The 144,179-nt window shown below is 37.6% G+C and overlaps 1 protein-coding gene across 2 annotated transcripts; it reads right to left on the bottom strand.

Moving 5' to 3' along the window:
- Positions 1 to 42,233: 42,233 nt before the first annotated feature.
- On the bottom strand, positions 42,234 to 140,812 carry NCKAP1 (NCK associated protein 1). 2 transcript variants are annotated; one of them, XM_082629844.1, is made up of 31 exons: positions 140,581 to 140,812; positions 124,264 to 124,374; positions 105,575 to 105,667; positions 105,323 to 105,379; positions 104,450 to 104,592; positions 104,272 to 104,362; positions 101,506 to 101,643; positions 100,643 to 100,691; positions 96,678 to 96,834; positions 93,626 to 93,682; positions 91,311 to 91,407; positions 90,824 to 90,930; positions 89,960 to 90,092; positions 87,460 to 87,541; positions 85,456 to 85,514; positions 79,003 to 79,148; positions 76,774 to 76,906; positions 72,255 to 72,374; positions 71,473 to 71,612; positions 70,480 to 70,611; positions 67,951 to 68,169; positions 67,632 to 67,762; positions 67,298 to 67,395; positions 59,589 to 59,682; positions 53,743 to 53,825; positions 53,210 to 53,290; positions 50,899 to 50,992; positions 47,993 to 48,109; positions 47,294 to 47,403; positions 46,099 to 46,188; positions 42,234 to 42,377 (listed from the first exon to the last, which is right to left on the bottom strand). In XM_082629844.1, exons 1-31 carry the CDS (start codon positions 140,686 to 140,688, stop codon positions 42,249 to 42,251), a joined length of 3,399 nt encoding a protein of 1,132 aa, XP_082485970.1. In that variant the 5' UTR covers positions 140,689 to 140,812; the 3' UTR covers positions 42,234 to 42,248. The 2 variants fall into 2 exon arrangements, with proteins under 2 accessions (XP_082485970.1, XP_082485971.1); XM_082629845.1 differs by lacking the exon at positions 42,234 to 42,377 and adding an exon at positions 43,935 to 44,853.
- Between the last annotated feature and the right edge of the window lie 3,367 nt (positions 140,813 to 144,179).

The raw sequence follows: 144,179 nt of genomic DNA, 5'->3' as shown, positions 1-144,179 counted from the left end.
TGGGAGGGTCCACGGCAGCAAGAGGCCCACGTACCGCAAAAACACAAAAAGACACAGGCTGGCAATCCTGCACTCCAGCAATATCTACCATATCCAACACTTGGAAGCTACGAAAATGTCCATCCACAGAGGAATGCACAAAGAAGAAGTGGTCCGTGTACACAATGGAATATGACTCCAAGAAAAGAAATATAAATTCAATTCATAAAACAAACATAAGTAAGGAGACATCAGCTTTTGGGGGCACATTCCACTCTAATATATAACCGAGGAACACCACTGCCAGGATGGTCTGTTTCCCTAGTTACCAGATTGGGAAAAGCAGAAATGCTGCCGCCCTCTGGCCGTTACCTGCAACAGCAGCCTTCAAACCTGTGCTAAGGGTCACTTCATATGCACCAGTACTGGAGGGCTGTAAATGAAACCTGCCCTCAAAATGTCTTGAGGGAGGTAATGGCCAAAATATTTCTAAATGTCACACATACTTCACGAAAACAATTTGAAGAGGTAAGCTGTACTCACAGTTTGAAGAAGAAAAGGACATGCCAGAAAGCTCAATTTCAAGGGATTATGAGACGCGTGCAAATCCAACCACAAAGTGGTATCAGCTCACACTAGTCAGAATAAACATCAGCCAAAATACTACAAACAATAAACGCTGAAGGTGTTGTGGAGAAGAGCATAACCTCAACTTTAAGTGGGACGTAACCTGGTAAGAGCCACTAATGAGAACAGAATGGAGGTGCCTCTACAAGGTAAACATTTTGCTACCATATGATCCAGCAGGCCCACTCCTGGGCCTATAACCTAAGAAGACAGAATTGGAAAGACACAGGCAGGCAAATGTGCATTGCCGCAGCATTACAATAGCCATGACATGGAAGCAACCAAAAAGTCCATCAACAGATGAGTGGACAAAGAAGAACTGGTACATGTACAGACAGAATATTAGCCAAGGAAAAAAAGGACACAATGCCATTTGCAGCACCGTAGATGAGTCTAGAGGTAATCACGTGACTTGCAGTATGTCAGAAAGAGAAAGACACATATCGTATGATATCACTTGGAGGTGTTACCGATAAATTGATACCAGTGAAGATATTTCCACAGAGAAGGGCAATCACAGATTCATTAAACAAACTTATGGTTCACCAATGGAAAGGTGTGAGGATTGGATACATTAGGATATTGGGGTTAACAGACATATACAAACACAGGTGAAATATATAATCACCAAACACCTACGGAATACCAAGAGAAGACTACTCAACATTCTGTCATAACGTACATGGGAAAAGGATCCCAGGAGGAACAGACATATGTATATGTGTAAAAGAACCACATCTGGCACACCTGCAACAAGCCAAACATTGTAATCAAACTTGCTGTGATAAAAAATAAAAATTAAATTAAAAACACGAACAAGACGTAGCGAGACAAACTTAAGGGGCTCTTTCCTGGCACATTCCATTCTAAATTACAACCTAGAACACGACTTGCATTGAGGCTCTGTGTCCTAGTAACCACATTTGGTAAAGGAGAACTGCTGCCACCTTGTGGCCGTTTCACACAACAGCAGCTTTAATCCCAGCGCTAATGGTCAGTTGATATTCAAAATAAGTGCAGGCCTGTAAATGACACCTGGCCTGAAAACAAATCCTGGGGTCGTATATCGACCAAAAAATTCAAAAGACGTCCATATTTCAAAACGACAGTTTCAAGAGGCATATTTTACGCACATTTGTTTTCTGCTTCTTTTTCTTTCTTTCTTTTTTTTTTGTTAAAAAACGGGAATGGAAAAAGGCAACCCTCAGAATGGGAGAAAATATTTGCAAACGAATCAATGGACAAAGGTTTAATCTCCAATATATATAAACAGCTCATGCAGCTTAATGTTCAAAAAACAAACAACCCAATACAAAAATGGGTAGAAGATCTAAATAGACATTTCTTCAAAGAAGACACAGAGATGGCCAAGACGCACATGGAAAGCTGCGCAACATCAATAATTATTAGAGAAATGCAAATCAAAACTACAATGAGGTATCACCACACACCTGTTAGAATGGGCATCATCAGAAAATCTACAAACAACAAATGCTGGGGAGGGTGTGGAGAAAAGGAACCCTGTTCCACTATTGGTGGGAATGTAAATTGATACAGTCACTATGGAGAACAGTATGGAAGTTCCTTAAAAAACTAAATATAGAATTCCCATATGATCCAGCAATCCCACTTCTGGGCATATACCCAGAGAAAACCATAAATCAAAAAGACATAGTCACCAAATTGTTCATTGCAGCACTATTTACAATAGCCAGGTAATGGAAGCAACCTAAATGTCCACAGACAGACGAATGGATAAAGATGTGGTACATATATAAAATGGAATATTACTCAGCCATACAAAGGAATGAAACTGGGTCATTTGTAGAGATGTCGATGGATCTAGAGACTGTCATACAGAGTGAAGTAGGTCAGAAAGAGCAAAACAAATATTGTATATTAATGCATATATGTGGAGCCTAGAAAAATGGTACAGATGAACCGGTTTGCAGGGCAGAAATAGAGACACAGAGGTAGAGAACAAACGTATGGACACCAAGGGGGGGAAGCCATGGGGTGGTGGTGGTGGGATGAGTTGGGAGATTGGGATTGACCTGTATACATGTATATGTATAAAATACATAACTAATAATAACCTGCTGTATAAAAAATAAATAAAATTAAATTTCAAGATTTTAAAAAATAAATAAAATTTAAAAATAAAACAGAAAAATGTTCTTGCCTTCACACAGATGTATTTATATGAATGAATTATTTCCATGCTTATATCTATAAATACATAAAAGAGGAATCAAATCTACCTTGAACCAAAACAAAAAACAACCCACCAGTTATTCAGAGGAAAACCCTATCAGGGCACTTGCTCCAGTGGTAAACAATTCTAAAGATGGTCAGAGGTGGGGAATCATCTACCATGCAGCCAGCAGCACCCCCGCAAGGAGCTTCCTCATTGCAAAGCTGGGGGACCGTGCCGAGGCGTCTGTGAGTAAACGTGAGCTGAGCCCCAGGCCAGCTGCTGCTGAACTGTTCCCACCCTTCCCAAGTAAAACACCTGAATATGTACAAGGACTTGAAAGCCTCGAGGAAGGGCTGTGAAGCCACACCAGCGACAGCATGCAGGCTGACTTGGTGCCTGCAGGCCAGCCAAGATGGTCCTGGCCCCGGGCACTCTTCTGGAAGTTTTCCATTTCCCTGCCTGAGATACCCCTCCTGTCCCAGACCCAACAGCTTTTTCCCTTCCTCACCTCTGCCCGGGGAGAAATTCCAGCGGAAGGTATGGGTGACACATCGTCTTCTTTAGCAGGTGGCAGCCTGGCAACTCCTGCAGAAAGTCCAGCAGAGCCTCACTCACACCGGGCCACCCACAAAGCCGTGGCCCCTCACTCCATCCCACCAGCACAGCCCCGAGACTGCTGACGGGGCAGAGAATATGGCATCAGGCACAGCTGCAGGGGCTCTTGCTGCCTGGAGTGGTGTTTATATTGACCTCAACCCAGGCACACCTGGGGAGGGCTGGCTGGCAGTGTCAGGCGGCCCAGGTCAGCCAATCCTCACCCCTCATGGGCTCACATTGCAGAAAATGGACCTCGCTGAACAGGCCAGGTCCAAGGAACAGGTGTGGGCTCCTGGGAGTCAGGATAGACAAGGGGCTGCAGCTCCGCATTGTTTTCTAATCATTTTATCTGGCCCATGAGTGGGAGACAACTTCAAGAAGACCCTCTCCTAATGAGAGGAACCCAGGAGTCAGGGAGAGGAGGGGTGATGGGTGGAGACAGAGGCCTGGTGCCCCAGCTGCAGTGGAAGTCTCTGGAAGACCAGGCAGAGGGAGGCCGCACAGAGTGATGCCCAGTGTCACAGACCTGTCGGAGCTGCTGTTTGTTAGTTCAAGTCCTGCTCTGAGGTGCTCTGTGTCAGCTCTGAGTGACAGGCCATCTGGGGTACTCTGCAATGAGGGCTATGTGCACGGTTCCTGTGTGCCCAGCCCTGCCGTGGTATCTGCTCAGGGGAGCTCCATATCCTGGGAGGGGCCTGATCACGAGAGCCCCATGGGCTGCCGGGTAGTTGCACAGGTGAGCTCCATAACCTGGGAGTGGCCTGACCATGAGAGCCCCGTGGGCTGCTGGGGACCTGCCCAGGTGAGCCCCATATCCTGGGAGGGGCCTGACCACGGGAGCCCCATGGGCTGCTGGGTAGTTGCGCAGGTGAGCTCCATAACCTGGGATTGCCCTGACGACGGGAGCCCCGTGGGCTGCTGGGGACCTGGTAAAGGATGTCAAGACAGTCAGTGAAGCCACCGAGGATATACATCCAGTAGTTCCTAATTCCTACACCCTGCTGCTCATTCTACCATCCACCAGGACATGGTATTCTGTATTAGACTTCAATGATGCCTTCTTCTGTATTCCATTGGTCCCAGAAAGGCTCTGCTGCCCTAGTAACCAGATTTGGGAATGGAGAAATGCTGCCGCCTTGTGGCCATTTCCACAACAGCAGCTTTAAACCCAGTGCTAATGGTCACTAAATATTCACACTCATTGCAGGCTTGTGAAGGACACCTGCCCTCAAAAACAATCCTGGGGTCGAAAATTGACCCCAAAATTCAAAAGAGGGCAACCATCCAAGAAGACAATTTCAAGAGGTTCATTGGACTCTCCGTGTTTTTCTGTACCAGAAATTTAAAAAGGCATGGAAAAAGGCTGAACATTAGGAATAATTAAAGATATGCAAATCCAAATTACACAATCCTAGCAGCTCACACCAGTCAGAATGGCCATCAGCAAAAATTCTGCAAACCATAAATGCTGATGGGGTTTTGGAGAAATGCCTACCCTTGGTTCAACGTGGGACATGGTAAGAGCCAGTAATGAAAACAAAAATGGGGTGTCTTGTAAAGGTAAATACTGAGGTACCATTCAATCAAGCGTACCCACTGCTGGGCCTATCACCTGAGGGGATGAGAATCAAAAAGACACAGGCTGGGTTTCACTGGTGGCGCAGTGGTTGAGAGCCCGCCTGCCAATGCAGGGGACACGGGTTCATGCGCCGGTTCGGGAAGATCCCACATGCCGCGGAGCGGCTGGTCCCGTGAGCCATGCCTGCTGGGCCTGCGCGTCCGCAGCCTGTGCTCTGCAATGGGAGGGTCCACGGCAGCAAGAGGCCCACGTACCGCAAAAACACAGACACAGGCTGGCAATCCTGCACTCCAGCAATATCTACCATATCCAACACTTGGAAGCTACGAAAATGTCCATCCACAGAGGAATGCACAAAGAAGAAGTGGTCCATGTACACAATGGAATATGACTCCAAGAAAAAAAATATAAATTCAATTCATAAAACAAACATAAGTAAGGAGACATCAGCTTTTGGGGGCACATTCCACTCTAATATATAACCGAGGAACACCACTGCCAGGATGGTCTGTTTCCCTAGTTACCAGATTGGGAAAAGCAGAAATGCTGCCGCCCTCTGGCCGTTACCTGCAACAGCAGCCTTCAAACCTGTGCTAAGGGTCACTTCATATGCACCAGTACTGGAGGGCTGTAAATGAAACCTGCCCTCAAAATGTCTTGAGGGAGGTAATGGCCAAAATATTTCTAAATGTCACACATACTTCACGAAAACAATTTGAAGAGGTAAGCTGTACTCACAGTTTGAAGAAGAAAAGGACATGCCAGAAAGCTCAATTTCAAGGGATTATGAGATGCGTGCAAATCCAACCACAAAGTGGTATCAGCTCACACTAGTCAGAATAAACATCAGCCAAAATACTACAAATAATAAACGCTGAAGGTGTTGTGGAGAAGAGCATAACCTCAACTTTAAGTGGGACGTAACCTGGTAAGAGCCACTAATGAGAACAGAATGGAGGTGCCTCTACAAGGTAAACATTTTGCTACCATATGATCCAGCAGGCCCACTCCTGGGCCTATAACCTAAGAAGACAGCATTGGAAAGACACAGGCAGGCAAAAGTGCATTGCCGCAGCATTACAATAGCCATGACATGGAAGCAACCAAAAAGTCCATCAACAGATGAGTGGACAAAGAAGAACTGGTACATGTACAGACAGAATATTAGCCAAGGAAAAAAAGGACACAATGCCATTTGCAGCACCGTAGATGAGTCTAGAGGTAATCACGTGACTTGCAGTATGTCAGAAAGAGAAAGACACATATCGTATGATATCACTTGGAGGTGTTACCGAAAAATTGATACCAGTGAAGATATTTCCACAGAGAAGGGCAATCACAGATTCATTAAACAAACTTATGGTTCACCAATGGAAAGGTGTGAGGATTGGATACATTAGGATATTGGGGTTAACAGACATATACAAACACTGGTGAAATATATAATCACCAAACACCTACGGAATACCAAGAGAAGACTACTCAACATTCTGTCATAACGTACATGGGAAAAGGATCCCAGGAGGAACAGACATATGTATATGTGTAAAAGAACCACATCTTGCACACCTGCAACAAGCCAAACATTGTAATCAAACTTGCTGTGATAAAAAATAAAAATTAAATTAAAAACATGAACAAGACGTAGCGAGACAAACTTAAGGGGCTCTTTCCTGGCACATTCCATTCTAAATTACAACCTAGAACACGACTTGCATTGAGGCTCTGTGTCCTAGTAACCACATTTGGTAAAGGAGAACTGCTGCCACCTTGTGGCCGTTTCACACAACAGCAGCTTTAATCCCAGCGCTAATGGTCAGTTGATATTCAAAATAAGTGCAGGCCTGTAAATGACACCTGGCCTGAAAACAAATCCTGGGGTCGTATATCGACCAAAAAATTCAAAAGACGTCCATATTTCAAAACGACAGTTTCAAGAGGCATATTTTACGCACATTTGTTTTCTGCTTCTTTTTCTTTCTTTCTTTTTTTTTTGTTAAAAAACGGGAATGGAAAAAGGCAACCCTCAGAATGGGAGAAAATATTTGCAAACGAATCAATGGACAAAGGTTTAATCTCCAATATATATAAACAGCTCATGCAGCTTAATGTTCAAAAAACAAACAACCCAATACAAAAATGGGTAGAAGATCTAAATAGACATTTCTTCAAAGAAGACACAGAGATGGCCAAGACGCACATGGAAAGCTGCGCAACATCAATAATTATTAGAGAAATGCAAATCAAAACTACAATGAGGTATCACCACACACCTGTTAGAATGGGCATCATCAGAAAATCTACAAACAACAAATGCTGGGGAGGGTGTGGAGAAAAGGAACCCTGTTCCACTATTGGTGGGAATGTAAATTGATACAGTCACTATGGAGAACAGTATGGAAGTTCCTTAAAAAACTAAATATAGAATTCCCATATGATCCAGCAATCCCACTTCTGGGCATATACCCAGAGAAAACCATAAATCAAAAAGACATAGTCACCAAATTGTTCATTGCAGCACTATTTACAATAGCCAGGTAATGGAAGCAACCTAAATGTCCACAGACAGACGAATGGATAAAGATGTGGTACATATATAAAATGGAATATTACTCAGCCATACAAAGGAATGAAACTGGGTCATTTGTAGAGATGTCGATGGATCTAGAGACTGTCATACAGAGTGAAGTAGGTCAGAAAGAGCAAAACAAATATTGTATATTAATGCATATATGTGGAGCCTAGAAAAATGGTACAGATGAACCGGTTTGCAGGGCAGAAATAGAGACACAGAGGTAGAGAACAAACGTATGGACACCAAGGGGGGGAAGCCATGGGGTGGTGGTGGTGGGATGAGTTGGGAGATTGGGATTGACCTGTATACATGTATATGTATAAAATACATAACTAATAATAACCTGCTGTATAAAAAATAAATAAAATTAAATTTCAAGATTTTAAAAAATAAATAAAATTTAAAAATAAAACAGAAAAATGTTCTTGCCTTCACACAGATGTATTTATATGAATGAATTATTTCCATGCTTATATCTATAAATACATAAAAGAGGAATCAAATCTACCTTGAACCAAAACAAAAAACAACCCACCAGTTATTCAGAGGAAAACCCTATCAGGGCACTTGCTCCAGTGGTAAACAATTCTAAAGATGGTCAGAGGTGGGGAATCATCTACCATGCAGCCAGCAGCACCCCCGCAAGGAGCTTCCTCATTGCAAAGCTGGGGGACCGTGCCGAGGCGTCTGTGAGTAAACGTGAGCTGAGCCCCAGGCCAGCTGCTGCTGAACTGTTCCCACCCTTCCCAAGTAAAACACCTGAATATGTACAAGGACTTGAAAGCCTCGAGGAAGGGCTGTGAAGCCACACCAGCGACAGCATGCAGGCTGACTTGGTGCCTGCAGGCCAGCCAAGATGGTCCTGGCCCCGGGCACTCTTCTGGAAGTTTTCCATTTCCCTGCCTGAGATACCCCTCCTGTCCCAGACCCAACAGCTTTTTCCCTTCCTCACCTCTGCCCGGGGAGAAATTCCAGCGGAAGGTATGGGTGACACATCGTCTTCTTTAGCAGGTGGCAGCCTGGCAACTCCTGCAGAAAGTCCAGCAGAGCCTCACTCACACCGGGCCACCCACAAAGCCGTGGCCCCTCACTCCATCCCACCAGCACAGCCCCGAGACTGCTGACGGGGCAGAGAATATGGCATCAGGCACAGCTGCAGGGGCTCTTGCTGCCTGGAGTGGTGTTTATATTGACCTCAACCCAGGCACACCTGGGGAGGGCTGGCTGGCAGTGTCAGGCTGCCCAGGTCAGCCAATCCTCACCCCTCATGGGCTCACATTGCAGAAAATGGACCTCGCTGAACAGGCCAGGTCCAAGGAACAGGTGTGGGCTCCTGGGAGTCAGGATAGACAAGGGGCTGCAGCTCCGCATTGTTTTCTAATCATTTTATCTGGCCCATGAGTGGGAGACAACTTCAAGAAGACCCTCTCCTAATGAGAGGAACCCAGGAGTCAGGGAGAGGAGGGGTGATGGGTGGAGACAGAGGCCTGGTGCCCCAGCTGCAGTGGAAGTCTCTGGAAGACCAGGCAGAGGGAGGCCGCACAGAGTGATGCCCAGTGTCACAGACCTGTCGGAGCTGCTGTTTGTTAGTTCAAGTCCTGCTCTGAGGTGCTCTGTGTCAGCTCTGAGTGACAGGCCATCTGGGGTACTCTGCAATGAGGGCTATGTGCACGGTTCCTGTGTGCCCAGCCCTGCCGTGGTATCTGCTCAGGGGAGCTCCATATCCTGGGAGGGGCCTGATCACGAGAGCCCCATGGGCTGCCGGGTAGTTGCACAGGTGAGCTCCATAACCTGGGAGTGGCCTGACCATGAGAGCCCCGTGGGCTGCTGGGGACCTGCCCAGGTGAGCCCCATATCCTGGGAGGGGCCTGACCACGGGAGCCCCATGGGCTGCTGGGTAGTTGCGCAGGTGAGCTCCATAACCTGGGATTGCCCTGACGACGGGAGCCCCGTGGGCTGCTGGGGACCTGGTAAAGGATGTCAAGACAGTCAGTGAAGCCACCGAGGATATACATCCAGTAGTTCCTAATTCCTACACCCTGCTGCTCATTCTACCATCCACCAGGACATGGTATTCTGTATTAGACTTCAATGATGCCTTCTTCTGTATTCCATTGGTCCCAGAAAGGCTCTGCTGCCCTAGTAACCAGATTTGGGAATGGAGAAATGCTGCCGCCTTGTGGCCATTTCCACAACAGCAGCTTTAAACCCAGTGCTAATGGTCACTAAATATTCACACTCATTGCAGGCTTGTGAAGGACACCTGCCCTCAAAAACAATCCTGGGGTCGAAAATTGACCCCAAAATTCAAAAGAGGGCAACCATCCAAGAAGACAATTTCAAGAGGTTCATTGGACTCTCCGTGTTTTTCTGTACCAGAAATTTAAAAAGGCATGGAAAAAGGCTGAACATTAGGAATAATTAAAGATATGCAAATCCAAATTACACAATCCTAGCAGCTCACACCAGTCAGAATGGCCATCAGCAAAAATTCTGCAAACCATAAATGCTGATGGGGTTTTGGAGAAATGCCTACCCTTGGTTCAACGTGGGACATGGTAAGAGCCAGTAATGAAAACAAAAATGGGGTGTCTTGTAAAGGTAAATACTGAGGTACCATTCAATCAAGCGTACCCACTGCTGGGCCTATCACCTGAGGGGATGAGAATCAAAAAGACACAGGCTGGGTTTCACTGGTGGCGCAGTGGTTGAGAGCCCGCCTGCCAATGCAGGGGACACGGGTTCATGCGCCGGTTCGGGAAGATCCCACATGCCGCGGAGCGGCTGGTCCCGTGAGCCATGCCTGCTGGGCCTGCGCGTCCGCAGCCTGTGCTCTGCAATGGGAGGGTCCACGGCAGCAAGAGGCCCACGTACCGCAAAAACACAGACACAGGCTGGCAATCCTGCACTCCAGCAATATCTACCATATCCAACACTTGGAAGCTACGAAAATGTCCATCCACAGAGGAATGCACAAAGAAGAAGTGGTCCATGTACACAATGGAATATGACTCCAAGAAAAAAAATATAAATTCAATTCATAAAACAAACATAAGTAAGGAGACATCAGCTTTTGGGGGCACATTCCACTCTAATATATAACCGAGGAACACCACTGCCAGGATGGTCTGTTTCCCTAGTTACCAGATTGGGAAAAGCAGAAATGCTGCCGCCCTCTGGCCGTTACCTGCAACAGCAGCCTTCAAACCTGTGCTAAGGGTCACTTCATATGCACCAGTACTGGAGGGCTGTAAATGAAACCTGCCCTCAAAATGTCTTGAGGGAGGTAATGGCCAAAATATTTCTAAATGTCACACATACTTCACGAAAACAATTTGAAGAGGTAAGCTGTACTCACAGTTTGAAGAAGAAAAGGACATGCCAGAAAGCTCAATTTCAAGGGATTATGAGATGCGTGCAAATCCAACCACAAAGTGGTATCAGCTCACACTAGTCAGAATAAACATCAGCCAAAATACTACAAATAATAAACGCTGAAGGTGTTGTGGAGAAGAGCATAACCTCAACTTTAAGTGGGACGTAACCTGGTAAGAGCCACTAATGAGAACAGAATGGAGGTGCCTCTACAAGGTAAACATTTTGCTACCATATGATCCAGCAGGCCCACTCCTGGGCCTATAACCTAAGAAGACAGCATTGGAAAGACACAGGCAGGCAAAAGTGCATTGCCGCAGCATTACAATAGCCATGACATGGAAGCAACCAAAAAGTCCATCAACAGATGAGTGGACAAAGAAGAACTGGTACATGTACAGACAGAATATTAGCCAAGGAAAAAAAGGACACAATGCCATTTGCAGCACCGTAGATGAGTCTAGAGGTAATCACGTGACTTGCAGTATGTCAGAAAGAGAAAGACACATATCGTATGATATCACTTGGAGGTGTTACCGAAAAATTGATACCAGTGAAGATATTTCCACAGAGAAGGGCAATCACAGATTCATTAAACAAACTTATGGTTCACCAATGGAAAGGTGTGAGGATTGGATACATTAGGATATTGGGGTTAACAGACATATACAAACACTGGTGAAATATATAATCACCAAACACCTACGGAATACCAAGAGAAGACTACTCAACATTCTGTCATAACGTACATGGGAAAAGGATCCCAGGAGGAACAGACATATGTATATGTGTAAAAGAACCACATCTTGCACACCTGCAACAAGCCAAACATTGTAATCAAACTTGCTGTGATAAAAAATAAAAATTAAATTAAAAACATGAACAAGACGTAGCGAGACAAACTTAAGGGGCTCTTTCCTGGCACATTCCATTCTAAATTACAACCTAGAACACGACTTGCATTGAGGCTCTGTGTCCTAGTAACCACATTTGGTAAAGGAGAACTGCTGCCACCTTGTGGCCGTTTCACACAACAGCAGCTTTAATCCCAGCGCTAATGGTCAGTTGATATTCAAAATAAGTGCAGGCCTGTAAATGACACCTGGCCTGAAAACAAATCCTGGGGTCGTATATCGACCAAAAAATTCAAAAGACGTCCATATTTCAAAACGACAGTTTCAAGAGGCATATTTTACGCACATTTGTTTTCTGCTTCTTTTTCTTTCTTTCTTTTTTTTTTGTTAAAAAACGGGAATGGAAAAAGGCAACCCTCAGAATGGGAGAAAATATTTGCAAACGAATCAATGGACAAAGGTTTAATCTCCAATATATATAAACAGCTCATGCAGCTTAATGTTCAAAAAACAAACAACCCAATACAAAAATGGGTAGAAGATCTAAATAGACATTTCTTCAAAGAAGACACAGAGATGGCCAAGACGCACATGGAAAGCTGCGCAACATCAATAATTATTAGAGAAATGCAAATCAAAACTACAATGAGGTATCACCACACACCTGTTAGAATGGGCATCATCAGAAAATCTACAAACAACAAATGCTGGGGAGGGTGTGGAGAAAAGGAACCCTGTTCCACTATTGGTGGGAATGTAAATTGATACAGTCACTATGGAGAACAGTATGGAAGTTCCTTAAAAAACTAAATATAGAATTCCCATATGATCCAGCAATCCCACTTCTGGGCATATACCCAGAGAAAACCATAAATCAAAAAGACATAGTCACCAAATTGTTCATTGCAGCACTATTTACAATAGCCAGGTAATGGAAGCAACCTAAATGTCCACAGACAGACGAATGGATAAAGATGTGGTACATATATAAAATGGAATATTACTCAGCCATACAAAGGAATGAAACTGGGTCATTTGTAGAGATGTCGATGGATCTAGAGACTGTCATACAGAGTGAAGTAGGTCAGAAAGAGCAAAACAAATATTGTATATTAATGCATATATGTGGAGCCTAGAAAAATGGTACAGATGAACCGGTTTGCAGGGCAGAAATAGAGACACAGAGGTAGAGAACAAACGTATGGACACCAAGGGGGGGAAGCCATGGGGTGGTGGTGGTGGGATGAGTTGGGAGATTGGGATTGACCTGTATACATGTATATGTATAAAATACATAACTAATAATAACCTGCTGTATAAAAAATAAATAAAATTAAATTTCAAGATTTTAAAAAATAAATAAAATTTAAAAATAAAACAGAAAAATGTTCTTGCCTTCACACAGATGTATTTATATGAATGAATTATTTCCATGCTTATATCTATAAATACATAAAAGAGGAATCAAATCTACCTTGAACCAAAACAAAAAACAACCCACCAGTTATTCAGAGGAAAACCCTATCAGGGCACTTGCTCCAGTGGTAAACAATTCTAAAGATGGTCAGAGGTGGGGAATCATCTACCATGCAGCCAGCAGCACCCCCGCAAGGAGCTTCCTCATTGCAAAGCTGGGGGACCGTGCCGAGGCGTCTGTGAGTAAACGTGAGCTGAGCCCCAGGCCAGCTGCTGCTGAACTGTTCCCACCCTTCCCAAGTAAAACACCTGAATATGTACAAGGACTTGAAAGCCTCGAGGAAGGGCTGTGAAGCCACACCAGCGACAGCATGCAGGCTGACTTGGTGCCTGCAGGCCAGCCAAGATGGTCCTGGCCCCGGGCACTCTTCTGGAAGTTTTCCATTTCCCTGCCTGAGATACCCCTCCTGTCCCAGACCCAACAGCTTTTTCCCTTCCTCACCTCTGCCCGGGGAGAAATTCCAGCGGAAGGTATGGGTGACACATCGTCTTCTTTAGCAGGTGGCAGCCTGGCAACTCCTGCAGAAAGTCCAGCAGAGCCTCACTCACACCGGGCCACCCACAAAGCCGTGGCCCCTCACTCCATCCCACCAGCACAGCCCCGAGACTGCTGACGGGGCAGAGAATATGGCATCAGGCACAGCTGCAGGGGCTCTTGCTGCCTGGAGTGGTGTTTATATTGACCTCAACCCAGGCACACCTGGGGAGGGCTGGCTGGCAGTGTCAGGCTGCCCAGGTCAGCCAATCCTCACCCCTCATGGGCTCACATTGCAGAAAATGGACCTCGCTGAACAGGCCAGGTCCAAGGAACAGGTGTGGGCTCCTGGGAGTCAGGATAGACAAGGGGCTGCAGCTCCGCATTGTTTTCTAATCATTTTATCTGGCCCATGAGTGGGAGACAACTTCAAGAAGACCCTCTCCTAATGAGAGGAACCCAGGAGTCAGGGAGAGGAGGGGTGATGGGTGGAGACAGAGGCCTGGTGCCCCAGCTGCAGTGGAAGTCTCTGGAAGACCAGGCAGAGGGAGGCCGCACAGAGTGATGCCCAGTGTCACAGACCTGTCGGAGCTGCTGTTTGTTAGTTCAAGTCCTGCTCTGAGGTGCTCTGTGTCAGCTCTGAGTGACAGGCCATCTGGGGTACTCTGCAATGAGGGCTATGTGCACGGTTCCTGTGTGCCCAGCCCTGCCGTGGTATCTGCTCAGGGGAGCTCCATATCCTGGGAGGGGCCTGATCACGAGAGCCCCATGGGCTGCCGGGTAGTTGCACAGGTGAGCTCCATAACCTGGGAGTGGCCTGACCATGAGAGCCCCGTGGGCTGCTGGGGACCTGCCCAGGTGAGCCCCATATCCTGGGAGGGGCCTGACCACGGGAGCCCCATGGGCTGCTGGGTAGTTGCGCAGGTGAGCTCCATAACCTGGGATTGCCCTGACGACGGGAGCCCCGTGGGCTGCTGGGGACCTGGTAAAGGATGTCAAGACAGTCAGTGAAGCCACCGAGGATATACATCCAGTAGTTCCTAATTCCTACACCCTGCTGCTCATTCTACCATCCACCAGGACATGGTATTCTGTATTAGACTTCAATGATGCCTTCTTCTGTATTCCATTGGTCCCAGAAAGGCTCTGCTGCCCTAGTAACCAGATTTGGGAATGGAGAAATGCTGCCGCCTTGTGGCCATTTCCACAACAGCAGCTTTAAACCCAGTGCTAATGGTCACTAAATATTCACACTCATTGCAGGCTTGTGAAGGACACCTGCCCTCAAAAACAATCCTGGGGTCGAAAATTGACCCCAAAATTCAAAAGAGGGCAACCATCCAAGAAGACAATTTCAAGAGGTTCATTGGACTCTCCGTGTTTTTCTGTACCAGAAATTTAAAAAGGCATGGAAAAAGGCTGAACATTAGGAATAATTAAAGATATGCAAATCCAAATTACACAATCCTAGCAGCTCACACCAGTCAGAATGGCCATCAGCAAAAATTCTGCAAACCATAAATGCTGATGGGGTTTTGGAGAAATGCCTACCCTTGGTTCAACGTGGGACATGGTAAGAGCCAGTAATGAAAACAAAAATGGGGTGTCTTGTAAAGGTAAATACTGAGGTACCATTCAATCAAGCGTACCCACTGCTGGGCCTATCACCTGAGGGGATGAGAATCAAAAAGACACAGGCTGGGTTTCACTGGTGGCGCAGTGGTTGAGAGCCCGCCTGCCAATGCAGGGGACACGGGTTCATGCGCCGGTTCGGGAAGATCCCACATGCCGCGGAGCGGCTGGTCCCGTGAGCCATGCCTGCTGGGCCTGCGCGTCCGCAGCCTGTGCTCTGCAATGGGAGGGTCCACGGCAGCAAGAGGCCCACGTACCGCAAAAACACAGACACAGGCTGGCAATCCTGCACTCCAGCAATATCTACCATATCCAACACTTGGAAGCTACGAAAATGTCCATCCACAGAGGAATGCACAAAGAAGAAGTGGTCCATGTACACAATGGAATATGACTCCAAGAAAAAAAATATAAATTCAATTCATAAAACAAACATAAGTAAGGAGACATCAGCTTTTGGGGGCACATTCCACTCTAATATATAACCGAGGAACACCACTGCCAGGATGGTCTGTTTCCCTAGTTACCAGATTGGGAAAAGCAGAAATGCTGCCGCCCTCTGGCCGTTACCTGCAACAGCAGCCTTCAAACCTGTGCTAAGGGTCACTTCATATGCACCAGTACTGGAGGGCTGTAAATGAAACCTGCCCTCAAAATGTCTTGAGGGAGGTAATGGCCAAAATATTTCTAAATGTCACACATACTTCACGAAAACAATTTGAAGAGGTAAGCTGTACTCACAGTTTGAAGAAGAAAAGGACATGCCAGAAAGCTCAATTTCAAGGGATTATGAGATGCGTGCAAATCCAACCACAAAGTGGTATCAGCTCACACTAGTCAGAATAAACATCAGCCAAAATACTACAAATAATAAACGCTGAAGGTGTTGTGGAGAAGAGCATAACCTCAACTTTAAGTGGGACGTAACCTGGTAAGAGCCACTAATGAGAACAGAATGGAGGTGCCTCTACAAGGTAAACATTTTGCTACCATATGATCCAGCAGGCCCACTCCTGGGCCTATAACCTAAGAAGACAGCATTGGAAAGACACAGGCAGGCAAAAGTGCATTGCCGCAGCATTACAATAGCCATGACATGGAAGCAACCAAAAAGTCCATCAACAGATGAGTGGACAAAGAAGAACTGGTACATGTACAGACAGAATATTAGCCAAGGAAAAAAAGGACACAATGCCATTTGCAGCACCGTAGATGAGTCTAGAGGTAATCACGTGACTTGCAGTATGTCAGAAAGAGAAAGACACATATCGTATGATATCACTTGGAGGTGTTACCGAAAAATTGATACCAGTGAAGATATTTCCACAGAGAAGGGCAATCACAGATTCATTAAACAAACTTATGGTTCACCAATGGAAAGGTGTGAGGATTGGATACATTAGGATATTGGGGTTAACAGACATATACAAACACTGGTGAAATATATAATCACCAAACACCTACGGAATACCAAGAGAAGACTACTCAACATTCTGTCATAACGTACATGGGAAAAGGATCCCAGGAGGAACAGACATATGTATATGTGTAAAAGAACCACATCTTGCACACCTGCAACAAGCCAAACATTGTAATCAAACTTGCTGTGATAAAAAATAAAAATTAAATTAAAAACACGAACAAGACGTAGCGAGACAAACTTAAGGGGCTCTTTCCTGGCACATTCCATTCTAAATTACAACCTAGAACACGACTTGCATTGAGGCTCTGTGTCCTAGTAACCACATTTGGTAAAGGAGAACTGCTGCCACCTTGTGGCCGTTTCACACAACAGCAGCTTTAATCCCAGCGCTAATGGTCAGTTGATATTCAAAATAAGTGCAGGCCTGTAAATGACACCTGGCCTGAAAACAAATCCTGGGGTCGTATATCGACCAAAAAATTCAAAAGACGTCCATATTTCAAAACGACAGTTTCAAGAGGCATATTTTACGCACATTTGTTTTCTGCTTCTTTTTCTTTCTTTCTTTTTTTTTTGTTAAAAAACGGGAATGGAAAAAGGCAACCCTCAGAATGGGAGAAAATATTTGCAAACGAATCAATGGACAAAGGTTTAATCTCCAATATATATAAACAGCTCATGCAGCTTAATGTTCAAAAAACAAACAACCCAATACAAAAATGGGTAGAAGATCTAAATAGACATTTCTTCAAAGAAGACACAGAGATGGCCAAGACGCACATGGAAAGCTGCGCAACATCAATAATTATTAGAGAAATGCAAATCAAAACTACAATGAGGTATCACCACACACCTGTTAGAATGGGCATCATCAGAAAATCTACAAACAACAAATGCTGGGGAGGGTGTGGAGAAAAGGAACCCTGTTCCACTATTGGTGGGAATGTAAATTGATACAGTCACTATGGAGAACAGTATGGAAGTTCCTTAAAAAACTAAATATAGAATTCCCATATGATCCAGCAATCCCACTTCTGGGCATATACCCAGAGAAAACCATAAATCAAAAAGACATAGTCACCAAATTGTTCATTGCAGCACTATTTACAATAGCCAGGTAATGGAAGCAACCTAAATGTCCACAGACAGACGAATGGATAAAGATGTGGTACATATATAAAATGGAATATTACTCAGCCATACAAAGGAATGAAACTGGGTCATTTGTAGAGATGTCGATGGATCTAGAGACTGTCATACAGAGTGAAGTAGGTCAGAAAGAGCAAAACAAATATTGTATATTAATGCATATATGTGGAGCCTAGAAAAATGGTACAGATGAACCGGTTTGCAGGGCAGAAATAGAGACACAGAGGTAGAGAACAAACGTATGGACACCAAGGGGGGGAAGCCATGGGGTGGTGGTGGTGGGATGAGTTGGGAGATTGGGATTGACCTGTATACATGTATATGTATAAAATACATAACTAATAATAACCTGCTGTATAAAAAATAAATAAAATTAAATTTCAAGATTTTAAAAAATAAATAAAATTTAAAAATAAAACAGAAAAATGTTCTTGCCTTCACACAGATGTATTTATATGAATGAATTATTTCCATGCTTATATCTATAAATACATAAAAGAGGAATCAAATCTACCTTGAACCAAAACAAAAAACAACCCACCAGTTATTCAGAGGAAAACCCTATCAGGGCACTTGCTCCAGTGGTAAACAATTCTAAAGATGGTCAGAGGTGGGGAATCATCTACCATGCAGCCAGCAGCACCCCCGCAAGGAGCTTCCTCATTGCAAAGCTGGGGGACCGTGCCGAGGCGTCTGTGAGTAAACGTGAGCTGAGCCCCAGGCCAGCTGCTGCTGAACTGTTCCCACCCTTCCCAAGTAAAACACCTGAATATGTACAAGGACTTGAAAGCCTCGAGGAAGGGCTGTGAAGCCACACCAGCGACAGCATGCAGGCTGACTTGGTGCCTGCAGGCCAGCCAAGATGGTCCTGGCCCCGGGCACTCTTCTGGAAGTTTTCCATTTCCCTGCCTGAGATACCCCTCCTGTCCCAGACCCAACAGCTTTTTCCCTTCCTCACCTCTGCCCGGGGAGAAATTCCAGCGGAAGGTATGGGTGACACATCGTCTTCTTTAGCAGGTGGCAGCCTGGCAACTCCTGCAGAAAGTCCAGCAGAGCCTCACTCACACCGGGCCACCCACAAAGCCGTGGCCCCTCACTCCATCCCACCAGCACAGCCCCGAGACTGCTGACGGGGCAGAGAATATGGCATCAGGCACAGCTGCAGGGGCTCTTGCTGCCTGGAGTGGTGTTTATATTGACCTCAACCCAGGCACACCTGGGGAGGGCTGGCTGGCAGTGTCAGGCTGCCCAGGTCAGCCAATCCTCACCCCTCATGGGCTCACATTGCAGAAAATGGACCTCGCTGAACAGGCCAGGTCCAAGGAACAGGTGTGGGCTCCTGGGAGTCAGGATAGACAAGGGGCTGCAGCTCCGCATTGTTTTCTAATCATTTTATCTGGCCCATGAGTGGGAGACAACTTCAAGAAGACCCTCTCCTAATGAGAGGAACCCAGGAGTCAGGGAGAGGAGGGGTGATGGGTGGAGACAGAGGCCTGGTGCCCCAGCTGCAGTGGAAGTCTCTGGAAGACCAGGCAGAGGGAGGCCGCACAGAGTGATGCCCAGTGTCACAGACCTGTCGGAGCTGCTGTTTGTTAGTTCAAGTCCTGCTCTGAGGTGCTCTGTGTCAGCTCTGAGTGACAGGCCATCTGGGGTACTCTGCAATGAGGGCTATGTGCACGGTTCCTGTGTGCCCAGCCCTGCCGTGGTATCTGCTCAGGGGAGCTCCATATCCTGGGAGGGGCCTGATCACGAGAGCCCCATGGGCTGCCGGGTAGTTGCACAGGTGAGCTCCATAACCTGGGAGTGGCCTGACCATGAGAGCCCCGTGGGCTGCTGGGGACCTGCCCAGGTGAGCCCCATATCCTGGGAGGGGCCTGACCACGGGAGCCCCATGGGCTGCTGGGTAGTTGCGCAGGTGAGCTCCATAACCTGGGATTGCCCTGACGACGGGAGCCCCGTGGGCTGCTGGGGACCTGGTAAAGGATGTCAAGACAGTCAGTGAAGCCACCGAGGATATACATCCAGTAGTTCCTAATTCCTACACCCTGCTGCTCATTCTACCATCCACCAGGACATGGTATTCTGTATTAGACTTCAATGATGCCTTCTTCTGTATTCCATTGGTCCCAGAAAGGCTCTGCTGCCCTAGTAACCAGATTTGGGAATGGAGAAATGCTGCCGCCTTGTGGCCATTTCCACAACAGCAGCTTTAAACCCAGTGCTAATGGTCACTAAATATTCACACTCATTGCAGGCTTGTGAAGGACACCTGCCCTCAAAAACAATCCTGGGGTCGAAAATTGACCCCAAAATTCAAAAGAGGGCAACCATCCAAGAAGACAATTTCAAGAGGTTCATTGGACTCTCCGTGTTTTTCTGTACCAGAAATTTAAAAAGGCATGGAAAAAGGCTGAACATTAGGAATAATTAAAGATATGCAAATCCAAATTACACAATCCTAGCAGCTCACACCAGTCAGAATGGCCATCAGCAAAAATTCTGCAAACCATAAATGCTGATGGGGTTTTGGAGAAATGCCTACCCTTGGTTCAACGTGGGACATGGTAAGAGCCAGTAATGAAAACAAAAATGGGGTGTCTTGTAAAGGTAAATACTGAGGTACCATTCAATCAAGCGTACCCACTGCTGGGCCTATCGCCTGAGGGGATGAGAATCAAAAAGACACAGGCTGGGTTTCACTGGTGGCGCAGTGGTTGAGAGCCCGCCTGCCAATGCAGGGGACACGGGTTCATGCGCCGGTTCGGGAAGATCCCACATGCCGCGGAGCGGCTGGTCCCGTGAGCCATGCCTGCTGGGCCTGCGCGTCCGCAGCCTGTGCTCTGCAATGGGAGGGTCCACGGCAGCAAGAGGCCCACGTACCGCAAAAACACAGACACAGGCTGGCAATCCTGCACTCCAGCAATATCTACCATATCCAACACTTGGAAGCTACGAAAATGTCCATCCACAGAGGAATGCACAAAGAAGAAGTGGTCCATGTACACAATGGAATATGACTCCAAGAAAAAAAATATAAATTCAATTCATAAAACAAACATAAGTAAGGAGACATCAGCTTTTGGGGGCACATTCCACTCTAATATATAACCGAGGAACACCACTGCCAGGATGGTCTGTTTCCCTAGTTACCAGATTGGGAAAAGCAGAAATGCTGCCGCCCTCTGGCCGTTACCTGCAACAGCAGCCTTCAAACCTGTGCTAAGGGTCACTTCATATGCACCAGTACTGGAGGGCTGTAAATGAAACCTGCCCTCAAAATGTCTTGAGGGAGGTAATGGCCAAAATATTTCTAAATGTCACACATACTTCACGAAAACAATTTGAAGAGGTAAGCTGTACTCACAGTTTGAAGAAGAAAAGGACATGCCAGAAAGCTGAATTTCAAGGGATTATGAGACGCGTGCAAATCCAACCACAAAGTGGTATCAGCTCACACTAGTCAGAATAAACATCAGCCAAAATACTACAAACAATAAACACTGAAGGTGTTGTGGAGAAGAGCATAACCTCAACTTTAAGTGGGACGTAACCTGGTAAGAGCCACTAATGAGAACAGAATGGAGGTGCCTCTACAAGGTAAACATTTTGCTACCATATGATCCAGCAGGCCCACTCCTGGGCCTATAACCTAAGAAGACAGAATTGGAAAGACACAGGCAGGCAAATGTGCATTGCCGCAGCATTACAATAGCCATGACATGGAAGCAACCAAAAAGTCCATCAACAGATGAGTGGACAAAGAAGAACTGGTACATGTACAGACAGAATATTAGCCAAGGAAAAAAAGGACACAATGCCATTTGCAGCACCGTAGATGAGTCTAGAGGTAATCACGTGACTTGCAGTAAGTCAGAAAGAGAAAGACACATATCGTATGATATCACTTGGAGGTGTTACCGAAAAATTGATACCAGTGAAGATATTTCCACAGAGAAGGGCAATCACAGATTCATTAAACAAACTTATGGTTCACCAATGGAAAGGTGTGAGGATTGGATACATTAGGATATTGGGGTTAACAGACATATACAAACACTGGTGAAATATATAATCACCAAACACCTACGGAATACCAAGAGAAGACTACTCAACATTCTGTCATAACGTACATGGGAAAAGGATCCCAGGAGGAACAGACATATGTATATGTGTAAAAGAACCACATCTTGCACACCTGCAACAAGCCAAACATTGTAATCAAACTTGCTGTGATAAAAAATAAAAATTAAATTAAAAACACGAACAAGACGTAGCGAGACAAACTTAAGGGGCTCTTTCCTGGCACATTCCATTCTAAATTACAACCTAGAACACGACTTGCATTGAGGCTCTGTTGTCCTAGTAACCACATTTGGTAAAGGAGAACTGCTGCCACCTTGTGGCCGTTTCACACAACAGCAGCTTTAATCCCAGCGCTAATGGTCAGTTGATATTCAAAATAAGTGCAGGCCTGTAAATGACACCTGGCCTGAAAACAAATCCTGGGGTCGTATGTCGACCAAAAAATTCAAAAGACGTCCATATTTCAAAACGACAGTTTCAAGAGGCATATTTTACGCACATTTGTTTTCTGCTTCTTTTTCTTTCTTTCTTTCTTTTTTTTGTTAAAAAACGGGAATGGAAAAAGGCAACCCTCAGAATGGGAGAAAATATTTGCAAACGAATCAATGGACAAAGGTTTAATCTCCAATATATATAAACAGCTCATGCAGCTTAATATTCAAAAAACAAACAACCCAATACAAAAATGGGTAGAAGATCTAAATAGACATTTCTTCAAAGAAGACACAGAGATGGCCAAGACGCACATGGAAAGCTGCTCAACATCACTAATTATTAGAGAAATGCAAATCAAAACTACAATGAGGTATCACCACACACCTGTTAGAATGGGCATCATCAGAAAATCTACAAACAACAAATGCTGGGGAGGGTGTGGAGAAAAGGAACCGTCTTCCACTATTGTTGGGAATGTAAATTGATACAGTCACTATGGAGAACAGTATGGAAATTCCTTAAAAAACTAAATATAGAACTACCATATGATCCAGCAGTCCCACTTCTGGGCATATACCCAGAGAAAACCATAAATCAAAAAGACACATTCACCACAGTGTTCATTGCAGCACTATTTACAATACCCAGGTAATGGAAGCAACCTACATGCCCACAGACAGACGAATGGATAAAGATGTGGTACATATATAAAATGGAATATTACTCAGCCATACAAAGGAATGAAACCGGGTCATTTGTAGAGACGTCGATGGATCTAGAGACTGTCATACAGAGTGAAGTAAGTCAGAAAGAGAAAAACAAATATTGTATATTAATGCATATATATGGAGCCTAGAAAAATGGTACAGATGAACCGGTTTGCAGGGCAGAAATAGAGACACAGAGGTAGAGAACAAACGTATGGACACCAACGGGGGGAAGCCATGGGGTGGTGGTGGGATGAGTTGGGAGATTGGGATTGACCTGTATACATGTATATGTATAAAATGCATAACTAATAATAACCTGCTGTATAAAAAAATAAATTAAATTAAATTTCAAAATTTTAAAAAATAAATAAAATTTAAAAATAAAACAGAAAAAAGTTCTTGCCTTCACACAGATGTATTTATATGAATGAATTATTTCCATGCTTATATCTATAAATACATAAAAGAGGAATCAAATCTACCTTGAACAAAAAAAAAAAAACAAACAAACAACCCACCAGTTATTCAGAGGAAAACCCTATCAGGGCACTTGCTCCAGTGGTAAACAATTCTAAAGATGGTCAGAGGTGGGGAATCATCTACCATGCAGCCAGCAGCACCCCCGCAAGGAGCTTCCTCATTGCAAAGCTGGGGGACCGTGCCTAGGCGTCTGTGAGTAAATGTGCGCTGAGCCCCAGGCTAGCTGCTGCTGAACTGTTCCCACCCTTCCCAAGTAAAACACCTGAATATGTACAAGGACTTGAAAGCCTCGAGGAAGGGCTGTGAAGCCACACCAGCGACAGCATGCAGGCCGACTTGGTGCCTGCAGGTCAGCCAGGATGGTCCTGGCCCCGGGCACTCTTCTGGAAGCTTTCCATTTCCCTGCCTGAGATACCCCGCCTGTCCCAGACCCAACAGCTTTTTCCCTTCCTCACCTCTGCCCAGGGAGAAATTCCAGCGGAAGGTATGGGTGACACATCGTCTTCTTTAGCAGGTGGCAGCCTGGCAACTCCTGCAGAACGTCCAGCAGAGCCTCACTCACACCGGGCCACCCACAAAGCCGTGGCCCCTCACTCCATCTCACCAGCACAGCCCAAAGACTGCTGACGGGTCAGAGAATATGGCATCAGGCACAGCTACAGGGGCTCTTGCTGCCTGGAGTGGTGTTTATATTGACCTCAACCCAGGCACACCTGGGGAGGGCTGGCTGGCAGTGTCAGGCTGCCCAGGTCAGCCAGTCCTCACCCCTCATGGGTTCACATTGCAGAAAATGGACCTCGCTGAACAGGCCAGGTCCAAGGAACAGGTGTGGGCGCCTGGGAGTCAGGATAGACAAGGGGCTGCAGCTCCGCATTGTTTTCTAATCATTTTATCTGGCCCATGAGTGGGAGACAACTTCAAGAAGACCCTCTCCTAATGAGAGGAACCCAGGAGTCAGGGAGAGGAGGGGTGATGGGTGGAGACAGAGGCCTGGTGCCCCAGCTGCAGTGGAAGTCTCTGGAAGACCAGGCAGAGGGAGGCCGCACAGAGTGATGCCCAGTGTCACAGACCTGTCGGAGCTGCTGTTTGTTAGTTCAAGTCCTGCTCTGAGGTGCTCTGTGTCAGCTCTGAGTGACAGGCCATCTGGGGTACTCTGCAATGAGGGCTATGTGCACGGTTCCTGTGTGCCCAGCCCTGCCGTGGTATCTGCTCAGGGGAGCTCTGTATCCTGGGAGGGGCCTGACCACGAGAACCCCATGGGCTGCTGGGTAGTTGTTCAGGTGAACTCCATAACCTGGGATTGCCCTGACTACGAGAGCCCCGTGGGCTGCTGGAGACCTGCCCAGGTGAGCTCCATCCTGGGATTGCCCTGACCATTAGAGCCCCGTAGGCTGCTAGGGACCTTGTAAAGAATGTCTGGACTGTTAGTGAAGCCACCGAGGATATACATCCAGTAGTTCCTAATTCCTACAGACTGTTGGTCATTCTACCATCCACCAGGACGTGGTATTCTGTATTAGACTACAATGATGCCTTCTTCTGTATTTCATTTGTCCCAGAGTCACAAGATATTTTGACTGTGAGTGGCAGGCCTCGACATACAACAAAAACAATAGTGTTGGGCCGTCCTGCCCCAAGGGTTCAAAAATTCCCACACCATCTTTTGGGAAACGTTAGCTAAAGACCTAAAAGTTCTACCTCTGGATAAGGGAACCCTCCTTCAATATGCAGACGATATTCTCATCACCAGCCCTACTAAGGAGGCCTCTGAACTACCTAGCCAATAAAGGATAGAAGTTGTCCAAGAAATAGGCTTAAATATCACAGACTAAGGTGACCTCCCTGGGCTTCATTCTCACAGAAGTTTGGAGAAGCCCATCCCAGGAAAGGGAAGAAGCCATTTGCAGCCTTACCTCTTCTAAAACTAGAAGACAGCTTAAAGGTTTCTGCGGAGGCTGAGGTTTGCTGCATCTGGATCCCTAACTACAGTCTAATAGCTGGGCCTCTATATTAAACACTGATACGAAAAGATGATGATCCTTTTGAATAGAATCCAGAAGCAGACTTTCAAGAATGGAAAGAGCAGTCAATTCAGACCCTCGCCCTGGAACTCCCTAATGTAGCTAAACCCTTTACCTTTATATTCCTGGTCAAAGGTGAATCGCCCTTGGAGCATTAGTGCAAAACCTGGGTCCACTTGAAATGGAGCAACGCAAGAATGTCCTTCAGGTAGGATAAACTATGTTCACCAAGGGCTTGGCCCGCAGCCCCACCAGGCCAGGATACTGGGGTTATCTAAAAACCTGGAAATCAGCAGCCCACAAGGCCAGCTCCCTCCTAAGGGAAAAGGACCCCACGTGGTGATCCTAACCACCCACCATGCCGTGAAGTTGCAGGGGTCGCTCCGTGGGCACACAGACCTCGAGAGAGGAGGCCTTCCAACTCCAACCTCCAGAGAGACAACCGGGGGCAATGGGCTCCCATGACGACTCATGTGACCATCACTTGACCTGGAGTTTCTCTCAGAAAACAACAAAAGTGTGCCCCAAAAGAGCAGACTACTGCTTGCAGGACTTACTGCACCCAGAGGGGAGCTAATAAGCTTGGCAGGGGAACCGTATATCATGTGTCACCATAGAAAAGGCTACAGACACCGCGGTGATGGTGGCCAATGAGACCGGCTGGACTCCTGGCTACTTCAAAAGGCCGTTGACTCAGTGGCCGTCATGGTCCTGGATCACCACCGACCCTGGACTGTCTGGGAGCTGAGCGGGCATGGCTCTGACACCTGGTGCTGTTTGTACGTTAATTCAGGGGCCTAACTGAAGAAAGCGCAGACTACTGGTCAGAGCATCTAGGCTGACAGAAACCATCAGCCTAAGGTGGCCGAACAAATGTGGGGCGGGGTAAAACCTGCCCCCACAGCGTCTCTGCGCATCTCTTTCCTGGACCCTTAAAGGTCATTAGAATCTATAACACTTCCAATGCTGGTGCTCAGGCGGATAAGCAGTGAGGCAGGAGGCCTGGGGACAATCAACCTCACCTGGAGGCTGCTGGGGAGAAGTTCTGCCCCTCTCCCCCCGTTATGAGGACTCCCAACTCAGCACAAAGCAGTTACAAAAGAGGGGTCTGCACCCTCAGCACCCCAAGAATGAGGAATGGGACAAAAGGTGGAGGAGGGGTTTGTCACCAGCAAAGCCCATGAAAAATTCCTGGGAGATAAAAATAGAATTTGGGCAATAAAATAAAGTCTAACCTTTTTTTCCTTTGTGCTTTGTCTAATTTCACGTGCTCCTAGGTTTCCGCATGCAGAGGTCCCACAGCCGGCACTTCAGACCCCATTTCCTAGTGCAGAGTGGCTGGGTCGACACCTCAGCTCCTGGGGCCCCATGCAGACTCCGCGACATAGAGCCTGAGCTGCAGCCAACCCGGCCCTCGAGAGCTCCGCCCCCTCCCTCCCGCTGACGCTGCCGGGATCCCTACACAGCAGCCCAGCCCACAGCCCGCGGGGGAGCTCACGCTCTCACCTCTCCATTCTCTGACCAAAATATAAAGTTTCCTCTGTTTCTGAACAAAACTCAGTCTTGATCTGTTGGCTCCAGTGACACTGGGCAGGGGGACCCTTGTTGGGGCCCACTCTGGAGGATCAGTAACAGAAATTGAGAACATTGTAACTTCAATGAACAGATGTGTGGGCCAAACTGTAATTAACATAGAGCAGTGTATAAGGCTCGGGTAAAATAAGATGTTTCTAAGACTTCCATTTGATATTTCCATCACTTTATTATAAGCAAGTTCAGTGAAGATGTTTGTCTTATTTGTCAGGTCAACATTAGAGAAATGAAGTGATTTCTTTCCAAGGATGTACATCTAATACTCTTGGCTGAAGTTTCAATCTTGGTTTGAATGTTTTTCCATTGAAAATGATACCTCTCTTTCAGCTCCCCCATTTCTGAGAAGTATAAAATCTTATAATTTATTATTACCAAAGGGGAAAGGTGGGAGGAGGGATAAATTAACAGTTTGGGATTAACACATACACACTGCTATGTATAAAATAGATCATCAACAAGGAACTACTGTATAGCACAGGGAACTACACTCAATATTTTGCAATAACCTATAAGGGGAAATAATCTGAAAAAGAATAGATATTTTTTATCGACATCATCTATCAACGACAGATAAAATGTAACCTAAGGGAAGCTGATGGTGAGCGCTTCTGACCCTGAAGACTTCAATCATCTAAAGTTCGGACTCTGCCTACTTCCCAAGGCCCTTAATGAACATACGTGTAGCCGTAGCTTAAAAATTCCCCAGTTTGGGGTTCGGGGAGGCACTGATTTGGAAAAATCCCTGGTGTTCTCCTTACATGCACAGGACCCTTCCTACTGCTAAAACATGCCTGTCACACCCAGAGGATGGTACACCATTTGATCGGGAAGAGCTTGGAAAAGGCACCTCATCTCCTCATCTCCTCATCTCCTGGTGCTCGGGTTCACCCCTCCAGCATCATTCCTAACAATCTCCTCACTTGGGGATGTCAGCACCGTCAACATCCTGTTGCGCACAGTTTGGAATTTGTCCAGAGATTGAAGCGGAAGGATGAGAAACAATGAGAGACAAGTCCTAGGTATTCGGACAGGCACATGTCACTCTAATTTCCAATCAGGAAGACAAATTCACCAAAGGCTAGGATTGCCCATGGAAACAGAATAGGTCTTGAGGAAATCCCACTGTTTTGTGGCCAGTTTCCAAAAACACTAGTTGAAAAATGGAACTCAGCAGCACTAAAATTCACGAAACTGCAGAGTTGAAAATATCTATCGTCGAAAAATGTCTTGGGGTAAGTCACCGAAAAGGACTTGTAAGCAAGGGAGAATGGCAGGAAACGGATTTGAAGAGGTAGAAAGGACTCACCATTAAAGCACAAGAAAAGGGGTTGAACATCACCAACGATGCAGCTGGCCAAAGAGGGTGTAAGCGTTTTTTCTGAATATATTCAAGAAAAGGGCATACACCCTTTTTAGCCAACAAAACAGGTGGGCACTGGAAATCAATACTACAAAATGTATCACTTCACATCAGTCAGAAGGGCCATCCTCATAAAGTGTAAACACCAGAAATGCAGGACAGGGCGCGGAGAAAAGGGAGCCCTGTGAGGCTGAGAGTGGAAATGTGAATTGCCAATGGCCACTCTGGAGAAGTGTACTGTGTTTACTAAAACATCTAAAAAATGAGCTACAGAGCATAGGGCACTTGCACTCATGGGCGTATATCTTGGGAAAAACAAAAATCGACAGGATACAGGCACCCCAACCTTTACCACTTCTCTGTTAAAAAGAGCCTCGACTTGGATATAACCTAAATGTCCCTGGAAGGATAAAATGGATAAAAGAGATGTGGTACTTATGTAGAGTGGAATATTACTCACCTGGAAATCAATGAAATAAGGCCCGTTGCAACAACTCCGGAGGAGTTACGTACGATCATTCTAAGTGACAAAAGTCAGAAAGAAAAAGACACATATCATAAGATGTCACTTAAAGGTGGAATCAAAACTCACTATACATGAAATAAATTACAAAACAGAAACATAGTCAAATATGTAGAAAACACACATAAGGCTGCTAAAGGGGAAAGGTGGGGAGGGGTGAGGCATTATCCAGGAGATTGAAATTAGCAAAGATACCATTCCAAATACCAAATTGATAATTGACAAGGCCTACACGGTACCTCAAAGAACTGCACTCAGCACACTCAAGTCACCAGAAAATAATATATACGACTGGTAAGAATCTGAAAAAGAATTTATTGATGTCTCTCAGTACGTGAATCAAGTGGATGTACAGCAGCAAAAAACAGAGCTTTGAAAATCAGCTGTAACCAATATAATAATAAATTAAAAAAATAAAAGAGTGAGACAGAGAAAAATTCTTACAACTTTTGTTCAAGGGCTACGATGCAACATGGATTGAACACATCTAGACCCACAGCAGGATGAGATATAAGGCTGGAAACTATTCATGCTAAGATATATTAGTGAGGTTGGGTGAGGAAATGCAGACCTTTTAAAGTAATACTGCCTGGTACCCATTCCATGGGTCCCAAATCTGCAGGTTCAAGCGAATCTTCCTACAGTGAAAACATGCATGGGAAACTAAGAGGACTGTACACCATGTAACCGGGAAAGGTGTTTAAAATGCACCTCATTTTTGATCTCCTGGTGCTCGGGGGTGCCATTCCAGCCACGTTAATAACAATCTCCCCACTTGGAGAATCAGCACCTTTAACCTCCTGTTTCACACAGTTTGCAATTTGTGTGGAGGATGAACGGGAAGAGGGGAAACCAATAAGAGACTAGCTGTAGGAGTTTCGACAGGCACATGTCACTGTGATTTCCATTAAGGAAGAAGAATTAACCAAAGGCTCAGCCTGCCTCACCGGAACCAGAATAGGGCCTGAAGCAATCCTGCAGTTTTGCAGCCAGCTCACAAAAAAGCGAGTTGAAAAATGGAGCTCAGGGGCAGTGCAATTCACAAACCTGCAGAGTTATAAATGATAACTAACATCCAAAAATATATTGAGGTAAGGCAACGAAGAGGATCTGAATGCAAGGCAGAATTGCAGGAAACAGATTTCAAGAGGTAGATTGGAGTCGCCTTTAAAGCACATGAAAAGCAGCAGAACTTCGACAATGTTGCACTTGGCCAAAAAGGGTGTATGCGTTTTTTCCTGAATATATTTGGGAAAAAACGCATACGCCCTTTTTGGCCAACCAAGCAATCAAGCAATGCAAATCCACACTACATAGAAGTGTCACTTCCCTCCGGTCAAAAGGGCCATCCAAAAATTGTGTAAAAACCACAAATGCAGGACAGGCCATGGAGAACAGGGAGCCTTGTTACGCTGATGGGCAGGATGTAAACTGCCAATAGCCACTTTGTAGAACTGTATGTTGCTTTCTAAAACAGAGCTACAGAGCATAGCTCACTTCCACTCATGAGCGTATATTTTGGGGAAACTAAAAATCCACAAGACACAGCCACCCCAAAATTTAGGGGTGCTCTGTTTACAAGAACCGTGACTTCGGTACACTTTAAATATCCTAGGAAAGAAAAAAATGGATAAAGAAGTTGTGGTACTTATATACAATGGAATGTCACTCAGCCATAAAATCAATGTCATAAGGCCAGTAGAAGCATAATGAGTGGATTTAGGTACGATGATTCTAAGTGAAATAAGTTACACAGAAAAAGAAACTTATCGTAAGATATCACTTATAGAGGGAATGTAAACATGGCTACACATGAACTGAATTACAAAAGAGAACAGAGTTACACATTTAGAAAGCACACTTATGCCTGCTTAAGGGGAAAGGTGATGTGGGGTGATGCGTAAAACCAAAGTTTGAAATTAGCACAGATACCATTCCATATACCAAATATGTAATAGACAAGACCTACTCCTTGCTCAATGAACTGGACACAACAACCCCTATTCACCAAAGAGGAATATATCTGACTAGTAACAATATTAAAACCTATGTATTGATATGTCTCCATAAGGGAATCAAGTGTATGTAGAGCGGCATAAACACAGCAGTGAAAACCAGCTAAACTCAATTATAAAAATAAATTTCAAAAACAAAACACAAAGACAGCGAAAGAGTGAGAAATTCTTACAAAATTCGTTCAGGGGCTGTGATGCAACCTGGATTGACCACATCTACACCCAGAGCTGGATGAGACATAAGGCTGGACACTTGGGGCTGAGAGTATTGGTGAGGTTGGGAGAGCAAATTCAGACCCTTTAAAGCAATACTGTGTGATATCCATTCCATGGGTTCCAACTCTCCAGGTTTTAGGGAATCTTCCTACAGCTAAAACATGCATGGGTAACCCAGAGGTTGGTACACCGTGTGATCAGGAAAGGTTTCTAAAGCGCACCTCGTTTTACCATTTCTGCTGTTCGTGTTCGCCATTCCAGGGGCTTTATGAACAATCCTAAACCATACACTAAGACTAACACATACCCTAACACGTGCCCTTACCTAACCTGTTGTCAGAGCGTAACCTGTACCCTAAACCGTACCCGTTCCTTAACTCTAAACCTGACCCTAACCATAACCCTAACCCTAACCCTAAACCTAACCCTAACCCGAACCCTTACCCTAACCCGTACCCTAATCATAACACGTACCTTAACCCTAACAAGTTTCGTACCCTCAACTGTACCCTAAACCCGTTCACTGACCCTAACCCTAACCCTAAACCTTACCCTAACCCGTACCCTAATCTTAAACCGTACACGAACACTAACACGTGCCCAAACACATACCCTAAGCCTAACACGTTTTCGTATCCTCACCTGTACCCTAAAACTTACCCGTTCGCTAACCCTGACCCTAAACTTAAACCTAACCATAAGCCTAACTCTAACCCTTACCCTAATCCGTACCCTAATACTAACCCATACACGAACACTAACCCATGCCCTAACACGTACCCTAAACCTAACACGTTTTCATACCCTCACCTGTACCCTAAACTTCACCTGTTCGCTAACCCTAACCCTGACCCTAACCCTAACCCTTACCCTAACCCATACCCTAGTCCTAAACCGTACACAAAAAATAAACGGTGCCCTAACACATACCCTAAACTTAACACGTTTTTGTACACTCACCTATACCCTAAATCTTAACTGTTCGCTAAACCTAACCCTAACTCTTACTCTAACCCGTACCCTAATCCTAACCCGTACACGGACACTAACCCATGCCCTAACACGTACCATAAACCTAACACGTTTTCGTACACTCACCTGTACCCTAAATCTTACCCGTTCGCTAACCCTAACCCTAAACCTAAACCTAACCCTAAACCTTACCCTAACCCGTACCCTAATCCTAACCCATACATGAACACTAACACGTGCCCTAACACGTACCCTGACCCTAACACGTTTTCGTACCCTCACCTGTACCCTAAACTTCACCTGTTCGCTAACCCTAACCCTAAACCTAACCCTAACCCTAACCCGCATCCTTACCCTAACCCGAACACGTTTTCGTTCCCTCACCTGTACTCTAAACCTTACCCGTTCCCTAACCCGTACCCTAACCCGTACCCTACTCCTAACCCGTACACGAACACTAACCCGTGCCCTAACACGTACCCTATGCCTAACACGTTTTCATACCCTCACCTGTACCCTAAACCCTACCCGTTCTCTAACCCTAACCCTAACCCGTGCCCTAACAAGTACCCTAAGCCTAACACGTTTTCGTACCCTCACCTGTACCCTAAACCTTACCCGTTCGCTAACCCTGACCATAACCCTAAACCTAACCCTAACCCTTACCCTACCACATACCCTAATCCTAACCCGTACACGAACACTAACCCATACCCTACCACGTACCCTAACACTAACACGTTTTCGTACCCTCACCTGTACCCTAAACCTTACCCATTCACTAACCCTGACCCTAACCCTAAACCTAACCCTAACCCTAATCCTTACCCTAACCCGTACCCTAATCCTAACCCTAACCCTAACCCTTACCCTAACCGGTACCCTAATCCTAACCCATACACAAACACTAACCCGTGCCATAACACATACCCTAACCCTAACACGTTTTGCTAATGATATCAAACTAATTTTCTAATGCATTCACATATCCATAATCACAGAAGAAGGGAGCCCCCATTAGGAATATCTCTCCAAGATGAAGCTGTGAGTAGGGCAGGTCACCACAGACTAGTTAAACTGTATTTTTAGTTTTGTTTTATCATTCTGCCCCTGCTATCTGGCACATAGTAGGTAAAGAACATTTGTTGAACCGCTGCTAGGATATGACATAATACATTGTTTCTTTTAATTTTAGTATTATGTGGCATTGAGAAGGAAAATGGAGAGAGATGAAATAATAGTTGCTGAGGTTTGGGACTCTGGAAAGATATATAATGCTGCAAGGAGGAGTAGAATTAAAGCTGGAAATTTGTTTCTTTAATTTCCCAACTCAAGCATTACTTTTAAAATGAAAACTCTTATCAAATTAATCTTTGAAAAATCAATTAAAACAGCTAAAACAGAAAATGAGACTCTCAGAAACCCGTTGTCCACAATAACCATTGTTGACGATACTACACATTTGAAAAGTGCCACAGTATTCTCTTTTCTGACTCTCTTTAGACCTTAAGCTATTTAGAATTACACGAAGGGCTCTATTAATTTCAAGATTGAAAAGGTAAGGAAACAAACCCCTCTTAATACATTTCTCCCTCAGAAAATATGCTGTGAGGAGGAAAAGGCTGACGGCTAGACAAATGTTACAGAAATCCGCTGGTAAAGATGCCCTTTGCTTCATGTTGGGAGCAAGTAGTTATGTCAGAGCATGTGGTGAGCACCTCCACCTGGGTGTTTCCCCCAAGAACACAGGTACTCTCACGGTGTCCTCCTTCTCACAAGCAGAGAGTTAAACTCATTATTTTAATAGGGTTCACCTTGTATACACTTTTTTAGGAATCTCTACCTCAATGGTACAATGAGGTTAATACATGAAGCAAAGCAAAATTCCTATAGGTTTACATAGGGTGGCCTGAGGGATTCATAAGCTGTTCTTGAAACACCACACCCACCTATCTTCCAACTGTCACAGGCTGTATAGAATCAATATGCAGACTGCTCTTCTAGAAGCCTGGATGGCTTAGGGCTAATAGAGTTGGGCTGTGTGGTCTATCTTTCAGACGGGAGTCATGGTATTGGTCAACTTGCCAGCAACCCTTGGACTTGGGCTTGGATATGACAGGAATAGCAGAACTCACTAGAGAGGTCATCAGCTGCTTCCTCTAATCACTTTCTGGGTGCCGTGACCTCCAGTGGCAGAGGCATTTATTCTTCAAGGGTGTTCGGCTGTCTTGGAAGCCTATGAGCCTGGTCAGTCCTCACTGTGTGATCAGCTGCCAAGGGAATTAATTGCCAGTGCATTCTTGAGAATAGATGTGAAGTTATACTGATAGGATAACATTTCAAGGTCTGCTAATCCTTGTGCCTAGTGACATAAGACCATCAAACCTGCTTGAGTATGGGAGGTATTTCTGCAAAGGGATAAGATTACAATTAAGTGTCTCAAAGCTCCTGCCTCTTTTATGAAGTACAGACTCTAGCTAGAGGTAAGTCACCAGAATAAAAGGATCATTTCTCTATTTCAGAACAGTGACCTGAGCAGTCACTCTGTAATTTCTCTGATGGTCCTTCTTTGTCCTTGGCATTTCACTTAATTTCCAAATTAAAAAAAAATCATTTTCCTATAACATGGAACACCTTTTTGATCTCCCACCAATGCTCCCATCCTTATGCCTATTTATCGATATATAAGCAGCTCAGATCCCTCATCTTTCCCCCCAAATACTCCAGACATGTGAATCACCTCATTAGGAGAAATCACAGAAACCACTTCTTTGTATCACCGAGCTATGTTCATTCCAGGTGCTAGAAACCCCACCTACCTGTAACTAACGATGTCCTGCTCCTCCACAATAACAAAGAGAAAAATAACCACTAGCTCCCATGATGAAGCAATGGGTATCATTATCAATGGAGTTCTATAGTATCTGTCTAGCCATCAGTCTTTTCCACCTCACAGCACATTTTCTGAGGGCTGTGCAGGGTTGGGGGGATGACTAAACTGAAAGGTGAAATAAACATGGACCCTGACCTTAAGGCACTCCCAGACTTGAAGAAGACACAGACACGTAACAAATACACTGTGATTCAGTAAGTACTATAATAAAGCTACCTTAAAGGTTCAAAAGAAACAGAGGATGATGTGCTAAGGAAAAGGGAGGTGATGATTTGCAGCCAGTATATAAAAGAACATTCTATTTCCAGAGGTAGGAAACATGAGGAAAAGTACAGAGGCTTCCAATGAGCAATTGTTGAAACTGTTCTGGATGTTGCAATGATATCTGAAAGTACAAGCTTTACCTCTGTTGTATGTAGTATATAAAAATCAGTATAAAGTAATACAGTATAGAGCAGTCTTTAAAAAAAAAAACTTTCACATTTAAGACAACGTAACAACTTTCAAACCAGAGCTAGAATATAGACTGACACGAAGATGTCCCATTCTCACAAATGTAAATTGTGATGTTATACTATTCATAAAAACATGATGGAACTCTCAGAAGGCAATTTTATAAGCAAAACCAAATAGCCGAATAATATCAGAAAAACCACCACCATTAACTGAATGCCTATGTGGCAGGCCCCAATCTCACTGATTTATATACATAATCTCCTTTAATTCCCACAATAGTCCTTGAGGTAGGTATTATCCCTATTCTACACTTAAGGAAACAAACTCAGAAGAGTCAAGCAAATCATCCCTAAGTGACAGAGTTGGATTCAAATCCCAGATTAATTTGATGACATGGCATCATACCTCACATCCACCCCTGAAATCCTACCAAGAACCAGTGACAGCTTATCATGATTAAGACTTTATGACTATGTAACTACAAGCATATATGCAGCAGCACTGCACAGCACGAAGAGCACTACACCAAGAATCATGAAGATAGTATTCTAATCCCATAGTCTTTTTCTAAGTAACTTTGGTTTAATTACTTAACCCTTGAGTAAGGTGAAGTAGATAATTTCTAAGGCTCTATCCAGTTGTAAAATACTAAAACGTTCCTTTACAATCACTGCTGCATAATGGGTTTTTCATTCAAGTATTAGCCATTATCTTAAAAATAAGGTCATCTTTCAAAAACGCAGAATCATTTAATCAGTCATGTTTACAGAGCTCCCTACACTAAGTCTAATGCTAGGCCAAGTGTTGAATATTCCAAAGTAGGACCTCACTTCAACAGCTGGGTTAGCTTTGGGACTTCCCTGGTGGCGCAGTGGTTAAGAATCCACCTGCCAATGCCGGGGACACAGTTTCAAGCCCTGGTCCAGGAAGATCCCATGATGCAGAGCGACTAAGCCCGTGCGCCACAACAACTGAGCCTGCACTCTAGAGCGCGTGTGCCTAGAACCTGTGCTCCACAACAGGAGAAGCCACCGCAATGAGAAGCCCACGTACCACAACGAAGAGCTGCCCCCACTCGCCACAATTAGAGAAAGCCCGCGCGCAGCAATGAAGACCCAACGCAGCAAAAAAACCCTCAAAAACAAAAATGAAAAAAAACAGCTGGGTTAGCTTCTCACTGTTATTTACCCAGGGAATGTTTTTCAGTGTTTTGGGAAAGAGCACAATACAGTAGTAGTATGGGCTAGAAATCCAGCAGCTGTAGATTTTAATCTCAGTGCTGTCACTCAATAATTCTGTGACACTGGGGCAAGGGATTTAAGGCTGTAAAACAGTTTCCCATTCACTTATGAAAACTGAAAAAATAATCCTTACTAAGTAATTTGGTTTAAGAGATTAAATGAGATAAGGGACATGAAAATGCCTAGTATCAAGAGTGGCACAATATAAGCACTGAGTAAGGGTTATTCTTCTGCTCCTTGAGCCGCAGTTAAATTAGTGCTAAGCAGCTTTAAACACAATTAGGTTAAAAAAAAAGCCCACATTCGTATGTGAGAGACAAAGTACTGATAAAAGAACAGTTCTGGGCCAGATTTAAATCTTGGCCCTGCTACTTCCTTGCAGTGTGAGTCTGAACAGCTTACTTACCTTCCCTGAGTCTGTGTTTCCACACTGGTAATGAGGATAACCATCACATACAGTTATTGTGAGAATGAAATGAGCAACAGAGAATTAAATTAGATAAAACTTACCTTATACCACAGTGTCTAGTACATAGTGAACTCTCAATAAACATTAGCTCTCATTATTCCTCTAGCCAACATTTTCAGTTTGGACAAACCCCCTATTAACAGTCAAGATCAAATTTTCTCTTCGTTTGCCACCTCAAGTTCTGCCAGCTGGGCCTTGCTTCATGCTGCATACAAGGATCCTTGTACGTTTTGGCTGAAAGTAAGAACTAGGAACGAACTGAAGCTCAGCTTCAGCCTGGGAACTTGTATATTATCTGCTCCTCAACTTCAGCCTTTGCAAGGTTTAACAGTTGAATGCCTACTTCAGATTGCTTTCTGGCACCCACAGCTTGTGTATACTCAATGACTATGTGATTACGTAGGTTCTGGTCATACCTAATTAGTATGGCATCTTGATTTATAATGAATCATTGAATGTTCACTTTCAAATAAACATTTTAGATGTAACTTGGGAGTGAAAATCTCCCTATGTGCTTTACATGTTGAATTCTATCCACCAGTTTAAGTGTGAATGTGCCTTTAGAATGCAAGTATTTCTTACATGATGCTTGCTGTAAAGATTCTCCTTCTACTGCAGGGAAGATGCTGAAATTGGTGTACATACATGCAACTAAAGATGATACGCAACTTGAAATTCAGAAGCAATATTTTTATCTTGAGAGCTAGTCGCATCACTCCAGTGCCAGATTTCTAAAACCAACATTTACTGACAATTGTTTTCTCAAGCAAATGTGTGATGCAGTAAATCCCTGCAAAAACATTAGAAAAAAAATAAACAAGGGCAACATATCTAAGGTTTCTGATAACTTTATCCAATTGTGCATAAAGTTTCAGTTTGTGAGAATACTTTAATAAAATTGTATCATCACCACTGACCCCCAAAACTTTAAATCCAGGAGTTAAAGAGGAAATACCTTTTAACTTACTAATGGAGAAAAAGCAAATAATAATTTGATAGAAACTTCCTCATGAGTTGGTCTCTGCTCTACACTTGAAAGTAACTATTTAGTACCTTAAATAAGTAGTTTAACATGAGTGTGGGAGCAACTGAGCTGTTGACAAAAGTGAGAAATTAATGATTCTGAACTACATTAAAATTTTAAAATATAATTGATGTAATAAAATTATAATTTTTGAATAAAATTTATTCATGTATTTTAGAACTTGTATACTATGATGGTACTTTTCAACTTAGGCCTTGGCCAAATATTAATTTCAAGAATCAACCATTGAGCATTTGGTATGTGCACTATAAATGTGACTCAGCCATATACCACAGTTAAGACATGGCAGTCAGCAAGGTTGCATACCCTATCTCCAGCTCACCCACTTTCCAGGTTTGTGAACCTCATGTAAGAGGTTGACCAGAACCTACACCAAGACTTGTCCATCCATCTTACTTCCGAAGAGAAAGTAGTAGAAAGGTAAGGGTCAAGTGGGTGCACTTAATCAGAAATGAGATATGGCCCTCTATGGCTAGGTTCCTGACTTTAGATTACTAATTTATCTTATTTTGTTATTTTCAGGTCAAAATGTAATGAAAACTTTTCTTGGAAATGAAACATTTCAGTTAGGCATGCTTGAAATGTTAACTACAGCAACGTGTATGGAAAGTTTGGTTCATAAAAGAAAGAATGCAATTTTAATACATTTAAAGAAACTTTCCACTCTGAAAATAACACCAGAGCAGAGTCAATAAATATTTTTCCTTTCAACAGGACCAAATAACTCAAAAATCATTTCTCACTAAAGATTAAAACATTTAAAATTTCAAACTGATTCTTTTCCCCAAAGACAGAAGTCATGGTATACCTTTAAAAAAAGAGGGCAAGATGTCTATTTGGAAATTCAGGCCAAGACCATCGAATGAAATGATGGTTCATGCTCAAGTGGCTATAAAAGAGATGAAGAACAGATATAAGGAGTTACACTACTTTAAGGATTATTCATTCACAAGTCTTTACAAATAGCACAGCTGAAATTTCCCAAAGGCAAGTATTATAATAGAAGGGTTGGCATGATTTCATGTAAATTAACTAGAATGTTAAGGTTCACTGCCTGACAGAACTTGGGCTTGGTTTAGAAAACCTGATGGTGTGTAATAGACCTTACCATTCTCAGATCAATGCCACAGCATCAGTGAATTCAGTTCATTTCCTTCTTTATAATCAACCTACCTTGACTGGATCTGTGAACTCTTAATATACAATCAAAGAACAAAGGAAGACGAGCAAACCAGAAAAAGGAAAAGCGCTAGCTAGCCAAATGAGGCTCTGTCAAGTGCTCCTTCTGACAGAAATGCTAATTTGTGTACTTCTACTTCTCATATATACTGTTTGTTTTGTCTTCTGGGCCTTTACCTTCACTGTTCTGTCCACTTCTGGTTCCTTCTCATCCTTCATGTTTCTCTTACACAGGCCTTCCCAGATGACACTTTCTAAAGTACTGCCCCTAAGCAACTCTCTCTTCCACTCCTCAGTTCATCATCCTGGATATTTCCCCATCACTAACAGAAGTTTGCTCCTTTACTGTCTACCATCATTAAAATGTGTAAAGAGGAAACTTCTTTATTTTGCTCACCCTTATACCCAAGCATCTGTAACTATTTGCTGAATCAATGAATGAACGGAAAAGAAGAAAATGATTAGTAAAAGTGACAATGACTATAACTCCAAGATCCAGAATGGAAGTCATGGGAAGCACGTGTGTCAAGTTCCATGGTTACCTCTGGAAAAGAGGATGGAAAAATTAAGAGATAAGTTGGAGAAACAAAAGGAATGAGAGTCTAGCAGAAAGGAAGGAGCAACTCATTTTTAACTCTTGAGGTACTGTTTTAATAACTGGGGAAACACAAAGACTTGGTAGGGGTATTGCTAGCTTAAACTACATTGATCTCACCCAGCCAACACTTGCACAACTGCATCTCACAGCTATCAGCACAGCACTGTGCCATTATAACCCATAAAGCCAGGCTCTGAGTTTTTTTTTCTGGACCCAACCTTCTCTTGCCTCTAAGTTCCCAACTGTCTTTTCTCCTGAACAGATACCAGAGCCCTAGTCCTATAGCAGTGAACTTCTAATATTTTCCTATTGGGGGCGGGTAGTTTAAGAAACTGGCAACACTGGCACAACAGAATAAACAGCTGACTAAATTATGACTTAAAACAGTACAAAGTTCACTCTAAGCTCCTGGAAGGCAGGGGCAAGATCTTATACATCTTTTTCATCCCCAACAGTTCAGACATCTGCTCTCAAATTGACTGAACAGAGGACACTTTGTGACCAGAGATCCTGCATTAGTTCAATCTATTAAATAGGTAATGATTACAGTAAATAAAGATGGATTAAGGACCGGTAGGGCAGTGATTTCCTTTCTTAATTACATTTAAAATAATATATGGTATAGATTTCTATTTCCGCTGTATATTTAATAACAAAAAGGTCACTTTACCTAGGTTCCAAAACATTTTGTAAAATGGGAAAACTTTCCAAAAACTGCAGTCAGGGCTGGAATGAGTAATACAAACATAATTTTAGCAAGCACATTAAAATATAAAGAGTTTTACAAATTAACTTTAGAGGGTGTAACTTAACTGGCTATTTTATTGGTAATTTAAAAGGTTAGTATTAATTACATCAATTTAGGGGGAAAATGATTTTTTTCTTTTTTGAAAATTATGTATACCAGGCTATTAGTATGAAAGGCAAGGAAAGCCTTACAACTTTTTACCTTCTGATTGGTAGACGTTTTTACTTGAGAAAGATAAAGCTTTCAAAATGACATCTCTGAGAAATGAGGTTAAAATTCGTATATAGTTTCCTACATACAGTATCTAAACACACAAAGAGCAGCTTTTGGAATTAGCTTATTATGTCATTTACAACACCTATTTAATAGTATAAATTTAGAATTAAGGAATTAGAGTTTGGTATAATTTCAATCTACTCTATAGTTCATATATTTAAACTGGACATCTTTGCAGTCTTTAACAGGTATATACCCTTTTTATATCAATGCTGTTCTTAACTTGGATTTGGAAATAAATGTTTTCTACCTCTAAAAGTCAATTAAAATTCAGTAATCAAAGTAGCTGTATACTAACTTTAATTACTATGCACTGTTAGTATATTTGAATAGTCATATCACTATACTCAACATTGTATGGGAGTGTTTTCAATCCTAAATACATGCACTAAAAAATCTTATACATGCAAATGTGTTCTATTAGTATTTTAAGAGAAAATCTTTTGACCACTCCACTTGAAAACAACAAAAAGAATGAAAATGAATAATTCATTAAAAAACAGTAAACATAAAAAAAGATATTCCACTTTACTAATAACCAAACGTATGCGAATTAAAACAAGATTTATGTTTCATCTTTTAAGGAGGAAAAGATGCATCAACAATAGTAAAATTGGTATTTAGTTTACTTATAGGAGGAAATTATCCTCACACAATTGCAGGACTAAAACTGATATAATCTTATTGGAGGGAAATTTAATAGGTATCAAAGTTTAAAATGTATATACCCTTCCACCAAGCAATTTTACTGGTGAGAAATTATCCTCAGGAGGTAATAGTCCAAGTTCACTAACATACAATATACTGTAATACAAGAATACTTCATTTTATTGCGCTTCGCTGTACTATACTTCACAAATACTGTGGTTTTTGTATATTGAACGCTGGTAGCAACCCTGCATTATCAGATGATGGTTAGCATTATTTTAGCAATGAAACATTTTAAATTTAGGTATGTACATTTTTTAAGACATAATACTATTTCACAGTTAACGTACTACAGTACAGTGTAAACATAACTTTTATATGCACCGGAAAACCAAAAAATTCGTGTGACTTGCTTTATTGTGGTATGCACTTTATTGTAGTGGTCTGGAACTGAATCCACAATATCTCCAAGGTATGCCTGTAATGAAAAAGAAGAAATCTGTCTAAATGTTCATTCAGATGAATCTTTTAAACTAGTTATGGTATACATGAAGGCTTTAAAAAGAATATAAATATCAAAGATCCTTTTCTACTTGAGTGAAATAAGTAGATTACAGGCAACCATACATGGTATGATGACATCACTGTTGAGAAAATAAAAACAGTATGTTGTAGTATAAATTCAGAAGAAAATAAGAAAAGTTAAGAAAAACAAGATGTTAAAAATAGTAGCCAATTTACTTTTAACTTTATTTTTAAAAATGTTAAATTTATTTATTTTTTGGAGGTAGAAAGACTCTACAGAAAGCAATCACACAGGACACCAGTCAGTCAGTCAGTTTGAATATATGAGAAAAAACTGGGGCAAGGTAAACTTCACATGACTATAAAAGAGCAATTTTTTTCTTGGCCTGAAGAGGGGTAAATTATGTCTTATGTACATCCTTATACCCTTCAACATATCACCCCAATCAAAGTATATATACTCAAATGCCTACTGTACCTCCGAGGATATCATTACCGACAAGTTATTACCACTCTAGGATCCTAATATTTCAAAGCAAACAGCACTTAATCTTAGTTTCAACTGTTACCTGTGTATTTAGGCTATTTCAAGTTTAAAATATTCCATTTAAAAATTCCTTCCCTTTTAGAAAATCCTCATGGAACCACTGGAAATTTTCAACAGATAGTGACAACTATTCCGTGCTTTAAATACAGACTGGAGAAATCAAACACAAAGTAGAAATATGATAACCCTGTGGCACTTCAATTTCATCCCAGTATCTGAACAACAAAAAATTGTAACTAAGTTCACAGGAGCTTTCTTTTATCTTAACATGAGTTACCAGGGTGTATACATAAGAAGCTGTGAACAACAGAAGCTCTATATGATATCCAAATACACAGCTGTTGAGAAACAGTCTTTACAATGCCAATCAAAGAGCAAAACATCTGGTTAGTTTTCAAACTAAATGAGCTGCTTTGCCCTCCGTGACAACTGCCAAGCAATAGGCCCTTTATGTCTTTCCCATTCATTACTGACTGATGCAGTAGTTCTCAACATTTTCACTAATTCTATGATCATTCCATTTTTTCCCCCAATCTTTCAAATATATCTGTCCACTTGCTCACAGATAAAATTAGCAAGTTGATGGCACACAAGTTTCCTTTCAGCTCTTAATTTTTAAAAAATGTTATGGAGGGACTTCCCTGGCAGTCCAGTGGTTGGGACTACACGTTTCCACTGTAGGAGGTGCGGGTTTGATCCCTGGTCAGAGAACTAAGATCTGGGGAGCGCACCCATCCCCCCACCAAAAAAGCTATGGAATTTTATTTTCTAATTTTAATATTTTTTCTAGCAGAATGTTTTTCAAAACATTTAAACAAATCTTATAATAGGTGACCTGGTATCAACATGCTACTTAGACATTCCTAGAATAAATTAAAGTTTATTTTAAACTAAGTTTAAATGAAAACTTTCATATTACTGAGTAAATTTCTGAGGATCCCAAATTAAAGAAATCATTCAAAATGTGATACAGTCTAGTGTTTATTTTATGTTATGGCAGGTACACTTGAATTTCAAAAATTTAAAACATATAAAAAGTGGTTAGGGACTAACATTTGTATCAACAGTTGATAAATGTCTAAGATTGTTTATTATACAGCAGGGTTCAATGGTAGTGCTAATGCCAACAGGGCACCATGAAAATTAGTCTAAAAATTATCATTAGGCTTTATACAAGCAACAACATTTGCTGCTGTTTTAGAATTTTGGGACACAGCCTGCTTCTAATGTTAAGCAGTCCTTTAACATTTTTAATGTTATACAGTGTTATAGTAATTAGTTTGGCAAATGTTTCAAAATAAAGTAGAAATGTATTCATAACATCACAGAAATGCACATCCAGTTTTGTTTTCAATAAGAACCATAATAGGTACAGGTCAGAACTCTTCCCTATATGAAATAATTTACACACAGATGAATGCTATAATATCACTATCTAAAATAATCACTAAATACAATTCTTTTTCAGAAATAAACAAGCAAAGGTTTTTTTTCATATCAAATATCAAAAACATAGAGAATACATGTTTTTCAAACAAATGATACTCAAATTATTGAAATAATTTCAGTGAATGTGCAACCTAAATCAACCAAGTATACTGAAGTACAACGATATTAAGAAACCAATGATCAGAAAACACAACTGTATGAAAGAAATTTATAATCCACAAAACTGTTTTTCAGGCCTTAAGGTAAAATAGTTCCACAGTTTACAGGTAAAACCGAGGCAACAAAAATGCGTGCTTGTCTTCAATAAGTAGATATTTTATGCAGAAGATGTAACACTTTGCTTGTAGACAGCATGGTATGCATTTCTCAGCAAGACATAAGGAAAACAAGATTCCAAAAGATCCATTGTCAGGAATGGGGATTCCTGCACAATCTGAAAAATTCCAAAAATGCATCAATTCAACTTATTTATAATGGGAACATTTACTGACAACTAGTAAAGCATAATTTTATATTGCTGTTATTGGGAATAGACATAAATTTTCCTTTCACTTTAAAATCTGAAATGCGAATGTGCCACAGTGTATGCTATCAAAACATTTTAAATCACTACTTTTCAATTAAATCAATAAATCAACAGGAAATACTGAGCACTTGCATTGCCCTCAACAATATATCACATTTAAAATGTGGTCCATATCATCAAGTCTAACTGGAGCCCAACATTAAGCTAAAAAGCCAAATCAAACATGAGACCATCTATGATTAAGTGGAAAGCTGTTAAGTTCCAGAGAGTTCAAAAGAGAAGAAAACTTAACATAGGCCAAAGTAATCAAGCAAGTCTATCTGAAAAAAGATTCTAGCTTCGAGGTATGCTGAATCATTATTAGGATAGACACAGACCTCTGCAGATAAAGGAAATTATTCTAAGTGAGGAAAGAATCACATGGTAGAAACAAGCACAGGTGGCTTCATGGCAGTAAAGAGAAGGAACTGACGAGGCACAGAAAATTACAGGAAATGTTATTAGATGGGTGGGATGAAGTCAAAAAACAGAAAATTCAGAGAAGAGTTCAAACTGATACACTAGGAAAATACAAAACCTGAGTGTTTCCCAATAGGTTGAAAAACTATTCATAAAAGAATACTCGGGGGCTTCTCTGGTGGCGCAGTGGTTGGGAGTCCACCTGCCGATGCAGGGGACACAGGTTCGTACCTCGGTCCGGGAAGATCCCACATGCCGCGGGGCGGCTGGGCCCGTGAGCCATGGCCGCTGGGCCTGCGCGTCCAGAGCCTGTGCTCCGCGACGGGAGAGGCCCGCGTATCGCAAAAAAAAAAAAAAAAAAAAAAAAAAGAATGCTCTATATGTAATGGTGATCTTTTATTCTATTGTTTTCTGATGCGATTACCATATGGTAAAGTACAAGTGATATCAGTCTATTTAGCAATTATCAGAAAGTGTGTGGCTTGGGTGGAGTGAATATAAATGGTCAAAAAAAATACATCACTGTTATAAAGCAGAAACTAACACACCATTGTAAAGCAATTATACTCCAATAAAGACGTTTAAAAAAATACATCAGCTCTTATTACAATTTAATGACTAAAATATCAAGAAAAGACTATCAGGAATGACTGGAACTATTTTGTTGTTAGCAAAAATTAAAATAAGACTTACCATATCTAGCAGTAAATAAACAGATTCTCTATTTCTTGTTGTTGTTTTATCTGTCTCCTGGCCAATTTTCAGTAGACTGGAGGACGCAAGCTTAAAAGTGTACATACATTTTAAATAAATAAGTTTTTTAAAATAAAATGTTCACCACTTATTTTCAGTATGCTTCAACTTGCAATACATTTCAATCATAAGGTGAGCTTAGGTTCTTTACATTCAAGCAACAATTTAAGAGCTATCAAGGTATAAACAGATACAAAGATAATAAATGTAATCAAATATTCTTATTGGTCTTTAAAACTGATATTTTTCAGAACAAGTCTTTTTTAAAAAAACCGATTTAAGTTGCTTTTTCTCTTATCAGTAACTATATTAACTATATTTCTTAATTCCCAAATAAGAAGAAAATTTCACATTGAGTTCGAGTTAACAGGACCACAATGAGATTAAGACATTAAGTCTTAAATAAAGGAAATAAAGAAAATGAAAAGAAAAATTTTAACTCTTAATACTGTTCTCTTTGAAATAGATGTTATTTTGTCCTCAAGTTAGTTTGCTACTACATTTACTTTAAAAATAAAAAAAAATTTTTTAAAGCTAATAGGATTTATAACTTAAAAAGAAGCAAAAATTCTAGTGCTCTTTATACCACACTGCATCTTTCTTTTAATTAAAATATGAAAAAGGTAAGTTGATAAAGGGAAGGAAGAGCTACACTACCATAGAAACTAAAAGCTATACTTCATGAGGCTAGAGTTAGCACTACTACCCTCTTTTGGCAGTGAACAGTATTCTTACTTTTGAGTTTGTTTCCATTAACAGTCTTTCTCCAAATAAATGGAAATAAGTAAAATACATCCTTTTAGAGGGATACATTCATCCTTTGCCTCAATTTTCCTTTGTTTTGTTTTTTCCTCTTTCAAACTCTAGGCAAAATTCTAGGGCAGTCCAAACATCAGCTTAGAAAAAAAAAAAGTCACATTGCAGAGCTGTAGAAATGAGAGACTTCTAAGTAAAAGGAAAAAATGCTAAACTAACTGTTCCTTGATTTCAATGCCCTATCATTACCTATTCCTTATTCCAAAAATAAATAAATAAATAAATAAATAAATAAAGAGAATTTACTTTGTTACACTTCATAGTTACGATTTTTAATTTTCTCTAAAAATTGTCATGAGTTTTGTTTGATTATACACACCGCCAGAAATTCTTTAAGCCGATCTTCAATGCTTCCCTTGTGAATTGTAAACAAAGCTGCAGCGATCTGGTTGATGGCTTTGGCCAAGCAGTGTATGTTGTTGCAGTGCCCTGAGAAAGCACAAATATGGTTTGTGGTTTCTGTGTGACCCCCAAATATCAAATCTTTAATGACTTTATAATCTACATAAATAGTACCATGATTAAAAACAGAGCTGAAACATAACCTGCCTTGCTTGCTCTCCCTTCACTTTCATGAGAACTAGTGCTTTTAAGAACAGTGTAGAAGAGAACAACAAATAATTATATCTGTATTAAACAGGCACATTTTCAAAAACCCCTAAAAGAAACCATATATCAGTTTTATATTGTCTTGGAAACTTAAAAAATAAGTGCTAAGCTGCTTTACAAACATTTCCTCATTCAATCCTTAAAATAATCCTAAGAGTTGGATACTCCCTTCACCATCCCCTGCCACACACACATTCAGGCACCCACAGGTTCACATATACACATTTCATATGTGTATACGAAACTGGGGCTTAGAAAAAGAAAAACTGACTATTCAAGGTTATACAACTAGTAAGCGGCAGAACTTAACCCACTTTTTATTATTAAAAAAATCAATTACTTGAAAAGTACCTACTATGTCAAAACTCATAACTTTTCCAGTGCCAAAACAATTTTAAACCACTATTACCTTCTATAGCAGGGCTATACTGAGACATCACATTACTGGCCAGTGTTGGCAAAGAAACTGCCACAAAGACCATGAGGAGGCAGGCAATTTTATATTCTTCTTCTGGACTTATGTTTTCTAAGGGATAAAAATTAAAAATAAAGTCAAGGTATTTCTGTCAAGATCAGTTAAGAGTTGATCATCTAAACCAGAAAAAGCGTATTTTAATTTTTGTGTATTTTACTGAGTCTCTATAGAACTGATTACAATTTTGTTACAAGAAATACAGAATGAATAGAAATAAAACACATTACTATTGGCTATTATCAAGTCCTTAGGCATATTTCAAGGACTTGTAATAAAACAATAAAGCAAAAAAAATTTTTTTAACTGTAATATTTAAAAATATTAGTCCTGGGGCTTCCCTGGTGGCGCAGTGGTTGGGAGTCTGCCTGCTAATGCAGGGGACACGGGTTTGAGCCCTGGTCTGGGAGGATCCCACATGCCGCGGAGCAACTAGGCCCGTGAGCCATAACTACTGAGCCTGCGCGTCTGGAGCCTGTGCTCCGCAACAAGAGAGGCCGCGATAGTGAGAGGCCCACGCACCGCGATGAAGAGTGGCCCCCGCTTGCCGCAACTAGAGAAAGCCCTCGCACAGAAACGAAGACCCAACACAGCCATAAATAAATAAATAAATAAATAAATAAAATTAAAAAAAAAAAATATTAGTCCTGTAACTAAATACAGTTTTAGTTACAGGACTAAAAATATGTTTAGAATAACTGGAATCCTAAAATTTCCTAATTGAAAACTAATAATAAATTACTTTATAGGAAAATTCTATGTTTCAGTACAGAAAATTATGTCATAACTTACTCTGCAAAATCATCCAAAAAACTCGTTTTTTTCTAAAATAGATATAAGTGAAATGTACTATTAAAAAGAGATAAATGTGGAAAGTAGACTGGATTTCTAACCTCTCCATTTTAGAAGACAGGAGAAACCAGTCATAAATGAATATAACTAGTATTGTCCTAAGGTTTTAAATATTTATTGTAAAATAATTTATCTAAAATATTTATTGTATCCATATACTAAAATTGTGGGTTATCTAGGTACTTAACTTATCGGGTACCTGGGAACTTCTAGTCACCTTACTATTTATCAGCACATATAACTAAGCATTGAACATAAGAAAAGAGCCAGAATATATTTTAAAAATCTGGCTGGTCATGACTATTCACAATAGCTAAAACATGGAAGCAACCTAAATGTCCATCGACAGATAATGGATAAAGAAGATGTGCTACATATATACAATGGAATACTACTCAGCCATAAAAAAGAACGAAATAATGCCACTTGCAGCAACACGGATGTAACTAGAGATTATTAAACTAAGTGAAGTCAGTCAGGAAGAGAAAGACAAATACCTTATGATATCACTTATATGTGGAATCTAAAATATGGCACAAATCAATCTATCCACAAAACAGAAATAGACTCACAGACATAGAAAACAGACTTCCGGTTGCCAAGGGGGAGGTGGGTGGGGAAGGGAAGGACTGGGAATGTGGGATTAAACTATAATGTAAACTATTATATACAGGATGGATGAGCAACAAGGTCCTACTGTATAACACAAGAACTATATTCAATGTCCTGTGATAAACCATATGGAAAAGAATATAAAAAAAAGAATCTCTGTATGTGTATAACTGAGTCACTTTGCTGTACAGCAGAGATTGGCACAACACTATAAATCAACTATATTTCAGGAAAAAAAAGTCTGGCTGATTATGTAAAATATGGCTGTGGCAAATCAAGTAATTATAGTAATTATCCATGTGACTATAATTAACATACTGCATGAATGATGAAACAAAAGTAATGTCAAATCAAAAAAGAACTGATGAACTCAGTCAAACACCATGTTACATTCAAGGAAGTAGGGGAAGGTATTTTAGTACCAGAAGCAGATGAAATGTTTTTACTTTGTAGAAAAATCTAGAAATATCTAGAGAATTCTGTGTACCACATTTCAAAGGACTGATTTTAAAATATTCTGAACATTTAATATTACATAATAATGCACAGACTCTTTATGGTAAGTAGCTCTAGTCCAATTAATATAGGACACCCTTTTCTACTTTTCTATACATTTTATTTATTTGTTTGTTTGGCTGCACAGCAGCTTGCGGGATCTTAGTTTCTCAAGCAGGGATTGAACCCTGGCCCTGGCAGTGAAACAGCTGAGTCCTAACCACTAGACTGCCAGGGAATTCCCAAGACACCCTTTTCTAGATAACAATGCTTCTGTCTATTAGACCATCTCCATCAGCATACAAATGCTATTATTTCCTCATCTGAAAAATAACCTTCTCTTGATTTTACTCTTGCCTCCTGCTACTATAATTTTACTTCTTTGCTCCCCTTTTTACAGTAAATCTCTGTGAGAGAGTTGTTTTATACTCATTATCTCTAATTTGTTTTCTCCTAAGCCCTCTTTAATGAGCCTTTTGCCTCTTAAGACTCCACCGACACTGCTCTTGTCACACGTATTAATGCTACAGAGCTGATCATTCCCTTTCCACTCTCCTCGAAGCGATTCTTTACTGGTTTTTCTTCTCCTTCACAGATCCTTCCTTCTCAAATTTCTCTTTTGGTAGTTCTTCCTCTTCTCCCTGAACTCTTAAACTTGAGAGTGTACCAGGACTCAGACTCTGATCCTCTTCATTTCTGCACACTAAATGGGCTTAATAACCTCATACAGTCTTATGACTTAAATATCTAATCTGTATGTACAACAAACAAAAAAACCCCTTGATATAAAGCAGGCAGTTGAACAAATAGATAAGTATCATACTTATATCTGTGTTGTCCTGGTTATTTACTAAGACTACTACATAATTACTACTGCATTTTACCTGATTTTTGTGAGGAAAGAGCTACCACCAAGGCAGGATCAATCTCACAAGGTAATCCAGCAGCTGATGACAATTCATATACATTCATTGCAACCTAAAAAATATAAGAATTATAGAGTAAGAAATATTCTAACAAATTTCTGAGAAATCTCACTTTAGTAAGAAAAGGTATAGTGTTAAATTAGAGTCTGCCTACAAGAACACTAGAGAATTTCAGAAACTTGGCTGTAGAAGGAACTACAGCACAACTAACTACACTGAACAAGCTGATTTAGTATTTGTGTGTGTGCACTGCTGATTATAACTTGACACTACTAAGCCAAACAAAACTTGTATACCTTCTGTGGCAATTCCAACAGAATCATTCTAAAGCTATTATTTTTCTTGGAAGTATAAGTGTAAGGTCAAGATCAAACCAACAGATATGAAAAAAACAACAAAAGTGAATCAAAATTACTGGCCTTACGTTTTATGTCCATACTTGTTTAATTAAAAATTATAGTGGCATGGGTTTCCCTGGTGGTGCAGTGGTTGAGAGTCCGCCTGCCGGTGCAGGGGACACGGGTTCATGCCCCGGTCTGGGAAGATCCCACATGCCGCGGAGCAGCTAGGCCCGTGAGCCATGGCCGCTGAGCCTGCGCGTCCGGAGCCTGTCCTCCGCAACGGGAGAGGCCACAACAGTGAGAAGCCCGTGTACCGCAAAAAAAAAAAAAATTATAGTGGCTCAATGGCTAATCATATTGTATCTATAAATACAGTAAATTACTTACTATAATAGATTTTTAAAGGAGTACTAATTTAAAACCTGATAAAGCAATTTCAAATGACTAATTTCTTTTGATATCACATATGGATTTTAAGGATACTCCGCTCAATAACTCAGTTAAAAACTACCTACATGGGACTTCCCTGGTGGCACAGTGGTTAAGAATCCACCTGCCAATGCAGGGGATACAGGTTCGATCCCTGGTCTGGGAAGATCCCACATGCCGCAGAACAACTAAGCTGGTGCGCCACAACTACTGAAGCCCATGTGCCTAGAGCCTGTGCTCCACAACAAGAGAAGCCACTGCAATGAGAAGCTCGCGCAACGCAACAAACAGTAGCCCCTGCTCACCGCAATCAGAGAAAGCCCGCACATAGCAATGAAGACCCAACGCAGCCAAAACTTAAAAAAAACCAAAAAACTACCTACATAATTGGTTAGCCCTGATATTATTACAACAACAAAAGTTTACAATCTAGTATAAATTTAAGTGTAAAAACACAACTATAATACAGGGCAGAATGTATTTAATTCTACAATGAACAAAAGGTTCTCTGATAATACTAAAAAAAAAAAGCAAGAAGAGATGAAATGATCACTTGGGGATCCAGCAATATTTCTTAGGAGATGGCAATTGAATCAGGCATTAAAAGATGAGCAGGATTTCAAAAGGCAAAAATAGAAGAAGCCAGTATTTTCAGGAAGAATAAATTAGAGAACAAAGTAGAAAATGTGAGAATGCACACAAGATTTGGTCATCTTACAGGACCCAGTGGAAGAGAGGGATAGAGTAAGAAAGTGAAGAGAGAGAGAGAAGGATGGAACAAGTAATGGAAGATAAGCCACAAAAATAAATTTGAGACTTGAACGCCATACAAAAAGTTTAGAAATAACTTTTTCAAGTCGGAGCTTTTCAAAATATGCAAAACAGAAAATAATCTTTCCAAGAAACATTAAAGTTTAGAAAATATAGATATGATAGGTCACTTACTAGATGTGTAACCACTGGTAAATCTTTGCTGGGATTAAGTCAGTGGCTGTATTTCATGATCAATAAATTTACAAAACAAACAAAACCTGTGGACTCTGGTAAGGCTACCAACCTTCTTATATTTATTTGTTTAAAACAGGATACTATTTTTAAAAATTATAGCCTATAATTAACACCCTTTTATAAGACTTTTTAACATCAATTTTTAAAAACTGAAATTAGGTTTATTTAAAACAAAACAACTCTCATTTCACTGGCTTATCTTTTTCATTCTGCTTATGACCATGTATAAACAGCTATCAGTTTAAGGAAAAGGTGATTGATATTAATCCATTTTACATTGCTATAGGTGATCAAGGAAGACTGACTTTCAAAATGCCTATATTGTATTTTGGTGCTGAGCTCTCTAAGATGCATTTTCAAAGGCAAGCATGCTAACCCATCACTCTAAAATATAAACTTTATAGTAGCTTAGGATTTATTAAATTTTACTTCATATGTAAGTTAAATATGTCATTTTAGAAACTGTAAAATCCAAATAGAAGTTTTATTACCTTCATATCAGTTTCCCTTGGAATGTGATCCTTGAAATCTTCAATTGAACTGACAAGAAAAGGAATGTGGTAGGACAAGACCTAGGCAGGAAAACAAATTAAGAATGCAGAATTATTTATAAAAAGCAACCTCTAACTTATGAGATATTACCATTCAATTATTTCTAGTTTGCATAAAAATTATTTTACTTTGTCTATTTTCAAGTGATTTTCTAAAGTACTACAATACACATAAACGGAATGTATTTGATGTCAAACCAAGTATAGTCAAAATGGAAAATGCTTTAATGAAGAAAAAAGTTGAAAAAGTAGCACAATATTCAGGCAAGTTATATCCCCTAAATTTCAATACCAAAACAAAAAATGAGTTTAAGTAACCATAATTTTTATATGCTTTATTTCATACAAACAATGAAAACTGGAATTTTAATTATATTACTGCCAACTATAAATTTTTAAAGTTACTTTTAAATTTCGGGGAAATTAAAAAGGATTATTTGGCTATAGGATATGTACTCATAATGGTTTCTTACATCTCTAAGTGCTTCTTGTGCCAATGATCGGAAGGATAAAATTACACCAATTATTGTCATCCTCTTCAAGACACTGTCAACAGCTAAATGTGAAGGAAAGGGAGAAAAGAAGAGAGTGAATTGTATTCTTTCTTAACCATGGAGAAAACTCTTAGTCATAAAATCCCCATGATAAAAGGAACAATTAAAAACAATTTGATTACAACCAGTGATTAAAGAGGCAAGGGTACTGAAAACTGATATTAAAATTAGGAAATTATAGTTTACTTCCAGTGGAGTACACTCTGTTCTTTAAAATGGTTTAGACGGTTCATCAGAATCCTGAAACAATCATGCAAGTAGCCACCTGTATAATCCTATCACATTAATGGTAGTGATAGGAGGAAGGAGAGAGAGACTAGGGGAAAAAGAAGCTGATCAGAGTGGATCCTCAAAAATCAACTGGCGGGACTTCCCTGGTGGTCCAGTGGTAGAGAATCCACCTTCCAATGCAGGGGATGAGGGTTCAATCCTTGGTCGGGGAACTAAGATCCCACACACCTCCAGGCAACTAAGCCCATGCACCACAACTACTGAGCTCACACACCTCAATGAAAGAGCCCACATGCCACAAACTATACAGCCCGCGTGCTCTGCAGACCACGTGCCACAACTACAGAGAAAAAAACCTGCACGCCACAACTAGAGAGAAGCCCACGCGACACAATGAGGAGCCAGTGCACCACAACGAAAGATGCTGCATGACTCAATGAAGATCCTGTGTGCCGCAAGTAAGACCCGACGCAGCCAAAAAAAAAAAAAAGAAAAAAAATCAACTGGCCCTGGAACTTCGAGATGCCAAATTAAGTTGTTGAGGTCTAGAGAGTCCAGAAACAAAAAATGACTATTGAGATCATAAGCAGTAAGACCAGGTTTCTGAAGACTATGAATGGATTTGATCACTTACATTTTGGTTAGAGAACATTATTCTGAAATTTATTGCTATTATATTCAATATCAAAACTTGGTTAAATAAAATCAAGAGAGGTTAGAATCAGAAGGATCAATACCTTCGTATTTAAAAAAAAACAAAATTTATTGAATTACTCCCCATATACAAGTCATTGTACTATATAATAAGAAACAAATATAAACAAAATAATAATCTAGACCTTAATAACAGTCTAAATGGACTGTCAAGAAAACTAAGAAAATATGATCCTATTTATATGAGAGAAGGTATATATGTATATACATATATATACACACACACACACATATTTGTATATATATAATAAATTTCTCAACAGATGTATAGAAAACTGTTAACTGTAGTTACACCTTTGAGAAGTAGGACTGGAGAGAATTTTGTTTTGACTTTCTATCTCCTGTGTGGTTTGTTTAAACCTTTACCATAAGCATCTTTTATTAATACACATGGAAAGGCATAATACAAGCCAAAATGTGATGAGAATTAAAAGTGTTAACAAAATCATGTAAGGCACAAACATGTTATATAAATTCCACAGGAGCAAAGTCTTATTAATCTTTTTATCTATCTATAGCACTCAGCAGAGTGCTTAAGACCCACAAGACCAGAAGATGTTCAATAAAATGGGTATTCAAGAAATGAGACTAGAAAGTTGTTACTATCCAGATAAGAGAGAAGAAACGAGGGTAAAAGAAAATATTTCTCTGAGAATATGTCATCCAATTTATGGGCATAAAGGAGGAGTGAGAACAAAAGGGCATTCCAGTCCAAAAACCAAGACAGCAAGCCCAGAAAAAAGAATGCAGAGAATAAGGTGAACAATCAGAAAATAAGTAGTGTGATATAATCATACACTTCCCAAAGGATGTTACCCAGAATTTAATGAAGTTTGCAAAGACTGTATCTATAACCTCCTCTTGAATATGCACAATAACAATGCATTAAAAGTTCTGAGAAACTTCACATTAAGAAATCTTGTTTAACATATTGTTTTAATAAATAAATGTGCTCAAGTCACACAGTCAGAAATTCCAAAAAACTAAAAGTTAATTTCAGATTGTCTCCCAATTCAGAGTTACTTTTTTTTTTTTTTTTTTTGGCCTCACCACGTGGCTTGCAAGATCTTATAGTTCCCCAACCAGGGATTGAATCCGGGCCATGGCAGTGAAAGTACCTAACTACTGGACCTCCAGGGAATTCCCCAGAGCTACTTTTAATAAATTATATTGCTTTCTCTTTTTTACGGTACTTAAAAGAATGTGTTTGTTGACTATGAAAATCAAACTGCTACAAAAGTAAATCAATTTCTGTATATGGGATAAAGGCAGCACAAAGGTAAAGAAGAGATCAGAGACAAAAGACAGTATTCTGGAAAACAGTTCAACTCAAAGCGTAGCTTTCTCTATTCCCCTAAATAAGTCACTCTCAAGCAGATCTTTTCTTTTTCCAAATCACAAAAAAGATTGTTTCAAATCCACGAATAGAAGAGTTAAAGTAACAGTAACCATGCATTGAACACTGTAGTAGATTAGTTGCTTCTAACCAGATGACACAGTCAAAATGTTTCTTATTAGCATGAAATTAAGTAGGGTTAAAGCCAGCTGGGTGATCAAATGAGTATTTAAAAATTAAAGAAATGTGAAAAATAATAAAAATAATAATAAAGTAAAACATACTAGAACATATAAGTATATAGTATAACAATGAACAAAAGATTGCCAACAAACACATGAAAGGATGCTCAACATCACTAATCATTAGAGAAATGCAAATCAGAACTACAATGAGGTATCACCTCACACCAGTCAGAATGGCCATCATCAAAAAACCTACAAACAATAAATTCTGGAGAGGGTGTGAAGAAAAGGGAACCCTCTTGCACTGCTGGTGGGAATGTAAATTGATACAGCCACTATGGAGAACAGTATGGAGGTTCCTTAAAAAACTAAAAATAGAACTACCATACACCCAGCGATCCCACTACTGGGCATATACCCTGAGAAAACCGTAATTCAAAAAGAGTCATGTACCACAATGTTCATTGCAGCTCTATTTACAATAGCCAGGACATGGAAGCAACCTAAGTGTCCACTGACAGAAGAATGGATAAAGAAGATATGGCACATATACACAATGGAATATTACTCAGCCATAAAAAGAAACAAAATTGCGTTACTTGTAGTGAGGTGGATGGACCCAGAGTCTGTCAAACTGAGTGAAGTAAGTCAGAAAGAGAAAAACAAATACCGTATGCTAACACATATATATGGAATCTAAAAAAAAAGAAAAAAAATGGTTCTGAAGAACCTAGGGGCAGGACAGGAATAAAGACACAGATGTAGAGAATGGACTCGAGGACATGGGGAGGGGAAAGGGTAAGCTGGGATGAAGTGAGAGAGTGGCATGGACATATATACACTACCAAATGTAAAACAGATAGCTAGTGGGAAGCAGCCACATAGCACAGGGAGATCAGTTCGGTGCTTTGTGACCACCTAGAGGGGTGGGATAGGGAGGGTGGGAAGGAAACGCAAAAGGGAGGGGATATGGGGATATATGTGTATGTATGTATAGCTGATTCACTTTGTTATAAAGCAGAAACTAACACACTATTGTAAAGCAATTATACTCCAATAAAGACGTTAAAAAAAAAACAATGAACAAAAGAGATCAGACAGGGATTTAAAAAATAATATCCTACTCAGATTTTTTTTTAAATTTTTTATTTTTGGCTGTGTTGGGTCTTCGTTGCCGCGCACGGGCTTTCTCTAGTTGCAGTGCACAGGCTTCTCATTGCGGTGGCTTCTCTTGTTGCAGAGCATGGGCTCTAGGCACACAGGCTTCAGTAGTTGCAGCACGTGGGCTCAGCAGTTGCAGCACGTGGGCTTCAGTAGTTGTGGCGTGCAGGCTCAGTAGTTGTGGTGCATGGGCTTAGTTGCTCTGCAGCATGTGGGATCTTCCTGGACTAGGGATCGAACCTGGGTTCCCTGCATTGGCAGGTGGATTCCAAAGCGCCACCAGGGAATTCCCCTTACTAAGTATTTATTCACACTCCTCCTCCCTATAATGCTATCAAGTCAATCTTTCCTTTTTCCTTTTTTTCATTTCATTTTTTAAAAGTTCCATACAGTAAACTTGACTTTTCCCCCTTTCAGTGTACAGCTCTAGGAAAAATTCAACATGTGTAGATCTGTGTTACCACCATCACCACAGTGGTGACCAATTTCATCACCCCAAAAAACTCCTTTGCTGCTTTCCCTTTACAGTTCTGGCAACCACTGATCTGTTCTAAAAGGCAACCTATAGTATAGTTTGTGTGTGTGTGTGTGTGTGTGTGGTACGCGGGCCTCTCACTGTTGTGGCCTCTCCCGCTGCAGAGCACAGGCTCTGGACGCGCAGGCTCAGCGGCCATGGCTCACGGGCCCAGCCACTCCGCGGCATCTGGGATCCTCCCAGACCGGGGCCCAAACCCGTGTCCTCTGCATTGACAGGTGGATTCTTAACCACTGTGCCACCAGGGAAGTCCCAAAGTTTGTATTTTTAAAAGCAGGATAAGATAGCCTAATAAAGTGATTCTCTAAATCATTTTATAGTTTTATAAAATTTGATACAGCTGCTAAACATTTAAAAGAAAAACATCAAAGGGGAAGTATATAAAATATATGCATCTTTAATTTACTTCAGGGTTATTTTTTATTTGGGAAAATAAACTCTCTGGTTTTCTCAAACACGGAGAATATTTTATTTAGGACTTCTTTTTTTTTTTTTTTTCTTTTTTTTTTCTTTTTTTTCTTTTTTTTGCTGTATGCGGGCCTCTCACTGTTGTGGCCTCTCCCGTTGCGGAGCACAGGCTCCGGATGCGCAGGCCCAGCGGCCACGGCTCACGGGCCCAGCCGCTCCGCGGCATATGGGATCCTCCCAGACCGGGGCACGAACCCGTATCCCCTGCATCGGCAGGCGGACTCTCAACCACTGCGCCACCAGGGAGGCCCTAGGACTTCTTTAAAATAATTTTTAATTACAACTTTGACTTCAAGGACAAAAATCAAATGAAATTAATTCAAATACACCTAAAATAGGTACTTGGCTAAACATACTTTAATAAACACTTAAGATTCACTGCTATTTCACATATCTCCCACAAAGAATCAGTATCAAGAAGACATTTTTTTAAGTTGTAGGCTCAGGTTTTCATACAATGAATACTAGTTAGCAATAAAAGGAACAAAGTACTGATTCACTTAACACAGAGGGGTGAATCTCAACAATATATACGAAAGAGTATATACTGTGTGATTCTGTTTATATGAAGTTTTAGAACAGGCAAATTTAATCTACAGTGATAGAAATCAGATCAGTCACTGTCTAGTGGTGTGAAACTGACTAGAAAGAGTCATGAGAAGCTTTCTGAGGTGATGGGACTGCTCTACATCTTGACTGTGGTAATGGTTATGTGGATGTATACAACACTTGTCAAAATCCATCACACCATTCACTTAAATGTGTGCATTTTACTTACATAAGCAATACCTCGATAAAGTTGATATTCAGAAAATTACAGACTCGAAAGTTAAACTCCTTCAGTCTAAATTAATATAGATTTATTGTACTTAACTTAATGGTTCATGAACTAATTGATAATGATATCAAATATTTGACACATGGTACGAAGAGTATGGTAAAGAAAAAAATTATGAAACAGGTAAGCCATTCACTTAAAAAAAGTTCCTTTGACTGCAAAAATTTTTTAGTTCTCCTCATTACTGAAGAGTACTTTTCATAACTTACTACTTATATTTATAAAATTTGAGCAAAAGCTAAATACTGAGTGTCAAGGTGTTCTGAATGCTCATAAAAAGTATCATGAGTTACTCACACGATAATCTTTTAAAGAGTGCAGCCATTTGGTCGGGTTTGTCAAAGCTGGTCCTCATTTGTGTTAGCACATCAACATTCTCCACCACAAGTTTCTAAAGAAAAGAAAAGAAAGATCCTAGGTCAGGCATAGACCTCCTTATTTTGATGAGATAAGAACATGCTTGGAAATTACAATCTAGCAAGTAGGAAAAATAATACATGAAATCTAGATGCTCTATGCTATGTTTTTGTTATGGTTTTCATAAAAGAATTTAAAAATTATTTACATAAAATTAATGTTTTCCTTCAGTTTGCAAATTCAAGAAGGGAGGAGTTCAGGAAAAAGCAATAAAGATAAGTAGTAGGATAAAGGATTATCTTCTACTTAGACACAGAACAGCACCAGTAATAAAAAGCAGACACTGAAGTGGATACAGAGAGCAATAAATTCCAACTAAAACAAAAAGAACTTGCTAAAGTTAAAGCTGGCTAAAGATAGCCTAGAGTTCATCATTGGATATATATATATAATCAGAGGGAGAAAAACTTGTAGGGGTATGGTACCACTTCACAGAGAACAGAGCAATGTTTCCTAGCACAAAATGGAAACGTCAACTATCTACCTCCTATTTCAGGGACCACTGAGAAAAGGGAAGAGAGTGAAGGATAGCTAGTTAAGAATAACTCATTAAATAATGCTTTTCTTAAAAAGAATACTGGAAAAGTAATTTCATTTAAAAATTATAACTCAAACAAATATAATTAATTTTATTCTGGCAGAGATAGTGGGTATATGTATTTGGAAAGCCTGGATATCTCAATTCAGCAGGTCTGGGTGTGGAGATGTATGTAGCAAGCATATTGTTAAAGTGCCATAGTGGTTGTGTTACAAGCCAAAGGCTGATGACAACTGATTTAAGGGGAGCATGAAAAACTACATGGAAAATCTATAAAAGTAATTTTTCCTATACTAGTATGAATTTTGCTTATGTTCCACTTGAGATCATTTCTGTTTATGCTCTCATTCAGATGTTCAGCTCCCGTCACATTTATTTGCTAAATTCAACCTCTACAGTGTCTAATTAGACTACTTGCTCTCTCTGAGGCCAATTCAATACTGTCCCATCAATCAGTATACGCTCAAATATATGCCCAACCTTGACTGTGCTCACGCACTTTGAACATAATATCATGTATCAGTGAATCAAAGACAGCAATGAATTTTAAATGCACCATTATCTAATGTGCCATTAAGAAAAAAACTCAGGCTTCCCTGGTGGCGCAGTGGTTAAGAATCCGCCTGCCAATGCAGGGGACATGGGTTTGAGCCCTGGTCTGGGAAGATCCCACATGCCGCGGAAAAACTAAGCCAGTGCACCACAACTACTGAGCCTGCACTCTAGAGTCTGTGAGCCACAACTACTGAGCTCGCATGTCGCGACTACTGAAGCTCACATGCTGCAACTACTGAAGCCCACGCACGTAGAGCCTGTGCTCCGCAACAAGAGAAGCTACCGCAATGAGAAGCCCATGCACCGCGATGAAGAGTAGCCCCCGCTCGCCGCAAGTAGAGAAAGCCCGCACACAGCAACGAAGACCCAATGCAGCCAAAAATAAATAAATAAATAAATTTTTAACAAAAAGAAAAAAACTCTACCAATTAAACTGCCACAATGTTTTCTAATCATATGACTATAAGACATGTATAATTTCAGAAATGCTAATATAGGATAATTGTTTTAGAATCAATAAATTATTGTATATATTTAATAGTAAGATTCTGTAATCATTTTTAAGCTCCTCTACTAGGCAATTTACAAACAATCCCATTTATCCTGATCCAAATGAGGGAGGTGACAATCCAATTTCACAACTGAGAAAACTAAGGCTCAGAGAAGTTAGATAACTTGCCCAAAGTTATAGATATTAAACAGTGGAATTTGGAATTTGAATTCAGGTATGCCTGATTTTAAAATCCATGCTCTTAATCCCTAAAGAAATGGTTGTTAATCTGCAGTGTGCATCAGAATGATCTGGAGGACTTGTTGGGTTCTAGCTCCACAGGTTCTGATTTAGCAGGTCTTAGGTAGAACCAAAACTTGCGCATTTTTATTAAGATCCAAGGCAAGGCTGCCACTGCTGATCTGGGGACCATGCTTTAAGAACGATTACCCCGAATTATTTGTTTGCACATTACTCTTAAAAAAAAGTTAATGATGTCTCCTCTTAAAAGTACAGTTTATATAAATTTCTTCTCTCCCTTGATTGCACCCTGAAACAGAGCTTTCTATACATTTAAAGCCATTGATTAATATCTCTGACAAATGGCCCAAAAGCTGGAACTAGGAATTATAACTAAATGGTTTGGAACAAACTGAGACTAATCAAGTGAAACGAATCAAGACTACTAAAAAAAAAATGTTGGTTTTCTGTTAGAAAGTGTTAAATTCTTGGCACAATTCATATTTAAATTTCTTACTTCATCCTTCTAGGACTCTGAAGAACTAGAAGAACTGAAAGAACTGGCAAGACTGGAAGAAGCTGACTCGATGGGCCCAACTCCAAATGAGACACCCCAAGAATTTTAGTAGGAATGGAGACACTGGTTGTTTTCTTCTCCAGAAAGTAATAAACACGTTTTATCATTAGTACATGTGCATAGTGTTGACTATGTGTGACACACGATTTACTCACAACCATTAAATATAAAGAACATTTCCTTTTTTTTAATTGGCCCACACATTTACTCTGAAATAAAAAAGGTCCTCAGCTAAAACAGGAACTGAAACAATCAATTAAGGTAATCTTTAAGATAAAAAGAAGATGCAGCCACATAATATTTAGTTTATGTCAGTTTAGATTAAATATAAAAAATAAAAATAGAGAAAATTAAAAGCTAAGATGTTACAGAACTATCTTAAAAATATTATAATTCCCCCCAAAACACTGTATTCACTAATTTCATAAAGATTAAAATGTTATTTCGGCATCATCATGCTCTAATATGGAGAGTGTGAGTTACAATCTTTTCTGAGGGATATCTGACAATATCAGAAAAAAAATTATCCACTTTCAGAAATTTGTCATATAGAAGTGTTCAAACAAGTATGTAGACTACATGGAAGTGCTGCCTAAATGTAGAGAACCCTGTATGTATGTCTAAACTCTGTTTCTTCCAGAAATACACTGAAGCGATAGGAAAAAAATGAAAAGGCATAAATCTTTGGTAACAAAGGAGACAACAGAAGAAAGAAGACCTAATGAGAGATGCCACCAAATTCTAGAAGATGAAAACTGGAGCAAAGAATAAGTGGAGAAGGGAAATTTGAGCAGTTAAGTTCCTGTAGGGGAGACACTATGCAGAAGGCAAGCTAATGGAAGCCTCAGGGCCTAGGTAGGACTCAGAAATTGTAGGCAGTGGCATAGAAAGGAAGACTTGGGCTTGATAACATGTCTGTAAGGGGGAGGGGGTCGTTACACACCCAACTTCTCCTCACCATCTTAAGAAGTGATGCTGACAAGGAGGACTCTACATTCAGGAACATCAGGAACAGAAGGTGGCCAGACAGAAAGGGAGAACGACCTAAGAATCATGATAGCCAGCCAGATGTATTAGACCTCCTCCCTCCTCCCTCCCCTAATCTCCAACAGAGTTCCACTCTTCAGCTGGAGGTGACTGCATGTGAAAAATTATTTGCAGGAATCACTTGAATCCTAGGATGAAGATACCTTTCTCCAGAGAGGATTTTTTTTAGCGTCTGCCAAGCACCTTGGGGCACTACTAATCTAGGACCACTTGTAATCCACGTTCTACACTTGAGATTCAAGACAAAAAGAGTAACACAAACAGGGCTGAACATCTTGGGGGTGGGGGGGCTGTGAATCATTTCCAGTTCACTGTTACCCTGAAGGTATAACTCTTTGGGGTATTTATGTAAAGAGGGTGAAAGGGAATTTAAGCAGAATTCCTTTCCACTCCCACTCTGGGCAGTCTTTGGGTTTTGATTACGGAGCCCCTTGCTCCACAAGACCACCAAGACTCAGCTGAATCTTAACAAATGTTACTTCTGGATCAGCGAATGTCCTCACATCAGCACAGTGGCTTCCAGGGCTTTCCTTGATTTTAGCCTAGAATAAACACCTCACTGCCCTTTTAGCTCTTCTTTAGAAAATTTTCTCTTTATATACATATATATATGTGTATATATACATTTCAAAAAAGTTGTCCTTAAGGGAAAAGTTGATCTAAATAACCTAGCCTACCAGTACTGGAAGCAGCAATCTGTATGTTATTTTACTTCTGTAATTTCATAAATTTGATTATTCTAAGGAAAGTAATTTTATAGGACACTGAAAAATGCAAAGCAATTAGAATCAGCACTGATAGACAAGTACTTTTGGAGATTTATCTCAATGAGATATAAAACACACTGAACAGTATAAGACACACTGAACTTGTCTATATGAAACACCATTATATTATGATAAGATTTCTTATGGAATAAATTATAAGAATACACATTGAAGTATGCCTCAGTACACAGAGGCTGAGAATACAAAGTCACAAATAACACCTCCAGTTCTTAATAATATACAAGTAGTTAAATTCAGAGGGACTTCCCTGGTGGCTCAGTGGTTAAGAATCCGCCTGCCAATGCAGGGGACATGGGTTCGATTCCTGGTCGGGAAAGATCCCACATGCCACGGAGCAACTAAGCCCACGTGCCTAGAGCCCATGCTCCACAATAAGAGAAGCCACCACAATGAGAAGCCTGTACACTGCAACAAAGAGTAGCCCGTGCACTGCAATGAAGAGTAGCCCTCCCTCACCACAACTAGAGAAAGCCCACGCGTAGCAACGAAGATCCAACGCAGCCAAAATAAATAAATTAATTAATTTTAAAAAAATAATAAATTCAGAGAAATCTGAATTATAACTTGGGATTATTAAGAAGGATCTCTAAGAAAACCACTGTAAAGCACTGTGCAATTCCAGAAAACTAAATCCTCAGGACTAGCTTTGTTTTGCAGAAATCTAAATGATAATGGGCACAATGCTAGAAATGTAAAGTTTTCATATTTACGGTTGACCACATGAAGAAGACTTCTGAAAAATACTCAACTAAATCAGGATTTAGTGTTTGAGAAGCAAAAAAATAAAAATAAAAAGCCCTTAAATACCAAAACATAATCATGTGATTTTCTAAAAGTCTTACAACTAACATTAAATCATTAATAAAATAGGCAAGTTTTTATGAAGGTAAAAAGAAAAGTTAAGGAAAATCACATAGATTACTAAAATCAAAAGTTTTAGAGAAAAAAATGTTTTTGTATCCTAAACCATCTTGGTTTGGGGGTATACTAGATTTAATGAGAAACCCAAGCTAATTCACACCCATGTATCTCCAAAGATAATAAATCTAAGCTCTTACACAAAAAGTTTCTTTTGTCTAGTTTTTTAACTCAGGTTTAATATTACCAAATATTTGAAAAAGAATCCAGCCAAGAAATAACACTCTTGAGTCAGAAAACTCATAGTATTAAAAAGGAAGTCAACACTATACTATTATGACATCAACTTTAAATTAAATTTTAATATCTGAGAAAGAAAATATGGTTTCCATATTCCAAGATACAAAAGAGAAATGTTAAAACATAAGCTCCTTCCATTTCTTTTAAAGAATAGGAATGTATTTGATAACATTGATACTTGAGGACACAGCTAAGACAGCTAAGTTTATAAAAGGATTACTGAAAGACTATGACAAAATCTGAACTGAAAAAATATCCAGAAATAATGAACAATATCTAACAACATAAATTATTAAAGGAACAACAATAAAGGTCTAAAAAACGAAATCACACAAAATACAAGATGTAGAAAGCCTGGTTCAAGTCTGAATATGAAAACATAAGAGGGGAGGGGGACAGGGGAAGAAGGAAGGGAAAAGGAGGAAAGGAGAAGAAGGAAGGGGGAAGGGAAAAAAAGGTACATGGTTCCAAGTTGAAAACAGGATGGTATAGCTATGTAAAGTGCTGATGCTATCTTAAATTATATCAGTAAGTATGGTGTCCAGGGTAAGTAGATGCACCCTCACTACTCAGATCTCTAGCTGAAGTTTATTCTCAGTTCAGGGCACCAGCCTCTAAAAGTGACACCAATAAGATAGAATTTGTAACAGAAGAGAGTGAGAGTAAATATGAATATACTTCACCTAGGGAAGAGAAAGGTAATACCAACAAAAGTTTTTAAATATGTGAAGGGTCATCTTGTTAGAGGCAGTCTCTACCTCTTGATGTAAGAATGAGGACCAATCAAAAATTACTATTTAGATATTAACATAACTAGAAATATGCAGTAATTGATAAGACTGCCTCATTTTCAAGAAGACCAAATCATCCACCCAGAAAAATGTATATTTCGGCATCAGATAAGGGTGGGTTAGCTGACTGCTAAGATCTCTTGCATTTCTCAAGACAGTGTAGTAGGGTACTAGTATAAGCTCTGGAGCCAGATAGACTATATAGATTCAAATTAAATGTTTCACCACTTATTAGCATGTGAGCCTGGACAAGTTACTTAATCTTTCTTGGTCTTACTTTTCTAATTTGTAAAATAGGGACAACAGTAGTTTTAAGGATTTAAAGGAGTTAATAAAAAATATATAAAGAGCTTAGAAAAGTCCTAGAACAAAGTAAAGAGTAAGGAAAGCTACCTATTTTTATTTTTGAATCCAACAGGTATTTACCAAGCACTACTATGTGCTGGACACTAATTTAGCACCAAGGTTTTTTTAACTAATTAATTAATTAATTTTTGGCTGTGTTGGGTCTTCGTTTCTGTGCGAGGGCTTTCTCTAGTTGTGGCAAGCGGGGGCCACTCTTCATCGCGGTGTGCGGGCCTCTCACTATCGCGGCCTCTCTTGTTGCAGAGCACAGGCACCAGACGCGCAGGCTCAGTAGTTGTGGCGCACGGGCCTAGCTGCTCCGTGGCATGTGGGATCTTCCTGGACCAGGGCTCGAACCTGTGTCCCCTGCATTGTCAGGCAGATTCTCAACCACTGCACCACCAGGGAAGCCCTAGCACCAAGGTTTTAAGAGAGTTTATAATTGAGTTTTTATTCTAGTGAGTGACATAAGATGCATGACATGAAAGGTCACAAGTAAAATACAAATAAAGCTGGATAAAAAGAATAAAAAGTAATGGTTGCTATTTTTAAGTGTGTTCAAGGAGGGATATTCTGATAATTGAAAATACATGAATGTTATGAGAAGACAAGCTGAGACAGTATCTTAGTGAAGAGTATTTTGAGATGACACAATAGCAAGTAGGCCAGCCAGGATGGAGGAGTGTAAAAGGTGAGAAAAAGTGGAAGGCCAGATCCTCTAGGGGCCTTGCAGCATTGTTAAGGACATCAGATATCTTGAATTCTCATAGATATGAATAGACTAGTTTTTATTATCACATCATAGTACTCAACCCACCACATTAAATGGCAAAGAAGCACTAAAAATACAAACAGTTCTAGAAGCATCTGCTTATTCAGTCTGAAATAAAAAATCGTTGGCAAAAGCTAAATTACTGGACCATAATTCTTCTATTATCTCATACTGAAAGGAACACAAGAAAGTATATTAAAGATGAGAAATTTGTCCCCTGAGGCTTCTAGGCTTGCTGCTCATATTCTTGAAATGTTTTAAAGCTAAAATCAATAAAGACTATATTACCTTAAGTTCAGCAACTTGTGACGAAATATGCCACATAAGGCTTTCACTTAGGAACTTCATACCATATGGGCCTAGGAGTTCTGATAACGACCTCATTTCTGAAAGGAAATGGAATTAATTTTATACTTTGACAGAGCAAATATTTTAAGAAGCAAATTATTAATGGAAAACCCTAAGAAAAGTCAGTAGAATAAATAAGAACACAAATGCAAAGCTAAGTCTAAGATACAATGTATGATTATCCATATAGTTGAATGAAAATAGTCATAACAGAATCAAAACCAAAAGAATCAAGCTTTCTTCATTCTCTAAAACATGTCAGAGTATTATTCACCTGATATGTCAGAATATTCCTCTGCGTTAAATGTTAACTCATTTTCTGTAGGTAAGTTCACAAATGCTTTCATTGCAGGGAAATAAGCTATATGACCATTGCTGACTTGTCTTAACAAAGTTTCCAGATACCTAAGGTGAAAAGTAAATTTACAAATGGAGAAATTAATTCAAAATTTATTATGGTATACATTACTGCATATAATTTTAAAGTTGACTAATAACTTGAATGAGCAATTATCCATTAAAAAAAAACTTTCAGAAGGCATTCATTACAAATAAACTTTATATCACTCCAAATTTCTAAATATGTTCCTTACCAATTTGTGTACAGACTTGTAATTGTTGGCTCTCCATGACTGTCTAAATGTTGTGTTTGTTGAAGAAGCACATTATTAAATACTCTTGTAATATCAATTTGCACATAGTTTTCTATTGACTGGAGTACAGTCATATATGCTCTTACACTTGTTAGAAGCTCTGATGGCTTTGCAATTTCCTGTGTGGCTTGATTATACATAGTCATTCCAACAATTGACCTGGGGGGTGGTTAAAAAAAGAATTAAGAAGTTCTAATTGTTGTATCTATATAAACAGGCCATTCAATCTACTGATCTCTAATATTAAATAAGCAATGAAATTTTAAATACACTTTGTTACAAGTTCATGAAATTACTACGTTTATCTTCCAAAGAAACAACTTTAAAAAAGAATATACACCTAAAAGGTATAATGAAATGGGAATGCAAGTGATTAAAAAAAATACTAAGGGCATCAGTAATAAAAATTATTTAAGAATAAAGAGGTTTAAAAAATTCCTTTAACATGATATGCTGTCTCCAGCAAGTACAGTGGACTATTTAGTCCATAGCCTGAATTCCTTTGGCACTGTTATGTGCCAGTAGTTTTTTAGGCTTTATATATATTACCTGCAATCTTCATATTTAATAACCCTACTATGCAGTTATCACCACCATTGCATAGAGGGGGAAAAAAAAACAACAACTAAGGTGTAGAATTCAAGTAAACTGCTCAAGGTCACTTTGCTTGGATGTAGTGGGTCTAGGATTTGACCCCACACCTGCCTGACTTAGTGCTACCTCTCAACAAAATGCATGACAATCAAAGCATGGCAACAACAAAAGCTTTATTGTACAATAATCACTCACACCATATAAAACACAGATCTGTTTGGTTTATATCCCAAGAAACTGTATAAGCCTAAAAGGAAACAAATGTTGAAAATACTTTCCTAAACTATCTTTTCCCACATTAGCCACCTTCTTTAAAACTCCCTGAGCATTAGATTTACACAGATCTTAGACTTGTATTTGTAAGGATGAATCCTTAAAGACACCAGACAAACCCCATCACTAGTAACAGTCCCAGAAGAACAACTCAAGACAAAAACTGCTATCCTTGTACACAGCCCCTAAGTCCTAAGATTGTGCTCAAGTGATCAGCAAAAATCATCAAACTAATACTCACAAGCTATTTGTCCTGGCAAAAAAATCTTTCCCAGGTAAACAAGTTTATATAGCTTTGCCTTGATCCTGATCACTAAGTAGATGTTTGGTAAAAAGAACATCTGCTTCTCCGTGGATTAATGGACCAGACTGTTTACAGAAGGAAAACAAGGGAGCTGTAAACTAAACCCTACCTTCCACCCACCACTCCCTACCCCACCCAGTTGAGAGCAATAAATACCAGAAGGCGTAATGTCCCTTTGGTCTAAATACTGGAGCAGTCTGGGTTTCACTTTCAGGATGCCTACCTTACTAAAGAAGAGCAAAAGATAGTCTTTGCTCAACACTGGACTGTTCTCAGCTGATGACTTAACACTCAATTTACTGCCCATTTAAATATTCTACTTTGTTCTATAATTGTCGAAGCTCTAAGCTTTATACCGTTTCATTACTACTCATAGTACTTAACAAACACAATGTTATGCATATGGCACCAACACGTTACTGACTACAACCTTTTGCCAAACTTTTTGAAAAACCTTTGGCAAAATTTTGTTTCATAAATTGCCTTAAGGCCTTCAAGAAAAACATGTTGAATCAATATTTTCTTTAATAAATAAGTATGTAATTTTAGAAAAAGGCTGAAGCAATATTTACAAAATTAAAAGATTTCTGCCTTGTTACATAAAATATCATTTCAAGAAACATATATGTAACTTATAAAATTAGAATTGAGCGCCTCAAGAGTCTAGAATTCTACTGGCATAACAGCATACGTTGGAATTCACAAGACTTAAGTGTTCATCTACCCTGAGGTTTTCACACATTTGACTGTGATCCACTATAAGATACGTATCTAAGCAACACAACACAGTACACACATACATAAACAGTTTCATGAAGCAGTATTTCTACTTACTACATGCAATGCACTGATTTTTTTTCCTATTTCTTTTTCCTTCTTTACTTCCCTCCTTCTTCTTTCTTCCTTTAAATATTGACTACAACCTTCTAAACTGATTTCATGATCCTACTGGGTTGCCACCTGCCCGCTGAAGTACACTGATTTGCTCTAATCTTCTCCCTTTTTCTTACAAGGAAGTTAAGACTCACAGAGATTAACTGGCTTGTCCAGTGTTACAACTAGTTAATAAATATGGGATAAGAATCTGGATAATTTAAGTAATTCCCAGTTCACCATTCTTTATACTTCCCAGTTCATTATTTTTTATACTACCGTTTCTACTAATTTATATACCATTTATATACCATTTCTACTAATGCTTTCCCTCATAAAAGTAAACATTGCATAGATATGAAGAATAAATATAACGAACACATTAACTAAACCAATAAACAAAAACAGTTTATACTCTTTCTTACTTAGTAAAGCGGATTTCCAGATGAGAAGTCAAATATTCTCGTGGGGTAAAGGTATGTTCCCAAACCACCATGTTTGGTACATAATTTATAGAGAAACACAACTCAGAAAGTGCAGTGTGCAATTTATCAAGGCTGAAAAAATATTATTAAACAGTAAATAAAAAAAATTTTTTTAGCATTTCATCACAGCAATACAAAATTAATTTTATAAACATATCAGACTTTATTTGGGAATAATAACTGCAAAGTCGATTTTTTCTCTCTTAAGATCTGAACTGACAAGTTCAGAATCTCTAAGGGTATCACTAACCTTTGAGAGCAATTGTCTAAAGATGGCACCATTCGTTTCTTCATTCAGATGGTGACTATACTGACTTAATATACAAGAAAGAGCTTATTCTGCACTCATAAAGAATTATTTCCAACTCCTGCTGTACTTTCTGTTCTGGAGGAAGAAAGCTGTCTATAAAATGGCCAATAGCTTGCTCAACATAGGAAGCAAGGAAGTAGGAAATTTACTTTAGACAAAAAGTATTCACCTATTATTGCTCATCTATACCTCTCCTACAAGCAAACAGCACTGAATGCTATCTAGTCTAATATACCCATTAAAAAAAAAGGACATCAAGTATTTTCTAATATATGACAAGATGCCAAGATAGTGTCAGACATCTGATTTTAAATAAACTGAAAATTACAGACTGCTTATAGTATACCCCCCAAATTTTCAGATAGATTCTTGGCCTTCAATATTCAACACGTAAAGACAAATGACATCTATTACATGTATTTTCTTCAAAAATCCAAAATATGTATTTTGAGATGAAATAAGCACTTACTGGCTAATCAAGTTCACAAAGGTCAAAAAAATTAACAACTGGGAAATGAAGAATTTACAATTACCAGCGTTTCCTCAGTACTAATGCCATACAAAAAATGAAAAAAATCTCCTCTACCTGTAACAACAAGATACAATAATAGTGGATGGCTTACTTGGTCACTACCAGCCTGTTTTTCCTCATGCTCTCAACTCCTGGTTTTTCCCTTTCAGGTTCCCCTTTCTTACCAGTCTGTTTTTTTGACTTCTTATTCACTGCTTGACTGATGGTTTTGGCACAATGCTTGGGCAGCAACTAAATTTAAAAAGAAATGAAATCATACAAACCAATTACTTTGAAAACATTAACTACTGAAACAAACCTTAGCTAAATCCAGACTATGTGGCAAATATGCTAGCACTAAGAAGAGAGGTAATAGGTGAGATGTAGAGTTTACCTAGCCAGCTTGGAGAGCCCACTCAGCTTGGTGAAAAACAGAAACAGGTAAATCTAGTGTGAAGAAACACTTCATAGAGGTAGTTATATCAAAGCTACAGTTAAAGGACAAGTTAAAAAATACCAGGCAAATGAGGAATAAGAAAGAACATTCTACTGAAAGGAAAATGGCCTATGAAGACCAAGACTATGATAGGATATGATGTGTTCAGAATCTAGTTAGAATGACTAGGTAGTGGAGTATAAAGTACAGGGTAGAGTGGTTTGAGCTACTTTAGGAAGGGACTTGAATGCCAAGCTAGAAGCTTAATTTTAAACTGTAATCCTAAGGACAGAGGGAATTTTTAAAAAACCTAATAATGGAGCTTCACAACATGAGGTAATGAGATTTACTGAGAGTGTGAGAATAAAATTTAAAAATGGAAAAAAACTAGCTAAGAGATCATTTTCTTGCCTTCCTACACAATTTTCCTATCTGTAAGGAAACATTTAAATTATCACCTGGTCACTAAGAGTACACTGTTCAGTGCAAATATCAGTGATGAGATTTCTAGCTTGTTTGGCCATTTCATCGAGGAACATATTACATAAGGAAAGACTGCGATCTCCAATATGATGTCTCTGTTAAAGCAAAATAGTAACAATAATAAAAATTATAAGAAAGTACTTTGAATTAAAACACTTTTTAAATAAACATGGAAAATAAGGTTCAATCTATTCTACAATAAGGAGCGAGGATGGGAGATGTTATAGATTTCTTTTATCTCTCTTAACAACTAACCTACCGTATTGTATTTGCACACAACTGACATAAAATAAGTACCTGGTGATTATACAATTATGATTGCAAGGAATCTGAAAGGATCAGTGTCTTCCTTAACATGAAAAACTATTAATTTTCAAATTCCAATGTCCTATATCCAGTTCTTAAATACTAAAATATCAAACACACAATACGAAAGATCAGATTTAGAGTTATATTTTCTGATCTCACCTGATTATATACAAAAACCTTGAAAACACAGAATTTTGTAGTGTATAAACAGAAAAGAAATGTTAAAATATTTAAATAAAATCATTAGATATCAACTCAGTAAAACAAACAAATTCACAAGGCATTCAACTCTCTAAAATCAAACTCCCCATCCCAGAAGAGAAAAAAAAAAAAAGCTGACCATGAATGCATTTTCTGAACACAACAGGGGAAAAAAGAACATTATATCTAATGTTCAGGAGATTATATACGTATATGTAGATACATACACTCACTCAAATCAATCTATCTCTAGCCTACAGAATTCTGTATCATTTTAGTTTTGGTGGGTGTTGCAATAGTTTAATGGGATTTTCTTGTCAATGGTAACTGGAATGTTGAGTATATAATGCTGTACAACTTTGCACTATACAGTTGTAATACTTACAAAGAGACAGCTTTTAAAAAAATTTTTATTGGAGTATAGTTGATTTAAAATGTTGTGTTAGTTTCTGGAGACAGATTTTTATAAGTTTTCCTTCCCTGATCTTCCATAATAATACAACAAACATATGCAGTCATTACAAACATTATTTCTATGCTGAAATAAATGTAAGATAATATAAAAGAATATAAAAATACTTAAACATGTAAAATAACTGTTCCTAGGTGTACCATGCCACCTTATAATGTATTTTAAATGCCCTTTAAAACTTGAATAGGAAGCAAAACCTAAAGGGATCTACAGACCAGATACAATTAAATAATGGTTCACTTTATTTAAGGAAAAATTTCAAATTATAAACATTTGCGTTTTATTTAACCAAATTCTGACTCCTGAAAGATAAAACATCCCTTGCTATCCCTTCTTCCTGAAAAAAAAGAACTCTGAACTAGCATTGCTTCAAACTTACTAGACTAACTTATTTAAAATACAGATCTGATTTCACTACTTCCCTTCAATGGCTCAAAAATGCTAAGACTGGAAGGAAAACAACTAAGATTTCTTAACTCTGGCTCTGTGCTGAGAACAGAGGATAATAGCGGAAGCAAAGAGACCACTTAGGAGACAATAACAATCATCCAGGCAAAAGATGATGTGGCTTGTTCAAGGGTGAGAAGAGGCAGGAGTTTGAACATATATACATATATAAAGGCAGAGCTAAAAACAGAAAGGCTTCAAGTTGGGGTAGATGTGGAAAATCAGTAATTCTATTCTGGACATGTTACACTTCAGATGGCTAAAAATACCTAAGTTGCAGCAGGATATAGAGAAAATCTAACTCGAAGGGAAAGGTGTGGGCTGCAGATATAGATTTAGGAGACATTAGCATATGGAAGATTTTTAAACAATGAAACTCGAAAAGATGAGTGAACTACTCTACTGGATGGTACAGTTATAGCAACACGATAATTAGTTTCTCATTAGTACTGGCTACCATTATCTGGGACTACTGCTGACCCAGAAGGGTGTGAATTTCAAATCTAGTTCAAAAGGTACCATCTTTCTTCAAATTCACTGTAAGTATTACAGCTTAAAATAAAGGCTCAGAATTAAGAAGTTGTTCTAGAGGCCTTTTCTATGACCTTTCTGATCTAAATGAGATGAATGGCTAAAACTACAAAGCAAGACTGCACTGAGAACTATTAACTGTGCACACCAACTTACTCTTTCCTCATCCTTAGGTGAATTCCCTCATCACCCTCAATGTTCCCAGAGTGCCCCATGTATATTTCTACCACAACACAGATCATCAGATCACGGATATGTCTAGGGTAAAGACTGTGTCTTTGCATCCTTTCAATCACAGGTTTAAGAAGGCACAGCTGGAATATAACAGGCTTTAACAAGTTAGCTAAATGAAAAACAGAAGAGTACCACTTACTAGCTATATGAATATAGGGATCAGTCCACCAGAAATTATCAGTAGTTCTGACTATGCTGTTACTTTGTTGTAATAATCAAATGCAACAAAAGATAAGAAGTGCTGTATAAATTTTATGGCTCTATATAAATATAAACACACTATTAATTACCTGTTATAATTTTTTGGTAAGAATTGAGTCTTACCCCATTAAGGAACCATAACTTTACTAAAAAAATGAGGTAGAAACATTAAATGATATGGGTTAGATGACGCTAGATAAAATAATGATGAAAGTGGTATGAAAATATGGTTAAGGAGGGACAAATGTTAACTGGAGGAATGCTGAAAATCTTTTTGGAGGAGGTGGATTTAAGCTGATCACTGAAGAAAAAGTAAGAGTACGACAGGTAGAGGTGTAGTGAAATGAATTTTATGTATGAGGAAAAAGCCTCTAAGATGCCAAAAAGTAGACTAGTAAATTAGTACAGTTTACCTAAGGTGGGATAGTTACAGTAGGGAGTGGAAAGTAGAAGACTGTGAGTATATCTTGGATAAACGAAATGTGATATATACATACAATGGATTATTATCATTCATAAAAAGAAAGTTCTGATATATCTATAACACGGATGAGCCTTGAAACAGTATGCTAAATGAAATAGGCCAGACACAAAGGGACAAACATGGTATGATTCCACTTATATGAACTCTCTAGAAGAGGCAAATTCATAGAGACAGAAAGCAGACTGGAGTATACCATTCCAATGGAACGCTGAAGGATGGGGAGTTATTGCTTAAGGGTATACAGAGTCTCTGGTTGGGGTGATGAAAGTTTTAGAAATGAACAGTGGTGAGGCTGCACAACACTGTAAAGGTAATTAATGTCACTGAACTATACATTTTAAAATACTTAAAATGACATTTTTATGTTTATATACTTTTTTTTCTTAAAGACAAAAAAACAAAAGAAAAAAAAAGAATGGGGGTAGCGATCAAATTGTTGAGGATTTTAAATGCCTAAGAAATTTTTACTTTCTCCATATGCAATGGAGAACCACTGATGGCTCTTTAAGAAGGAAAGAGGCACTCTGGTGGCATTGTGTTAGTCTTTAAGGCAGATATTGAAGGAAGAAAACTTATTTAGCAGTACAGATGAAAAACAGTGAAAAGCTGAACTACAATATACCACACAAATAAAATTAAGAGGACTTGATGGGTAACTAATAGGAAGGATGATGGTGAGGAAAAACTGACAGTATATCTTAGGTGTCACGATTGGGGGAAAAAATCTTTTAATTGTAAAAAATCTACAAATCTATTAAAACTGGTGGTATTATATCCTCACAGGTATTAATCCTAAAAGCACTCCCTAATAAACTTCCTGCAGGCTAATTTCTGTCTGAGTTTGCTTCCAATGGAATGTTGAAAAACAATCTGCAACAGATACTACTTAATGCTTAAAGGTAATAATAATGCTGCTATTCGTAAGTTTCTTTTCGACACGTTCTGCAGCTCTAAGTAAAGGGATTCAACACTAAGTTAAATTATTTTTTAAAATACTATTTAATTTTAATATATATTCTTACCATACAAAGTGATATTTCTTCTTGCAAGATTAGAAGAAATACTGAGAGTACATTTTTGATAGATACTTGGTATCTGTAAAACTTAAGTAGTTCAATTACTCAGTAACTGTGTGTGCCTGTATGTGAATATATTACAAATACCAGCAAATCTGGATTGTGCTTACTGTATCTATTATATTGACAAGTCAGTGAAATTCTTCTTTGAAATGTTTATGTTTAGTCAGTAATCTCTCCAATTTTCAAGTCTTTTCAGTGAGCGTTTCAGAGGAAAACTAAGCATTCAAAAATCAATCACTATATAACTTTACCATAAATATTAATACCTGACTCTATTTATTTTAATAAAGGTAATTCCAAGTGACTTTATGATATGTTCTTATAAACATGGATGTATATTTATCTGATTATTCAAATACATGTCTGTATCATATATCTATTCAAGCATTCTTCTGATTCTGCATAGAGATGCATTAAGTGGGCAGCTAGATTAGATAAGTAGGACTTTGTGAGTCTTTGTGAACATTCGGTCAGCTTTATGTTTGGAGTAGTTTATTCTGAATACCATATAAATCACAATACTACTCTGAAATTACCTCTTCTGGACACAGTTCATGTGTGCAACTCATAAAATGAGTGCAAAGTAGTGGGAATGCAATTGAGTATCTTGACTGAGAGGGTAACTCCAAACATTGCTGAAACATCTTCTCAAAAGCACGACTATAAAAACTATAAGGAAACAAAAATTAGAATCACAATTTTTATAGTTAAAATTAAAATTTTATGAAACAGTACCTTATAATTAATTTAATTTGATTCAAGTGAGTAAAAATTACCAACTGTAGCATTTATTCTCTTAGGAAGAGAAAAGTTATTTTTCCAAAGAGTTATCTCTTACACACCAATAATCATTTCAGAGTAATAAAAATATTATTTATATAACATTAACACATTTTTAAATAAAAAAATTAAAGAGAAGATAAACCATATCTATGGCATATGAATATATGACATTCAAATCTTACATCATCAAATTTTATCAAAGCTAAGTCACTATCAATTGTAAGAAACACCATTATTTTATGTACCACTAAGAAAGAAAAACATTGTCAATTAAACAATGACACACCATCAATTTTAAATTGCTTCCGGATTTAAGAAATGTTAAATCTAAAAGAATGTGGGGTGATAAAATATAGTACATCTTGGAATAATGAAGACAAACAGAGGTCGTAAACATGTCTTTATCTTGGATATGACAAAGTAAGAATGTGGTTAAGAGAAAATATGGATAAAAATTAATTAAATGACTGAAAATTTGCAAATTTTAAACATTATTCAAAGTGCCTTTATTTCCAAGAAAGAGAAGAGGAATTTCTGATTGCTGTATCCTTCTTTTGCAATCGGAACCTTTCTGTACCTCAAAAATACCTGAACGTAAAATGGTCCATTTTCTTTCCAAGGTAGCCTTTGGGTCAGACAATAGGATAGGGTTCCAAATAATCCTTAAAATTCTTACAAACTTGTTATGTGATAATTGTGTTTCAGGAGTTGCATTAAGAGATCCCTATGTCTTCCCCGCCTGGCGATTTGGATTTCTTCTGTAACACTGCTAATTAAAGCCATACTACAAACTGCAAAAATCAGTGTAGATTGTTTTTTTCCCCAAAAATAAAAGCAACGAGAAGCTTTTCATAATGATCTCTATTCAATACAAAGAAACTACTATCACTATCTACTGAGACTATCTCAGCATTTTAGAATTAAAGGGATCTACTAGACTATTCCCATCAGCTTCCCTAAAGGAAAAAAGGTCAGGAAGCAGAAACAGAGTTGTTACTGTACAGCTCTGGAGTAAGAATACTTAAGTTTGAGTCCTGACACCACTGTTTATTAATTTTATTACAATCAAGCTCACTTATTCATTTAGATATTTATTAAGTACCTACTATATTAGACATTAAGGAAACAAAAACATGACCTTCAAGAACCATATTATGGGGCTTCCCTGGTGGCGCAGTGGTTATGAACCTGCCTGCCAATGCTGGGGACACGGGTTCGAGCCCTGGTCTGGGAGGATCTCACATGCTGCAGAACAACAAAGCCCATGCGCCACAACTACTGAGCCCATGCGCCACAACTACTGAGCCCGTGTGCCACAACTACTGAAGCCCGTGCACCTAGAGCACGTGCTCTGCAACAAGAGAAGCCACCACAATGGAAAGCCCACGCACCATAACGAAGAGTAGCCCCTGCTCGCCCCAACTAGAGGAAGCCCACGCACAGCAACAAAGACCCAATGCAGCCAAAAATAAATAAATAAATTTAAAAAGAACCATATTATGTGGGGGAGAAAAAGAGCTGTAAAGTACTAAGTATAACAAAAGAGCTAAATGAAAGAAGCAAAGGAGAGTGGAGCACAATGGAGTGGATAGTCACCACATCATCATAATATTAATGTCTAAATTAATACTGCAGAGTGAAATTATGTGCTATTTAATTTCCAATGTTTGCTCTATTTAACCCAGATCCAAAACTTTTTTCCTTTAGTCTAATGACACCATCTGAAGTGACTGTTTTCACCTCCTCAAAGAAAGTGTAAAAAATAAATTCACATCAGTAAGAGTTGCTCTTATAGAGAAAAACAGATATAAAATCCCAACTTGGTAAACTTCATTTTATTGGCAAGTTGCCCACTATTCCATTTATTCTTAAGAGTCTATTACTGAACTGTATTAAGCACCACACTAACATAAAATAATCAAGAAATATACCTTTGGATAATAAAAATTTCAAATTCTGATTTAAAGAAAATTACAACATACCAAAATATGGAGAGATCTGATGTTTCCACCAACATTTCCACCAAGGAATCTACCATTTTTGTGTGAAAAATTATTGTATTCATCATCTTTCCAAGTTCTCTGTGATCTGAAAGACTAAGTGAAGCCTTAGAGACACTAGTATATGCCTGTAAAAGTAAAGCAAAAAACAAAAGTAGTTTAGGTAATGACTTTAGGTATAGACCAAGTCTACGGGGGGAAAGAAAAAAAGAAAAACACCCACTACTGAAAAATACTTAAAGTTTATTATGAGCAACATCGCCTTTTAAAAATTGTCTACAGGGACCCAAACTTGAAATTCCTATCAAGAATTTCTTTAAGGGGCTTCCCTGGTGGCGCAGTGGTTGGGAGTCTGCCTGCCGATGCAGGGGACGCGGGTTCGTGCCCCGGTCTGGGAGGATCCCACATGCCGCGGGGCGGCTGGGCCCATGAGCCATGGCTGCTGGGCCTGTGTGTCCGGAGCCTGTGCTCCGCAGCGGGAGAGGCCATGGCGGTGAGAGGCCCGCGTACCGCAAAAAAAAAAAAAAAAAAAAAAAAAAAAGAATTTCTTTAAATAAACTGAAATACTGTCCATAAAACAGAATCTAATACATGGGTCATTCATCTTGAATGCCCAAAATAAGTGAAGTTACAACATCAAAAGTATAAAACAATGAACTGTCACGGTGTCCCTACCAAAAGAGGTTTTCAATCTATTTCAAGAGAAAACATATATAGGAAACAATAAGATGAAAGTAGGTATTGCACATGTTGATTCAGGGAGGTTTTAGATTATACTGAACCATTAAAAACTGGATAACATAACACACTGTATTAACTGATGGATTCTAGAAAACCACTGTGAAGATGGTAAAATTAGTGTAGGTTGACCAAAAAGGCAATAGGTCTTAACCGAAACCATCAGGGTAGGCTGTGAGGGAAAGAAATTCCACTAAAGAGGTACCAACTCACAGAAAGCGAAACCTGCCCACGGATGGTGGACATTTCAGAAGGGTGAAGAACAAGAATAGGAGGGGTGCCTACAGAACAAAACACCTCTCACTATGGCTGTGGTTAGAGTGCAAAGAAGAGAAAGGAAATGGTGAAAGAAGAGATTCAACCAGATCCTGCAGACGCTTGAATACCATGTTAAAGAATTTAAACTTTTTGGTGAACCACCGAAGGTTCTGTGTGATGGCTAATTATTGTTTAGAAAGATTATTCTTTGTGGAAGGGGAAACAGAGAGAGGTGGGCAGAAAGGGAACAGGAGGCAGAGATCTGTTAGGAGGAAGTGGTGGCAATAATCCAGACAGGATTATGCTATGCTCTAGGGTCGTACAGTTCAAAAGTGTTTAATCTGGGAATGACTAGATGTGATGGGCAACAGAGAATTATGGATGATGGCCAGGGTTCTGGCTTTAAGGAGACATTCTTTCATAAATCTCATATATGTGCCTACACGCCCTGCTGGATATGTCAAAAACGCAAGGCCCAGACCACTCACTATCCAGGCCATTTCTGGGGGTTATATTTGCATCTATCAAACTTGAGAAATAAAGAAATGTGTCCCTCTGTAACAAAGAGCAAGTATGCTTACTGTTGATGACAAAACAGAGGGTTCCTCAAACTCAGTCCTCCTTAGCTGCAAGACATGACCAATGCAAAGCATTCATCTGGGTCTCTCTGTACTACCCACATGAGACACGGAAGCAAGGGAAAAATGATGTATATATACTGATGTTCATGCTACGTCCTGTGCAGTGAATTAAGTCCTTTGTTTCTGATCCAAGACCCCTATGTCTTCTGCTAGTACCCATGAAACATTAAGAGACTAAATAATTATTGCCTTTTAAGTAGGATAAAAATCAAACCTCAGCTTCTACAATGGGAAATCTCAGCTTCTACATGGAGGAAATTACCATTCACTGAGGCTGGCACATCACAAATCAGAGTTTTATATTTTGTTGTTTGTGTCTGCCAGTAAAGGGGAGAGAATGAGGAATATGATGGCAATAATCTAATGGCAAGATATATTCTGGACATTCATCACAAACTAAGTCTAACGGAAGTTTAATTTACCTTTCATCAGATTTAAAGTATAAAGAGAAACCAGTAGTGGCCATGAGTTCAACAAAGACTTCCATTAACTGAGCCTCATTTTAAAAATTCTGAATTAAAATATCACTGTGAAAATAAATTCAGATGAAATAGATGGTGACAAAATGAGATAATTTGATTTAAAACACTAATTTGAAATGCCTGACAACAATGGAAGAAGAAACATACATTACTAAAAAAGAATTGGTTTAAATAAAAGTCTAAGGTTTGAACAACCCAAGTAAATTAGAAGGCAGAAGAGAAGAAGCTAAATGAAAGAGTGACTGAAGATGCTTAAGGGACTAATGAGACACAGTGGAATGAGATGCCTTAGGAAGCAGAAAAAAATGGCAGAGAATACATATAGAGAAGGAGAACTCTTCTTTTAAGACTACAAAGACTCCAGTGAAGGCACAAAGCATATTATAACATTCCCCCAAATGCTTATCCTTCTAGCCCTGCTCTACTCAAGAAGTGATATCTATAGAGCTCAGGACATCTCTCTCTGGCCATATGTTTATACCTAATAACTCTTGTCCTTCTACCAGATCACTGATCAAACTCAGATCATTCATATCTTTTGTGAAGATATTGATATTTTCCTTCTTGTAGTAATACTTTACACTAAAAAGTTTCTTTACTTGCCCTTTCCTATGTAAGCTATTTTCCTATTCAAATTCTACCTATCTTTCAATGTCTGGGTTAAAACGTTGCTTTCTCTATAAAGCCATTACTAGCAATTTGAACTTGAAAAAAACTTTCTGCTTCCTAAGAAAACTATAATTAATTGTTAATCATACTCTGTCGGTGGCATATTTCAACTTAAGCTTTTAGATTTTTAAACTGCTATTTAATTTTTCATGTTTTATGCCTTGTCTTCATAGCCAGATTTATAAAATACCCAGAGGATTTGTACTCTTCTACAGATTATATGATACTACTGTCAATATTTTATCTCCTGCATCCTATGGTCTAGGCTGTAGTCTTAGAACCCTCACTGTTGACCTGCTCTTAATAATCTCTGCAAACCTCCTAGATTCTGGACACTGCCACCCACCTCGCACTTCTGCCCCCTTTTCCCTGTTAAGACTTCTCTGGCTTAGTTTTATGTCCCATTATTTCCTTCCTTGGTATGTTCTGACCTATTATCACTAAAAAATAAGAATCTATTATGCAATAGAAAGGGGTTGAGTGACTGCATGTCACAATCCTGGTTAAGAGCAATGTTACGGGTTGAATTATGTCCCCCCAAATTATAATCCCTAATACCTCAGAATGTAGAGTCTTTATAGAGGTAATCAAGTTAAAATTAGGTCATTAAAGTGGACCCTAATCCAATATGATCAGCGTCCTTATAAAAAGAAGAAATTTGGGCTTCCCTGGTAGCGCGGTGGTTGAGAGTCTGCCTGCCAATGCAGGGGACACGGGTTCGTGCCCCGGTCTGGGAAGGTCCCACATGCCATGGAGCAGCTAGGCCCATGGGCCATGGCCGCTGAGCCTGCACGTCCGGAGCCTGTGCTCCGCAACGGGAGAGGCCACAACAGTGAGAGGCCCGCGTACCGCAAAAAAAAAAGAAAAAAAAGAAATTTGGATACAGAGATAAACAAAGGAAGACTATGTGAAGAGAGATAGCAATGTCATTACAGTGTTGCATTTATAAGCTAAGTAAAATTTAAAAATCTCACAGAGGGATATATCAATTCTATATCTCTAATGCTCACTCAAATGCTTTATATTCTGCTGTATGATTGCACTGGACAAAGGTAAAATTCTCAAGTAAATTTTTCAAATGAGTAAGTTTAAGAATCCTGGAAGTATTTAATAAGGGTAAATTTGAAATGCATCTAAATCTCTAAAATTCTCTGAACCTAAATGTTGGTTTAGGCACTCCCACAAACTAAGAGTAAGAGACTGAAAGCAGTTCAAACTTTGTGACAATGACTTTTAAAATGTTTGATGTGTATATCCTTTGGCAGAGTAATTCCACTTCTATTTTCATTCCTTTTATAAGCACTGCTTATGTATTGTTTCAGAGCATTTTTTAAAACAAGAAAATGTTAATTTCTAAACTTTATTTTTAATTGGAAGAAAATAACCTATAATATATACACATTAAACATTTTGGGATGGTGGTATCTCAAGTATTCTTTCCTTGATCTCCCACTAACCAGCTCTGCAATCTCAGGCAAGTTACTTAAAACTGTGGCTTAATTTATAAAATCTTAAGTTCTAAAAATATGCTGTTGTAGAACACAGAGCAAGAGACAGAAAAGTGCCTATATATTTTGACACTGGAAGGAAAGAACCTAACAAAAGCAAAAGCACCTCAGGGAACTAAGCAGACTGCCAGAAAACTATGCTCTTTCTATGAGTGCTTCCTGAGACTGTATTCATCTAAAAATCTCTTCCTCAAACACATGGTGCTTATATTTTCACTTTTAATTAAAACACTTTAAAAATCTTTTATGTTGCAGAACAGTATACAGTATAACCTCATTTATAGGTTTGAACACCTAAAAGGATACTGCATAGGCCAATTATTAAAAGTTAATATTTCTGGGGAATGAAACTGGGAAAAGTGCAAATTTTCCTTTTCTACTTTACCTCTGGATACTTTTGACTTTTATAATGAGAACATATTATTATTATTTTTAAATATACAGTTATTGAAAATACCATGCCACAGTTTCCCCATAATTACCAGAAATATTTAAGGGGCAATTAAATGCTATCATTAAATTTACAGTACATACAAAAATTTCAGGCTCAAATTTTAAAAAGTCCTTAAAAACTATGTGATGGTTATATATTGAATAAAAACTTTTAAAGTCTAAAATCATTTATTTCTGCATTTCAGAAAAATGAAGCTTTTAGCACTAGATCAGGGGATGGTAAACTATGGTCTGTGAGCCAGCTGCCTGCTTTTATAAACAGTTTTATTGAAACACAACTATGCCCATTTGTTTACATATTAAATAAAGCTGCTCTCACACTACAATGGCAGAGTAGTTATAACAAAGACTACGTGGCCCAAAAACCTAGTTATGTAAAAATTATGATACTGTATTCAAAACTTTTATATTGGTATAAGTGAGAAATGTACTTATCCAGATTTAACAACTAATACAAATTGTGTCTTCTATATATACAACTCAATAGCAAAAAGACAAACAAATCAATTAAAAAAGTGCAGAGGATCTGAATAGATCTTTTCCCAAAGAAGACATACAGATGGCCAACAAGTACATAAAAAGATGCTCAACATTACTAATCATCAACTCACACCTGTTACAATGGCTATTCTCCAAAAGACAATAAATAACAAGCGTTGGTGAGGATGTGGAGAAAAGGAAATCCCTGTGCATCACTGGTGGGAATGGAAATGGGTGCAGCCATTATGGAAAACAGTATGGAGGTTCCTGAAAAAATTGAAAATAGAACTAACATATGATCTAGCAATTCCATGTCTGGGTATTTACTTGAAGAAAATGAGAACACTAATGCAGAAAGATATCTACACCCCTTTGTTCACTGAAGCATCATTTACAATATCCACAACATGGAAACAACCTAAGTGTCCACTGATGGATGAATGGATAAAAAAAGTTGTGGGACACACACACACACACACACACACACACACACACACACACACACAGGAATATTATTCAGCCATGAAAAAGGCAGGAAATCCTGCTATTTGTGACAACATGGATGGACCTTGAAGGCATTGTGCTAAGTGAAAGAAGTCAGACAGAGAAAGACAAATACCATATGATCTCACTTATATGTGGAATCTAAAATAACAAAAAACAAAACAAAATGAACAAAAGAAAAAACCAAACTTGCAGATACAGACAACAGATTGGTGGTTGCCAGAGGCAGGGAGTCAGGGTTAGGTGAAATGGGTGAAGGTAGTCAAAAGATATAAACCTCCAGTTACAAAATAAGTAAGTCCTGGGTATGTAACGTACAGGATGGTGGCTATAGTTAGTAACACCGTATTATATATTTGAAAGTTGCTATGAGAGTAAATCCTAAAAGTTCTCACTCATCACAAGAAAAAATAAACTTTGTAACTGCATGTGGTAATGGATATTAACTAGACTTACTGTGATCATTTCAAAATATACTTATATATTGAATCATTATGTTGTACACCTGAAACTAACAGAACGTTTCATGTTAATTATACCTCGATAAAAAAAAGTTTCTTCCGTGAAGTAAAGACTATGTTAGTTATACAAAAGGAGTCTTTTCGATAGGTATACAATAATGAATACTTTTTTCATATTAAGTTATGTTTTCATGTTAACTAAGGTATTCAATAACAGAATGACAATGAAAATTATTCTTACCTGTAATCTAAACCAATCTAATCTCATTCCTCTGAAATCAAATACTTCCCCATCTTCAACTACAATAGAAAAAAGATTACAAAGCAAATTAATGTAATTAATTTGTAATTAATATAATTTGTAATAATGTAATTATACAAACCTATAATCACATTTTAAAATTTAAGAGCTAAGACAATTCCACTTCTGGACATATATACAAAAGAATAAAGCAGGGTCTTGAAGATATATGTACACTAATGTTTACAGCAGCATTATTCACAACAGTCAAAAGGTGGAAGTACCAAAAAGTCCATCAACAGGGGCTTCCCTGGTGGCGCAGTGGTTGAGAATCTGCCTGCTAATGCAGGGGACATGGGTTCGCGCCCTGGTCTGGGAGGATCCCACATGCTGCGGAGCAACTAGGTCCGTAAACCACAACTGCTGAGCCTGCGCTCCGCAACGAGAAAGGCCGCAATAGTGAGAGGCCCGTGCACCGCGATGAGGAGTGGCCCCCGCTTGCCACAACTAGAGAAAGCCCTCGCACAGAAACGAAGACCCAACACAGCAAAAATAAATAAATTAATAAACTCCTACCCCCAACATCTTAAAAAAAAAAAGTCCATCAACAGATGAATGGATAAACAAAATGTGATATAAACACACAATGGCACATTATATAGCCTTAAAAAGGGAACAAATTCTGCCACATACTGCAACATGGATCAAATGTTGAGGACATTATGCTAAGTAAAATAAGTTAGTGAAAAAAAAGACAAATACTGTACAATTCAGTTATGTGAAGTATCTAGAATAGTCGAATTCATAGAAACATAAAGTAGAACAGTGGATCCAGGGGCTGGAGGGAAAGGAAAATGGGGAATTGTTATTTTTTAGAGTTTTAGTTTTGCAAGATGAAAGGTTCTGAATATTTATTGCACAACTATGTGAGTATACTTAACACTACTGAACACTTAAAAATGATAAGGTAGTAAATTTCATATTATGTTTATTTTACAATTTAAAAATAAAAATAATTTAATAGGTAAGAGTGAAATAATTCTCATATCCTATAAAGATGATGATAAAGGAGGCAGTTATGCTAAGAGAAGTGTAAAGTACAGACTTCTCTCCTAAACCCTGTGACTCTCATTTTGCTTACATGTCAATTTAAAGGACCTAAAATAGAGCATGAGGAATCCTGTGAATAGAAACACTGGATAGCACGCTGAAGTTCCACAAAATAACTTTATATAAACCAAACACAACCAGGCAAGGTTACAGTAGATTCATTACTTAAGTGTGATAACTATAAAGGTTAATAAAACTAAATAAATTTATTACTCAGAAATTTTCAAGGTTTCTGATACCTTTTACTTAAAGATTATAAAACTAAAACATCATATCAGTCTACTGGAATAGAGTATTCAACTAATGGAGAGGCAGTCTATTATACGACATCAACTTTTGAGATGGACAGACCTGAACTTAAGATCCTACTGTAGTATTTAACATCTGTTAGAGTGTGGGCAAACCATGTTAAATAATTGAGAGGTTAACCCTCAAACCTTAAGTTTCCAAATCTGTCAAATAAAAGTAATAACAGCTTTTTAACACTGATGAGGATTAAATAGGATAATACATATAAAGCACCTGCCCAGATTAACCATTTTATTAATGGTATCCATTATTGTCATAGGTAATGCTTGGACCAAATATGCACCTTGTTACGATGTGGGGTGCTCATTTTTCTTTATTTTTTTTATATTACAAAATGCTTTCTTCCCCCTGCTGAATAATAAGAAATGTTAAGCTATACTTCTTATGATTTTTATAATCATCACACATCCATTTTGGAAACCTCTGCTTCAGAATGAACAAAGTTAAAACAAAAGAGAACAGGTTAAATATGCCCCAAAATAAGATAAGTAATTCTGTAAAAACTAACTGCTAAATCCTCTCCTTAATAATCTAATTTGAAACCTGATTACAAGAAAATATGTTTTTATTTAAAAGACTTATTACCTTGTTTTACACTTAGAGAAGTCATAGTGTTCACAAAAGAGGACATGATGATCGATTCATCTTCGGGGCAAACAGAAAGATTCTGAAAATCAAAAAATAATGATAAAAACATCTAGCTGGGAAAAAAACTCATAGGTCCATCAACTGGTAGATGGATAAACAAACTGGCATATCCATAGTATGGAATATTTTTCTGCAATAAACATTCCTTTCTGGAATGGAAGGTTGATACACACAATAACATGGATGAATCTCAAAAACATTATGCTAATTGAAAGAAATGAAAAAAAAGAAATTATATCATGACAATTTCATTTATAGGAAAAACTTCTTTAAAAGGCAAAAGGTGACAAAAAGCAGACAAGGGGTTGCTGGGGGTCTAGAGAGGGAATCAACTACAAAGGTGCAGAAGAAAACTTTTAGTGTTGGAAATGCTCTACATCTTGACTGGTGATGTTACACGAATGTATACAGTTGCCCAAATTCAAACAGTACACTAAAAATGGATGCTTTTCATCATATATAAACAACAAAATTACGGCCAAAAAAATCCCTCTCAAACTGGCTAAAAAAAGTGAATATTTGATAACTGCATGTAAAGTAGATGCTAAATGATTAACTTTTTAAAAAGTGGATGCTTAGCTCACAAAAAACATAAATAATTTTCAAAACATTAAGACTTATACAACAATGTAAATGTACACAATGTCCTATACTGTACACTTAAAAACGGTTAAAATGGTAACTTTTATGTTATGTATATTTTACCACAATTTAAAAAAATTTAATACCTATTACAATGAACTATTTTAACAGGTTAATCTTAGTTCTAAATTTAAATCCTAACAAATGGTTAAAAACACTATGCATATACTTTACAACAGAAGTGGGTGGTAAAAAGCTCAGACATTTGAGTTAAGACTTGAATTCAAGTAGTGGCTCTACTACTCATGAACTGTGCAATACTGATCAAGTTACATAAGGTCTTTTTTCTTCACTAAACCTACCGTCACAAAGTTGTTGTACAGAAGTAATATACTATCAATAAATTTGCCAATTATTAATATTAGTATTATTATTGCTGCTGCTACTACTATTACTATAATCCCAGAAAAAATAAAAAATTTTCTCAGTATTGTTAAAATCCAATTTATATAAAAGACACCAAAAGACATGGAGTGACTTAAAAATTCTAACACTTTAACATAAATTGGTAAAATTTATTAATAAATATCTAACTAGTCATAGTAAGTTTCAAAATGCCATGAAACCAGGAGTCTGGTTTACTTTTTTAGATTGTGATAGCACAGTAGCCTTTGGTTTATCTGGTAAGTAATAACTATTCAAAAAAAAAAAACTGCAGCAAAGCAATAACACTAAGGATAAAATCAGCTTTTCTATTCCCCCTTTTAATAGACATTATTAAAGGAAGCATATGAGCTCCATCTAGTGGATAAAAGAAATAAACTAGTTTAGGATAGTAAACTATAAGCTGTATATAATCCAGGGTAAACAATTACATGAACAATTTTTTTTATTTGCATTTTTAGGTAGGTTTGAAAGAAAATTCGGATTTCAAAGTATGGTTATTTATGTGGAAAACGAGTAGTTTTAGAGTAGTCTTAATATAAGGAGAATTCGTGCTGCTCTTCCTCTGTACCGTATGTTAGCTTATAGTAGTTTATAGACATCTGTGATTTTTTAAAATGAAAACACTGAAATATTATTTTCCTTACACTCAATTTATTTGGAATAAAAATAAAAAGAAATCTATATTAAGATTAAAAAGATTGAATCAAGAAATTACGGAAAGCAAAAAAATGAAAAACAGCTAAGACCAAAAATCAATAGAGGAAAATCCAAATTGAAAATAAAATTAGGACATTTTATTAAACTACGACATCTAGACGAATTTTTTTTTACTGGCCATTCCCTAACACACTATGCAAAAAGATTTATCTTCTGTTTTCCTCTAATACTTAATTATCAATTATAATGTCTCCATCAACTCTTCTTTATCTCCATAGCCACTGCCCAAGTTCAGGCTCTCAATAGCTCTCACTTAGCCTACTACAGTAATTTTTCTTCTGATCTCTCTGCATCCTCACTTGGCCCCCAGCAATCTATCGCCAACACTGAGTCAGGGTGATCTTCCTAAGTATTAAATCTGATTTATGACTAACCTCCTCTTTTACAAGACCCTCTATAATTTGGTTACTGTGCCCCTCCACCCCCAAGATAAAGAATTATTCCCTGCATGTGTTCACTATAAGCTTTACACACACGTAAGCATAATGCCCATCACATTGGACTACAACAAAATGTTTTTGCCCCTCTAGATGATGATCCCCTTGACAAAATATGACCATGACTTATTTACATTTGTATCTTCACCACTTGGCAAAAGATTACTTTTGTAAATGTTTACTGAGCAAACGAATCAGTTATTAGAGAGGAGGGAAATAAGGAACAAAAGGGAGATTATGACATAATTTTTTACCTGCACAAGTTCATTGAGGACAACAGCATCAAAGCCAGAAAGGTACTGCACGTAATACCTCTGCATCACAGGTCCGTATTTCCTTACATGTGCTCTAAGCTCTTCCATGTAAAATATTAATTCAGCAATGTGCCTTTTTTAAAAAATTCAAGAAAAATATTTCAAAAATTAAATTCACTGTTATCAAGGAAAATATGAAATGCCTTTGATATTGCTACATTAAGTTTTTTCCTTAGAAAGAGCATTGTTAAATATTTAATGTCAACTAATTTTTTATATTATTTCATATAAATAAAGAAATCATGGAAAGCAAAAAAAAAGCTAAGAATAAAAGACTGATAAAGGAAAATACAAAATAAAAAGAGGACACCTCATAAATACATCATTAAAAAATCATAAATGAAAGAAGATTACAGTATTAGGGAGAAGTAAGATTTTTCTGTATGCTCTTATTTCTCGGATTCATTTATCTAACTTGTATTGAGGGACCATGGACTAAAATGAGAGAAGGATATTACAGATGACACAGTTGCAACTCCATTAGGATTCTTATTCAAATTTTTGTGTAGTACATAATTTTGAAACATGAATTCCATAAGAAATACTATACTATAGCAAGAAAACAAACAAGACTTCTATGACCACCTAGAGTACTAAAGAGAAAACATTTAAAGCCCTAATTCAAAGCTAAAGTTGACTTTGCATTGTAATTCATATCACCTAACGATATAAATATTCCCTCCATTACGATAAATATGAAAAGCCTTAAAAAAGTTTTTAAAAATGTTACTTTAGTCCCCGAATTCCATAGCCCATAAATCAAAATATACAAAAAATATACTTTTTAAAATGTTGCTAACTTACTTATCTATAAAGTCATCTGCACTCTTCTTTGGCATGTTATCTGCATGACGAAGTAGCCAGATAATTTCATCACGGGCAAAGGATAATGCCATAAAAACAAAAAGTGCCTGATAGATATTAAAAAAATAATAATAACATTATTTACTCTCATGCAAAGATTAAAAACAAAATGTATTCATAATCTTTCTCCAAGTGAAAAGTCATTAGCAAAACTGATAATACCAACTTTAAAAGACAGAAATGAGAAAATAGAGGAAAACTTCAAAGTATGTATCAGGGAAAGCATGTACCTAAGCAAGATGTGAGGAAAATGCAGGAAGGTATGATTTACGAGTGCCAAGTCAGCAAATCCACTCTCAGCTAAATATAAAATCCTCTTATGTAGTCCCTGACTCAAAGTTTAGTAATATTTCACAGAGAAGAAAAAAAAATTTTAATTTTAATATGACACACTTATTGTAGTTGAAATAAGAATTAAATCAATTACCTTGGGACCTAGCAAGCCAGGTTGATCAGAGAGGACAGTAGCCAATTCTTTCAGTGCAGACCTTAAAAACTTGCGTCTTTCTCTGTGCATTGAACCACTACAGGGAAAGACACCCACCATTACAGTTTATCTGTTTCTAGTAAACTGATTATTGGCAATTAAATAACATCATTTCAGGGTCAAATTCCAAAGTGTTCTTAGGAAACAGAAGCCCTTACAAATATCTTCTATGTGTTTGTCATTAAGTGACTTTCCAATCTCATCTTTATCCCTGCCTTTCTTGTGCTGCTTTTTAAACTATGCTTATTTTCTTCTCTCTAGCTATCAAAATCCTACCCAAACTTCAAGACCAATCCTTCAAGAAGTATTTCCCAATATACAGATGTCTATTTCTGAATAATTTCTGCCAGTTTAGTACCATATAGACTAGCACTCTATAAACTAGACTGTGAAATCCTCAAAAGTAAGCACTGTTCTATTGTATACACTTGTCACCCCCACATAGAATCAATAAATATAACTTAATAAATATCTGATACTCTATATCCTCCTTTATTAAGTATATTCCTATTAAATATATAAAACTGACTAAATAAAAGCTATATTCAATTAAGGTACTGGGATGAAATCTATTTGGTGTTACTGTTCAAAAACAGAAAGATGAGGAAAGGATAATCATAAATATTCATGTACTAGGTATCTTAAAAATAAAATACAAATTAGAAAAATTTATTCTCACACATTAACAAGGAAAAAAAATCACAGAATATTCTAAAAATTCCAATTCCTCATACTATTCAAAATATACACCATTCCAAAAAAGTTTTAAAATTTAGATAGTTGCAAATAATAAATGGCCACACACACACCACACACACCATATGCCAAAAAACTAAGTATTGATAGAAGAAATATGCAACACCAGAAATTAAGCTGTGACACAATAGATTAATTTTAGAAGATACATTAAAACCCAATCTTTGCCTATGTGACCTGAGGTTCCACCTCTCTAAGTTTCAGCCTCTCATCTATAAAGCAGGGATGATGACACCTGACTCAAAAAATACATCTTTCATGATGCCTAATATACAGTACCTTTTCAATGTCAGTATAATTCTAATGACAAGCTCTCTTTTAACTGACAATAATAAACTCATCTGGTGTAATATCTAAGAAGAAAGTGGGCAAATGTTTTGATTATTTTACTACACAGGGTCGCTGCAAGGAATATCAACATCGAGAGAAAATATGGAGTACTATGGCACGTGTTAATGAAGGATAAGAATTACTACTCCTTACTATTTATAACTTTTATATAATAAATAAAGGGAATAAAAATGCCTTACTTTGAAAAAATCTTTATAAAAGATAGCTGAGACACCATATATCTGCCTAGGGTCTAACACATGAATAAGTCATAATCATATGTATTTCTGTATGTCAGGAAAGAAAGTCTAACACATTCCAAAGTATGTTATTTGTACTAGAGAATGATTTTATAATAATATAAGCACTTTATTCAAGTGAAAAAATGCACGGGAAATAATATACTACAGTTAGCAATGAATAAAGATGATTTAAATTCCCAATATCCATTTTAGAGCCTAAACCTAAATTCTAAAACTTCCTGTGGTTTTATATTTTTACCTGTGACAATGGTGCTAATCTTTTCTCTGCCTTATAGAAATACTGATGGATCAGATAATGTTATCTCTACATTACCTAGACTTACTGGAGAAACTATTCTATACAAGTATATCATACATAACAATTAAATGAAATATCAAGTTATTCATGAGAAAACTGAAAAGTTGTTCAAACATCTTAAATACACTAATTTCTAATTTATCTATATATTTACTAATAAAATATATTTACTAAAATTTGGGAAAGATATGGGATTAACATACTTTGAAAAGTAAATATTATTTGGGAGAGTGTAAAGATATGTCAATTTTCATGACGTATCATAAAAATCATCATAACTTGCAAAGTATTGGCACCAAAGCATAGTGGCAATAAGAGAACTGAATGATACCAAAATAAAGTCCTCTGTATGGTATTCCTTAGAGCATTTTTAAAAACAATTCAAAAATATTTAAAATCTGTCTGCATTAGCACCAATACAGAGATGTTGTTGTTAATACACTGTACTCTGGTACAGATACAGAGGTTATAAACTTATTCCTCATTGGTTGAAAGTCCTTCACTTCTACGACCGTATGTTACACACCATTAATCTGCACTCACTTCAACAAAATAATGCTTTAAGAATTCTTGATTAAAAGTTCCACAGGTAAGTTAGAACTACTTACGCATGTGACACAGCTGCCTCTTTGCATTCTCTTATATCATTAATACGCTTATTATAGCTAAGAGCAAAAAAAAAAAAAGGAAATATGTTAATCTTAATTTGGTCAATAGCAGTAAAAATAAGTTAGTCAAATACTGGTCAATTAAAAATGTCTTATTATCAACAAGAAAAACTGGCCTTCCAACTGGAAATACACGGAAGAAGTCTATCCACTTCCCTTTCTAGCACCTTAAGTATCCAATCAACTCTTCCTAGAAAAATAAATCTCATATTATATTAAAATCCAGTAATAAAATTAAAGTTTACCATGCAGATTTTTATTTTATTAAATACACTTCCTTAAACCCCAAATAGAGACATTAAAATTATACTTCTAATATAATTAGCAGTGATTTCCAAAAATTGGAAGTACTGACAAAGCTATTATTTCTGGCTTTTTATCACTTTTGACTTTTTATGCTATCTCGTAAGCATAAAAAAATTTCTCAAAGGACATATACTAGTGATCAATACTAGTGACTGTTTGGGAATACAGCTTTTGTGGTGGAGAAAACTGGGGCAGGAAAGCATTTGACTACTTTAAATCATTTTAAGGAACAGAATTATGGGTGATTTTTACTCACCATTTTTAAAAAAACACTTTTTTTTTCAAATTAAAAACATTTAAATAAAAGAAACTGAACACCAACATCAAACAGTTTAAAGGTGCCATCTGAAAAATAAACGCTAATAAATATGTTAATTTCCTTACTACTAAACGCAAAAACTCAAAATTCCTAAAATGTTAAAGAAAAATTATCTTCCTGACAACCTGGCTAAAACCACTTAGACCAAGGACTTCAACTTCTAAATTAAGTACGCTAAGATTTTTGTATTCTTTAGGGAAATGTCCAAAATACACTAATTCTGTAATCACTGACCTGTATAAATAATGAGCTTTTATACTTGTGGTCTGACTTGTAATTACTATAATAATTCACATTTTAAGTTGGATCAATCACTCACGATTTAATAAAAAATTAAAACTTTTCAACTTTAAATACAGAGATTCTTTTTTTTTTTTTAAATAAATTTATTTATTTATTTATGGCTGCGTCAGGTCTTCTTCGTTGCTGCGCGCGGGCTTTCTCTAGTTGCGGTGAGCGGGGGCTGCTCTTCATTGCTGTGCACAGGCTTCTGACTGTGGTGGCTTCTCTTGTTGTGGAGCACAGGCTCTAGGCACGTGGGCTTTAGTAGCTGTGGCTTGTGGACTGTAGAGCACAGGCTTAGTGGTTGTGGCGCATAGGCTTAGTTGCTCTGTGGCATGTGGGATCTTCCCAGACCAGGGCTCTAACCTGTGTCCCCTGCATTGGTAGGCAGATTCTTAACCACTGCACCACCAGGGAAGTCCCTAAACACAGAGATTCTTAAATGGTAAATTTAACAAAAATTTGCGTAACAAGGGAATTCCCGGGCAGTCCAGTGGTTAGGACGCAGGGCTTTCACTGCCGCGAGCCCAGGTTCAATCCCTGGTCAGGGAACTAAGATCTTGCAAGCCATGTGGCATGGACAAAAAAAAAGGCGTAACAAAAAGACAATCGGTTTCATGATGCCATTAAACTTATCTGTACCATATGTACCATATGCTCACTCAATATATGGAGACTGTCTGGTTCTAAATGTTTACATATATTTAAATATAATTCCACAGAAAGGATGTCAGTATGCTATGACATCACGTAAGTTTCAGGATTTTTGAACTGAATCAATCAGAAAATGACAACGCCCACAACGACACAGGATATTTCCAGGTACTCCACCCTATATAATAAAAGGTGAACTAAGAGTTGAAAAATACAGAGGGTACTGTTTCTCATACTATGACTGAGAGATTACCTGCATGAGAATGTCAGAATCACTTATGGTGACAAAATCAAAACAGTGATCACTTGAGAAGGCTAGAGGGAGAGGGATCAGGGGTGGCAGTACTGATCAGAAAGAGGCACAAGAGAATTTTCTGGGGATAACAGAAATATTCCATATCTTCATCTAAGTGGTCACCAAGAGTATTCATATGCAAACTTGTTGAGCCGTACACCTAAAATTTATGCATTCTTCTGTTTGTAAATTTACCTCAGTAAACTACGGGGGGTGGGGGAAGGGCAGATTTCTTTAATCTCTCTAAGATACAGATAAAGGAGATACAGAAGGTTAGAGGTGATGCCCAGGAACCTGGATTTTAATTTGCATCCCAGGGTACTTCACATGCACACTAAAATTTGAGATAGTATAGTGGCTTAAACTGTCAGTACTAGACATAGCTTTATGTTTTAATAACTAATAGATTTTTTAAAATCTCAATTTCTTTAGGACATTACTGAATTGGATATGAAATAAATGTAGGTAAATCTCACTTCTATGAAGCTGACAAACCCAACACAATTATTCAATATTTTCAGGTTTGGGGGACCCCAGGATATTTTAGATGCTCCTAATTTCAAAACATTTTATAACCAAGTCTGAATTCAACAAATGCAGGCATTAAAAATTCCAAGAAAACAAATTTGAGGATCATTTGTGTTACAGGGAATGAATCACTTAGAATACTTCCTTATTATAAGGAAACATGATTTCCTTTTTGCAGTGTCTTGACTTCTGTACTTGTTATAATAATTTAATGAAGTGTTTTTGATTGATTCATATACTTTTCTAAATGCAAGATATTCTAAAATACACTTGTAAAATAGCACTTCTAAAAATTTCAGCTCTTAAAATGTACATTGTCCTTTTAGTAATATTTATGTCTAAAACCATATTACAATATGCAAAACAGTGCATATCTTCTTTCTCCTAGAATGTACATTTTGAAAGGGCAGGAACACTAGATTTTTTAACCTATGACTTACCTGTAAAAAATATCAGGATCATTGCTAAAAACAACTTGGTGTGACTGGTAAGTTGGTATAGGCTATATCTTCTGGTATAATATGATCCTTCTCTATCTCCAAAATTTTAATAGATATTCCAGTCACTACTCTTCTCCAAAAAAGACAAAGAAATTGAAAATGCCATACCCTCGTATGTTTACGAATAAGTCTTCCGCAGCTTTGTGAATGTGGAAAACTTCATCCCGAAAGAGAGAGAGGCAAGAGCTACTTTGAAGAGCTAGCTTCCAAAGGTTCAGTGCTGTTGCATCAGTATTTAGGATCCCATGGCACAAAATAAATCCAACTTTAAACAAATGAAAAAGAAGTGCAAATATAAAAGTATTCCAAAGTTAGATTATTTCAGTTACAGAGTAGCTTTTCAAAAGTAAAGGAACATTAACAAATCACTAAACTGAGGCTTTTAAGTGACAATAATACATATACATACGAGATGCCAGCAATATTTCTCTTTTTCAATTATAATTTTCTGTACTCTGCAAAACCAGTGCTTTGAACCTACACTGATGAAATGGGAAAAAATGTCACTTCTGGGTTGAGAAGGAAGTGGTTTTAAAAAATGAGTAAAAGATACTTTAAGCCAGAGATCAGAAGCTACCAATTTACACATAATACAATAATCATTACAGTTGTTACAAAAACTGAAAAAGAAAGCTAATCTACTCTGCTAAATCTCTAGAAGAAATTAAATAGCATCTCACATTTTCATAGCAAATTGTAGTTTTTACTAAATAAGTCCTTTGACATGATTATCCTATAGTGTAGAAAGAACCAGTGGTATCCTTTTCTTATAATTGAAGAAATGAAGGTCAATGACTTGACTAAAGTTATACTAATAAAGTATTAGAGCTAGACTTTGCCTCAAGCAGTTACTGTTAAAGTCCAATATTCTTTCAATATATTACGCTGCTCTCTATCATATGAATTGGAGTATCTTTTACCTTCTGTCATCTAATTTAGAAATCCTACTTAAATGTGTAATGCTGTACATTTGATGTCCTCCCTAGCGCTCTATTCTAGGCCATAAAACCTCATCTTTCATTCCTTCAACATTACTGAGTGCGTATTATAAACTAGGTACCGTACTGGCCAGTTACAAATTCAATCCTATTTTCTGTGAGATTTCCCTCTGATTCTCAATAGTCACTCTCATCTTTAAACTCCTGAATCGTTAACATTTAACTTGCCATTTGTCTTTTATTCTTAGCTCAAACTTCCTTTTAAAGGGTCACTATACAAGCAAGGTAACTCTTAAGCATATATTGAGAAGTCATACATACAGAAGTACATTGAACTTCCTTAAATTTCCTGAAATATATTAAGATGTTTTTCATACAACAGAGCCCCTAAATGCAAGCCTAATTATTTGATCTAGTACGTAACCAAAGACATAGAACATACTGTATGAAAATTTTAAAAATCCTTAAAAGAAGTTTTGTAAAAATTTTTGCCTCGTGTACTGACTTTTTTTTTTTTTTTTTTTAATAAATTTGTTTATTTATTTATTTATTTTTGGCTGCGTTGGGTCTTCATTGTTGTGCACGGGCATTCTCTAGTTGCCGTGAGTGGGGGGGCTACTCTCCATTGCGGTGCGCAGGCTTCTCACTGCAATGGCTTCTCTTATTGCGGAGCATGGACTCTAGGCACACAGGCTTCAGTAGCTGTGGCACGCGGGCTCAGTAGCTGTGGCTCACGGGATCTAGAGAGCAGGCTCAGTAGTTGTGGTGCCCGGGCTTAGTTACTCCATGGCATGTGGGATCTTCCCAGACCAGGGCTCGAACCCATGTCCTCTGCATTAGCAGGCGGATTCTTAACCACTGTGCCACCAGGGAAATCCCATGTACTGACTTTTTATACTCTAATCCCCTTAGTACAATGAAATTTCACTTAGTGCCTTGTACCTCAATGTATACTTAGATTCACAAGATTGCTGTTGATAATAAAATTTCTCTGAGAATATTATCAGTTTCATTATGGGTATATTTTACTTTTTTAAGATATGAGTCACATTATACATTAAGATATATTCATTTGCTTATGCTAAGATCAATAAAAGGTAAATTAATTTAAAATAGCCCAAGATTAGGAAGACAATTTATTAATTGAAGCACACATTAACCTCCTTTCCCCACTAAGGTCTCAATAAAAGGACAGGAAAAAAAAATTGTTTAAGCCATAAAAATATTAGAAAACAAGATAGAAGACCAATACTAGACAAGAAAGTTGGAGAAAATCTTTGAAGAAAGAAAGACTGTACTATCAATTTAAAAAGAGGTCTTTCCCAAGGAGTCCTCTTAGTGTAATTAATAGATTAAGAACTGACCCTGAAAAGAATATCAGGATAAGTTATTGTGTAACTGCATTCAAAAGAGCGGGGTCCTCAACATTCCAGACCCTCAACAATGCTTGGTCCTAGGCTATAATCTAGACAAGTGACTCTGAAACTTCAGCTTTCTAGCAGGATCCCTGGGAAGGCGTATTAAATCACAGGTTGCTGGGATCCATTCAGAGTTTCTCATTCAGTAGGTCTAGGGTAGAGATCAATATTCTGCATATCTAACAAGTTCCTAGGTGATGCTGCTAGCCTTTGAACTAATCTAGAGCAAAGCTCTAAAGAAAGTAGACCATCTTCTATAGAAAGTCCTAGAGTGGGAATTGGTGTCAAAGAGAAGTGCACAGTTTGACCTAATTCTATTAATTCTACTCAAGGCTCAAATAAATGAAAGCAGCAAAATTGAGTAAACATTCCTTACTTTTGGCAATTGTGGTTATCCCAAATCTGTTTGCCTTTTCCATGCCCAGGTATCCTCCCCTTAGGGTAGTCTGCCTTCTGACTCACATCCCTGATCATTACACAAAGTCTGCATTCAGCATTCCCTTTTAAGGTAAAGACTGCGGGGAAACAGTCCTATTTAATGCTAGAGGTCACTCATGCCACCTAACTCTACTAATCACACTAGTTCTTTATCCACACATTCATAAACATAAAACAGTCAAGGATCACTATACTTTTGAGCAAAATCAATACTCTGAAAGTTGTGTTTTTAAATCAACAAAGCACGAAAACCTTAACTACCATTATAAAAGAAAATATAAACATCCAAACCTGATCAATGTAAAAATTATAATTAATAAAAACGGCTAAGGGCAGGGAGTGTGTGCTAAATTCTTCCTCTTTCATACTAACAGTGCTACTCAAACTGCCAGTGCATACTGAGACTAAGTAGAGAACTGAGAGTATTTAGAAACTTTCATTCAGAAAACTTTTCATTGACAGCAATTTATAAGTAGAAACCTAATAACAATCAAATTGTTAGATTAAATTGAATCTAATAATTAAAATGTGGGCTTTTATTTTGTCTTTGCTTATTACTTTATTTCTGATAATTCCAGTAATTCAGTTCCACTGTATTTTATAAAAGTATCAATCTAAAAATCACTAAAAAAGAAAAATTGGTCCTTCACCAGTTTTAGAAACAGTATAATAAAAAGTCATCAAGTAGTACCTAAATGTTAATAAATTAAGAAACAAGAACTATAAGAAATAAAAAGCACAAACTGCTCAAAATTATTCCCCTCTGCCAGTGGACCTGGGGTGGTAGAAAAAATATTATAGCAATTCTCATTTACATTATATCTGTGTGTCTATTTCTCCCATAGTTTGTGAACTTCCTAGGAGTGCAAACAAGTAATTTTATCTCCCATGCAAACATGAGTCATCTATTACATATACTAAAGTAAATTAAGACCAAAAACCATAACTGAATAAATGCAATATGAAGAAAATCATTAAAAATAAAATAAAAATTTAGTTTGGATGGCTGTGTTGAAAGGAAATATAATGTAGACCATCAGCCTTGGACTTAGTGTGGGTTCTCTGTCTTTGTCACTTACTAGCTGTGTGGACTAAACTTTAGATTCCTCATCTATAAAATAGACCATCTACCCTAACAGGGTGAGTATAAGGATTGAATGAGGTAATGTACATAGAAGGCTTAGCACAGTGCTTGGCACAAAAGTAATACATGTTACCTGTTATTTTTCTCTAAAACTTAAACCTGAGGGGTAATCAAAAACTAACCAATTTTACTTACAGATAATCCATTTTTCCATGGCATCCAAAGAGAGATATTCGCAAGGCATCTTAAAAAGAGAAAATATAAATTTGTGGCTTAAAGAAATTCTTTAAAAAATATTCTGTATTGAGTCACTCCTCCTTCTCTTCCTCCTGAGAAGTCTGACTACTCAACTCTTGGTTCAAATACCACCATAACATATTTGAAAAGTTGGACGAAAGTTTTATAACCTATATTTACACTTGCAGTCCATAAAGGACAATGAAAGCTGTGCCTCTTTCACATTTACACACCCTGAAACTTCTCTTTAAAAAATACTGTTGCTAAATTGTTTTCAATCTGATAAATGACTACTTCCAAATTTCCCAAGTCTATTGCAGAGTTTCCAGTATTCCAAAGGATAAAATTTTAGTCAAGAAAAGATTTATGTACCTCGATGTTCACTGTCTCACTCAAATCAGTAATTATGTGTGTATATTCTCCATATGCATAACATCTATGTTCATATACACAGAAAAAAGCTTGAAAAGAAATGTAACAGAATACAACAGCGATTTTCTCTAGTTGGTGAGATTTGGGATGATTTTTGTTTTCTTCTTTATAATTTTCTGAATCTTCCAAATTTTCTACCATAATAAGGCAAAGCAAATTTTTAAACCTTAAAAGAAAATACTCGTACTACTAATTTTGCTAACTTAGCATCAGAATCTAGAAATACAAAAACTAAATGGTATGATTTAAATACTAAGCATTTTACAATAAATAAACTTCACTGACAGGCTAATACTAATTAGAAGAAAAACTGCAATAGCACTGCTTAACTGATTTTTAAAAAATCAACTTTACTATTTTCATTCAAAAAAGAAAATACAGAACCATACAGTATCAGACTGTGCAGGGTTAAGCATTGTACTGGGTGCACTGATGAGACTCAATAATTGAGCATTTCTCCACTGGTCAGCTGAAAGATTCCTTCGTGGATACACCATCTGAAGAGAAATCAGTGCATCTGAAAGAGACTAATTAAATAGAAAAAAAAGAAAGTTGAGGAATAAAATCGTTTTTTTTTTCAATTTCCATTTAAATTCCAGCCACAACTGCTGTGTGTTTCTAACTGTATCATCGTAAAACAACAAGAGCGTAATTACAACTATGCTCCATATAATATTTGAGGTGGGTTCCAGTTATCCTCCTCTAGATTTTTTTTTTTTAACTTCATGAAGCTACATAGATTCTGCATTCCTCAGCAAAAGCTTAGCTCAAGAAATCATGTTACTTTCTTAAGGTGAAAATGTTTGGCAACCTTGAGATCTTTATTTCAAAAAGGGTAGAGAGTCTAGGGTAATCATTTTGTGCATCACTTTCTACTCAATAGCTCTCACTGAAAGAAAAAGACATTAAGGTTACATGACCAAGTGTTAATAGAGCTCAACATGTTTCATATTTCTTCAAAGAATGCCTTCTAAAAATAACACACTGTAAAAAATTTAAAAATATAAAAATAAAAAAATAAAACAAACAAACAAAAAATAACACACTGTACTTTATCTTAATAAATTACTTAACTTCTATTTGCCATTTGGTCTATTAATTATAGCTTTATCATCTAGGTATTTAATTTTTCATCTCATCTGATTCTTGCTTGCTTTTAACTATTCTTTGCTATTCACCCCTCCTTCCTAAAGATTCTGTAAGAGTGGTTCTTTAATCTGGCTGCACATAAATTGCCAGGGAAGTCTGTTCAGAAAAAGAGAGTCCAGGGCTCTGCCTGAACCAGAACCTCTGGGAGTAAAGCCCAGGAATCTGTTCTTATCACACTCCACCAAGTGATTCAGAATAGCTTTTTAAATTAAATTAACTGAATTTTAACAAATCCTAGCAAATACATGATGGTCTTTCTATCAAAACCTTGAGATATCACAGAACATCGGAAAAATCAAGATTAGGAAAAACTGGTCTAATCCAAATGGACAATTCTCAAGTAATTATTAATTGTCTAATATATGCTAATGGCTATGGAGAACTTAAATAGAGATCCAACAGCCTTTAAAAGAAATTTTCATCAACTAACTGGGAAAAGAACCAAATTTGAAGTGGCTAACTAAAAACAAGGCCATACATGATTGGCAAGAAGTTAGAAACAGATCCAGAGAAAAAATAGGAAAGGAGTAGGGAAGACATTTCTAGGTGAGGAAAAAGGACTATCAAAATCAGAGAGACAGACAACAATGATCTGCTCAGCACTTTGAGGAATCCTGACACTTTCATCTACAATGCTGAGTTTTACTTCAAAACTAATGTCATCTACTAGCCTCTTTCAAACTAATGATTCAACTAACTCCAAGACATTAAACCTACATAAATTTGTAGGTATAATACAGCTATGCAAAGAAATTAAACTGGAAATGCATCTTCAGAATTTTCATGGGAGTAAGAAAACTGAAGGAAAATTCTTGCTGTCAACTGTATGTTAAAAAAAAAAGCGTAGATTCATACAAAATACTGTATTACTAAGAAGTCTAACTCCAGGCTTCCCTGGTGGCACCATGGTTAAGAATCCTCCTGCCAAGGCAGGGGACATGGGTTCGAGCCCTGGTGTGGGAAGATCCCACATGCCGTGGAACAACTAAGCCCGTGTGCCACAACTACTGAGCCTGCGCTCTGGAGCCCGCGAGCCACAACTACTGAGCCCGTGTGCCACAACTACTGAAGCCTGCGTGCCTAGAGCTCATGCTCTGCAACAAGAGAAGCCACCGAAATGAGAAGCCCACGCACCGCAACGAAGAGTAGCCCTCACTTGCCGCAACTAGAGAAAGCTTGCACACAGCAACAAAGACCCAATGCAGCCAAAAATAAAATTAAAAAAAAAAAAAGTCTAACTCTCATCATTCAAAGAGAACAATGGGCCAAGATTCTAATATCCTGGGTTTTAGCTCTAGTTTTGCCACTACTGCTACCAAATGGCTTACTTCATCATATCATTTCTCCAGCCTCAATTTCCTTATCTATAAATAATGAGGATACCTGTAAATTTCCTTGATGTGCTTAGGAACTAGCCCTCCCTCAGAGAAGCCATAAAGGCAAGACTCTAAACCAAAACTATTTCATTAAGAACTATTTTTTTAATATACCATAAAAGACATGCCAAATTATCACAAAATTCCTGTAGTATTTCTCTCATTAAGAGGCTAAATTATAATAATATAGCTAAAATTTATTAAATACTATGTACCTAAATACTCTTTACAAAGTAACTCATTTAATACTGCACTTTTACAGGTAAGAAAACTGAGGTACACTGAAGCTGGTTAAGTAACTTGCCCAATATTACACTGTAATTGGCAGAGTTGGGATTAGAACCCAAGCAATCTGATATGAGTATAGACATTCTCAAATACTAAACTTCACTGTCTCTATACACTATACTGAACCTAAAAACTACAATGGATCAATATATTCCTGAGTCTCTATTCACTATTCTGAATCTAATTAATGAGTTCTCTGGTTCACAATTAGATAAAACCATGCATAGCTTTTACTCACATCTCATTATAATTTTCTTTCTTAAAAGTAGTTTATCACTCTAACTATCCACCCTTAAGCTATCTCATATGCCTATTGAAGCACCCCTAAAAACCAGCTCTTACCTTGCTATGGGGTACAAATTCTTCCATCATCTTCTTTAAAGGGTTTTCATAATCCACAATCATCTGACCAAGACGTGGGTATTCTCGGTCACTTAAAACAGACATATCAAATATCACTGAGTTGTAAGCCATAAAATTAATTGGGAATTTCACACAGATTTTTATAATGCAGGTTTACCTTGCTCCATGGGTCATTTCATGTGCGTAGTTGTATAATCCAATGATTGCCTTCCTTTCTTCAATTCGAGACAGCAGTATCATTAGTGTTGTATACGTTATGATCAAATCTAAGTAGTTCTTTGTTAAATCAAAGTTTACAGTCTAGGGAAAAAAAAACATTAAGTTCAACTCCTTCCTATTTCACAAACTTTTAAGCACACACACAAAAATCTTCATGGCAGCTACTGAAAGCTAATAATTTTCTATAGTTATTTGTTTTATCCCCATTTCTGAAATTCTATCTAATTCCTTTCACCAAAAACATGCCTAAAATTTGGGAGTTATAGATAATAGTTTTGTGTTTGTGACACAATTTTATGGATGAAACAGAGTCTGTGATCACCCTATTCAAACTGTTAACAGTTTAAAAGAATAACCAAAACCAGAAAAATAATAAACATGAAAGCAAATTTCACTAAGCAAGAAAAAAGGAGTATTAAATAAATAAATAAGTTCACCATTAAGTCAGGAGACGTTTTTCACTTTGACTTCCTATATCTAGAAATTGACTTATTAAGAAAGATTTTTATCAAGTATGCTTTTTATAGAGAAAAGGATTACTTGTGTAACCTTTTAAAATTGGGCCTATTAAAATAAATACTAAAATTAACAACTATTTCCGAATATGTATAAGATTTATATTCAATGACAATCAAATAAATAAGCGAAAATATAGTATAACTCCTTACTTTAAAAAATACGAGCCAAATTAACAATGCTGAAACTTTATATACTAATCATTTAAATTTTCTCTAAAGAAAAGCATTTGATTCCCTTAGTTCTACTAGAAACAGACAGAAGAATTGGAAATTTTTCTGAAAATAATACTTACAATATCAAAGAAGACTTGGCAAACATCAATAGTATTCAGCAATTCACAAACATGGTCCTGAAAATAAAAGTTTATTTAAACCTTTTACCTATATGAATACTACTAAATTCAGAAAACACACACAAATAAAATGTATTTTGAATTTTTGTTCTAGAAGAATTCTAATTATCTACAAGTGACAGAACAATTTATATGATTAACAAATATCAATCTATCTCTGAAATGTTAAATTCTATACATTAAAATACATACCTTAAATTCCATAACATCTACAAATGTGAAGTAATATAATGCCAGATTTTTCAGAATCTCTGATTTTTCTTTCTGTAGTTGTGCAAGCTGTTGCTGTGAAAACAAAATTAGAGTGCATTGTTTACTGAGAACAAAATTATTTAGTTTTACTACAAACTATCTTCTTTTATGATTGCTAAATGGAAGCACAAGCTTTTAGGACAATATTTCTAGATGATTAAGGCTCTTTTAAAAAACCAAAATACTTGAGACAGCAACTGCTAATAGTGACCAGCAACTGACATTGTGAGGCTATAAAACGAATCAAAGCAGATTAGTACCAAACTGCACTACTATTAAGGAAAATCGGAAAGTGTTAGGAAAAAATAATTATCAAATGAACTCTTTAAAAAAACTAAAAACAACTCAAGAGCATGACCACATTACTAGAAGTGGGAGAAAAGAAGGTGAAAAACATTATAATTTACACTACAAAAAACAAGATGCTTTATAAATTTGGAACTTACCAAAAAGAACATCCAGGCAAAGCCACGTTACGCATGCAAAATAAAATGTAGATACAAACATAAAATACAGTAACGGTTCCCTGACCAGATCCACAAAACACAATAATACATTAAAGAAAAGCAAAAACCAAAACAACAAAAAAGAAATGAGAAAGAAGCAAAACTAGAGTTAAGACACTGGTAAACATATGAAGAAGGAAATGTGAATACAAAAGACAAATATTATTTCAATCAACTGTATTATTAATTTATAAAAGTCCTAAGTTTTCTCTTTAAAACAACTATTAATATAATTTCTGAAAGAATCCAGCCATATTTAACATCATATATCATAAGTCTGCCAGAATTCCAGAAAAACATCTAGAACCTATCTGATACTCTGAATGTAGTCTATAGAATAGAAACTTCCACATCTTCCACTTCTGTTAGAAGAGCAGAATCTCAGGCCCACCTCAAACCTACCAAATCAGAATCTGCCATTTAAAAAGATACCCAGGTGATCTGAATGCACATTAAATATAAAATAATTCACCTAGAACATGAGAAAACCAGAAAATATGAGAAAGTGATTCAAAATATCAAACTTGCTATCGAAGCCCATACAGTTTTGAGGCCCTCAATCAGTTCTTACTTATACCTACACAGGAGTGTTGGGGGAGAGGTGCCTCTACACATAATTGTATTGAACCATTATGATAAGTCAGAAAATTTATAATAGTGAGCATAACATCAGGAGATTAAGAAAACTATTAGAAGACTATTTAAAAAACAGCAAGCACAGCATTCTGGTAGACCCAACTATTATAAAGCGCCCTAGACACGGCAGTCCCTGAGGACATGTAAAAAAGCGTAAACGAAGTATCTCTACTTCCCCTGTATACCAGGCAAACTGAGATATATACTTATAGTGATGTATGTAACTGTTCTAGCTTTATCTGTGGGAGTAGTTGACTTTATTTTGAACAATATATGTTTCAAAACAATTCTATATTTATATGCACACTTTTAATCATTACCACTCACAACATCAAGCAGACACCTTTTTAAATGATTCTGTTTCCTCAGATTATACTACCTTTACCTTGTTCAATAACATTAAACATTTACAATTGATGTCTTAATCCTTTCCCCTACTTTTCAGTACTTTAAATTTGAACTTTGCAAGGTAACAGGTGAAAGTAAACTCATAATATAATAGGATAAAAAGCAAAAGTATAATTTGGTTGCTACTGGGTTAATTATTAATAGTGCCTCCTTTCAATTTCAGTGTCGTAGTTTGGACAAAAAATGACACAGTCACCACCTTATTATGGGCCTTAAGGATCTTTTATACAAATTCTCATTTTGCATATTAAGAAGCTAATGCTCACAGAACTTAAAAGAATCTTCCCAAGGTTATATAACTACTTAATATGACAAGGCCAGGATTAGAAATTTCATATCCATGCTCCTAATAAAGTGTTCTTTCTACCATTCCACATGCCCCCCATATTCCTTTTTAATAGTAAAATCTCATTATGGTCTCAATTTCTCATTCAATTTTATTTCCCCCCAAATTGTATGTAACTAGCCTCTACACTGGCTAAAACAAATTTACTGAACTAAAGGATATCTGAGTTCAAAATAACTACTCAAGTTTTTAAGACCGTACATAATTTGGTCCTAATTTACGTTTCCAATCTAAATTTCCCCTACATCCATTCACACACTATACACAGTAGCCAAAACAAACTATTCACTATTTTCTATACACATCTCATGTTTTCTTTACTGTTTCCTCTCTTGAGATGTCCAAATTCCACCACTCATGTGTGTCCAAATCCTACTACTCCTAAACTACTCAATTTAAATGTTGACTTTCAAGAAAACATCCCTGACTGAACTTTTTCCCTCAATGCAAATAACACCTCCCTACTCTAAATGTGTATAATTTCTAATAATATCACTTTCTACCTTATATCAGTTACCTCCAACACTATGAGACAGTGTATCAAACTCCACAGCCCATATCAAACAGCTCTGCACATAAAGAAGTACACAATATAAACATCTATCAGATGAGTGATCAGGACAATTTTAAAAGACCTTTATATGTCAGTGTCAGATGACATGTTTTAGCAAGTGACACCCACCTCTTACTGTGAAATCACGGCTAATACCCCCATTATCAAAATGGGAGCTGATGTGGGCAGTTTAGCCAAGATAATATATATGAGAACACTTTACAGTGCCTGGCACCCAGGAGCTGCTCATTAAATATTAAGTGAATAACAGAAGATGCTCACAGACCACTTCTCCAAAATAAGCAAGAATAAAGCTGTTTTAAATAATCCCAATGCTACTCACAGTGCTTCTAATAAGACCTGATATTAACTGAGCATGCTCTCTTTGTCAGGCAGTGCTCCAAATAACATACAAGTATTTCACAAAATCCCCTCAACGTCTCTACAAATAGTTACAATTATGTTCCCTATTTAATGAAAATAAATTCTATAAAGTTCTGCATGAAAGTTCAACTATAACAACAAAGAATAAAAGTGTCTACAACTCCTGGGCTTCAGCTGCAAAAAAATGTTCCATTTTAGTTTTTAAAGTGAAGTAGAGCAGACACTACCAAAAAGTATTTAACTTCTAGGTTCAACATCCAGAACAAGTTTTTTTTCCCATTATCTCTTTGTTTTATAGTAAATAAAAAGTAGGAAATGGTTTAAGAATATAGATCAGTAATAGATTGTTTGATGCTACAGAACAGAACATTAGAAAAGTACAATTTTGAGAAATCATTCTATCAATATTCGCTAACACTTTAAAAGCATATAATGGATACAGGGGTTAACTATATGAGCAAAATACCTGTACAATGCTTTCATTAAAGCTTCTAACTGCGGATCATTATTCTTAAATTTTAAGTAAAATGTGTAGAAACAAAATAAACAGGATAAATAGCCATGCAGATCACAAAATAAGATCATATCTTTGCAATGAAAGTTCTTGGTAATTAATCTTTGTACAATTAAGCATTTTCTACACAAAATATAAGTATCTAAAAAACTGATTGAAATTTAGTATTTACTAGCTTTCATTCTTTCAAAGAAAAGATACTAGCAAATTACAATAAGGAACCAATGACTAGGAGAGCTAACTCACAGATTTTCAACATAAAGGAAAGTGACTGAAGTCCTTTACTCACCCATTTCAAATATTCTTTCATCATCGAAACTGCTTATGCATAATAAATTATTTTTCTTGACCTAAACTATGCTAGTATTTTGTTCCTCTTAAAAAACAACCAAGTTTGGTTCAGGGAAGGCTTTGTTCAATTTCTTAGTATGATATTCTAAATCAGGCTTTTCTTTCTTTTTTATTTAATTTTATTATTATTTATTTATTTATTTTGGGGGGCTAAATTGGGTCTTCATTGCTGCATGCAGGCTTTCCCTAGTTGCAGCGAGCAGGGGCTACTCTTTGTTGCGGTGCGTGGGCTTCTCATTGTGGTGGCTTCTCTTGTTGCTGAGCACGGGCTGTAGGCCCGGGGGCTTCAGTAGTTGCAGTGCAAGGGCTCAGTAGTTGTGGCTTGCATGCTCTAGAGCGCAGGCTCAGTAGTTGTGGCACACGGGCTTAGTTACTCCACGGCATGTGGGATCCTCCCGGACCAGGGCTTGAACCCGTGTCCCCTGCATTGGCAGGCGGATTCCCAACCACTGTGCCACCAGAAAAGTCCCTAAACCAGGCTTTTTAAAATAAGAGTGCTGAGAGGCTATTTGTGTAAACCTCTTTTAAGGAACTGCCCAGCCACCACTCTACTCATCAACACTCATGTGGAATACTAACTATAGTACGGAAGCCTCCTAACTGATCTCTGTACTTCTGCTCTTGCCTCTTCAGTCTTCTCCATGTAGCAGCAGGAGAGTGGACATTATAAGGTAACACACTACCCTGAAGAGATGATTCCAATGAAGGTTATACAAGATGTTAACACTGGGTGAAGGGTATACGTGAACTCACTGTATTATTTTTGTTTTAGTCTAATATTATTTCAAAATAAAGGGTTTTAAAAAAGTTTTAAAATAGTTTCCCATCACACTTAAAATACAAAGTCCTTACCAAAGTCTCAGAATAAAACCTGAATAGGACCCCTGCCTGTCTCTACAACTTCATCTCCCCTCATGCTCCTCCAGCCTCTCTCAGTAGTTGTCATATTGGTTTGCGTGCTATGTTCACCAAATAAATTCACCAAGGTTGGTCCCACCTCTGAGCCTTTGCACTTGCTCTTTATCATGTCTGGAATGCTCTTCTCTACTTCTTCACATAGCTCAGTCCTTCACTTCACTTCTCTTCAGAGAAGCCATTGTTGTGCACTTACCTAAAATAGTCTTCTCACCCACGTTACTCTCTTACTCCTCATCCTGCTTTCTATTTCTTCCTACCACTCATCTCCAAATAAAAGTACATATTTATTCACTTTAGTTGTTTGTTGTCTAACATCCTAATTTGAATTGAAATTCCAGAGGCAAGGAGGTTTGTATTATTTCATGCTATTGTATCCAAGGTCTAGAATACTAGCACACAGTAGATGCACTTTAAATGAATAAATAAATGATCTTCAAGTTTCTCAACATAAGTCATAGAATCAACTTTTAAATTGTACTAATTATCAATGAATGCAATATCAGGTATCAATTCATGTCTCAAATGAGTTTATGTATCCTAACACAGAGTGGTGATTTAGTCCCTTGAATAAATCCCTGTTGGATAAAATACTTCATTATGTCCTTACAGGATAAGAAATGAGAAACATTTAAAGAGAATGACATATTCATATCAAATATAAGCAAATCTCCTAAGATTATATGAAAATCCAAATTAACACAAAGATTAGTCATTTTTAAAAAGGTTCATGGGACCTTGTCGAACTTTCATTTTATTATATACAAATGATTCTATTGGCATTCAATATTTCATAAATGCATTTTTCTGAGCGAAAGGTAGAAAATAAATTTTAGGGAAAGTTATCCTAACACTTGCCTAGTAAATAAGCATTACTGAATGTTTAATATTTGTTACTCAACTAAATCCTCATGATAACTTTGCAAGGTTCATTTTTTAAATTGTGGTAAAACATAACAAAGTCTACCATTATAGCCATATTTTATAAGTGTGCAGTTCACACGTACAAATATATCTGCATTGCTGTGCAACCATCACCCACCTATCTCCAGAATTTTTTTCATCTTCCCAGTCATGGTATATTTTTATCCTCATTTTCCAGATATAGAAACAGACTAGAAAAGGGTAAGTTGTTAATCCAGGTCAATCAGATTTCAAAGTTCAAAACACCTCTTCAATACACTTTAAAATTCAAGTTGCCACACCATGACAAAAGTAGTATAGGGATAAGCAAAGCTAAGGCTATTTTCTTCTCAGAAAATACTTCTATTTAATTGTAGCTTCATCAATCTCACAGATTGAAGCTTCTAAGAACTCTAATTCAACCTCATCATTTTATATACTAAAGTGATCTTTTTCAAGTTTATATTGTTGTCATCTGTTTAAATTAATTCTGAAAAGCAAAGAGTTTTGTTTTTTAAAGAACAGAAAGGCAAAAAAAAAAAATTAAAGGTTTTATGCATGCCTCTTTGCAATAGGACTTTACTGTTCCTCTCATCAAGAGATGTAGTTTATTTTCCCACCCTCACAATCTCAGCTGGCCTTGTGATTTGCTTTGACCAAGAGAAAGCAGCGGAAATGATACTCTTAACTTACAAGGCCTTATAGCTTCACATTTTGTTCTTTTTTGGAACACTGTCCTAAAGTGTCATGTGTGAGAAAGCTAACATATCCCACAGAAAGAAAGGTTCCACATCCTCTATCCCAACAGGCCCCATGCCCCAACCACCCACCAGATGAACGCAGCTGTGACCTAAGGCTGGTGAGACCAGCAGAGGAACTGCCCAATCAACCCCAGAATATGAAATAAGTTGTTGTTGTTTTAAGTCCATTAAGATTTGGGGTGGTCTGTTATGCAGCACTCGGTAACTGAAACAAAGATTAATATAAAGTTCAATAAAAGAAATTAAAATAATCTCTATTTCACCACCTGAGCACATTAACTTGCACCAGGAAAAATCTTGGAAGTTTAACTAAGATTTCTGGTCACAAGATGGTTAAATTCATGCAAACTGATGAAACTAATTTTATCATTAGTACCAGAAAAGCACTAAATATATGCCCCAGTATAGTGTGGTCGGTCAGATCTAACATCTTTGTATGAAAGATATCACACTGTGTTAACGAAAATATAATTTACCTCATATAATGGTACCATTTTCCATTATGAATGAAAATGTAAATGAAGTTAGTCCCTTTACACTCAATTTTAATAATATTTTTTAAAAGTCTTTCAGATATGTGATTAGCTTGCTTTCACAACCTGGGTACAGAGAAATAAGTCAGGCTTTTCTTACTGATTAGATATCATAATTGTAATCAATTATACTGAGCTAATTATGTCAAGGTGGCCTCAGGTGCTACTGACATGTGCAAGGTAACATGCCAACATTAAACAGTCCTTGCTGGCTATACTTTTTACTTTTTAAAGTTTTTATTTCTCTTCCTATCAATTACCATTTGCTCATGATGAGAATACCCTTTAAGGTACAATGCATTAGAAAATATACGTGTTAACAATTTTACCTAAGCAAACTCAACAAGCTTGGGCACAGTGAGAACCAAAAAGCTTATTTCTGAATAAACTTCATTTTTTATAAACTACCATTTCTGGTTGCTCAAAATCATTGGGTTTTTACAGGTTTACTGAGGTATAATTTATATACCATAAAATTCATTCATAGTAAGTGAACAATTAAATAATTTTAGTATATCTACAGAGTTGTGCAACCACCAACCCTACCCAGTTTTAGAACATTTCCATTATCCCAAAAAGTTCCCTTGTGCCTATTTACAGTTAATCCCATTCTTACCCCCATCCCTAATAATTACTGATCTGCTTTCTGCCTCGATAAATTTGCTTTTTCCAGACAGTCCCTATAAAATGAAATCAAATAATATATAAGCTTTCGACATCTAGCTTCTTTCATTTAGCCTAATGTTTCTGGAGTTCATCCATGCTATAACGTGTATTGGTAGCTTGTTTCTTTTAATTGCTAAACAGTACTCCATTAAATGCATACATTACCAATTTACTTTATTTATCAGTTGATGGGCATTTGAATTATTTCCAGTTTTAAGTTATTATGAACAATGAATGCTGCTATAAACATATCTATGTGTGGACATGTAATGTACTTCCATTTTTCTTGAGCAGATTCCTACTAGTGGTATTGCTTCCTAGCTCCCAGATGTGATTCAGAGAGGCTTGTGATATGAAAAGTAACCTCTAAAAAGAGACAAGTTACTGTAATAATATTATTCATTCATTTAGTTAACAATTATTTAGTTAACAATTATATTATTCATTTAGTCAACAAATACCCCAACCTGATATTATATTGTCAGACACTGTTGGAAGAGCTGGGGATAAAACTATGAATAAAATGATGACCCTGCCCCTAAATGAGCATACAATCTAGTGAGGACTGTATATCTAGATATACAGGTAACTCTCACTTTTTTTAGATAAATATCCAGTTTTAGAATCTGGTTACACCACACTAACTTCTAAGTGTAAGGTTCAAAGATGGTGAAAAACTACAATGATTAATTCCCACCTTCCCTTCAAGACAAAGACCCTCACCAATTTGTAATAACATGAAAGAGGTTTATAAAAAATTTTTAAAAACTCACACACACAATAGTATGAGAAAGACCATAACAAGAAAGGTCAGAGCTTCTAAGGGTGGTGAAGATGAGAAACAAGATGGGGAAAATTAAAGGAGGGCCTAAAACTCAGAGAGCACTCAGGGATTATTTTTGTTAATTGATTACATACTGACAGAGAGTGGTGGCTCATATTAAATTGCCTCAATCAGTAGGCCTGTAAAGAGGAATAAAGTTTATGCTTAAGCTGTCTTGACTTCTTTCTGGCCTTTTTGGACATCTGTTGTTCTTGGGAGATTTGGAGATAACGTGAAGTGGCATCAATGGAAGAATACTTCCCACTTGGTATCTCTAATACCCTCTTAATACCCTACCTTCATCAATTCTTTGAGCTTGGAGGGAGCTCCTATTCATTCACCCTACTAACTTTTTATTGAAACACACCCTCTCCTGTTCGGTTTCCTCTTTTGTTCCATCATTATATTACTCCCTTGTCCCTCTTTCCCTCTATCATAATTACCTGATAAAACCCACAGCAGGAGAAAGCCTATGTCTATGCTGACTCCATCTCAACCTGAATTCACGATCATTAAATATAACTGAGTAGCAACATTATGCCATTTTCACCATCAATACACTCTCCCACTCTCCTCAGGATTGTTCCACTCCTTCTCCTCTCTCTCAATAATTCCTCTTCAACTTGATTCTCAGCTTAATGCTAGCCTGAGCCCTAGGCTTATATATACAATTGGCTACTCAACATCTCCACTCAGACTTCTAGTAGGTCTCTCAAACTTAACATATCTAATATCAAGCTACTGAGTACTATCCCTTCTATACTCCCACCCCAAACCAGTTCCTCTTGCTTCTTCACTCCAGTAAATCTTGATATTTCCTCAATCCAAAAACCTTGGGGTCTTAAATTTCTCACTGTCTTATATATCCCATACCCAATACATTGGCAAATACCGTAGGCTCTATCTTCAAAACATCCAGAATCTGAACATTTCTCACCTCTACCACCCTAGACCAAGCGACTATCAGCTCTCCTCTCAATGACTGCAAATTTCCTAACCAGTTTGTTTTTACTTCTGTTCCCCTGTAGACTATTTCTCAATCCAGCAACCACAGTGATCATAGGTATATCACTTCATTCCTCTACCACTCTTATCCAATAACATCTCAACTCAAGAGTAATTAGCCAAAGTCCTTACTATGTCCTAGGAAGCCGTATCTCATCTGTCTACCCCTTCAATCACTGTCCTCATCTCCTACCACTATCTCCCAGTCCCTTTCCCCAACCACTCTGTTCTATTCATAATGGCCTACTTCCTGTTCCATGAACAAGACAGGCACGCTCCTGCCTGAGCCTTTGCCACTGCTGCTCCCTCAGCACAGAAGGCTCCACCCCCAGCTCACCTCACTCCCTCCTATCTTTAAATCTTTTGCTATACTGCCTCCTCTTCAGTAAGGCCTTCCTCAGGTCAAGTAAATTGGCATCTTCCCACTATCACTCTTTGTTCTTTTTAGAACTCAACTCTATATGGCATTATGTGTTTTTTTGTTTGTTTGGGGTTTTTTTTGGTTTATCTCTGTCCAGCAGAATGTAAGCTCTACAAAGCCCAGTGACTTGTTTATTTACTGCTGGATTCCCTCTCCCAGAACAGGACTTAGCTAACAGAAGGCACCCAGTAAATGTTTTAAATAAATAAATGAATAATAGAGAGGACTATGAGAACATACACAAGCAGCACTTAACCTAATTTGAAAGAGTTAGAAAAAGCTTCTCTGGAATGGTGACATCTAAGGATAGACCTGAAAGACAAGTAGAAATTATCCTAGTGAAAGAATATGGGAGAGAAAGATCGTTCTAGATAGTAAAAACAGCATAAACAAAAGACCCAGAGGCAAGAGAAAGAATGGCCATGAAAGTGTATACTCTCCCAAAATAAAATATTTCTTTAAAAAATAAAGCAATTAGGGCCTCCCTGGTGGCGCAGTGGTTGAGAGTCCGCCTGCCGATGCAGGGGATACGGGTTCGTGCCCCGGTCTGGGAGGATCCCATATGCCGCGGAGCGGCTGGGCCCGTGAGCCATGGCCGCTGAGCCTGTGCGTCCGGAGCCTGTGCTCCGCAACGGGAGAGGCCACAACAGTGAGAGGCCCGCGTACAGCAAAAAAAAAATAAAAAAATAAAAAAATAAAATAAAGCAATTAAATATATTTCCCCATTTTCTACATTCTATCCTACACCAGACAATGAGGACTAACACAGTATACTATCCTATATGTTCTTGGCCAAAGACCATTACTGTACGTATTTAAAACATTTTTAGCCAAGATGAGTGAGTGCTAGGAAGAACAAAAGAAAATAAGTATTTTACAACATCTGTTATTCATTCCCTTATAGTTTCTTTCGCTGTCTTCAATTTTGGATCTTGGCAAATAACTTTTAATTTGACAACAGGTAAAACCAGACTGGTCATGAAAAACAATAATAAGATACCATGTCAAAGGTACTCAAAAGGATACCAGGTTAAGAATGGCTAAAGGCCCCTTCAAAGAAATGACCAAGAAAACAAAACCTAAAGATCAACAGGTGATTAGGTACTGGTAACACCCTTTGCTATTATGAAGGAAATCATTATCACCATTGCAGCCAAAAGGATTGGCTAACAACGTTTGGAAGATAGCTGAAAAACTGGCAAGATATAACTTCAGGAAATTTGAAGAAAATGGATAAATGATTACAAATGGCAGGAATGCATCTCCTTGGGGACTATGCTATGAAACCCCAGTATAATGCTCATTGGCCATTTCATTTGCAGAAAAACTGACAGCATCCTTGAGCTGAAGAAGGTATTACTGCAGTTTAGTATGATTAGAATATAGAGTGGGCAAGATTCACAACATAAGGTGATTTTAAAACAGATGTGTTTTGGGATCATAAGAACCACCCTTGGGAACATGACAAAAGCTGAAAACTACATTCACACAAGAACTCCGTACACAATTTCAGGGGATTTCCAAACTCTATGAAACTCAGTGTGAAAGTTCAGGTGAAATCCATTACACTCAGGACAATAAAGAGAAATACATCCCAGGATGAGAGCTATGCAGCAGGCTTATGCAAATTGTCAAGAGGGAAGTTAGAAGACAGAGGGTTAGAGGAAAGTGGGCTCCAGAAAAAAAAAAAAAAAAAGCTTACAGAAAGGTGGTACGATTATTAGACTGGATAAATTTTAAAATTCTATAAAGGCACTTAACTAATTCAAGAAAGTCAATGTATCTATGTAACAAATTTAACTGTGAAATATTCTGGAAGAGAGAATCCATTTCACTTTGATAATAAATATATGATATTACGTATATGAAAATACATATAATGTAAACATATTATATTATTTGGACTTATAAGAAAGTGCAAAGTGTGATAATGGAGTGCAGCAATGCAAACCGAACACTCAGGTCTTTATTAATTTTAATTTTTAGAATCAGCATATAATTCAATCTCAGAACACTTCCTGATTACAGAACCAAAGGAAAGCATTAACAATTTTGACAACATAAAAGTATAAATGACCAAGGGTAAGAGTACAAATATAAAGAATTATACTATTTAAAGTTTAAAAAGGAAGTAACCAATGATCCAAAAATGTTAACAAAAAAACTATCAAACATCAGGAAGAAGGGAGAGGGTAAATGAGGGGAGGAAACTTAATGAGCTAAATCTTCATATTTTGTAGCAAAGAATTAATAGATCCTGTCTAAAGTTGGCAAATGAATATATAAAAGAATTAGCCTATTCCTTATAGTTCTGGAGGTAACCTCCAGATATACTAAAAGCAGAAGTTCCCCCTGAGAAATATGACCAGGGTGGGAGAGAGTGGGGTAGGATTACATACACTCACTTTTCATCCTAAATTCTTCTAGACTATTCGATTCATTATCATGTATTCATGTTAGCATGGTAAAAATTAAAAATAAAAATAAAAAGATTTAAACCAGTTTAGGTAGGTCATTAGTGCTGATGCAATTCCCTGACATCACTTGACCTATTTCAAATACTTTTCAAATATATCAAAGCAAGGCTTAGTTGTTTCTTCTAATGAGGGGTTCATTCTTATATTTACTTTCTTTATTCAAGCCAGAATTAAAGACTATTACATGTAGAAGAGATATTAACTAAATGTTGAAGATACATTTTTAAAAGAATATTGATACAAGTTAGTCCTCACTGTATTAAAATTCTTTGAATTTTGGTAAAGTTTAATTGGTCAAAACCAATATTTCTTAAAGTTGCCATTAGGATACACACACATACTTCTTCACAAAAGTACATCATCAAAACTCTGTTACAGGGCTTCGCTGGTGGCGCAGTGGTTAAGAATCCACCTGCTGGGGCTTCCCTGGTGGCGCAGTGGTTGAGAGTCCGCCTGCCAATGCAGGGGACACGGGTCCGTGCCCCGGTCTGGGAAGATCCCATGTGCTGCGGAGCGGCTGGGCCCGTGAGCCATGGCCACTGGGCCTGTGCGTCCAGAGCCTGTGCTCCACAACGGGAGAGGCCACAATAGTGAGAGGCCCGTGTACCACACACACACAAAAAAAGAATCCACCTGCCAATGCAGGGGACACGGGTTCAAGCCCTGGTCCGGGAAGATCCCACATGCTGCAGAGCAACTGCGCCCACACGCCACAACTACCGAGGCCGCATGCCTAGAGCCCGTGCTCCGCAACAAGAGAAGCCACTGAAATGAGAAGCCCACGCACTGCAATGAAGTAGCCCCCACTTGCAGCAACTAGAGGAAGCCCACGCGCAGCAACAAAGACCCAATGCAGCTAAAAATACACAAATAAAATAAAATAAATTTATATAAAAGAAGTTAAAGGGGTTTCCGAAGGTTCTAGTTTAGGTAACCAAGTGAATGGTGATGGCTCAAAACAGAACACGGAAGAGAAACAAAATGGAGGATAATCATGCATTCAACACTGGATACAATATTTAGTATTTAGCTTGTGGAGCTGTCCAAAGGGTAACTACAGATAGTATATTACTAGATAGTATAGTATCTAGTATATTACTTGGTTGATAGTATATTACTTAGTTGAAGCCATGGAAGTAAAATGTTTTCATACATATATACTGCAGGGTGTGAAAAAAAAAGGTCATTTAGAAATACCCACATTGAAAAAGCTGCTAGAAGAAAAGCCAGTAAAGTAGACCAAAAGTCAGAGAAGTAATATAAATAACAGCTTCCATTTTTCAAAAGCAATTTGTTACACAAATCTGCTAAGTGCTTTAGGAGATATTAAACTGCTTCTTAAGATTGGAATTATCACCATTTATTTATTTATTATTTTATCTATTTTTTAATTAAATTAAATTAATCAATTTATTTATTTAATTTTTGGCTGCATTGGGTCTTCGTTGCTGCATGCGGGCTTTCTCTAGTTGCGGTGAGTGGAGGCTACTCTTTGTTGCGGTGCGCGGGCTTCTCATTGCGGTGGCTTCTCTTGTTGCAGAGCACGGGCTCTAGGCACACGGGCTTCAGTAGTTGTGGCATGTGGGCTCAGTAGTTGTGGCTCACAGGCTCTAGAGTGCAAGGTCAGTCATTCTGGCGCACGGGCTTAGTTGCTCTGTGGCATGTGGGATCTTCTTGAACCAGGACTCGAACCCGTGTCCCCTGCATTGGCAGGCAGATTCTTAACCACTGTCCACCAGGAAAGTCCCTATCACCACTTTAGAGATAAGCACAAAGAGACCTTAAGATGTTGAATGATCTGTCCAAAATTATTCAGCTAAGTGGAAAGACCAAAATTCAAATTCTGATTTGTTGTCCATCCTCTTAACCAGTATACTACCATCATAATGGAAGCCATGATAAGACAAGTAATGCCCATTTAGAGACTAGGAACGAGTAAGTTTTCTTACCCTTTCCTTCTAACTCCTGACTAAACCACAGTGATGTGTCAAGAGCCTCCCCATCCTCATCCCCAATACCACCACCCCACCCCCAGAACACATTTATGTTTTCAGGAAGCTGGGACTCTACTAAAAATAAAAAGTACAATTATTTTTATAGCTAATAACATAATGAAGTTTTTTTTAAAAGTGCCGGTAAGTTTGAATCCTGACATAGTTCTAAGACAATGTTTGAATAAATGAAAGCTAGCTAAATTAAATCATATCAGTTAGGTTCATTCACTCATCATTATTTAGTGCCTCTTATCTGCCAAGCACTAGGGATAAAATGGTGTCTAAAAACAGACTCTAATGCTGTATCTCTGAACAAACCTTACTGCAATGACGACACCTTTAGAGTTGCTTTATTTTGTCTTGCCTTGAGTGACATTTGTAAGCTACTTAAATAAAAAATATAATTTATTACATAGTATCTTGTAATACTGTGCTCCTTGAAAGAGGAAATAAACAATATCTATAACACAAAATATTCCTCTAAGTCTGAAAGCTTAATTTCAAATTATTTCAATAATGGCCTGTATCTAAGTCCAGAATCCCTATATTATTATTGTGCCACTCTACTCACAATGTCTTCATTCTTAGGGCGTTAAGATCTAATTTAACATATATAGGAGAGTAATTTATATCATTTCCCCCTTAATTTGGGAATCAAGTCCAAAATTCTGTACTAAAATGGACAATAAAGAGGAAAATCCCATAATGACACTTTTGTGCCAGATACTTTTACTGTTTTAAAAACACAAACTAGCTTTTCGATGTAAATACAACATAGGAAGAAAGGGGGAGGGAGATTAAGTTTTTTAAATTTTAGAAAAAAAAATTTCTTAAGAAAAGTTTTAACATACACCTGAACATTAGCTTTTAGGATTTCTTGGGCAAAACAATTTTTACCTGTCTATAAAATAAGGAGTCTCTACTATTTTCTCCATCCAGGGAAATAACAGATTTCCCTCTATATGCTCATAAGAAACCTATGAGAAACAAATCATAAATCCATTTGACAGTTACACTTTCAAAATAACGGAAGATATCATGTTATAGACAAATTAGATACTCTCTCAGCTCAGAAATGCTTTCCTTAATCTAAACTAAATAAGAAAATCTATAAAGTCTATTAAAATATATAGCCTGGCACATATTAGACACTCAATTAAGTGTCTGTTATAATTATAAAACTGGATGGCTTTTTTTCATATGAATTTTACTTAGTCAACCTGCTTTGAAGCTTATAGGGCATTTAGTTCAACACCATGACCCAGGAAAAAAGCAGAATCACATTCCTTGGTATAGACTCAGGGACCCTAAGTCCAGAATTGGGGGGAAAAGTTTTTAAGTTTGTAACTGGTCACAAAGGGGCCTAAGCAAGACAGTAAAAGTGACTCGACAGAGTCCAACATCATCACTTACTGAAGCCATGTTAGTAACCAATTCTGCTATTAGTTGGCACTGCCTTCCTTCGTTGTATACTAGATATCTAAGTGCTCCCAACTTCTACTGGATTTAAAAGTACAGAGGAGCTGGAAGCAGGAGCAGTTACTAAACAAACAATCAAAAATCAACAACTTTTTGGCTACAAAATAAGACTGGCTTTTTTGTAAGAATCTTATTTTAGAAACTTGAAAGCAAAAATTTTGCTGAATTTTTCACTGAAACAATCTTAATTTTCGTGACTGCCTTTTCTGAAATTGGGGACAAGTGGTGCTTGTATAACATACATCAAAACAAAAAAGTGCTAACCAGTAATCTTCTTGATCCCTGAGATAAAGTAAGCATGCTCTGAAGCACATATTTATACAATGGCCCAAAGAATAAGAAAAGAGTAAGGAATAAGAAAGAAAAAAACCAACTGTGATATCAATACCATTTCTTCAGTGTGCTTTAGTAGCCAGAAATCTGCAAGCTCCTATCAATACAAGATGCTACTGTCATTACCTGTCCTTAAGCTTCTATTAACTATTTCTCTAGAATTAAAAATAACAATAAAACTAAACTCCTCACTTCTCATTTCCTAACCTAAACTGGCTAGGAACTTCTCAAAGGATTTTAGCAGGCCCAAATCAAAACTAAGATCACAAAACTTCCCAAATACTCAAAAACTACGCAGTGCTTCAGCAGGTTAAAAAAAAAAAAAAAAGAATAGCATTACATAGAATAGTTGTAAAGACCATATGACAGAACTCAGGTTTTGCAAACAAAACAACCAGTGTACATTCTACAAGTAGTCATAACATTCAGCAACGTTGTATAATTGATTTTATAGGTTAAACATAGAATTATCACATGACCCAGCAAATCCACTCCTAGGTATATATCCAAGAGAAATAAAAAACATATGTCCACATAACTTTTACACAAATATTCATAGCAGCATTATTCATAATAGTCAAAAAAGCAGAAACAACTCAAGCATCCATCAAGTGATGAACGGATAAATAAAATGTGATATACCCACACAATGGAATATTTTTTGGCAATAAAAAGAAATGAAGTACTGATACGTGCTACAACTTGAATAGACTGAAAACATTACACTAAGTGAAAGAAGCCAGTCAAAAAAGACATGTTATTTGACTCTATATAAAATCTCCAGGATAGGCAGGCATACAGAAAGCAGATTCATGTTTGCCTAGGGCTGGGGGCAGGGGAGTGTGGATGTTGGCAGGAGTGATTGCTATTGGGTCTGGGCTTTCTTTGGGGGATGATGAAAATGTTCTAAAATTGATTGTGGCATTGGATGCACAACTGTGTGGAGATACTAAAAACCACTGAATTGTATACTTTAAATGGGTGAACTGCATGCTATGTAAATCAAATTGCAATAAAGCTGTTATTTAAAAAATCAATTTTGTACTGCAAAAGTTGAAAAGGTAAGTAAAACTATTAAAAAACAAACAAGCAAAAAAAAACCCAACAGCATTATTGTAAACAGCTTGCCCAGCAAATCAAGAACAAAGATTCTCCATTTATTCTTTAACAAAAAATTTTACTGCTATGAAACAGTGAATATATATTTAATCAGTTCTCGCTAATTTTCTAAGAAAATGCTCATTCTCACTCAAAAATTTACATATATATGTATATAAATTAAACTGAAAAGATTCTCTGAAGAGCTCATATCACAGAGATTTTGAGCCATGAGAAAGAGAAGCATATATGAAATTAAATGTAAGACAGATTTTATTATAAAATCTTTTTAATTTGGAGTGAGTATATAATCTCTCAGATGAGTTAGCTAATTAATGTCGATAACTAAAAAAGAGTCCTCCACACAAATAACAGTGTTCTTAAGGATGTGTGCTTTGAATCACTCACTTGCAATCAGGAAGTAATTGTGATACCTTAATACACCAATGATAAAACACAATCTTCTGTGAAACAAAGAAAGACTTATATTAACCCATACTCACAAAAAACATAAAAACTTTTAAAAATTAATTCTTTAGAAAGCACTTTATCAGATGTATTTTGTTAATTGTGACTGGTATTTTTCCTCTACATTAAAATATTTTTAAGTGAAAGATGAATCAACAGGCTAATACAAATCTTCAATGAACATACATGATTTTAGGAAACCAAAAGATGACAAAATATTTCTTAAGCAGAGCTTCTTAAAAGTAGGGAAATCACATGTAAGAGGAAATTTCTAGACTAAGTTTGTACATTAAGGAAAAGAGATAGCAAGAATTATAACATAAGACCATCAAAGAAAAAAATAAAGGAAAAAGAGAAGACATGCAGAAAGATTCCAAGTCAACAAAATTTAAATGAAAAGGCCATAGCAAGGTGAAAAATAACCCCAATTTCCTAAAATTAGTTATTCATAGCAGTTATTGCATTACCAAAAGATATGTGAACATATTGGGAAGACTAAATATTTCAATAGAGTACTATGAAAAATTTTCCCATCTGAGAAAAGTAATATGGGATAATAAAGATCCTAACACCATCAGCTTGTTATATTATTTTTCAAAAATGTTTTTCTCAATTATAAAAAAAAACTAGAGAAACAAATACATTTTAAAGCTAAACAGAGTTAATTACTAAAAACAATACATGCCCTATGAAGACATTTTCTAACTTCAAGACAAAGTTAAGTCTATGACTATAAGAAAAAACTCCCCAACTAGTCATGCAAATATTTGAAATACACATGTATCTATTACCTTACTCTTTGTTGCAATTTGAAAGGTAATAAGTGTATATAAGAAATTAAGATCATATGTTTTCTATAATAAAATGGCAACGTAGCTCATTTTTTTCCAGTTTCAGAGATAAGAATATTATCTCTAAAAGCCCTTAATCAATGTATGCAATTTGTATGTCTAAATATAAAGTAGATAAATAACAGCTACTTCAAGCATTATACTGACCACTACTTCCACTATAGATGGCTAAAATCAAGTAATGTAAAAATTTAAATGACTTACATTGTTGTTGCGGGTTTCTACAGCAGGGAATTTTCTGACTATGAATTTCACAGCAGATTCCAGGTTTTTGTCAATAAGGTAGGATGGTTTTGCCTTGGGATCTCCACAAGCCTATAAAACAACAGTAATAAAAGTGAAATGCATCCTTCTTCTAAAACCACGGAATAATAGCAAATCTGTAATCAGAAATTAAGGAGATATTTGTTTTTGGTGAGCAGGTGACAAAATGAATAGGCAAAGTGCAGGGATTGTCACAGCTGAAATATGCAATGGGAGACAGTACAGAGATGTTCTTCTACTGAAAAAAATGCATGGAAAGTTTCAAAGCAGTTAGCGCAGAACAGCAGTGAAGGAAAAAGCTCAAACCTAAAGAAAAAGAAAAAGAAAAAAAAATTCTTGGTTTGAGGTAGGATTGTATTCATCTGAAGCTATTAAAATATTACAAAATTAAATATTCAGTAGAGTACTGGAAATGTTTCTTTCTACGTGTTATATAATAAAAGCTTATGTTTAAATGTCTCTTCCAAAATGTTTTCCTCATTCACCTGAAACATTTTAATACAAGAGCCCTAGTTCAAAAGAACTGGAAGCTGCTAAAATTGTCTTTACAGCACTAAAGCTGTGTTGCCTGTTCCTCCGAACATCTGAGTTACAACATTTTTTTCCATCATACCAGCAGCACTTCAAACAATGAAATCTACACCTATTCTATATCTCTTAAATACAGAACAAATGGAAATGTTTACATTTTGACCACATCGGCAGTACAGCATTCTCTCTAGTAAACTGTAAAGCATTGTACAAGTGTAAGGTATTATTATTAGAAAGAACTTTTTATCTGAACTATTAGCAATACAGAATAATCTTCAATACTGTTCAGTTTCATTCTGTGGCATTTAATTAACTGCTTTCTAGTGAGATGCTATTTCTTAGGGAATTACTAAAATTATGACATTCTTACTTAACTTCTTTTTATTGCACTTTAAAGAGGATGTGTCCTTTGAAAAGTTAACTATTATGTGTGAAGAAATACAGTTTTGCAATTTAATGTTTTTTCATCATTTACTATGGCTATGTTGTGGATTGCAGAAAGAGAAGTTATGAAACATGAAACTGATCTGAAAGCGGGCAAGCGGGCAGAGGGAAGGTGAAAAGCTTTGCAAACCTTCCAAACTTGTCCTTGCTGGGGAAGCATTGTAATAAAAAGAGAGAAAATTACTTGTAAACAATGATTGTCAAACTATGACATACGTTTCAGTAGAGAACTTATGCACTGCAGACTATGAATAACAAAACAAGATGAGAACTATATGGTGCTATAATTTTAAAGGTATTTTAAGTAGCAAGTTTTAGTATACAATAGATTTATAGAGTTTATATTATTTATATATATTTAAATACTACTGTGTAGGTGTACAACCATGTCAGTTTCTTGGTGCTCCTTCTAAATCAACTTAAAATAATACTAGAAGGAAAAATAAAAACTACATGCAACTATAAAAACAGGAGCAAAACCACCAGTGAAATTTTACATACCTTAAAAAGAAACGGTAGCCAAGAATAAAAATACATCGTTATTGGATGACTTTTGCACTTCAGCTCAAATTAAAACTATTTTTCAAATATCAACTAACTCCTTTCCAAGCCAAAGTATAAAAATCAATGCAAACATTCCTATATTTTCCAAATGGAAATAGGAATGCAATAAGAATTATCTTAATTCTCAAACATAATTAGATAAGAAATTTAGAACTTTGTAATCCTTAACCACACCGATAAGAGGCTATTTTGTAAATTCCATTTCAACATCATAAATATTAAAATATATCTGACTTTTCCTCAGAGTAGACTATCATTTGCTTAAAATATTATTTCTCATAAATTAATCTTCCAATTAATCTACTTCCCCAAAAATATTATACTATAAAGAATGACTAAGAACCACATGACTAAGAATTTGTCCCAATAGAAATAGTTACATATTAGCATTTCCTTATATAAATGATAAAATGAAAAGCAAGTTTCATAAACATGCCTGAGGCAGTGCAGAATCCCAAAGTGATTCCAAATTCTTTTTAAATGATATGTATTATCTTTCATACTCTAATTACTTAAAAATTCAGTTATCCATCCTAACAATATTAGTGCAATCAACAAATGAAAATATGATAGACTATCATACCCATTTCCAAAGATCACAAATTTTATTATATAAGAATTTAATCAAGTAATTAAATGTATATCTATATATGAATGGCTCTTCCTTATTACACTGAAAACATAAAGAATGGAATTTCATTTCAGTGGAAAAATAAATGGTTATATAGTCTTTCCTTGGAATTAATTTACCTTTTTCCACACTACTCAGTGAGCCATAACTAAACAAACTACACTGGGAGGCAGTATGCCATAAAGATTAAGAATACAGACTCTGGAATAAGACTCGCTGAATTTCAATTTTCATCACTTACTAGCCATCGAACCTTGACTATATTACATAACATCTCCTAATCTCAGTTTCTTCACGTGTAAATGGGGAAATCAGTACTTACCTCATAGAGTTAATTATGAGGATTAAAAGAGAGATAGATAAGCCATGTACAGTATTTAGCAAAAGGACTGGCACACAGTGCTCTATTGTTAACTGTTGTTAACAATAGCTATAAGTATAATTACCTAAGTAAAAGTCTCATATGAATAGTAACCACAGAATAGTCTTTATCAGAGTATACAGAACTAGTAATAATGACTACAACTTCTTCCCCCAATCACTTATTTCTTTATATACTCCAAGTCTAAACATACTAAATTTGCTTTACTTATAGAAAAAGATTAGACTAGTAGTTAAAAACATGGATATAGGCTGTCCATGTTCAAATCCTGGCTCCTAACTGTAACGTAACCAAGTGATTTTCTGTGCCTCAGGTTCTTCAACTGTTAATTAGGTGATAATAATTACAATGTAGCCAAAAAGGTTTTAAGCCCATTACATGAGTGTCTGTATGTGTGTACATGAGCAGAATTCTTAAAGGTATCTGGTATACCACAAGCACTCAAAAAATGCCAATAAAAAATATAAGATTAATAGACACTATACAGAAGTACTAGTCACATTTTATTTTTTTCTGAAATCAACCTACTTGATTTATTTACTTAACACCCATACAGACACTTGCAAATACTCAGGCCAAAACAAACAAAAAAAAGTGCAAGAAAAAAATAAAACCTAACTAAAAGTACCTAGGTAATAACAGTATCCTCAGTTTATGGGTTAGAGTACTGAGGCTTAGGTTAAGCAACTTGCCTAAGGTCATCTAGGTAAGTACATCTTGGCAAAGAGCCATACTGAATAATTCAGTTAAGAAGAATGTCCTACTATACTGAAAGAGTACAGCAAAATTCCAACTAACCAGATGTCTCATTTTATAAAGATTAATCTTCTTTCCCACTCTAACTCAAAAATTTCATTTTGATGACATTGAGGACAAAGGAATCATAAGATAACAACTTATATTTTAAGAACACAGCCTGCACTTGATACACCTAAAACCCTATCCTACTGCAATAGCAATATTACACAAAATTAATCTTTCATTCTTAAAAGTATCGCCCTTTGAAATACCACATTTAAGAAAATGATATAGACTACTATATTTAGTTATCAATACATTCTAGACTAATACATTCCAGAAACACTACCAAAAAGATTGAATCAAAAGGTTTAACAAATTACCAATTCAGTTAAATAAAGCTCTTGAGTACTTCTAACCTGCAAACCGCCGCCCCTGCCTCCCCCCGAAAAAAAGAAAAGGTGAGTAGAGGGCAAAACTGTGTCTAAACCCCTGAATCTTAATAGCCCTACAATCAAAGGTTTTTTTGCATAATTGGCTAAAAGGGCTATTTCACCAGACAAAAAGGAAACTATATCTGAACTACAGAATTTTTTTAAAAAGCACCACACTAAAACCTTACGTTTTACTTTATCTTGACTCAGCATGATTTCATAATGCATAAAATACTATAATTTAAAATCCCAGAAGATCTAAAGCAAATTTAAATATTTATATACTTAAATTTCCAGTTTTCAGAATTGGAACTTTATTTCCCATGAATATTCTAATTATCTTTAAATTCAACAAAGTTAAGACTAAAGTGGCAGATAAAATTACACAAGTGTTAAAGGAAATACTGTTAAACATAATAATTAACAACTCTTGTCTCTAAGTGGATCACAGTCCACATGACCTTAGGCAAGTTGCTTAACCTAAGCCTCAGTACTCTAACCCATAAACTGAGGATACTATTATTACCTACTTCAGATTTTTTAAAAAACTGTTCAGATTTTTAAAAGACAAAATGCACATAAAGTGCTTATTTCAGGTGCCTGGCACACAAGTACTTACAAGTTTTAAACAATTATCTTCTATTTTTTTAAGTAAAACTTTTCAAAACACCTGGATATCTATAGCGAGTTCCCAATTATCAAAATAAGATTTTCCATTTAACCAGTTCAATGCCAGTATTGTCAATTCAGTATTTCCTAATTCGTTTTTTCACAAAACACAAATATAACGTTATTACCCAAAATAAAGAACAAAGATGTTTCAGAAAACCACGTAATATTTTATTAGGGGCACAAAATAAACATCTTTGATTAGAAACCTCAAAATCAGACTTTATGTAATTTTAAATATGACTTTAAAACAAATCTTTCTGCCAATCTACCATCAAAATTCCTTCCCAACGGGCCTCCCTGGTGGCGCAGTGGTAGAGAGTCCGCCTGCCGATGCAGGGGATACGGGTTCGTGCCCCGGTCTGGGAGGACCCCATATGCCGCGGAGCGACTGGGCCCGTGAGCCATGGCCGCTGGGCCTGCGCATCCGGAGCCTGTGCTCCGCAACGGGAGAGGCCACAACAGTGAGAGGCCCGCATACCGCAAAAAGAAAAAAAAAAAAATTCCTTCCCAAGGACTTTCCTCAGATTGTCTCAATATAGATTACGTACCACAGCTTAACTTCATATGGTTAATGTTACGTATTTTTTCAAGAACTGCCTTACCACAATGTTAAAAAAATATATAGATAGAAATAGTCCTCTCTCTATTCATAAGAGATTAAGCAACAATCATTAAAAAGGAAAACAATAAAGACACAAGAGTAGAGAATAAAAGGAACATTTACTGGGCAGCTGTTGCGTGCAAAACACCTTTGTTTAGAAATTATCTAAACCATAACTCAACAGAGAGGAAAAGAGCATCCGAAATTCAGTGACTTGCTCAGGGTTTTACAGTTACTAACTTTGAGTACCCAAAGATTCCAAAACACTAAAAACACTTACTTAAAAACATATGCTCCAACTTCCCTGGTGGCACAGTGGTTAAGAATCTGCCTGCCAATGCAGGAGACACGGGTTCAAGCCCTGGTCCGGGAAGATCCCACATGCCGCAGAGCAACTAAGCCCGTGCGCCACAACTACTGAGCCCACGCGCCACAACTACTGAAGCCGCACACCTAGAGCCCGTGCTCCGCAACAAGAGAAGCCACCACAATAAGAAGCCCATGCACCACAACGAAGAGCAGTCCCTGCTTGCCGCAACTAGAGAAAGCCCACGCACAGCAATGAAGACCCAACACGGCCAAAAAATAAAAATTTAAATAATAATAATAATATAAATAAATAAGTAAAAACATATGCTCCCATGGGCTTCCCTCGTGGCGCAGTGGTTAAGGATCCACCTGCCAATGCAGGGGACACAGGTTCGAGCCCTGGTCCAGGAAGATCCCACATGCTGTGGAGCAACTAAGCCCGTGTGCCACAACTACTGAGCCTGCACGCTGCAACTACTGAAGCCCACATGCTGCAACTGCTGAGCCTGCGTGCTGCAACTACTGAAGCCTGCATGCCTAGAGCCCGTGCTCCACAACAAGAGAAGTCACTGCAATGAGAAGGCTGTGCACAGCAGTGAAGAGTAGTCCCTGCTTGCCACAACAAGAGAAAGCCCATGTGCAGTAAAGAAGACCCAACACAGCCAAAGATATAAATAAATAGATAGATTAATTAATTAATTAATTTAAAAATAAATAAATAAAAATAAAAACATATGCTCCCAGCTCAATATCAAAAAAACAAAACCCAATCAAAAAATGTGTAGAAGATCGAAATAGACATTTCTCCAAAGAAGACATACAGACGGCCAAAAAGCACAGGAAAAGATGCAGAACATCACTAATTATTAGAGAAATGCAAATCAAAACTACAATGAGGTATCACCTCACACCGGTCAGAATGGTCATCATCAAAAAATCTACAAACAGGGCTTTCCTGGTGGCGCAGTGGTTGAGAGTCCGCCTGCCGATGCAGGGGCCACGAGTTCGTGCCCCGGTCCAGGAAGATCCCACATGCCGCAGAGTGGCTGGGCCTGTGAGCCATGGCCGCTGAGCCTGCGCGTCCAGAGCCTGCGCATCTCCGCAACGGGAGAGGCCACAGCAGTGAGAGGCCCGCGTACCGCAAAAAAAAAAAAAAAAAAAAAAAAAAAAAATCTACAAACAATAAATGCTGGAGAGGGTGTGGAGAAAAGGGAACCCTCCTACACTGTTGGTGGGAATATCAATTGGTACAGCCACTATGGAGAACAGTATGGAGGTTCCTTAAAAAACTAAAAACAGAGCTACCATATGATCTAGCAATCCCACTCCTGCGCATATATCCGGAGAAAACCATAATTTGGTGAACACCGCAATGTTCACTGCAGCACTACTCACCATAGCCAGGACATGGAAGCAACCTAAATGTCCATCAACAGAGGAATGGATAAAGAAGTGGTACATATATACGATGGAATATTACTCAGTCATAAAAAAGAACAAAATAATGCCATTTGCAGTGACATGGATGGACCTAGAGACTGTCATACTGAGTGAAGTAAGACAAAGATATGATATCATATCATATGATATCAAATATCATATGATATCGCTTATATGTGGAATCTAAAAAAATGGTACAAATGAGCCTATTTACAAAACAGAAATAAAGTCACAGATGTAGAAAACAAAGTTATGGTTACCAAGGGGGAAGGGAGGGAGGGATAAATTGGGAGACTGGGATTGACATATACACACTACTATATATAAAATAAATAATTAAGAAGAACCTACTGTATAGCACAGGGAACTTTACTCAATACTCTGTAATAACCTATATGGGAAAAGAATCTAAAAAAGAGTGGATATATGTGTATGTAAAACTGATTCACTTTGCTGTACAGCAGAAACTAACACAATATTGTAAATCAACTACAATAAAATTAATTAAAAATACATAAATTTAAAAAATAAAAATATATGCTCCAAAAAATGTATATAAAAATAGTTCCATTCTTTCAATACCTCAGCTGCTCAAAACTTTTCTTGGAGTAATCACTATTAAAGGAAAATTCCGATGATTTCAATAAATTTTATTTTTTAATTTCTAGTCTAACTCAGCAATAAAACACATTCCTTTGCCAAAATCCTATAGAACAAAATGATTTCTTTTAATACAATAACTTAATTGAAAAGACCATGAACAAAATCCCAGGGATCAGAGTGAGAATGCTATTTTTGAGAGCAGAGGAAAGAAATCAGCCTCATCTGAATCATATCAGGAAAGAGGAGAAAAATACAAAATGTGACCAATTTATGCTAGAAAGAGGAATTTAACTTTTACTCAATAAACAAGAAATAATAAACCTGTTTTAAAGCAGGTTTTGCAAAATTGAAGGCATAAAGGGACAAAGATTCTCCCTTGAGTCTTCAGCAAATTGAAATTAATGCCTAGAGGAAAAATGGACATCACCCAATAAGATCATGGACCGTAAAAGGAACTTGTGTATAATTCTTTTATTTTCTAATTTTAAAAATAATGAAATACGGTGTGAAATTTTCCAGTCAGTAAGTATTGGAAAATCAAGACCAAAACAAGCTTCAAATTCTATCATTACTGATTAATTTTCCATTTTTTCCCCTCATTCGTATCACCTATATTTTGGCCAACCAATCTGCTTTTAATTTCCCCCTTGAGCTGGGGTAGGTGAAAAAAAAAAAAGGAAGGAAAAAAAAGTAACCCACTCCTACAGTTTGGATTAAGAAGCTTGATAGGAAAGTATACTGAAATTATTAGAAATGCTTTAAAATTAATGTAATTTTATACATTACCTCTTAATTAGAGTCAACAGTAGCAGATTTAAAGGTATATAAATTATGATTACTGTTTCCTAAGCACAGGTTCTGGGAAAACCATAAACTTAAGAAATATTTCAATGCATTATATATTTCAAAATTCATTGTTAAACATTTTAATGACTCAAATAAAAGTTACTAATTACCATTCAATTCTCAAGAAGATGTCTATGTCCTTGTTGTTCTCAAACATTTTTCAGCTTCTCATATACAGAAACATTTCAGTTTATAAAACAAAGGCATTCTGTTATAGTCTTTTAAAAGTGTTATATGTGGTCACATTTTTACTACTCTAAAGAAGTTGCTCTTTAAAGGACTGCTGAGAAACATACTTCGGAAGTACAAATAGTTATCTTGTATTAGCAGTAAGGAGATATCAAACTATAATATCAGACAGTAAAAAGGAATAATTAAGAAATGTTTCCTAAAGGTGGTCTTGAGCTGGATTAATAGGAAAAAAAATGAACACTTAGTAAATGTCCCCTATGTTTCAAGCCCCAGAAATAGAATAGCTAACATTTATTCACTTCTTACTCTTGTGCCAGGCACTATACTAGCACTTTATGTGAATTAACTCATTTAATTCTCAACCTTATAAGGCTAATTAAAGAGTATTCCACAAATGTGGGAAAACTGAAATATCTATCTAAGATTGCAAGAATTAGAATCAATAAGACTAATATGGCTTAGAAAACCAAAAAATATAACTTGAAGCATAAGAGAAGCTGAGAGCAAATAAGTACCCTATAGATGGTTTTGCTAGTACAGGGTCTACGTGCAGCTTAGCATTATAGAAATTTAGTTATCCCCAAAGAACAAAATTAAATCATTATAGCAAACGATTATCAGAAAAAGAAATCAGAAGTATTAAGAAGTTAGACTTTACTTATTTTAGTGGTTCTTAACATCAGAACCACTTCAGGGGCTTTTTCTTATTCAGTAGGTTTGGGTCATGACCCAGATGTATGTATTTTTAAAAACCTTCTAAAATGATTATATCGTGTATCCCTGACTAAGAACCACTGGTCCCCCTCAATTTCTAAATAAAGAAACCCTAGTTCAGAAAGACTAAACAACTAGTCCAAAGTAAAAAAAAAAAAAAAAAGGATCAGAGCTTTACCTAGAATGTAACCCTCTCAACCCACAGAATATGCTACAAGTATGGGAAAATAACAGAGAAGTTTAGAGGCTATATGCCAGCAAGAAGGACATTAGATATTACTAGGGGATTTTATAACTTTATATTTTGTATCTTCATATACTCCAGTGTATATAGAAAAAAGGTCTGAAATCTTGAATAATGACTGGCTGGCTACTCCTTGTCACTGCCCAGCTAAAGTTTCTATTCATACTTCAAAACCAAGCACAAAAGTCACTAACTCTTGTTCCCATCTCTCCCAGACAGGAATCTTTAACTCCCTTCTTAAGATACCCACAACCACACTTAAACACTGCATTTTAGTTAGTTATCTATACATCTCTCTCACCCACTACAATATGAATTTCTTGGCATTGGAAACTGTATCTTAATTTCTTAATTTATCTGTTTCCTCAGTGTCCAGGAAGACATTCAATAAATGCAGAGTAAATGAATGAATGAAAAGGAAACTCCCAGTTTTTGGTACTGACTAAAAGAATAGTTCATGTGACTTATAAAATAGTTTTAAAGACACAGGTTTATTACTGTCAAATATCTAAAATAATCAACTACGCAATAAGAAAGTATTTTCCAGTACAGGCAGGCTCTTTTACTTAAAACAAGAGATTCCTTCAAAACCTTTAACCCATTATATATTCCAAAATTCACTATTAAAAATGTTAAAGATTCAAATAAAAGTTACTAATTACCATTCAATTCTCAAGAAGATGTTTATATCACTGCAAGTGGAGTTGAACAACATAGACAAACTAACAATTCAAGAGCTTATTAACTTATTTAAGTAAAACATTTCAGTACAATAGTATGTGACAAAATGATTAAGTAGGAGATTCTCTCATCACTGTCAGATTAAGTAAATCAAAATCTAATAATTACAGTACTGCAAACTCCTAATAGGATCAAAATTAAGAAGATTTTACTACATTTACTAATAAAGACAATATTAAAAACAGTCAACAGAGAAACATGCCTTGGGAATAGAAAAGAATACTGCTATTTTTGTAAACTCCAAGACAGAAAGAAACACGCTTACTGGTTACACTTTCTTAATTGCATTTCTTATAACTCATGCAGGGTTTTTCAATGAAAAAACTGTTACCATTTGACTTCAGAAATCAAAATGTAAAATGAAAAAAGTATATTTAAAATCTCAAAATTAAAGACAATATCTTCAGTGAGGAAATGATTGTATGTGTCCTTAAAATTAAGGAAGATAAATGCTATTTCACTGTTTCTTTGAGTTTACACCTTCCTTCCTGCTTTATATATATTCTACCCCCAGTTTAAAGCAAAATTTCCTGTTAGTTTTCTTAGTATTACTTGTATGGTCAGTCCTTTCAGTTTGTATATTTTAATATGTCATGAACTAAATATTAGAAATAATCACAAAGGACAAATGCATATGATATGAAATGTAAATACAAAATACATGTCCTCAAAAATGCTAATAAACTGAATTTTAAATTTCCTAATTCTAAACTATTTCTCATTTTAATACATTACGAAGCTAAACAGAAGTCTTTAATAACCACTGGTATACTGATAATTATGATCTCAATGATCTTTTCATAACAAATCCGTACAAAGTTCATATAAAAGTAGTCCCAGAGGAAAATTATTTCTGCAATATAACTGCGTATTTCTTTAAGGTTATTGTGTGTTCAAAATCTAATTATGTCTACCACGAAAATTTCACTAATGACTATAAATCTAATGGCAAAAATAAATTAAGAGCTCAAACTTAGGGGTTAAGAAAGAAAGGTGCCACTCCAATTCTTATTTTTTAGAGTAAGAATTGGGCAAATTTAATTCTCCAAATGCAATTGCTTTATCTATAGAATAGGTACCTACATCACAGATCTATGAAGAAAAAAATTTTTTTTAATTCAGCATATAATAGAGTCTCAATAAATAGCAGCTAGCATTACTTTTATTACACATTATTTCTGTTGAACAATAAAGAGATAAAACTATTTAGTTCTAACACATAAAATGTACATCTACTGCACATGATCTGAAATTATTGTTAGGATTTTACTTAACAGTAACACTGCTAGTAAATTATCAAAGAATACAAATTAAATTTTTAATCATCCTAGCCAGTTAAGGACAAGAATTTTCAACACTGACACACTTTCTCATCTGGCTCCCCTCATTTTTAACATATTGGATGTAGCTAGCTAAATATGTCCATCCTTGTAATTTTCTTAAAATATAAGTATACAAGCAATAGATTAAGAACCCTAATTTCATTGATATATAAACCGTACCATGCTGCTTCTTCAATTTTATTTTTGGGAAGAACCTAATTTAATCATAATACAAAATATGCATGCACATATGTCAGCATTTGTACAGAAAATTGTTTAACTATATACAGCTTATTTTTAAAAGTGGGAGATGAGCAGGCAGAGAATTTTTGAAGTCATGTTTGAGTTTTCGACAATAAACATGTATTCCTTTTATAATCATTAAAAAAAATTAATATTTAAGTTATCTAACAATTCCACAAAGGAAACACAAGATGGATAATCTACCACTGTCACTTAAAAAAATAATTTTTTTTCCTATGCAATTTTTTAGTGACCTTAATCCTCAGCCTACCATCCAGCATAACAAGAAACAGAATGATCAAATCTTCATTTTTACAAGCAGCTTCCTTGAAAGTTACAAACAGATGTAGTAGGATATGTTTATGTAAATATATATTATTTAAATACAGATTTATGAAGAGACTGTTTTCTTCTTAACACATTTAAGGATCTTGATAATGAAATCTCCCTGGGGAAAAAAATCTTATGCATACTAACAATGTTTATTAGTCTACAACTTGCCAGAATCCCAATCTTTGGAACATGCTTCTGCTCCTGATCAACCAACACAGAAAATAAGGCCCTAAATGAAGAGAAACGTAACACTGAAAGGGAAGACTAAATCTGATTCCCCTTGCTTTACCTCGACTGCATCCTTCACATACATTTTTTTTCCTCCATTAGATAAGTAGATACCAGCTAAAGACTTGCAATTTTACACTGCTATTCTATTAATTTCTTTCCTCATGAAATAAATTCATCCAAAATCACGGGGAGAAGACTGTGGGGAAGAAAGTACTCCTCAAATAAAGAAGTAAAAGTACACTGAAACCTGCAAAAATACTCCATTAAAAAGAAGTTTGCAATAGTTGGGTAGGTCTTTTCTATCCTTTAAAATTGAAGCAATAATCTAACAAGATGAAAAATATTAAAGTATTAACTGATACCTTTTGTTATCAGTTGTTATCAAGTTCATGTTGGTGATGGTGTAGGAAAAAATAGAAAAAACAAGAAAGAGTAAACAAGAAAAAAAATATTTTTAAGGTCAGCTAAAATGTCTTCTGTTCGAATTTCGGCATATGTGTTTGCTAAGCAGCAGTAAAATTTCAGAGAAACAAATGTTGCCCCAAAAAGTTACTGAGACTCCTAAACAAATACTATCTTAGATTCAAAGAAGTTTTAAACTGTTTTCACATTGTTATTATCTTTTATCTTCACAAAAACAATTCTGTGAAGTAGGCAGAGCACACATTACCATCCCTATATTAAGGAAAACTAAACTGAGCTCAGTTACTGTTTAAAATAGGCCTTAACGTCTACTTGTAAAGATAACATAATCAGAGCTGGAACAAACTTCAGTGTTCCTTTCACAGTTAATTTTCCCCCATTTTACAGATGAGGAAAAATGAAGCTCAGGGAAGTCAAGACACCTACCCAATATTACAAATCTCTCAGAGACAGACTGAAACATTGGAAGGCAGGTCTCCTAACTTCTGGCCCAGTACACTTTATTTCCACCACCACCACACTGCCTGCCATGCCATAGTAGCAGATATAAAAGTAGCCTGAAAATGTTAAAAATCACTATATAAGTGAGTAGCATTATTAGGTCCATAAAAGGGAAGACATATTTTTAATTTTAAAAATATTAAGGAATTATGCAATAAATAAGTTTAAATGTGAAACTACCTACCACCTTCACCTCTTTTCCCTAAAATCCTCCTTTATGTGTCCTTACATCCCTGATTAGACTACAAATTCCTTAAAATTTTCATAACCTGTACATATAAGGATCTCAAAAATTTTTCAATTGATGAAATTTTATTTAAAAAAGCAAAACATTTTCCAGAAACCATGTTACATTCCCCTAATAAGCATTAAAGCCTATTACTCTTGATTACAGTAACTTAAAAAGTTATTTTACCTAGGTCACTGAAGTATTTTTCACTGTGTATGCTCACTAAAATATTGCCATTGCAGACTTTCAATTGAAACAGAGCAATCAGATCTGATAGACAATCTAATGAACACGTGCATTAATAAAAATGTGATAATAACTGGCAGGCACGTATTATGCGGTAGAAGTTTTTTTTTTTGAGGTATAAGAGATAGAGATTGAAAAGATTATGTGGTTTATACTGTCATAAAAATGTAAACAGCAGGAACCTTATAAACACATGGTAAACACATCTCACTCATTTTTTTGGCAAGATTTTTGAACAAATGTTTCAATCCTAGCCAGCCAGGAAGCTATGCCAGCCTTTACAGACAACTCTATACAGGGCAAAAGATTCAAAATCCATCTGATGTATTTGTATGCAAAATCACACAAGGAGAGCAGAGCAAAAGCTAGTATTATTAAAATTAGAGCAAGATTATACACATATTCATATATATGTTGCATATATATAAAATATACTATAATGTATTCATCCTTTTCAACAAGTCCTAACTGAAGGCCTCATGGACCAGGTAGGACCCTAAGTACCAGTAATTCAAAAATAAGTAACACTGTCCCCACCCAGAGAGAACTCACAATCAAGGAAGGTAGAAAAATATTTCTCAAGAAATTATAAATGCGTTAAGTGCTGAAATATAACATTTCAATAATTCAAAATATTAGCCACTTGGATATAATGATCACATTCAACTCATTTTAAATTTTACTAGTTTAATAATACAAGGGCCTGGAGTTTCTCAAAACAGGAAGTGAAAAAAAAACACGCTTTTGAGAAAAGGCAGTGAACTGGAATTATAAGCATTCAAATGCTTAGAATTTAGTCCAACCTTATTTCATTTATGAAGATGAAATATATAAAGTTTGATTGTATTTATGCCACAAAAATGTTCAATGAATGCTTTTAAAAAAGGTATTTTGCCCAAATACCCAAATCACTTTTGATGTTACTCTCACTTCCTCTTCTGGAAACCATCATAACCATTTCCTTTAACCACAATACCACATGTCTAGAAACTTAGTAATGTTTGACTTGCTCGTTTTTTGCACAAAGGGCATATAGGAACCAATTTCCAAGTTTGTTAAGGAGCATAATTTCACAAAAAAGTTCAGGTCAATACAACCTATAAGTAATACTATCTAAAATTAAATTATTCCTAATTTACATAAATTTACAACCAAGGCTCTTTGGTAAATGCAGAGGGCTTCTTTACAATGACCCTGAGCTCCTGCCACATAAAATGTAACAAAGTGAACAGGCATGTTGCAGTTACTACCCCGATTGCACTGTGTCTAAAGTCAACCAATCCTCACATCCAGGTAAGAGACTGGAACATAGCTATCTTTACACAAAAGTTACCACTATTATGCCAGGACAGTTTTCTCCTTTAGAATTCAGTGTCTACATCAAATTGTTCAAATAAGTCAGTTTTACACTGAACCCCATGATATGAAGTTTTTAAAAATATTCTTTCTTCAGAAGTCCTAATTCACAAGGGCTACAACTCTACTGCTATGATTAAACTAAAAGGAAACCTTCAAGATGCCATAAAAAGCCAACAAAAATAATTACGAAGATATAACATCAAATACACATTGGAAACTGTCAGGATCTAGGTTGTCACAAAAAATCTTAACTTTCTCTTTATCAAATTATTTAAAACTTTAAGTTTGTCTTAAAAGAAAGAGGATTTTGGTCTTTCTTTCCTAAGATAAATTAATATTTGTTCTATCTTTACATCTATTTTTCTTAACTCCAATTCAGCCCCTCATTCCTTAATCTGCTGAAGCCACGTAAAGACTTTCAATGGGCCTATTAGCTAGATCTACTCAAATTATCAGAATACGCTATAAAATCAGCAGTAATAGCAACATATTCACAGTTTTTATTTTGTATAGACGCCGAACTTTAAGAAATGATGTTTTGGTATTACCAGACATGGTTGGAAAAACTAAGATGAGGAGGAGTAAAGAGGGAAGGGAGAGAAGGTTGTTATTCCTGTTCTAGTGACTCACAACCCAGAAGTATTTCAGGAGAAAACTGGTTCCACCCTCACTTCCCCCTCCTCTCCACCTTCAAAATGAAATAATTCCAAATCGTCAACACGCTCTCAAATGTCTTTTATTTGGCAATCTAAAATAAAATGGCAAAAGTGGAGGGGATGCGGGGTTCATCCTGATTAGCCATTCCCTTCCCACATTCCCGCACTTACAAACCAAAAACAGAAAACTGCTTCCATCTCCGCCAGGTTCCTACCATCCGACCTCAGTTATGGAACACCCAAGTTTTCCTATCCCCCTCCTAGACTCTCGCCCACCCACCCTCCTCTCTTTCCCGTAGAGCCCGTTCCAGAAGCCGGGGCGCCGAGGAGGGGGCGCCAGCGGCGGCGGCGCCCCTCACCCCGCGCCGGGCCTGCCTGATCTGGCCGCTGGGAGCGGGGAAATGGCTCCTCTCCGACCCTGGCCGGCCCGCGAGCCAGCAGGAGAGGCGCCGGGACTCCGCATTAGGCCGCGGCGCATCCCGGCGACCCCGGCCGGGCCTGCAGCCGCGAGGCGGTGATTTCTGTCCCGGGCGCCGCCCGCCGCCCCCACCACCCGGGCCTCCCCCGCTCTCCATCCCTCCTCAGCCCACCCGCCGCCCCCGCCGCGGCCTCGCCGGCCCGTGCGCACCTTCTTGATGTTGTAGAGGCGGGTGAGCATGCCGACGCCCCGGTCGTTGAGGATGGTGAGCTTCTCCGCCAGCTTCTGCTGACTGGGCTGCAGCACGGAGCGCGACATGGTGGTGGTGGTGGTGGTGGTGCCGCCGCCGCCGCCGGCCGCCTCGCGCCCAGTCACCGGCCCGCGGCCTCCGCAGCTACCTCTGTCGGGCCTCTTCCCCTCCCGCCCGCGACCTCCGCCTCAGGGGAGCGCGCCCATGGCCCTCGAGCCTTTAACCCGCGCCGGTGACAGAGCGAGCCGCGGCGGACGCCTCGGGGTCCCTTTCCCCTCAGCAGCCCGCGCCTCGGCAACCTCCTGCCTTCCACCCGCCGCCCTTCCGTCCCCACCCCCGGCGCTCTCCGCCCCAGCCCCCACCGCGCCGCCTTCCCGGGCTCCTCCACTAGGTGTGGCGGCGGCGGCGGCGTCTCCGGCGGCTGAGAACGAGGCCGCTTCCCGCAGCCCGGGACGAGCGCTCGGTCACCTGATCGGCCGCGCCGGCGCCCCCGCGAGGCCGGACAGGGAACTGCGCCTGGGGGCCCTCGCCCGCCCCGCCCGGCCCCGCTGCTGCAGCCGCTCAGGACGCGGCCTCGGCCCCACACCCGTCTCGACCCGGCCTGGCCCGCCCACTGCCCCTGATCCCGGCAGGGGAGTCTAAGCCGGAACCTGATGAGGTCACGTTTCTCTGTTCGCCACACACCCCTCTCCTTCAAGTTCCCAAAAGTTGACTTTCCGCACCACCTCCCTAAAGAAACCAGCAGAAGCCCGCGGGGAGGAGTGGGGCGGGGGTAGGGCGGGTGTTTTTCTGGCGAGTTTCTCCCGAGAGTGGGCTGGTGGCTCCATGCTCTTCTCTCTCCCACTGCTTGACAGACGTTCCCGGCTGAACACAGCAGATGTGCTCTGCGAGGCGGGCCTCGCCTCTCTTTCCCTCCCCATCCCCTCCTGACTCCCCCGCCTCAAGGCAGTTCGTGAGAGAGGAGGTCGGAAGTGAGGGCAACTCAAGTTCCTGAGATAATCAGAATCTGGAATTTGTCAACGAGGATCACCCTTCCGGAGAAGACGCCAGTAGAAGAGGCTCTGGCATGTGGGAGGCAGAAATAAATGTTTGTTCAATGAATGAAGGAACGGTCCCATTTTATTTTCTGGCCTCCACCCCAAATCCCACCCCTTCTTGGCAACATTCTACTTTTCCATCTCTTTCTTTTCTTTTTCCTGATCAATTTCCTCCCAGTCACACCCGAAAGCTACTCCCTCTGGTCAAATATATTAGATGTGGTTCCAAAAGTGAGCAAAATTAAGGATTTATGTCGTTGACTGGGGTGAGGAATTCCAGCAAAGAGGAGTCAAGCTGTTCTGATGGTTTTTTCCGCCCTAATTTCCTTTGATATATTAATCTTTTATATTATCTTCATTAATTTTAAGTGAATGACAAAATATTCTGCCGCCTTCAATAAACGACATTGTAAGAGTAAATATCATTGCATTGATCAAAACACTTTAGGGAAAGAAAATCGGGACGAATTTTTTTTTTTTTTTTTTCTTTTGCGGTAGGCGGGCCTCTCACTGTTGTGGCCTCTCCCGTTGCGGAGCACAGGCTCCGGACGCGCAGGCTCAGTGGCCATGGCTCACCGGCCCAGCCGATCTGCGGCATGTGGGATCTTCCCGGACCGGGGCACGAACTCGCGTTTCCTACATCGGCAGGCAGACTCTCCACCACTGCGCCACCAGGGAAGCCCCGAAGCCCCTTGACGAATATCTTTTGAAACATTTTTTAAGCTAGTATACGTACAGTTCCTACAGAAATCTTCGTTTTAATATGCCAAGGAGAGAAAGGCAGTAGACGGACTGAATTTGATTTAAGAAGCTTTAAATAGAGTCCTAAGTCCACCAAAAAGTCCTACCTGCCTTTGTGCTTGGAATCCTGTACACAGAACTTAATTAGAATGAAGGTTTTTAATGCAAACACCTCAGAGAGATCACCTGTTGAGCTATTATTATTCATTAGCACGTTGGGGGGATTAATTTATCTGGTTACATTCCAACCTGATAGTTTAAATATTAATTTAGAGGAGGTAAGAGTCTGGAGCCTGAGATAGTGAGAGCAGACCTGGGAAGGACAGGGTCCAGGGAGGGGCTTGGAGAGTAAAGATGTGCTCTTTTCAGGGACCACAGACAAATTTAACCAGAGACAGAATTACAGAATCACATCAAAGAAAGGTTATATCATTTTCTACTTTTTCAAAACTGCTGTATAGAAAACAAGAAAATGGTGCCATATTAAATTTGAACGCAACTATCACTCAAGAAAAGCCACTGTCATGTTTCCGTATGAACTTGAACATTTGTAGCTGCTTATAACTCAGAGTACCCAATAGAGGGAGAACTCTGTGGATTCTAGTCCCATTATTGAATTTTTATTATAACCAACATTTAGACATATTGGCCCTAGATTGAATGGAACATGTCTATTCGAGTAAAAGATATTAGGTCTAGATGAAGTATTCACAATTCTTGCATTTCTCTACATTTTCCATCAAAAAGCATTTTGTTATTAAGAGCCAACCCTTTGGAAGTTTGACTATATGTGTAGTATAAACTATACTGTCAGCGCTAAGGTAATAATCATATATTTTGCCATGCATGTATGATTTTATGGCGAGTGTAATTAGTATGTGTCATTTTATATTTCCTCTCAGTTTTCATACCATGTGAATCAGTCTATATAAAGTTATTAAAAGAATTGCCCCCTCTTGTAGATTTTTTTCCTGCTATAGTTTTCTGGAAAAGCATAATATTTTAAGAGTAATTAGGAAAGTTTAAAAAAAGACATTAGGAAAGTAAGTTTTAAAAAGCATGATTGAAGATTTTATTTCCCTCATCATATAAAGCACTCTCTTCACAGTTCCTTTGGTACTAAAGATTTTCAAATAGTTTCTCTTCAGTTAAGAGATTTCTGCCGTTTGTCTCAGAACATAAGCCTTCAGAGAGATTTAGAAAGTAGATGATAGCTTCATATTTGTAGTAATCATAGAAAGTTAGCTAGCATAGACCAGTATACCTTTAAAAATGTGAATTTTACTGTACATAAAGTATATCTTAATAAATCTGACTAAAAGTTATATATCTATGTTTGAAAATTTTTTTTTTTTTTTTTTTTTTTTTTTTTTTTCCGTACGCGGGCCTCTCACTGTTGTGGCCTCTCCCGTTGCGGAGCACAGGCTCCGGATGCGCAGGCTCAGCGGCCATGGCTCACGGGCCCAGCCGCTCCGCGGCATATGGGATGCTCCCAGACCGGGGCACGAACCCGTATCCCCTGCATCGGCAGGCGGACTCTCAACCACTGCGCCACCAGGGAGGCCCGAAAATTTATTTTTTTATTGAGAGAAGTATAATGGTACCCACTCTAAGGAAAGTAAACATTTGAAAATCCTAATTGGAAAACGTTCAATCATTCATAGTAACAATCCTGGATGGATTTAAAGAATATTTTTCTGTTCTATATAATAATCAAACTTATGTGTTTGATTGAATAATAAATACTTAAATTGTGCAAAGTGCTATTGTTCTAGGAGGAG

The sequence above is a fragment of the Mesoplodon mirus genome (assembly GCF_964341445.2).
Source record: "Mesoplodon mirus genome assembly, chromosome: 8".
Taxonomy (NCBI): Eukaryota; Metazoa; Chordata; class Mammalia; order Artiodactyla; family Ziphiidae; genus Mesoplodon; species Mesoplodon mirus.
Note: the sequence above shows the minus strand (reverse complement) of the source record. Positions and strands in the feature narration are given on the sequence as shown.

Excerpts from the sequence above, each read along its gene's own strand:
- NCKAP1 (XM_082629844.1), bottom strand. The coding sequence starts at position 140,688 with ATGTCGCGCTCCGTGCTGCAGCCCAGTCAGCAGAAGCTGGCGGAGAAG. Across the intron at positions 104,593-105,322 it reads GCCAAGTCTTCTTTGATATT|ACTGTAAACTTTGATTTAAC; the intron begins GTAAGTATTATT and ends TTTTTTCCCTAG. Across the intron at positions 90,093-90,823 it reads GCAGATGACTTTATAGATAA|GCACATTGCTGAATTAATAT; the intron begins GTAAGTTAGCAA and ends TTTTTAAAAAAG.